The following is a 110897-nucleotide window of genomic DNA, read 5'->3' as shown; positions in this document are numbered from 1 at the left end:
TATGTGCGTGTGTGTTTGTCCGGCATCTGTTGTGGGGGGTATGGGATGGACCGTGGTAATTATTTGCTAGGATAATAATTGCTTGTCAATAAATTAAATGTAATATAATGGCAATCCGGGTTATATGTTAAAATCCTACGCATGAACTGCCGACATTATTACGCATATTAATTGATAATGATGGAAAATAAGATATGCAAGATATTTGAATTGACAGAATGTTTAAAAAAGGTATAATCTTCGTAAATGATATCATCGGTAGGACTGGTGGAGTTATGTCGCACATGCAGCTAACAAAAACATATGGAAATGTCTGCTCTACCCAAAATTACAACCAAATAATTGCAGCCTTACCGCAAAAGTGGAAGAGGAAAGTTGAAGGGGGAGAAAGTAAGGAACTTGTCTGTCGGCCTTGCATTAAAGAACATAATTGGTTAAGGAAAACTGTGATAAATAAAAAAGTATATCAGTTTCACTTAAGGACCAAAGGATTGACAGCAGTCCCATATAGATTGCAAAATAGTTGGGAAGAGATCTTTGACGCACCGATCCCATGGCATAGTGTTTATGAACTGACACGCAAAACGACACCGGATTCAAAAATTAGAATCTTTCAATTTAAATTATTATATAAAATTCTTGCTACCAATAGAATGTTATTTATATGGGGGATACAATCTTCCCAGCTCTGCAGATTTTGCTGTGAAGAGATAGAATCATTAGATCATTTGTTTTGGTTCTGTCCATTTGTAGCTTGTTTTTGGACACAGGTCCAGGAATGGCTAAAGGATTGCAATATTTACCTGGAACTAACCTTGCATATAGCATTACTGGGTGATCTGAAAAGTCATAGTCAATCAATCAATAATATAATAATACTTTTAGCAAAAATGTTTATTTTTAATTCACAATCTGTAGAAGCAATGAGAATAGAAAGGTTCAGAACTTTTGTAAAACATCACAGTATGGTTGAAATATATATGGCAAATAGAAATCCTATATGGATGGTGTTAAGAGATAGATGGGAGGTATTGAATAGAGTTGAAGGATGGGACTAATAACAAATAACAACAAATAATAACAAAGATAGCTAATAATGTAAGCATACTGTGTCCATAATAAGTATATAGGTTGTATGTTGGGAGCTTTTGGTGAAAGAGCACTGTTAGAAAGATATGGCATTTAGAAGCAAACCGGATGGACATCATGAAAATAATCGGAGAGGTTGAGAGTAAAAAAAGTTTAGGAGCAAAAAAATAAATAAATATATATATATATATATATATATATATATGTGTGTGTATATATGTGTATATATATATATATATATATATATATATAGATATAGAATTATTGTAAAATTAACTCTGTCCATAAGGTGTAGATAGTAAGTATAGACCGGAAGTAGAGGCCTGGGCATTGTTGTTCACTAATTTACTCCAAGTAGGGAAAGGATGGTGGGGTTGAAAAGTAATAAAGGGGAATATATATATAAAAAATAAAAAAAACATGGGGGATTGGAAGTGATGCAGACAATTACATTGATAGAAGATACAATCTATCTGCAATATTAAGCTGATCCATAAAAAAAAAAAAATAATAATAATAATAATATTTGAATAGATATATATTTTTAAATAGTTATATATAGAGGTGACAGCATTGGAAATGCTTTTGCCGGTTAATCTGCTTCTATTTTGTGTGTGGCACTGTGTGCTGTTTTTGATGGATGGGTCCTGGCCTCTTGGGGCCCTAGGGATCCGGAGGGATGTGGGTGGGATGCCGATCACTGAGATGACGGCTCAACTTGGGATGGGGAGGGGCTTTAGCGGGGGAATTAGTGGAGAACAATTGAAGGGATACTTAGTAGCAATGCAAATATCACGGTACAGCTATATGGACACTCAATCATTACAGTATTTTTTATTGGTAAATTTACAAACATATATAATGATAAATAGACTTGAAACTTGTATCTCATTATGGTGTATGGTGAAATAAGTTTAGCCAGTTATAATTGTAATGGCTTAGCTGATAATAACAAAAGAAGAACAATATTTACATGGCTCAAATGTCACGATCGTCATACGGAGTAGACCAATGCGCAGCGTTAGTTGCAAACATACTTTATTTATTTAATGAATGCACGAACAAAACAACAAAATGATGACGTGACGTCCTCGGTATAACACAACCGACACGGCAACAAACCAAACGGAACAAGATCCCACAAACACTAAGGGAAACAGACTGTTTAAATATGGCTCCCAATCAGAGACAACCAGCAACAGCTGACACTCGTTGCCTCTGATTGGGAGCCACTCTGGCCAACATAGAAAATCAACAACTAGAACTCCCACACAGAACATAAACACATAGAATCTACACACCCTGGCTCAACATATAGAGTCCCCAGAGCCAGGGTGTGACATCAAAGAGAAGGAATATAATATCTATTGTTTACAGGAAACTCATTTAACAATTCTAGATGATGTTGCGTGGAAAAAGGAGTGGGGGGACGAAATATACTTCTCCCATGGGCAAAGAAATTCAAAAGGGGTGATGATATTAATTAATAGTAATTTCGATCCGAATGTGCAAATTGTCCAAATAGATACGCAAGGTAGATGGATTATTTTAAATATGTTATTGGACAATAATCAGATATGGCTCATTAACATTTACGGACCAAATAATGATGATCCACACTTCTTTGACAATATATACAGTGGGGCAAAAAAGTATTTAGTCAGCCACCAATTGTGCAAGTTCTCCCACTTAAAAAGATGAGAGAGGCCTGTAAATTTAATCATAGGTACACGTCAACTATGACAGACAAAATGAGAAAAAAAATCCAGAAAATCACATTGTAGGATTTTTTATGAATTTATTTGCAAATTATGGTGGAAAATAAGTATTTGGTCAATAACAAAAGTTTCTCAATACTTTGTTATATACCCTTTGTTGGCAATGACACAGGTCAAATGTTTTCTGTATGTCTTCACAAGGTTTTCATACACTGTTGCTGGTATTTTGGCCCATTCCTCCATGCAGATCTCCTCTAGAGCAGTGATGTTTTGGGGCTGGCGCTGGGCAACACAGACTTTCAACTCCCTCCAAAGATTTTCTATGGGGTTGAGATCTGGAGACTGGCTAGGCCACTCCAGGACCTTGAAATGCTTCTTACGAAGCCACTCCTTCATTGCCCGGGCGGTGTGTTTGGGATCATTGTCATGCTGAAAGACCCAGCCACGTTTCATATTCAATGCCCTTGCTGATGGAAGGAGGTTTTCACTCAAAATCTCACGATACATGGCCCCATTCATTCTTTCCTTTACACGAATCAGTCGTCCTGGTCCCTTTGCAGAAAAACAGCCCCAAAGCATGATGTTTCCACCCCCATGCTTCACAGTAGGTATGGTGTTCTTTGGATGCAACTCAGCATTCTTTGTCCTCCAAACACGACGAGTTGAGTTTTTACCAAAAAGTTCTATTTTGGTTTCATATGACATTCTCCCAATCCTCTTCTGGATCATCCAAATGCACTCTAGCAAACTTCAGACGGGCCTGGACATGTACTGGCTTAAGCAGGGGGACACGTCTGGCACTGCATGATTTGAGTCCCTGGCGGCGTAGTGTGTTACTGATGGTAGGCTTTGTTACTTTGGTCCCAGCTCTCTGCAGGTCATTCACTAGGTCCCCCCGTGTGGTTCTGGGATTTTTGCTCACCGCTCTTGTGATCATTTTGACCCCACGGGGTGAGATCTTGCATGGAGCCCCAGATCGAGGGAGATTATCAGTGGTCTTGTATGTCTTCCATTTCCTAATAATTGCTCCCACAGTTGATTTCTTCAAACCAAGCTGCTTACCTATTGCAGATTCAGTCTTCCCAGCCTGGTGCAGGTCTACAATTTTGTTTCTGGTGTCCTTTGACAGCTCTTTGGTCTTGGCCATAGTGGAGTTTGGAGTGTGACTGTTTGAGGTTGTGGACAGGTGTATTTTATACTGATAACAAGTTCAAACAGGTGCCATTAATACAGGTAACAAGTGGAGGACAGAATAGCCTCTTAAAGAAGAAGTTACAGGTCTGTGAGAGCCAGAAATCTTGCTTGTTTGTAGGTGACCAAATACTTATTTTCCACCATAATTTGCAAATAAATTCATTAAAAATCCTACAATGTGATTTTCTGGAATTTGTTTTCTCAATTTGTCTGTCATAGTTGACGTGTACCTATGATGAAAATTACAGGCCTCTCTCATTTTTTTAAGTGGGAGAACTTGCACAATTGGTGGCTGACTAAATACTTTTTTCCCCACTGTATAATACATTATCAACCCTGCAAGCAATTCAAGACAATATTATTATGGTGGGGGATTATAATACTGTTTTAAATAGCTCAATGGACCGTAAAGGAAATCACACCACAAACAATCACCCACATGCTCTTAAGGAAATCGTGAATGTCATGGATACATTAGAACTAGTAGATACAGTGGGGAGAACAAGTATTTGATACACTGCCGATTTTGCAGGTTTTCCTACTTACAAAGCATGTAGAGGTCTGTAATTTTTATCATAGGTACACTTCAACTGTGAGAGATGGAATCTAAAACAAAAATCCAGAAAATCACATTGTATGATTTTTAAGTAATTAATTTGCATTTTATTGCATGACATAAGTATTTGATCACCTACCAACCAGTAAGAATTCCGGCTCTCACAGACCTGTTAGTTTTAAGAAGCCCTCCTGTTCTCCACTCATTACCTCTATTAACTGCACCTGTATGAACTCGTTACCTGTATAAAATACACCTGTCCACACACTCAATCAAACAGACTCCAACCTCTCCACAATGGCCAAGACCAGAGAGCTGTGTAAGGACATCAGGGATACAATTGTAGACCTGCACAAGGATGGGATGGGCTACAGGACAATAGGCAAGCAGCTTGGTGAGAAGGCAACAACTGTTGGCGCAATTATTAGAAAATGGAAGAAGTTCAAGATGACGGTCAATCACCCTCGGTCTGGGGCTCCATGCAAGATCTCACCTCGTGGGGCATCAATGATCATGAGGAAGGTGAGGGATCAGCCCAGAACTACACGGCAGGACCTGGTCAATGACTTGAAGAGAGCTGGGACCACAGTCTCAAAGAAAACCATTAGTAACACACTACGCCGTCATGGATTAAAATCCTGCAGCGCACGCAAGGTCCCCCTGCTCAAGCCAGCGCATGTCCAGGCCCGTCTGAAGTTTGCCAATGACCATCTGGATGATCCAGAGGAGGAATGGGAGAAGGTCATGTGGTCTGATGAGACAAAAATAGAGCTTTTTGGTCTAAACTCCACTCGCTGTGTTTGGAGGAAGAAGAAGGATGAGTACAACCCCAAGAACACCATCCCAACCGTGAAGCATGGAGGTGGAAACATCATTCTTTGGGGATGCTTTTCTGCAAAGAGGACAGGACGACTGCACCGTATTGAGGGGAGGATGGATGGGGCCATGTATCGCGAGATCTTGGCCTTTAACCTCCTTCCCTCAGTAAGAGCATTGAAGATGGGTCGTGGCTGGATCTTCAAGCATGACAACGACTCGAAACACACAGCCAGGGCAACTAAGGAGTGGCTCCGTAAGAAGCATCTCAAGGTCCTGGAGTGGCCTAGCCAGTCTCCAGGCCTGAACCCAATAGAAAATCTTTGGAGGGAGCTGAAAGTCCATATTGCCCAGCGACAGCCCCGAAACCTGAAGGATCTGGAGAAGGTCTGTACGGAGGAGTGGGCCAAAATCCCTGCTGCAGTGTGTGCAAACCTGGTCAAGACCTACAGGAAACGTATGATCTCTGTAATTGCAAACAAAGGTTTCTGTACCAAATATTAAGTTCTGCTTTTCTGATGTATCAAATACTTATGTCATGCAATAAAATGCAAATTAATTACTTAAAAATCATACAATGTGATTCTCTGGATTTTTGTTTTAGATTCTGTCTCTCACAGTTGAAGTGTACCTATGATAAAAATGACAGACCTCTACATGCTTTGTAAGTAGGAAAACCTGCAAAATCGGCAGTGTATCAAATACTTGTTCTCCCCACTGTATACAGTGAGGGAAAAAAGTATTTGATCCCCTGCTGATTTTGTACGTTTGCCCACTGACAAAGACATGATCAGTCTATAAATGTAATGGTAGGTTTATTTAAACAGTGAGAGACAGAATAACAAAAAAAAAATCCAGAAGAACGCATGTCAAAAATGTTATAAATTGATTTGCATTTTAATGAGGGAAATAAGTATTTGACCCCTCTGCAAAACATGACTTAGTACTTGGTGGCAAAACCCTTGTTGGCAATCACAGAGGTCATACGTTTCTTGTAGTTGGCCACCAGGTTTGCACTCATCTCAGGAGGGACTTTGTCCCACTCCTCTTTGCAGATCTTCTCCAAGTCATTAAGGTTTCGAGGCTGACGTTTGGCAACTCGAACCTTCAGCTCCCTCCACAGATTTTCTATGGGATTAAGGTCTGGAGACTGGCTAGGCCACTCCAGGACCTTAATGTGCTTCTTCTTGAGCCACTCCTTTGTTGCCTTGGCCGTGTGTTTTGGGTCATTGTCATGCTGGAATACCCATCCACAACCCATTTTCAATGCCCTGGCTGAGGGAAGGAGGTTCTCACCCAAGATTTGACGGTACATGGCCCCGTCCATCGTCCCTTTGATGCGGTGAAGTTGTCCTGTCCCCTTAGCAGAAAAACACCCCCAAAGAATAATGTTTCCACCTCCATGTTTGACGGTGGGGATGGTGTTCTTGGGGTCATAGGCAGCATTCCTCCTCCTCCAAACACGGCGAGTTGAGTTGATGCCAAAGAGCTCGATTTTGGTCTCATCTGACCACAACACTTTCACCCAGTTCTCATCTGAATCATTCAGATGTTCATTGGCAAACTTCAGACGGGCATGTATATGTGCTTTCTTGAGCAGGGGGACCTTGCGGGCGCTGCAGTATTTCAGTCCTTCACGGTGTAGTGTGTTACCAATTGTTTTCTTGGTGACTATGGTCCCAGCTGCCTGATTCCTCACCGTTCTCATGATCATTGCAACTCCACGAGGTGAGATCTTGCATGGAGCCCCAGGCCAAGGGAGATTGACAGTTATTTTGTGTTTCTTCCATTTGCGAATAATCGCACCAACTGTTGTCACCTTCTCACCAAGCTGCTTGGCGATGGTCTTGTAGCCCATTCCAGCCTTGTGTAGGTCTACAATCTTGTCCCTGACATCCTTGGAGAGCTCTTTGGTCTTGGCCATGGTGGAGAGTTTGGAATCTGATTGATTGATTGCTTCTGTGGACAGGTGTCTTTTTTACAGGTAACAAACTGAGATTAGGAGCACTCCCTTTAAGAGTGTGCTCCTAATCTCAGCTCGTTACCTGTATAAAAGACACCTGGGAGCCAGAAGTCTTTTTGATTGAGAGGGGGTCAAATACTTATTTCCCTCATTAAAATGCAAATCAATTTATATTTTTTTTTACATGTGTTTTTTCTGGATATTTTTGTTGTTATTCTGTCACTCACTGTTCAAATAAACCTACCATTAAAATTAGAGACTGATAATTTCTTTGTCAGTGGGCAAACGTACAAAATCAGCAGGGGATCCAATACTTTTTCCCCTCACTGTATCTGCAATATTAAGCTGATCTACCCCCCCCCCCCAAACAAATAAAAAAATAAAAAATAAACTAGTTTACCGTTCCATAGCAAGCTGCTCTATCCACACTAATTGGTGGAGTAAATTAATGTGTTGGTTTCACAGGGGGAAAATGTACGAAAAGGAACTATATGAACCATTACTTTTTGGGGGGTTAGAATTGGTTCAGAACTTTATGCTAGTCTGAACACTAGAATGGAACGAAATAAATAGGGGTTCTGCTCGGAACGGAACGATTGGAAAATAATTTTGGTTCCAACCCCTGGTGGTTGGTTATTCAACCTTAAAATGAGTAACACATCCATGGCCACATTTTGAGGTTCTTATGTAATCATCTAAAGTGTCAGTGGCGATTTTAGCATGTAAATCTTGGTGGGGCAAACTCCCAAAAATGTTTTTAGATGCATGCCAGCAAAGCCATTACACAACACTAAACAATACATTCATTACAATACATTACTGCACCAATTTGTAAGTCGCTCTGGATAAGAGCGTCTGCTAAATGACGTAAATGTAAATGTTAAAAATTATTTGCCTTATAACGGTGACAAACGGTGCCCACAAACTGTTAGGGCCTACATAAAGCTGTCCCAACAGCAGAGTTCCAACAGCAGTCCTAACACCTTACCACTGCTACACCTGGCTATCAGCGGAGCCTTGTCTGGCAGCGAAACAGTTCATTTAGCCTCTTTTACTGCCTTTAAAAACAACATAGCTGATATGGCTGACTTGCTTAAACAAATGTGGTTTCTACTGACAATTGAGATGGACAAACTATGGCATAAGGGGACGGCGAGTGGATAAGAGGCAATCCGTAATTTTGATAAAGACATTAATGAGCGGGCTAGGATGGACGTAGTCAATATAATTATTTGTTCAGCACTTTTTAAATGTACAGCGACAGAATTAGAACATGGGCCGTTCTTACAGTATTCTCCCTGTACACCAAGTCACAACCGTAGGATAAATAAAGGGAGCATATAAGCAGACAATGAAAGCTCTTACAATATTCGATGATGACATTTCTCTAAAACAGGCTATAGGCTACATGTGCACCACCAAGTCAGAACAGTAGGCTAAATTATGAGGGGAAAAGGGACCAAATTATTAGGGTGAGGCACATGGGCTACTAACAGCTTACTACACATCTCCCTGGCATATTACATAATTTATGCAGCAGCATAAAATAAATTTTTGGACTCACCTTGTTGTGTTGTGCTCACTTGAAAAGGAAGGTGGCGCGGCGGTCCTTCGTGGGCAAATTTTGTCATTAAAGTCTATCGTTCTCTGGATTTATGGTGCTTTCAAGACAACTGGGAACTCCGAAAAAAAACAAGGTTGAATCATGACGTCAGTGATCATCAGGTCGGAGCTCTAGAAAGAGGCCAGAGTTCCCAACTTGGAATTCAGAGTTGGATGACTGTTCAAAACGTATTTTCCCAGTCGGTGCTAATTTTTTCAGTTCCCAGTTGTCTTGAACTCAATGAAGTCTGACATTTCCCAGTTCTGAGTTTCCAGTTGTTTTGAATGCGGCAGAAGTCATGCTGGATTGACAGCATGGCCAATGTTGAATGTTTATCCTTTTAACCTTGGAAAAGAGACCCTTAAACTCAGACTTGGATCACACACCCACTCCACTGAATAGCAGGCTAGTGATTGCTTTGCAATGCTAGCAGTTAGCCACTGATTCCTTCCAAACCAGTCACTGTTGAATTTGCGATTTCCAACTTGTTGTGTAATGTTTATGTCCAATGGCCGATGAGCACCGATACATTTTATCTATAATTTCTCTTCATAATTTCTCTTCATATGACAAGGATTGAAAAGGATTTGCCAATAGATTGTCGACTTGATTCATGATGATGACTGCTAGCTTGCTAGCTAAGATTTTGTAAGTATGAAGTTGACATGATCGGTCCAAATCAAAGCTATATAACGTGATTTGATGTCATTTTATCTGTGGCAGAATCTCGAACAGCTTTGATCAATTGCACTATGTACTTTTAATGTAATCTCAACTGCAATCCAGGTAATTTGGTTGTGCTAATAGATGAAGCACAGTGATAACGCATTAAAGTTGCACTATGCAGGGGCCTCCCGAGTGGTGCAGCGTTCTAAGGCGCTGCATCGCAGTGCTAGAGGCATCACTACAGACCCGGGTTCGATCCCAGGCTGTGTCGCACAATTGGCCTAGCGACTTCTTGTGGCGGGCCGGGCGCATGCACACTGACTTAGATCGCCAGCGGTGTTTCCGATACATTGGTGCGGCTGGCTTCCGGGTTAAGCAAGCAATGTGTCAAGAAGCAGTGTGGCTTGGTAGGGTCGTGTTACGGAGGACGAATGGCTCTTGACCTTGGCCTCTCCCGAGTCCGTACGGGAGTTGCAGTGATGGGACAAGACTGTAACTAAATTGGATATCACGAAAAAGGGGTAAAAATAAAATAAATAAATAGACTCGTTATAAATAAAAAGTTGCACGATGCAGAGATCGCTCCACCATTTCCTGTTTGCTAAAACTCTAATAATTTGCCTAATTTCAGTTTGTGACAAAATAAGCTAGTATAGTGTAGAGAATCATTGAACCGTCTAAACCACAGTGAATATATTTTCCATAAGCAAAAATATTGTTGTTTCAGCTGTATGAAGCTTGTGTACAAAAACAAAAATTGCAAAAACAAAATGTAAGAATGGGAAGCATAGAAATAGTGCACATAGAACAGATCTACTGCTTCTTAGACTTGCTTTCAAGTAGAATGATAGATCTATAACATACATTTCTATGTGAATTTGGTCGGGTCGCCCAAAGTTTACATATTGGCACTTTAAGTTGTTGTATAAATGTAAAATATCTGACTATATTGTATTCCCATTTGAACTTAGTTGTGCTGTTAAGTGGTTGAAAGTGCAGTGATAACACATTTAGATGACAACTAAACCAAAAATCTGACATTGTTTTTCCATTGGAATTTGGCTGTTCTTTTAGATGGTTGAAAGCATAGTGATAACACATTGGGAATTCAACAAACAATCATAATATTCATAATCTCCAGCACCACCCCAACATCAACATACACTACATGACCAAAAGTATGTGGACACCTGCTTGTCGAACATCTCATTCCAAAATCATGGGCATTAATATGGAGTTGGACCCCCCTTTGCAGCTAAAACAGCCTCCACTCCTCTGGGAAGGCTTTCCACTAGGTGTTGGAACATTGCTGCAGGTGTAGCCGGCGCGGTCTGCTCGTTGCCGACTACTGCGTTGTGTTCCGGTGCACTGAAGACAAGACACTGGCGTACTTGAAGGCACTTTATTGTGTACAACTCTCTCAATCTGTTCAACATCAAGGAGAGAAAATGTTCAAAACTCTACCCTCGACCAGAATCCGCCTAACATTAAAAAAAAAACTGAAACGTGGGCTTCAACACAAGAGGATAGAATGACGATCGCTAACTTACAGCTAAACAAAACACGAGGTTAGCTAAGTTAGCAATTTCTCAAACTCTCAAAAATAGCTAAATTCACGACACAGCTTGATTAAATGTATGTACACTCATCATATAATATACATACAAGTTACTATGTGCACTGAAACGTTTTAATTTTAACAGGTATATTAAGTTTATATCACGCCGAAGTGAACACATACCTCTCTCAGTCGAGTAGAATGCAGACTGAGAAAAGCATGAGACAACTCCGCATATAACCAAACCAACACTCTAGAGGGCGCACTTACACAACTAACTCTCCCAATATCTGTAAACTACACGAAATGCTGAACAATACAATATTTTGGTGAAATCAACTCACAAAATAAAATAAAAAATAGAAAATGAACGGTTGCAAAAATCTGTAATTCTTTGACCTGTTACATTCACCCCTCTTTAATTTCACCAAAATCCTTCGCACGTCGAGGGTGGAAAATAACCAAAAACATATAGAATAAAACTCTTGTCCACTTGGTCCAAGATAGCCCTAGGACTCCATTTCCCATATACAGCGCATAAAGCTACTTACAAAGTAAGTTAAAAGAAAACAGCAGTTGATCAGGCTACTGCCCCTTCTAGTGAATATGATGCCTTATACACCATATGAGATCTTGGAACACTTTCCCTCCAATATGAACATCTCATGACCCAGGTCATACTACTGGTAATAAAGAAAAATATCTTAATCTCAAAAATGTATCTAAAATAAAGAACGGAAAGACAGTGACCTTCTGACTCTTGTAACAAAACCCTTGGTGAGTGGTTTTTGCACCATGTTCTCTATCAAGCGATCGACTGCCTTAACAACCCTGCCAGTACGTGTTCTGACAACCTGACTTTCAAACCCTTGTACTTGGGAGGGTATCTGACTATCAGTCAGTGTAACAGGTGAATTGACGTCCGAAGACCCTGTCTCATCTAAGTCAGGAACATCAATTGGGGCAACAGAGTCAGTCATGTGCAAATCAGGGGGGTCACTGGAATCCGACAAGTCTCTCACAGGTGAGTATTCATTTTCCCCTTGGCCTCTGACCTCTTTAGACTGGGCTCTCGTGGGTGTCAGTTGAACAGACTTCCTGGACAGAGAGTGGGGCATCTCATTCTCCATCTCAGACTCATCAGCTTCTCCAATAGACTCAGAGTCAGAGGATGCGTTTAACCACGAACATGTACGGTCCTCAGAAGCATCTACTGCTAGGCCACTCAAAGCATCAACAGAAGGAGGCTGAAACTCACTGGCCACATCCGAAGCAGCTCCATTCATCTCTTCATCGCTTAGTTCTGGCATGGGCAAGAAGCTCACGTCCAACATCAAATTCCGATGAACAACTTTTGTTTTCCCACTTTCGTCTCTGACTTTGTAAACGTGAGTCTGAGGGTTCCGGTCTATGATGGTATACATAGTGGCTTCCCACTTATCCGCTAACTTCCTCTTCCCTCTCTCTGCTTTATTAGCTAACAAAACTCGGTCGCCAACGTTCAAGTGGGTTCCACGAACTCTCTTGTTGTAGCCATCAGCTTGATGTTGCTGTCCTTTCCTCGCATGCTGCTGAGCTATGTCGGCAGCCACATGGAGGTTCGCCATCAGTTTCTCTGCATAGGTCTTATAATTCACCACGACTGGATCCCTCAAGACTTGTTTGAAGACCATGTCTACTGGGAGTCTGGGGACTCGACCATACATCAAATAGAATGGAGGATATCCAGTTGTTTCATGAGTGGTGGCATTATACGCAAAAGTCAAAGTCTGTATCTGTTGGACCCAGTGTTGCTTAGCTGTCAGGGGTAGGGGCACGCAACATACTGCCAAGTGTCCTATTGAACCTTTCGGTTTGCCCATTTCCCATGGGATGGTATGCTGTTGTGTGTGTTTTCATAATCCCTGTGAGGCTGAGGAGTTCAGCTATGAGTTTGCTTTCAAAATTGGCCCCTTGATCAGAATGTATTCGCTCTGGGAAACCGTAGATGCAGAATACGTTATCCCATAACTTCTTTGCTATTTGCTTTGCAGTTTGGTTTATGCAGGGAAAGGCATGAGCCAATTTTGTAAAGTGGTCTGTTATGACTAACACATCGACAGATCTTTGCTTACAGTCCTCAGCACTCCAAAAATCAATGCACACCAGCTCCATGGGTGCCGAAGTGCGAATGCTCTCCAAGGGAGCTCGGGCAGCTGGTTCAGGGGTCTTTGCAAGGATACAGCGTTGGCAGCATTTCACATATTCCTTGATGTCTCTTCCCATTTGCGGCCAGAAGAAACGCTGTCGGGCGAGGTGTGCTGTTCTAGCCTGCCCTTGATGCCCAGCGAAATCATGCACACCAGCGAGAGCTTTGGCCTTCAAGCTAGCAGGCAGCACAAACTGATACCTCTTCTCTCTGCTTAATGGGTCTTTGGTTACCCTATATAGGACTCCGTCCTGGACTTTTAGATGATGCCACTGCTTGCACAGTGTCTGGGTCGTAAGAGCTAACCTCCTCCTCCCTCGCCTAGGTGGTGGCTCACCCCTCTGAATGAGTGGCAGGACTTCCCTGATAACTGGATCTATTTCCTGGCTGTGCCTCAGCTCGCCGATGGAGAGGGCTGGAAGTGTGTCTTGTTCTGAGGGCATCGCCTGGGGAAGAACATTGAGAAACTGTGTTGCTCTTATCTCTGCTCCCCTTTCCCACTCTACATGAGCTTCACAAGCAGATTTCACATGAGAGGGTTATTGACTGCCAGCCAGCCTGTCTTGAGTGGGGTCCATAGTTACACAGCACCCTGCATCATGTGCCTGGAGACACTGGGTCTTACTCCGAAAGAGATCTTGGACTTTCTCCTCTTTGGTTCCCTCCGCCTCGGCCAAAAGACTTTCATAGGGCTCACTGATCAACCTTTGGCTCACTGATTTAGCAAACGGATCTCTACTCAGGGCATCTGCCACAATGTTCTTTACCCCAGGAATGTGTTTGATACTGAAGGTGTATGGGGAAAGCTTTGCCACCCACCTCTGTTCGCAAGCGTCAAGTTTTGGTTTGGTCATTATATAGGTCAAAGGATTATTGTCGGTCCACACTGTAAAAGTGTGGCCTTTCAACCAGTGGCTGAATTTTTCACAAACACTCCATTTGAGCGCCAAGAACTCCAGTCGGTGAGCAGGATACCTCTTTTGTGAGCCAGTGAGGGTCTTGCTGGCAAAGGCGATCGGGCGTGCCTTCGTTTCTCCTTCTGGTATCTTGGACAGAACTGCCCCAAGGCCATCAAGAGACGCATCAATGGACAGAACCAAGGGCTTAGAAAAGTCTGGATGGTTAAGGACCACACAATTCAGGAGCTTCCCCTTAAGGCCGGCGAAAGCGGAATCGCAGTCAAGGGTCCAATCCGCAGGTTTGAGCTTTCTGTAGACTCCCGCATTCTGACTGTACTTCCCGGCCTTTCCTCTCCGTTTCTGGCCAGCTGTGAGAGCAAACAGGGGTTTTGCGATGGAGGAGCAATTTGGTATGTAGTGTTGGTAATAAAATACCATCCCCAGGAACGACTTCACTCTGTGAACTGAAGGAGTGCAGCCATCATCTTCCATCAAGTCCCTCTTTGACATTTTGGTGATGACCTCGACCTTCTCTGGGTCAACAGCAACACCGTCACTGTCAACGATGTGTCCGAGAAACTTCACAGATCTCCGCAACAGATGGCATTTTTTTGGACTCAACTTTAGATTGTGCTCCCGTAGCCTCTGGAAAACAACCTCTAATCTGCTGAGGGCCTGCTGTTCATTGGGGGCAAATATCAAGAGATCATCTAGGTAGCACAAGAGACTGCTGAAGTTAAGATCGCCAAAGATACTCAGCATCATCCTCATGAAGGACGCTGGACTGTTGCAAAGCCCCTGTGGCATTCTGTTATACTCGTGCAGGCCTAATGGTGTTGTGAAGGCGGTGTACTTTTTGTCCTCCTCATGCATGGGCAAGTTATAAAATCCAGACGTGAGGTCCATGGTGCTGAAGACAGCATTACCGCCAAGGGCAGCCAAGCAGTCCGATTGATGGGGCAAAGGATGAGCATCCTTGATAGTTCTTGCATTCAGCCATCGAAAGTCTGTGCATATCCGGAGGTCGCCATTTTTCTTCCAAACCATCACGAGTGGAGAAGCATATTCACTCATTGATTTCCGTATGATTTCCTGTTCCTCCATCTCGGTGAGAACTTGGCGCAGCTTTTGATAGTGGGCTGGCGGCACTCTGCGATATGGAAGACGGAAGGGACGGTCGTCAGTGAGGCGGATCCTATGGGCAAAGCCCTTGGCTTCTCCACAGTCAAGATGATGCTTTGAAAATATATCCTGATATTTCTCCAGCAATGTCACAAGTTGGAGCTTGGTGGAGGGGCTCGCTTCACAATGATCAATGTCGACATTTCCTAGACCAGACTTCTGCAGTCTGTCTTTCAGGTCACCGTTGTCGTCCTGTTTCACATGAGTCACTCTAACAGAGCCAGCATCACTCTGACAGGAACCCTGGAACAGTGTGAGATCTTCAGCTGCAACACAAGTAGAGACGTCCGCAAGCTTGCTGTTCCTTTTCAGTGTGAGTGGTTTGTCTGAGATATTAGTGATTTTCATGGGAGTCCAGCCATCTCCCCATAGCGGTGTTACCACTCTCCCCACCATAATGCCCCGAGGCACACACCTGGAGGTTGTAGGCTCCACCATAACTGTACTCCCAGGTGACTTGGGCATTTTACTTGGCAGTCTTCCCCACAGCAGGTACTCTTGTTTGGGAAGGAGAGTCACCGCCTGAGTTAGCTTCACTGTCCCTACTTTTCCTGGGACATCTTCACCCCTCCATCTTGTGAGACTGGTCATCATTTCTAGAAACTGTTCGCCATCTGGAGACCCTTTTGTGTTGCTCGAGATAAGTGTCCAATAACTGTTCTCGTTTTTCAGCTGATGCAGTACACGTTTCAACATGTTGGTGCCTACTATTATGTCGTCTTTCTGACCAGTGATCACCAGAACTGGGACCATGCACTTTACCCCATACAGACTTAGACAATTATCAGACATTGCTTTACAGACATTGACATACATCTCCTTCAATTCTTCACTTTCTTCAAGAGTTGAATCTTCAACGCTCACACATCCCCTTTCCGTATGTGAGCTATCTAGTTTAAACTGGCTCCACCTTGCTCAGAGTTAGGTGGTGTGTACGCTAACTGTGGCTGAGCGTTAATTCTTGGCCGGCGCTGTTGGCATTTTCTCTTCCAGTGGCCGGGCTTGTAACAGCCCATACAGAGGTTCGCCTGTCTACAGTGTGCAGTAGTTGAGTGTTCGGCAGACTGACAGACTTTACATCTACTCTGAACAATGGCTGCTGGCCCCCTGCTTGGTGGCACGACTGCTGTTGTGTGTGCCGTCTGCTCTAGCACACGGTTCAGCAAGCCAATGAGAGACTGCATGCAGATGCTCTCTGTCTGAGGAGAGGATGGAAGCCCCATTGCCTTTGGGTAACCAGTAAGGTCTGTTGGGTTTTCAGCAGCGACTGTCTCTGTGGTTAATGCCTGAGCATGTGCACGAATGTTCTTTGGCCGATAAGATTTGGCTTGACACATTGTTCTAGCCTCTCTCTGATGTTCAACGAGGTGTTCCTGAATCTCATTTGCTGTCCACTTTTCAGCTGTTTTGCACTTTAGGACACTTGCAAGAGCGGGGTCGGGACAGTGTTTCACCAGCATCATTGTGACTTCGTGAGAGGGGTCCTCAATGTTTCGCCCCCTGCCTTCTCAGACACTCATCTGCGACATCCACAGCCTTGTTCAAGCGTATCCAATAGTCCATGGGACTTTCTCCGGCCAGAGGAAGTGTGTTATAGAAATCTGCTAAAGGCATAGAGGAGTAGGTTAACTCACTGAAATGTTGTTTCAGAATATCAAAGACGAGCTTGGAGTTCTCAGCTGGCTGCAGCGATGGCATACTGCGCAGGGTAACTTTAACAATGTCTCTAGCCTTTCCCATTAGTCTTGACATTATCTCCTGGGAGTGCTCTTGCGGGTGTACACCCCTCTTATTCAGGTAAACGCTCATAATCTCTTCCCACTCATGCACTGTGTGTTTGTCTGTTCCATCACCCCTGAAGTACGGCGGCTCTTTGACATCTGTCTTCATGACTAACTTTACTCCTGTCATGTTCAAATCAGACTGTCCATATCCTAAGTTCAGGCTAGGCGTAGGAGTGGTTTGGTTATCTGCACTACCAACAGATCTCTGTAATTGGCTAGCAATGTTCTCTCCTATTTCATGAGCTAACTGTGTGATGAGACTCCCTAGGTCTGCAGAACTCACATGTGAACTAGACACTGGCTGACGTGGAGAATGTTCATCTGTTTGGGTGTGAGTGTATGAAAATGCAGGACGGCCCACTGAACTAACGCTGCTTGCAATGTCTGGAGCATCTCTTAAGCTACGCATGTGTGGTGCGGGGAATATTCATCAGTGCGTAAGCGTGTGGACGAGATACAGGTCTGCCTAGTATACCAGCACCCCTAACCGGCGTGCTCTCCACCCTACTCATAAACCTGCCCCTCCCCAGGCTTACCCCTGCAGCATCGCCAACACTAAATGGTGTCTGCGCATCCTTACCATCAGTCATTAAAAAAAAAAATATAGAAAGTTGTAATAGACTATGGTAATGATATGTGAATCACCAGAACATGTGAATATGAAAAAAAAATTGTAAAATGATAGAAGTAGCTGAGGTAAGCAATTAAGAGCTACAATTTACACATTAATGTTTGCCCTTATACTTGTCAACGTTCCGAAGAGGTTCCTACTCGTCACAGCAACCACCGCGATCACCCTGGCGATGATCTGAAGCGAAGATATCCGGGTCACGGCACCAATGTAGCCGGGCGCGGTCTGCTCGTTGCCGACTACTGCGTTGTGTTCCGGTGCACTGAAGACAAGACACTGGCGTACTTGAAGGCACTTTATTGTGTACAACTCTCTCAATCTGTTCAACATCAAGGAGAGAAAATGTTCAAAACTCTACCCTCGACCAGAATCCGCCTCTCTCAGTCGAGTAGAATGCAGACTCAGTATAATCACATTCAAAAATCCAAGGAATAAAATACAACATAATTGGAAAATAAACATAGCATCTGGTGTATATCTTATGTATGTGTCATATTGCATGTTATCTCTGCCAAAAACTCTGAGCTTTTAGCCTTTACATTAATACTGTGCAACATGACATAAACCATCTTTCAAATAGGTAATACATACAGTAATATGCACGAAGCAACATGTAATCCTTCACATTTGAGCTTTTCAGTGCCATTAAACACTAATCAATACATGAAAACATTTTAAATGAACACATATTTTTAACCTGATATAGGGAATACATACCTGTTCAACATCAAGGAGAGAAAATGTTCAAAACTCTACCCTCGACCAGAATCCGCCTAACATAAAAAAAAAAAACTGAAACGTGGGCTTCAACACAAGAGGATAGAATGACGATCGCTAACTTACAGCTAAACAAAACACGAGGTTAGCTAAGTTAGCAATTTCTCAAACTCTCAAAAATAGCTAAATTCACGACACAGCTTGATTAAATGTATGTACACTCATCATATAATATACATACAAGTTACTATGTGCACTGAAACGTTTTAATTTTAACAGGTATATCAAGTTTATATCACGCCGAAGTGAACACATACCTCTCTCAGTCGAGTAGAATGCAGACTGAGAAAAGCATGAGACAACTCCGCATATAACCAAACCAACACTCTAGAGGGCGCACTTACACAACTAACTCTCCCAATATCTGTAAACTACACGAAATGCTGAACAATACAATATTTTGGAGAAATCAACTCACAAAATAAAATAAAAAATAGAAAATGAACGGTTGCAAAAATCTGTAATTCTTTGACCTGTTACACAGGGACTTGCTTCCATTCAGCCACAAGAGCATTAGTGAGGTCGGGCACTGATGTTGGGCGATTAGGCCTGGCTCGCAGTCGGCATTCCAATTCATCCCAAAGGTGTTCGATGGGGTTGAGGTCAGGGCTCTGTGCAGGCCAGTCAAGTTCTTCCACACTGATCTCGACAAACAATTTCTGTATGGACCTCGCTTTGTGCACAGGGACATTGTCATGCTGAAACTGGAAAGGGCCTTCCCCAAACTGTTGCCACAAAGTTGGAAGCACAGAATCTTCTAGAATGTCATTGTATGCTGTAGCATTAAGATTTTCCTTCACTGGAACTAAGGGGCCTAGCCCCAACCATGAAAAACAGCCCCAGACCATTATTCCGCCTCCACCCAACTTTACAGTTGGCACTATGCATTGGGGCAGGTAGCGTTCTCCTGGCATCCACCAAACCCAGATTATTCAGTCGGACTGCCAGATGGTGAACTGTGATTCCACTGCTCCAGAGTCCAATGGCGGCGCGCTTTACACCAACGCTTGGCATTGCGCATGGTGATCTTAGGCTTGTGTGCAGCTGCTCGGCCATGGAAACCCATTTCATGAAGCTCCGACGAACAGTTATTGTGCTGACGTTGCTTCCAGAGGCAGTTTGGAACTCGTTAGTGAATGTTGCAACCAAGGACAGAAGATTTTTACTTGTTACGCGCTTCAGCACTTGGCGGTCCCGTTCTGTGAGCTTGTGTGGTCTACTACTTTGTGGCTGAGCCGATTCCACTAATTTGAAGGGGTGTCCACAAAGCAGGGGTCCAAGTCAATGCTGAGGAGAGCAGAGGATCTTAATCGAATCCGTGAGGAAGATGAAAGAAGTGAAGATGGGAGCGGACTACGGCCCCTTATATGGGAAGTGGAGTGGTCCACTATTTGCCGTTGCTCCTGTCTGTCTACGGCAGACGTTGTGTGATTGGATCTTCTTAGACTCCGCCCCCCTATGAGGCATTACCGATAGTGAGAGACCGAACAAGTAATTTAAATAGAACCACATCATGGTCGTGTTCCTCTACCCAGTCGTTGCTGATGCATGACAGATCTTCCACGCCTTAATAGGTATTTTACATATCAGCTAACCACATCAACAATTATTGCAATCTGGTGTCGACTACTCCGTCTATGACTTGGCACGCAACCATTGGTTGATGGATGCAACATCTGAGCAGGGGAACACGACCATTGACTCCTGTGTGTATGAGGCATATGCCGTATTCAAGACACCTCGGAAACTCAGAAGTTAAAATGTGTGTACCTGTTTTGTGTAGAGCTTCCTATTGGTTAAGTCTGATACATTCCATCTTTCTACAACGAGATTCCAAGTCGAACATTTCTGAGTTTCTGAGTTCCGAGTTGTCTTGAACGCAGCAATATGCCCAATAGGCTACTTCAACCCAAAATAATAATACCTTATGAAAGTGACACATTCCTACATACTTCCGGGTCGTGTCCCATTATCTCTTGACTAGGCTTCAAGATTATGGCCACATTCACCTGCTCAGACATTGCATGCATCAACCAAAAAGCTCTGAAGGCACACCGGTTTGAGTGTGTCAAGGACTGCAACACGGCTGGGTTTTTCACGCTCAACAGTTTCCCGTGTTTACAGTGTGGCTTGCGAAAGTATTCACCCCCTTGGCATTTTTCCAATTTTGTTGCCTTACAACCTGGAATTAAAATGGATTTTTTGGGGGGTTTGTATCATTTGATTTACACAACATGCCTACCACTTTAAATGCAAAATATTTTTTATTGTGAAACAAACAAGAAATAAGACTCAAAAACAGAAAACTTGAGCGTGCATAACTATTCAGCCCCCCAAAGTCAATACTTTGTAGAGCCACCTTTAGCAGTAATTACAGCTGCGAGCTCACAGAACAGGGCTCCGGGCAGCCGAGCGGAAATGGAGGAAAACTAGACTCCCTGCGGACCTGGCATCTTTTCACTCCATCCTCTCTACATTTTCTTCATCTGTTTCTGCTGCTAAAGCCACTTTCTACCACTCTAAATTCCAAGCATCCCTAACCCTAGGAAGCTCTTTGCCACCTTCTCCTCCCTGCTGAATCCTCCTCCCCCTCCCCCCTCCTCCCTCTCTGTGAATGACTTCGTCAACCTTTTTGAAAAGAAGGTTGACGACATCCGATCCTCGTTTGTTAAGTCAAATGACACTGCTGGTCCTGCTCACACTGCCCTACCCTATGCTTTGACTTCTTTCTCCCCTCTCTCTCCAGATAAAATCTTGCGACTTGTGAAGGCCGGCCGCCCAACAACCTGCCCGCTTGACCCTATCCCCTCCTCTCTTCTCCAGACCATCTCCGGTGACCTTCTCCCTTACCTCACCTCACTCATCAACTCATCCTTGACCGCTGGCTATGTCCCTTCCGTCTTCAAGAGAGCAAGAGTTGCACCCCTTCTCAAAAAACCAACACTCGATCCCTCTGATGTCAACAACTACAGACCAGTATCCCTTCTTTCTTTTCTCTCCAAAACTCTTGAGCGTGCCGTCTTTAGCCAACTCTCTTGCTATCTCTCTCAGAATGACCTTCTTGATCCAAACCAGTCAGGTTTCAAGAGTGGTCATTCAACTGAGACTGCTCTTCTCTGTGTCACGGAGGCTCTCCGCACTGCTAAAGCTAACTCTCTCTCCTCTGCTCTTGTCCTTCTAGACCTGTCTGCTGCCTTTGATACTGTGAACCATCAGATCCTCCTCTCCACCCTCTCCGAGCTGGGCATCTCCGGCGCAGCTCACTCTTGGATTGCGTCCTACCTGACCGGTCGCTCCTACCAAGTGGCGTGGCGAGAAGCTGTCTCCGCACCACGTGCTCTCACCACTGGTGTCCCCTAGGGCTCAGTTCTAGGCCCTCTTCTATTCTCGCTATACACCAAGTCACTTGGCTCTGTCATATCCTCACATGGCCTCTCCTATCATTGCTACGCAGACGACACACAACTAATCTTCTCCTTTCCCCCTTCTGATAACCAGGTGGCGAATCGCATCTCTGCATGTCTGGCAGACATATCAGTGTGGATGACGGATCACCACCTCAAGCTGAACCTTGGCAAGACGGAGCTGCTCTTCCTCCCGGGGAAGGACTGCCCGTTCCATGATCTCGCCATCACGGTTGACAACTCCGTTGTGTTGTGTCCTCCTCCCAGAGTGCGAAGAGCCTTGGCGTGACCCTGGACAACACCCTGTCATTCTCCGCTAACATCAAGGCGGTGACCCGATCCTGTAGGTTCATGCTCTACAACATTCGGAGAGTACGACCCTGCCTTACACAGGAAGCGGCACAGGTCCTAATCCAGGCACTTGTCATCTCCCGTCTGGATTACTGCAACTCACTGTTGGCTGGGCTCCCTGCCTGTGCCATTAAACCCCTACAACTCATCCAGAATGCCGCAGCCCGTCTGGTGTTCAACCATCCCATGTTCTCTCACATCACCCCGCTCCTCCGCACACTCCACTGGCTTCCAGTTGAAGCTCGCATCTGCTACAAGACCATGGTGCTTGCCTACGGAGCTGTGAGGGGAACGGCACCTCCGTACCTTCAGGCTCTGATCAGTCCCTACACCCAAACGAGGGCATTGCGTTCATCCACCTCTGGCCTGCTGGCCCCCCTACCTCTGCGGAAGCACAGTTCCCGCTCAGCCCAGTCAAAACTGTTCGCTGCTCTGGCACCCCAATGGTGGAACAAGCTCCCTCACGACGCCAGGACAGCGGAGTCACTCACTACCTTCCGGAGACACTTGAAACCCCACCTCTTTAAGGAATACCTGGGATAGGATAAAGTAATCCTTCTACCCCCCCCCCCTTACCCCCCCCCCAAAAAAAAACAAAAACATTGTAAAGTGGTTATCCCACTGGCTATATGGTGAATGCACCAATTTGTAAGTCGCTCTGGATAAGAGCGTCTGCTAAATGACGTAAATGTATTGGGGTATGTCTCTATAAGCTTGGCACATCTAGCCACTGGGATTTTTGCCCATTCTTCAAGGAAAAACTGCTCCAGCTCCTTCAAGTTGGATGGGTTCCGCTGGTGTACAGCAATCTTTAAGTCATACCACAGATTCTCAATTGGATTGAGGTCTGGGCTTTGACTAGGCCATTCCAAGACATTTAAATGTTTCCCCTTAAACCACTCGAGTGTTGCTTTAGCAGTATGCTTAGGGTCATTGTCCTCCTGGAAGGTAAACCTCCGTCCCAGTCTCAAATCTCTGGAAGACTGAAACAGGTATCCCTCAAGAATTTCCCTGTATTTAGCGCCATCCATCATTCCTTCAATTCTGACCAGTTTCCCAGTCCCTGCCGATGAAAAACATCCCCACAGCATGATGCTGCCACCATGCTTCACTGTGGGGATGGTGTTCTCGGGTTGATGAGAGGTGTTGGGTTTGCACCAGACATAGCGTTTTCCTTGATGGCCAAAAAGCTCAATTTTTGTCTCATCTGACCAGAGTACCAAAGAACATGCGCTATCGTCACATTTGTCAGTTTGACCATCGTCATTGTAAATCTCTAAGAAATTGCCTTAAATTCTGATACACAACCTGTAACTACTACTGTACTTATCAATAAACCATTATTTGCCATTCTTCCAAGACTCTGTTTCATCCGCTCTTCCCAAGAAGTTGGCCAGCCAAGAAAGCTAGGATCCTCACATGATCCACTGTGTGACTGACTCTCTCCAGAAACCACCGTCTTTGAGAATTTCAAGCAGTTGCCCATCAAAGTTTAATGATGCCCTTAAGGTGCTCTATTACCTGTTTTTTTATCCTCTTCATCCTCCAAATTAATTCATTTTCAAGGGCAGAGAGACAACACTGAAGTTGTCTCTCTTTCAGGAGCAGACCTCCCTCGGGTAGTGTCCCCTCTACGGTTATTATCCAGGTCATAGGACATCCTCTAGCATCCTGTCACTCTGAGAAGCAGGACTAAATGAAGCCAAGCCAGACCGAGATGCTTTGGGTGGTCCTGTCCTGTGGCTGTGTACCTTCCATTCTCCAGGTGGGAAGAGTGAGAGTGCAGGAGTAGTATTATTGTAGAATTATTTAGCACCTTGTTGAAAAAAGAGCAGGGAATCTGACCCTTGTGCGAGGCTCCCTCAGGGCTCACATTTCAGGCGCTACAAGGCTGCACTTGCTTTTGGGCTGTTCTGCCTTCATCTTTGATGTTTGCTCTTTGGTAACTTGACTCTGAATAACTGGCCTTCTGCCATGGGATCAAACGTTCAGTTTTCACTTTGAAAACAAATTGGTATTTGTCATACATTCATCCCCTTTCTGTGAAAAAGAGAAATAGGATATTTTATGATCATTAAATCACAAACATTAAAGATGGCAATCGATACTTTCTCTATGTTTTAACTATGTTCTGTTAAAATAAAGATGGAAATCGATACTTGATGTTTTAACTATGTTCTGTCCGGCAATGTAAACAGCTGGTGTTTACAATACTTAAAACGTTCACAGGAGGGCAGCAGTTGCCTATCTTTAGGAATCCCTGGTACAAAATCATAAAGAAGTGATTTCTCTTCAAGTGATCAGACTTCATATGAGCATGTGTGTACAAATCAGTGTCTTGTATTCAAATATGCTCATGTTCGGTTTCAGTGCAAAGTACATAATGTAGTTGGATTGACAGCTGTTGAAATATTGATTGAATGTTGTAAAGAAGCCAGGAGGAAAGACATCAAGGCTCTGGTGCCTTTCACTGGCTTTTCTGGGCATGACATTACATGGTGGTGGTGCCAGCCTCTTTGAACTGGCAAATCACCAATGTGGACATGCATGTGATACTACGGACACATTTCTCGTGTAACATGTGAGTGGGCAGAGTATTTCAACGTTTGTCTCTGAAATATTTAGATTATATATAATATGAACCTAAAATTACAACTGTAGGCACATCTGTCAATGCAGACAAAGTACATGCAGTAATGTGCATGTCACTAGAATTGTCCTTTTGCTTTTTCGAAATTTGAGAACAGATATTATAAACCAGGCAGCTTTTCTTCAAACATATTCTTGGGTAGAAATAAATAAAAATGACGAGTTCCAAAGTTGTATTTAATGTACATGCAGTATGCCTCATCCCTTTTTTCCAAGGCTGTTTTTACACACACCGTGGCCAAACTTGCCAGCACTACCATTCAGAGATGGCCAAACTCCATATGGCAATTTATACTGAACAAAAATATAAAACGCCACATGCAGCAATTTCAAAGATCTTACTGAGTTACAGTTCATATAAGAAAATAAGTCAATTTAAATAAATAAATTAGGCCTTAATCTATGGATTTCACATGACTGGGCAGGGGTGCAGCCATGGGTGGGCAGCCAGGCCCACCTGGGAGCCAGGCCCAACCAATCAGAATGAGTTTTTCTCCACAAAAGGGCTTTATTACAGACATAAATACTCATCAGCACCCACTCCACCTCCCCTCAGATGATCCCGCAGGTGAAGAAGCTGGACATGGAGGTCCTGGGCTGCCGTGGTTACACGTGGTCTGCGGTTGCGAGGCCAGTTGGACGTATTGCCAAATTCTCTAAAACGACGTTGGTAGAGAAATGAACATTAAATGATCTGGCAACAGCTCTGGTGGACATTCCTGCAGTCAGCATGCCAATTGCACGCTCCCTCAAAACTTGAGACATCTGTGGCATTGTGTTGTGACAAAACTGCACATTTTAAAGTGGCCATTTATTGTTCCCAGCACAAGGTGCACCTGTGTAATGATCATGCGGTTTAAATCAGCTTCTTGATATGCCACACCTATCAGGTGGATGGATTATCTTGGCAAAATAGAAATGCTCACTAACTGGGATGTAAACAAATGTATGTTCAACATTTTAGAGAAATAAGCTTTTTGTGCATATAGAAAATGTCTGCGATTTTTTTATTTCAGCTCATGAAACATGGGACCAACACTTTACAGGTTGCGTTTATATTTTTGTTCAGTGTATGTTTTAGAAACCACTTACTGAACATGGTGAAATCTCACACTCAATGCAAGTCTTTTACACTTACAATTTCTAGAAAAACTAATATCAACAAAACCTCTATTGAAGCTGGACAAAAATTAAACAAGATTCATTACGCAAACAAAATGACCACAATGTACAGCAGAACTGAGGGTCACTGTAAAACAATCCTTAAAGGGATTCAGGAGAATTTGGGGATTTTAATTGACTTGAGTAATGTAAGTACCAGTATAAATAAAAACTTTGTAACCACATACTCGCACCTGCAAATCAGTTGTTTTGATGTTCGAAAAAAATTTATAAGATAATAAAAAAACAAAAGCAGCTCTACCATCTATCCATATAGCATTAGCAAATTCTCTTCAATATTAATCCACAAAGCACCCAGTGTGACATGTATATAATTGTACAATTTCTAATGAAGTAAAAGAGAAACAGAAGTCCATTAATAAAATAAAATACATTTTCTCACATCAATAATTTACTGTGTTGAAATCAACTGGCGAGGTTATCACCATAGAGTTAGCAAACAGAAATATGCTTGCTTTCTCTCGTTCACAGAAGCCAACATTCTTTTTTCTGTGTGATCTACATCTCTTTAGTTAAGCTTTGAAAGCTATCAATTGATGAACAAATCTCATTTCACAATGACTGTTTTCTACAACAAGGGAAATATAGGAGGAATAATTGATCAGATACATCAAAAAGGGCAGTCAGGGCTGAAATTCCTTCTGTTTTTAAGGCATAATAGTATGCTATTTAGACCTAATTGTACAGTATCTGTATGCTAAAGGTATCCACAGAGTCAGATTCCACATACAAGTTTGGCACACAGCAGCGGACGCACCCAGGGAGTTCCCTCTGCACAAGAAAAGGTTTCTCTCTCCTTTATTTGCTAGTTTACATGGTTGGAGCCCCAACCTATACTTAGTGGTTGGCCTTCCTCAGGTGGCAGGTGCAGACCATGGGCTGGCTGGTGCTGGGGCTGGAGCTCTGCTGCACCTCCTCAGCCTTCTGCCCTTTGTGCTTAGGCTCCACTCTCCGCGTCTCCTTCTCCTCTACTTCCTTCACTTTCTGGACCTCCTTCGGTTTGGGCTCCTTGCCCACCTTTTCCCCCACCAGCGCAGTGGAAGGGGTGCGCAGATTCTTGGGGGTTCCCTGGATCTGGACCCTCCTGGTTGAGTCTGGCCCGCCGCACACCCTACTCTGGACCTCACTGGAGGATTTGACTCCTTCCGCCTTGTGGTCCATGTACTTCCTGGATGAGTTGGCAGGGGGTTTGTAGGCCTCCAACTTGCGCTTTTGGCTCATGGTAGCGGCACAGCAGATGATGAAGATCATGACAATGAGGAGGGAGGTGACCACTATGATGATCAGCATATTATCCTGGAGGAAGTCCACCACCCGGGTGACCATAAAGTCCTTGAGGCGGATCATAGTGGTGGTGATGGTGTTAGTGATGGTGCTGACCAGGGTGGGGGCTAGGGTAGTGGTGGGGGAGACAGGGGAGACATCAACGGGGCCGACATTGACAGGGGTGACATCGGCGGTGGGGGTGACATCTACCGGGGAGACAGGGTGGTGGGGGCTATCGACGGGGAATATAAGATCCGGCTCCCCTCCGTCACCACTGCCATCCATGGAAATGCTGTAGACCAGTGGCACATGCATGGCACACCCATGGCCCCAGAGCATAACCAGACTCACACATGACAGGTGAAGAATCAAGTGGTGCCTCATCTTTCCTTCAGAATCCTGTAAAGACAAGAGGGAGACATTCAATACAACATTTCTCAAAATTGCAGATGGTTTAGAAATGTTTTGATGTCAAATGAATGAATATTTGGGCTGATTTCAAGAAGATAGGCTTTCATTTTCTGCATCTACAATCGTGGTCAAAAGTTGAGATTGACACAAATACTAATTTTCACAAAGTCTGCTGCCTCAGTTTTGATGATGGCAATTTGCATATACTCCAGAATGTCATGAAGAGTGATCAGATGTCCCTCTTTGCCATGAAAATGAACTTAATCCTCAAAAAACATTTCCACTGCATTTCAGCCCTGCCACAAAAGGACCAGCTGCCATCATGTCAGTGATTCACTCGTTAACACAGGTGAGAGTGTTGACGAGGAAAAGGCTGGAGATTACTCTGTCATGCTGATTGAGTTAGAATAACAGACTAGAAGCTTTAAAAGGAGGGTGGTGCTTGAAATCATTGTTCTTCCTCTGTTAACCATGGTTACCTGCAAGGAAACACGTGCTGCCATCATTGCTTTGCACAAAAAGGGCTTCACAGGCAAGGATATTGCTGCTAGTAAGATTGCACCTAAATCAACCATTTATCGGATCATCAATAACTTCAAAGAGAGAGGTTCAATTGTTGTGAAGAAGGTGTCAGGGCGCCCAATAAAGTCCAGCAAGCACCAGGACTGTCTCCTAAAGTTGATTCAGCTGCGGGATCGGGGCACCACCAGTGCAGAGCTTGCTCAGGAATGGCAGCAGACAGGTGTGAGTGCATCTGCACGCACAGTGAGGTGAAGACTTTTGGAGGATGGCCTGGTGTCAAGAAGGGCAACAAAGAAGCCACTTCTCTCCAGGAAAAACATCAGGGATAGACTGATATTCTGCAAAAGGTACAGGGATTGGACTGCTGAGGACTGGGGTAAAGTCATTTTCTCTGATGAATCCCCTTTCCGATTGTTTGGGGCATCCGGAAAACACCTTGTCCGGAGAAGACAAGGTGAGCGCTACCATCAGTCCTGTGTCATGCTAACAGTAAAGCATCCTGAGACCATTAATGTGAGGGGTTGCTTCTCAGCCAAGGGAGTGGGCTCACTCACATTTTTGCCTAAGAACACAGCCATGAATAAAGAATGGTACCAACACATCCTCCGAGAGCAACTTCTCTTAACCATCCAAGAACAGTTTGGTGACGACCAATGCCTTTTCCAGCATGATGGAGCACCTTGCCATAAGGCAAAAGTGATAACTAAGTGGCTCGGGGAACAAAACATTGACATTTTGGGTCCATGGCCAGGAAACTCCCCAGACCTTAATCCCATTGAGAACTTGTGGTCGATCCTCAAGAGGCAGGTGGACAAACAAATACCCACAAACTCCAAGCATTGATTATGCAAGAATGGGCTGCCATCAGTCAGGATGTGGCCCAGAAGTTAATTGACAGCATGCCAGGGCGGATTGCAGAGGTCTTGAAAAAGAAGGGTCAACACTGCAAATATTGACTCTTTGCAAAAACAATGTAATTTTCAATAAAAGCCTTTGACACTTATGGAATGCTTGTAATTATACTTCAGTATACCATAGTAACATCTGACAAAAATATCTCATAACACTGAAGCAGCAAACTTTGTGAAGACCAATACTTGTGTCATCCTCAAAACTTTTGACCACGACTGTATATTACAGCAGCTACTGTAGGCCTACAACATGCCTCCTTTCCGCTCTACTAAGAATGCAGGGGCAGTTGGGTTTCTAGTATTAGTATGAATAAACATTCATCAAATGGTCTGATAAAGTGTGATGAGGGATTTTGTGTCATAACTCAGAACAAAGTAGAAACAGCTCAGGTGTTGTAGATTTTCCCAAAGACCAGATTAATCTAGGTTTAATCACTACAGAACATCCACAATATTTCTCCCATTTCACATCTTGTATTAAATCTATTTTAGCTGTCTGTAGTCATTACTTATTTGGGGTGGAGGCCGACAGTTTGGTTGAGGTTTTAATTTGTATAGTGGAGTGAGGCCACCCATCCACCACACCAAGAGGGGAGGAAGCTATATATGCCACAGGGAGCAGGGAGGCGTGGGAGACTTGTGACTGTGGCCTCTATATTTACACTGGGCTGCAGCAGGCTAACGACAGGCTACGGCAGGGATCTGATGGGTTATTTCTGCTCATACGCTCATTTGCTGTGTTAAATGAGGCCTCACCTCCTGGTTACACTAGTGACCATATTCCCCGTGCATCCCGCAAAGGCGGAGGTGTTGCTAACATTTACGATAGCAAATTTCAATTTACAAAAAAAAAAATGGCGTTTTCGTCTTTTGAGCTTCTAGTCATGAAATCTATGCAGCCTACTCAATCACTTTTTATAGCTACTGTTTACAGGCCTCCTGGGCCATATACAGCGTTCCTCTCTGAGTTTCCTGAATTCCTATCAGACCTTGTAGTCATAGCAGATCATATTCTAATTTTTGGTGATTTTAATATTCACATGGAGAAGTCCACAGACCCACTCCAAAAGTCTTTCGGAGCCATCATCGACTCAGTGGGTTTTGTCCAACATGTCTCTGGACCTACTCACTGCCACAGTCATACTCTGGACCTAGTTTTGTCCCATGGAATAAATGTTGTAGATCTTAATGTTTTTCCACAAAATCCTGGACTATCGGACCACCATTTTATTACGTTTGCAATCGCAACAAATAATCTGCTCAGACCCCAACCAAGGAGCATCAAAAGTCGTGCTATAAATTCTCAGACAACACAAAAATTCCTTGATGCCCTTCCAGACTCCTTCTGCCTACCCAAGGACGTCAGAGGACAAAAATCAGTTAACCACTTAACTGAGGAACTCAATTTAACCTTGCGCAATACCCTAGATGCAGTTGCACCCCTAAAAACGAAAAACATTTGTCATAAGAAACTAGCTCCCTGGTATACAGAAAATACCCGAGCTTTGAAGCAAGCTTCCAGGAAATTGGAACGGAAATGGCGCCACACCAAACTGGAAGTCTTCCGACTAGCTTGGAAAGACAGTACCGTGCAGTACCGAAGAGCCCTCACTGCTGCTCGATCATCCTACTTTTCCAACTTAATCGAGGAAAATAAGAACAATCCAAAATTTATTTTTGATACTGTTGCAAAGCTAACTAAAAAGCAGCATTCCCCAAGAGAGGATGGCTTTCACTTCAGCAGTAATAAATTCATGAACTTCTTTGAGGAAAAGATCATGACCATTAGAAAGCAAATTACGGACTCCTCTTTGAATCTGCGTATTCCTCCAGGGCTTAGCTGTCCTGGATCTGCACAGACTCTGCGAGGGCCTGGGATCGGGAGAGACACTTAAGTGTTTTAGTACTATATCTCTTGACACAATGATGAAAATAATCATGGCCTCTAAACCTTCAAGCTGCATACTGGATCCTCTTCCTACTAAACTGCTGAAGGAGCTGCTTCCTGTGCTTGGCCCTCCTATGTTGAACATAATAAACAGCTCTCTATCCACCGGATGTGTACCAAACTCACTAAAAGTGGCAGTGATAAAGCCTCTCTTGAAAAAGCCAAACCTTGACCCGGAAAATATAAAAAACTATCGGCCTATATCGAATCTTCCATTCCTCTCAAAAATTTTAGAAAAAGCTGTTGCGCAGCAACTCACTGCCTTTCTGAAGACAAACAATGTATACGAAATGCTTCAGTCTGGTTTTAGACCCCATCATAGCACTGAGACTGCACTTGTGAAGGTGGTAAATGACCTTTTAATGGCGTCAGACCGAGGCTCTGCATCTGTCCTCGTGCTACTAGACCTTAGTGCTGCCTTTGACACTATCGATCACCACATTCTTTTGGAGAGACTGGAAACCCAAATTGGTCTACACGGACAAGTTCTGGCCTGGTTTAGATCTTACCTGTCGGAAAGATATCAGTTTGTCTCTGTGAATGGTCTGTCCTCCGACAAATCAACTGTACATTTCGGTGTTCCTCAAGGTTCCGTTTTAGGACCACTATTGTTTTCACTATATATTTTACCTCTTGGGGATGTTATTCGAAAACATAATGTTAACTTTCACTGCTATGCGGATGACACACAGCTGTACATTTCAATGAAACATGGTGAAGCCCCAAAATTGCCCTCGCTAGAAGCCTGTGTTTCAGACATAAGGAAGTGGATGGCTGAAAACTTTCTACTTTTAAACTCGGACAAAACAGAGATGCTTGTTCTAGGTCCCAAGAAACAAAGAGATCTTCTGTTAAATCTGACAATTCATCTTGATGGTTGTAAAGTCGTCTCAAATAAAACTGTGAAGGACCTCGAGCGTTACTCTTGACCCTGATCTCTCTTTTTGACGAACATATCAAGACTGTTTCAAGGACAGCTTTTTTCCATCTACGTAACATTGCAAAAATCAGAAATTTTCTGTCCAAAAATGATGCAGAAAAATTAATCCATGCATTTGTTACTTCTAGGTTAGACTACTGCAATGCTCTACTTTCCGGCTACCCGGATAAAGCACTAAATAAACTTCAGTTAGTGCTAAATACGGCTGCTAGAATCCTGACTAGAACCAAGAAATTTGATCATATTACTCCAGTGCTAGCTTCCCTACACTGGCTTCCTGTTAAGGCAAGGGCTGATTTCAAGGTTTTACTGTTAACCTATAAAGCGTTACATGGGCTTGCTCCTACCTATCTTTCCGAGTTGGTCCTGCCGTACATACCAATACGTACGCTACGGTCACAAGACGCAGGCCTCCTAATTGTCCCTAGAATTTGTAAGCAAACAGCGGGAGGCAGGGCTTTCTCCTATAGATCTCCATTTTTATGGAACAGTTTGCCTACCCATGTGAGAGACGCAGACTCGGTCTCAACCTTTAAGTCTTTACTGAAGACTTATCTCTTCAGTAGGTCATATGATTGAGTGTAGTCTGGCCCAGGAGTGTGAAGGTGAACGGAAAGGCTCTGGAGCAACGAACAGCCCTTGCTGTCTCTGCCAGGCCGGTTCCCCTCTCTCCACTGGGGTTCTCTGCCTCTAACCCTGTTACAGGGGCTGAGTCACTGGCTTGCTGGTGCTCTTTCATGCCGTCCCTAGGAGGGGTGCGTCACTTGAGTGGGTTGAGTTACTGACGTGATCTTCCTGTCTGGGTTGGCGCCCCCTTGGTTTGTGCTGTGGTGGAGACCTCTGTGGGCTATACTCGGCCTTGTCTCAGGATTGTAAGTTGGTGGTTGAGGATATCCCTCTGGTGGTGCGGGGGCTGTGCTTTGGCAGAGTGGGTGGGGTTATATCCTTCCTGTTTGGCCCTGTCCGGGGTTTCTTCGGATGGGGCCACAGTGTCTCCGGACCGCTCCTGTCTCAGCCTCCAGTATTTATGCTGCAGTAGTTTATGTGTCGGGGGGCTGGGGTTAGTTGGTTATACCTGGAGTACTTCTCCTGTCTTATCCAGTGTCCTGTGTGAATTTAAGTATGCTCTCTCTAATTCTCTCGTTCTCTCTTTCTCTCTGAGAACCTGAGCCCTAGGACCATACGTCAGGACTACCGGGCATGCTGACACCTTGCTGTCCCCAGTCCGCCTGGCCTTGCTGCTATTCCAGTTTCAACTGTTCTGCCTGCGGTTACGAAACCCCTACCTGTCCCAGACCTGCTGTTTTCAACTCTTAATGATCGGCTATGAAAAGCCAACTGAGAGACCTGAGCCCTAGGACCATACGTCGGGACTACCGGCCGTGGTGACTCCTTGCTGTCCCCAGTCCGCCTGGCCTTGCTGCTATTCCAGTTTCAACTGTTCTGCCTGCGGTTATGGAACCCCTACCTGTCCCAGACCTGCTGTTTTCAACTCTTAATGATCGGCTATGAAAAGCCAACTGAGATTTATTCCTGATTATTATTTGACCATGCTTGTCACTTATGAACATTTTTGAACATCTTGGCATGGTTCTGTTATAATCTCCACCCGGCACAGCCAGAAGAGGACTGGCCACCCCTCATAGCCTGGTTCCTCTCTAGGTTTCTTCCTAGGTTTTGGCCTTTCTAGGGAGTTTTTCCTAGCCACCGTGCTTCTACACCTGCATTACTAGCTGTTTGGGGTTTTAGGCTGGGTTTCTGTACAGCACTTCGAGATATTAGCTGATGTAAGAAGGGCTATATAAAATAAAATTGATTGAAAATTGATTGATACGGAAGCCTGCATTCAGCCTGCCTTAGGAATGGGTGGACTTACAGTATGCTCTACAGAGAAAGAATCAAAGTGTCTAGAGCAACTAATGCAGTTCAAATTCAGTCTATCAACATTACCTCACAGTCCAAACACTCTCTAAATGTAATGTCTTTCTGCCTCTCGCTTTAGCTTTCGTGAAATTATAATAAGAATATTTAGAGACTTGAAAATCAACTATTGAAGTGTGTAAAAAGGCATAGAACGGCGCTGAACTGAAATCTGTAACCCAGTACCTTCACTGTGTCTGGAAATACATGTACTGTAATTACATAGTGCTGCTTACTACTCACTCATGAGGATGACTGGCTTCTAATCAGCCTCTAGTTACAATCAACCTCTGCTTCCTTAATGTAAATGCTGTGCCCATGTCTGCTTGTGTGGTCATGAAAATGTATGTACTGTAAACTACAGTCATACTAAAATGGATGGTTATCTTGATCTCCCCACCCATGTATGTGCAGTCAGGGTGGCTACAGAGAGATATGCACTCTGACTGGACCATGGTATTAACCAGCCATAATTACATCTTCAGGAAGAGTCTCCTGGTTGGTCATCATTTCTATAATCACTGTAGGCCCTCCACTGAAAGACCCTCTAAAGAGATAATTATCCTGAATTCCTCTATCCATCTTCACCTACAAGCTACAACAACCACAAATAAAATAAAATGTTATTGGTCATGTACACAGTTTACAGCAGGTATAAAAGGTGCAGCGAAATAAATGCTTGTGTGCTAGTTCCATCTACATTGCAGTACAATAATCAATAATAAGAGTCAAATACAAAATAATAAGTAATAGAAGAGGTAGTGTCATAGTAATAGCCTGATATGTACACAATATGATATACAGTATAGATGATAGATACTGAATGTGCTATGTCAATTATGACTGTATTTACAACTATAAAGTGGGTAGTGTTTTGGTCGTGCAGTTGAATAAATAGTATATAATAGAACAGCAGAGTTGACTGTGTGTGTTTGTGTGTAAGGGTTGGATGTGTGGAGAATCATTGTATATAATCTCTAGAGTGCAGATAGTCTCTATGTGCAAATAGTCACTAAGGTGCAGGTCTATGAAGGGAGACAGCTAGGGTTACCAATCACTTGTGTGATTGTGACTTTTCCCCTCTAATTATTAAGACCAACTCTCTGTGACATGCACCATAACATCTCTTTAAAGGTTCTATTAGCTCCAGGTCTTGACTTCTCGAACTTAGATATTTCTAAACAAAAGATTATGATGGATTTTATGTTTATCATGTTAACGCTACACTTTTCTCTAAACATTTTCTGATGTCTTCACTTAAAAGTCCACAACTGTTATTAGATGACGAACGAAAGGCATGGAAATGCAATTTCTCAAAAAGAAAACATCTCCTTGTCCAAGTCTCTAAACCTTAAATTGACAGGTTTGTCATCACATCAGTCTACAGCAATCCTAACAACTTTTTTCTTGTTACACATATCCTAACCATTAATTAAAATGAACAAAAATGGAAAAGGTCAGTACTTACAGATTGTATGTCTGGCTAGTGTCTCCTCTGGACTGAATTGTACAGGGATTCTAACAGCAGAGAAGGGGAGAGAGAGTGAGAGCAGAGAAGGAAATTGAGGGAAAAGAGAGGGAGCATCCAAGTTGCCACCCTTCTCCTATAACTTAAAATATACTGAAAGTTCTTTCTCCAGTTTAAAAAAAAGCCTGCTGATTACAGAAAGATGTCCATCCTTCTACATTTCCATCTCCTCCTGCTCCCTCCCCCAAATCCTCCTCTCCCTGCAGAGGGACCTTGGTGGATGCTTTGGCCAGTCTAGAAAGGAGGGACAGTTAGGGGCTGCCATACTGTATGTATTTTCCTTGCCTGCTCCTAAACCTTACATATGATGGAGATATTGATGAGGGGGACAGGGACATCTTTGTCCACTACAAATTGACACTTCTAATTATTCACAATCCCTGATTCACTGGTTCATGTGGCAATCCTGAAAGTTGAGCGATGAGGTCAAATACAAATTCAGCTGAAATGTAAATGTTAGTGCACAGGACTAAAGCACTGGAGCAGCACAACACAGTGTATGTGCAGGACTTCCATTATTATCAAAGATGAAAATAAAACACTTCCCCCTTTACATTTTAGTCATTTAGCAGACGCTCTTATCCAGAGCGTGCATACATTTTTCATACTGGCCCCCCGTGGGAATCGAACCCACAACCCTGGCGTTGCAAGCGCCATGCTCTACCAACTGAGCTACACGGGAGGCTTGCCTTTATTCACAGTTGAATCAGTATTCTCTAAAATGGAAAAAATTGAAGGTTAGTGGGTATTTTAGTTCTCCACAGGGCGAGTCCCTAGTGTTCTTTGCCTACGACTGAGTTCTCTCTAATTACATGCTCCAGATTACAGCCCGTCTCCACACGGCCTACAAGACCAGCTCACAGGCAGAGGGCCCGTCTTTCATCATATCACACATACAAACCTAACATATAAACTTCACGGTCTTCTACAAACGTGCCTCAGAACTCCCATCTCTGCTGGCGCTGCAGGGCTTTTGTTCTGCCCACGGCTGTTTGGAGCACCTCGTGCCTCAGCCTTGCTGTAATAAGAGTCGGTATCATAGGTTGAAGAACTCAGTATGACAGATTTTTTTCCCCCTATTGATTTAGTTTTTGATGGTTTTATTCAGTATGTACAGTGGCTTGCGAAAGTATTCATCCCCCTTGGCATTTTTCCTATTTTGTTGCCTTAAAACCTAGAATTAAAATAGATTTTTGGGGGGTTTGTATCATTTGATTTACACAACATGCCTACCACTTTGAAGATGCAAAATATTTTTTTGTGTGAAACAAACAACAAATAAGACAAAAAAACTTGAGCGTGCATAACTATTCACCCCCCCCCAAAGTTAATACTTTGTAGAGCCACCTTTTGCAGCAATTACAGCTGCAAGTCTCTTGGGGTATGTCTCTATAAGCTTGGCACATCTAGCCACTGGGATTTTTGCCCATTCTTCAAGGCAAAACTGCTCCAGCTCCTTCAAGTTGGATGGGTTCTGCTGGTGTACAGCAATCTTTAAGTCATACCACAGATTCTCAATTGGATTGAGGTCTGGGCTTTGACTAGGCCATTCAAATGTTTCCCCTTAAACCACTCAAGTGTTGCTTTAGCAGTATGCTTAGGGTCCTTGTCCTGCTGGAAGGTGAACCTCTGTCCCAGTCTTAAATCTCTGGAAGACTGAAACAGGTTTCCCTCAAGAATTTCCCTGTATTTAGCACCATCCATCATTCCTTCAATTCTGACCAGTTTCCCAGTCCCTGCTGATGAAAAACATCCCCACAGCATGATGCTGCCACCACCATGCTTCACTGTGGAGATGGTGTTCTCGGGGTGATGAGAGGTGTTGGGTTTGCGCCAGACATAGCGTTTTCCTTGATGGCCAAAAAGCTCAATTTTAGTCTCATCTGACCAGAGTACCTTCTTCCAAATGTTTGGGGAGTCTCCCACATGCCTTTTGGCGAACACTAAACGTGTTTGCTTATTCTTTTCTTTAAGCAATGGATTTTTTCTGGCCACTCTTCCGTAAAGCCCAGCTCTGTGGAGTGTACAGCTTAAAGTGGTCCTATGGACAGATACTCCAATCTCTGCTGTGGAGTTTGCAGCTCCTTCAGGGTTATCTTTGGTCTCTTTGTTGCCTCTCTGATTAATTCCCTCTTTGCCTGGTCCGTGTATTTTGGTGGGCGGCCCTCTCTTGGCAGGTTTGTTGTGGTGACATATTCTTTAAAAAAAATTATAATGGATTTAATGGTGCTCCGTGGGATGTTCAAAGTTTCAGATATGTTTTTATAACCCAACCGTGATCTGTACTTCTCCACAACTTTGTCCCTGACCTGTTTGGAGAGCTCCTTGGTCTTCATGGTGCCACTTGCTTGGTGGTGCCCCTTGCTTAGTGGTGTTGCAGACTCTGGGGCCTTTCAGAACAGGTGTATATATACTGAGATCATGTGACAGATCATGTGACACTTAGATTGCACACAGGTGGACTTTATTTAACCAATTATGTGCCTTCTGAAGGTAATTGGTTGCACCAGATCTTATTTAGGGGCTTCATAGCAAAGGGGGTGAATTCAAATGCACGCACCACTTTCCGGTTATTACTTTTTTTGACTTTTTTGAAACAAGTTATTTATTTATTTTCACCAATTTGGACTATTTTGTGTATGTCCATTACACGAAATCCAAATAAAAATCATTTAAATTATAGGTTGTAATGCAACAAAATAGGAAAAACGCCAAGGGGGATGAATACTTTTGCATGGCACTGTACAGGAAGGTCAGGTGTACACATGCTTGGCCATAGTGAGATTTGTATTTCTCATTAGAGTAATGCTGAAAGTTAATAATGCCTTTTCTGTATGAGGACAAAACATTTGCTATGTAGCTGAGAGACTCAATGCTCAAGTGTGTTATATATTTTGAGTTTGACTAAAGTGTTACAAGCCTCCGTCAAGGTCTGGGATGGAGCTGTTGAGTGAGGTTGTCCCTCTCGCTGTCCTCTGCTGGGCATCAGGGTTACGTTGCTTTTGGGATGTCTGGATCTCCCCTGGCCTCAATCAGTGGTACTGGTGGGGACCATTGCACACCATCTCTGTGCTCTGCCCCTGTAGCCGCTGGGCCCTGTGTCTGTATCTGTACCTGCTGCCACTCAGCTTGGTCAGGAGGATGACGGTGCTGACAATGAACAATGTCATCACAGCAGCCAGCACAGCGATGGTGATCATGCACTGACCTACCAGTCCTCTCCCATGAGGGGCCATGGTCGGGCATGTCACTATTCAGGACACTGACACTTCCTGAAATGGAAGATTTTGACATCCCTTCTGTGGAGGAGTTGATGGCAGTGGTAGGGTAGGGGGTTGGATGCAGGGCTGATGGGATGGGTGTTTGTTTACCTCTCACAGTGGTGTGGGAGATCTCAGTCCCATGGTCCGAGGTTTCAGTTCTCATTGTTTGCTGGGTAACGGAGACTTCTGTTGTGTTTTCTGGCTGGTCTTTGGTGAGGGCTACAAGTGTAGTTGTTTTATGTGGTAGCTCGGACAGGTTTGACTCCTGGGGTCCATGGGTTGCTTCCTCCCTGTGGCTAGGTAGACGTCTTGAGACAGCCTTGCTTGACAGAAGCAGCAGTAAAATAAGAGCTGGACATCTCCCGGGCCTTGGGGCAAACATATTGGAAATTGTAAAGTGAAACGACAACAGCAAATATTGAAAGATTGAGTTGTACAACTGTTTCCTTGCACATAGACATTAATCACAAGCACCAAACTTTAAGAGGCATAAATGTGCCCAATTCAATCCTTCCTGTTATGAGACAAAAAGTGAGAAACGTATTCTGTATATTGTGATGCATTACAGAACACTGCACTGCCAGCACTGTCAAGCACAATTACCCAATACAGTATGCATTTGCTTCATATTTAAGATCATGTGTTGCTCATCAACATTACATCACTTCAGCCTCTGTAAAGAGAGATCCATTTCCTTTACAAATAATATCAGTGACTGACAATCATCTGATACAACCATATGTCAATCTACCCCATCAGTGATGTTGCAACGTTCCCTCAGCATTTCAGACAAAAACAAAGAAATAAAGTGGAGACTGTAGTAACTGTATAGCAGCTCACACTACTGATCATCCCCACTGCTATAATACTTACCCAAATGCTGGGGGAGAAGTCGTTTTGTGGTATATTGACCCCTCAACAAGCGGATTGTTCCTCGTCAAGCAAGAAACGAGACATTGGCTGATCTGTGAGGAATACAGGAAGCATACCACATTGACAAGTTTCAAACTGACAAATGAGGAATGGGGTATGGTTGCATACATAGGTTTCAGACAATGAAAGCAATAATCTCCTGATAAAGTATAACAAGTCTGTGAGAGAAAACACTAAATACCTTCACATATCTCAGATATTGCTTGTTTGAAGATGGCCAAGTCATTTTTTTCTTTTTGCCGAGACTTCTGCATCACTCATGAACTTGACACCAGCAGACAATTTTATTTTGTAATTTCTTTATTAATTTTTCTGATAGTCAATGAGTTGTTGACACTTGAAAAATTAACAAAATTAACAAAAATGCAGAACAGACCTCCACAAGAGGCTGAATTCTTGTTTGTTTTTCTTCTGTAATTCATTTCTCTCTTTTTGTATTCATAATACCTGTGATAGAATGGAGGTTCTGTCATGATGCATTATGACAAGGGCAGGGAATGCAGACAAGAGGAAACATTTCAAACCCACCATAACCTCCTCCCAAACAAACCTCTTCAGCTCAAAACAAACAAAACAAATAAATGAAAATGAAAAGTACAAAGAAAAAGAAAATTACATGGTCATGTTATTTACAAAACTTTAAATCATTTTCTAGGCCTTTATTTCAAACATCTACATATTTCTCCAACCTACAGTGTCCCTTTGAATCGCTATTCACTAATATTCCAAACATCACAGCTCTCGCTGCCTTGAGTGGTTCAAGGAGGCTCAGGATAAGCACTGATGTACATACAGGACACAAAGCCCAAGACAACCTCCCCTTGCCCTGACTGATCCATATCATATCTCTACAGCACAGTAGAACACCTTGGAGTCATTCTCAACCCCAATAAAATATTCCAGAACACCAGACGGTGCATATTTAGTGTCCAATTGCATCTATGGATATAATCTTAGATCCTGGGATTCCAAGATGTATTGATGAAAACGTACCTTTCTCAATGCTTTCTATGCCTTTCTATCCACTCAGGCAGCCCATACACTACCTATCCTGCTAAATAACTCACACCATTCTCAAACCCACAGTCATCCATAAGCACTTCCTGTGCACACTTCCTATGGCACTTTCTGATCTATTCAGTGGTAAAAAACTTTAAAGGCTAACAAACTCTGAACCTTAACCCCTCTCTGGAAAATGAGCATAACAAAAATAGCATGACAACAGAAATATTATCGCGGTTGGCAAACCATCAGATATTCAGTTAATCCAAATGACTCCTTGTTTCTCTGATTCTCTAGTGACAGAGTATTTAAGGGTAGCTATTTAGTGGGTTATCTGCAATGGGAGAGCCGGAGAAGGACGCAAGGCTAAAACATACAGTATATAAATTACTAGCATTATCATCACACCATCCAATTATGTTATCATAGGTCAGAACCTTGGTCACAACCTACGGTGAATCCATTTAATATCCAAAATCCCTCTCACATTTCCTATCTGGCAAAACAAAAACAATAAAAGGTGCATCCTCTACAACTCCAACAAGGCCAAAGTCATACGAGGCACATATTCGCACATCCTGAAAGCCTTGCCTCTCCACGTTACATCTTGTCGACCGTTGTCAACCAACAGAGGTCAAAGCAGGATCAAATTGTTTTCGTTTCAGACTCACCCGCCACTCACACTCTGGTTGGCTGTATGGATATGGGCCAATGAGGTGGTGAATAGTGAGCATCCTGGCACATGGACCCTGAACACAAGGGCATGGTTCAACATTGGGGTTTACGCCTGCACAAACACCTCAGAGGCAGAACAAGGCTGCTAAAAGCCTGTGGAAATGTTAACCAGCGACATAACCCACAATTCCGTTGGTCCTTCTCTGGGCAGCACACAGGTCATTGCCACAAGAACCCGTACAAGAGAAGCACCCTAGGTGACTGCATGTCATGAGTCCAGGCTCTGTCGTAGCCGGCCGCGACCGGGAGACCCATGGGGCGGCGCACAATTGGCCCAGCGTCGTCCAGGGTAGGGAGGGGAGGGAATGGCCGGCAGGGATGTAGCTCAGTTGGTAGAGCATGGTGTTTGCAACGCCAGGGTTGTGGGTTCGATTCCCACGGGGGGCCAGTATGAAAAATATAAAATAATGTATGCACTAACTGTAAGTGGCTCTGGATAAGAGCGTCTGCTAAATGACTAAAATGTAAATGTAAATGAGTCAGTAGCACTGTGACTTACAGTGCAGAGCTTACAGTACATACATACCATTTGTGTCACAGGGCCAGATGGGGGGGACATACTGACAAACAAACATAGTGGCAAACTATGACACATTTCTGTTTCATAAGACTGTAACGCTAACAATGTTTATCGCAGTGGTCACCTAAACGATTCAAATGATTTTTGTATTGGGGCATGTGCATTGTAAACTCCAAACAAGAAACCAGTTTAAGGTGAAATCTAAGGCTACGAGAAGTTAAGGTGACATCTAACCTGTCATTTTCATCTACAAAGCTAAGGGGAGTTCACTAATACCGCTTTCTGTTCCTGGGACACAAAATAGATAGAGATGATCAAAACATTGTTCAAGTCGTTTACTGTGATAGATGCATACATAAGTTATAGAAGGTATCAAACTTTATGAAAGGACTTTGTTTGCTGCTTGCTTAGTAAGACAAGCTAGAGTTAGAGATCAAAGATAGAGAATGAACCTCGAGTAGAATATCTATTTTAAGCATTAACTCTGGTCAGGAGATGTTAGCAAGTGTCCAGACAGTGGTCCCATTATGATGTAGTCCACTAAGAGGGGAGGAGAGATCTGAGTTTCAGAAAAAAGAGAATGAGAACCTTCACATAACACTTACAGCATGAATCATACCTCAGTACTTCTGTTGTCTTTGATATCTAAAAGCTCTACGATACATCAGGATCAATTTCTCTGAGTGTTTGGTGGTCAATCAGTCAAGTTTCTCATTGATGTATTTTACAGTATTTGATTGATTATTGAAATCTTCCCCCCCCTCTCCTTGTATTACCAGCCTATTGCATTGTCCCATATAGTTCGCATTTTGAATCTTCCCGGGAAAAACTAAGAAAACGAAAGAAAAAAATACTGTCAAGGAGGTGTATAAACAAAACTCCTTTAAAATTTGGCAAGATAAGAAGTTGGGGTATGGGGGAGAGAAAATACTGATACCTACATATAAAACATTTGGGTTTACCCAAATAGGAACTGTTCACATTGGAATTTTCTTGGTCACAATCTTAAAAAGGAATATGTAAGATTTTTTCATACAACAAACAAAACTAAACTGCCACTTATTAAAAGGAATGGAATGGTTTGCCATATTTCATCTGTGTTAACTGAGGGTTAGGGCTGGCTAAGAAAAAAGTTCATCTCGGAATGTTGCTTGGGATCGTTACTAGGCAGGTTTCAGGCGGAACTCTGTCATCTAGATTGCCAGTGACTGGTCCCGCCCACCTCCCAGCCAATGGTTCGTCCTGAATTGTGGCAGGGTGGGGGGAGGATCCTTAAATGGCGATCTTGGACATCTGCTCCTCGAGTTGGATGATTCGCTTCTCCTGACTGCTGACCAAGTCCTTGAGGGATTTGATTTCTTTCAAGACCTCTTCCAGCTTGGCTTCGTTTTTCTGAGGAATACAGAGACAGGAGCAAGACATAAGATACCCTTTCTGGAGATGTTTGTGCCAGTGTCTCCCCCCCCCTCCCCGGTTAGGTTTGGTACATTGTTATCTAAAAACAAACATACTCTGTTTATATCTACTGAATTTCCCCAGATCCTTTTTAATCCTCACATCATCGAGTCTATCCCTGCTGGCTGCTCTGCAGGCAGGCTACACTGCAAGCAGGGCTCTAGTACCCTGTGGCACCCTGGGGGTTAACATGGCGCGCCTGCCCAGACTGCTATGATTACAGGCCAGAGCTGCAGATAGAAGCTGAGGCCAGGGCTGGGTCCCATGCGGGCGGCTGTGTTGTGGACGAGGTAGGGCAGGACACCCAGAGCACTCTGCCTATGGGCAGGTGGGTGGGGGGACTTCTAGTAACCACCTTCTAAAACACACCCTGCCAACATAAACTCTACGGGCTCTATTTTCGTCTGGCGTTATGGCAGCACTAGTGTCAAACGCACGTTAGTTAGCATTTCTGTCATGTAAAAACTGCCGCATTGGCATTTTCCAGCCCTAACGCCAGGTTCGGCAATTTACCTGTCTTCGATCAGCTCGCTTGCGCTCAGATGGATGGGGTGGAAATAGTTTAGGTGTCCTTAAAAACATGATCCAAAGTGCTAATTTCAGGCAGCGTTGATAGGGATATTTAAGACTAACCAAAAGCTGGTTTTAGCGGCAACGCAGTTGGTTATGGCATTAATTTCTACAGCGGAAATGCATCCTATCCAGCCATGACGCACACTGCCCATATGCGCATGGAACAAGAGTAGCCTAATGTGCTTTTGGTGCCTGTATTTTGTTTTATTTAATTATAAACCAAGCATAGCCCCACCCTCTCAATTAAGGCTTTTTTTTTGTCTGCCCAATGCAATCGCCGAAGCAGTAAAGACTGTCGATAAAGGGTTTGGCTCCTGAGACCGCTTGGAAAGAAATCTTAAATCACCAAAGCTTTTTTTTATTCTATGTATATATTTCCACATTGAAGCCACACAATTACTTAGAACAATGTGGACTACAAACAGGTTAAAGTTAAATTATTTAGCAAAGATGGGATAGATCTACATTGTTATTTTGTTTTAGTAAGCTGTTTAACAGAATATTACGGACTAACATTGTAATTGGAGTTGATTCCAATGCAATACATAAAAGACCGTAAATACACAACTTGAAGCGACCACATATTTAGCCATGGAGCATGTTCTGATTGGCCAGTGAGGTGACAAGCCTTGGCACACCCATAACTTGTTTATTCATCAAAACCCAGTCCTTTCGCGCCAACGCCAGCATCTGCGCCAATAATTGTGCTTGTGAAAATAGCAAAAAATATTTTAAACACACCCGGACCTATAGTGCTACCGCCCAGCGCTTAGATTGAGCATCGCATTAGGTTTGTTAAAATAGAGCCTTCCATGTTCCAAGGCCCTAGCTGCAATGTGCCGAGGCCAGGGCTGAACTAAAGGCCATTAAAGACTAAGTTTCAGTGGTGAAGGACGGGGTAGGTGTGGTGATCATCAGACTAGTCCTGGGAAAGCACTGTAATCATTCACATGTAGATACATACTGTAGTGTTGGTATACTGATCCAGTCTGGTGTCAACATTCCCTCAAATCACTAGTGGCACATTGTACATACAGAAGAATATCCTGGCATCTGGTAAGTAGTACTTTTGTGCATACAATTCAGTGAACAGAGAGAACGTACCAGTCTCTAGCATACAACCCAGGCAGTGTCCTCCCCAGATAGACAGAGACACAGACAGAGACAGACAGCAGTACTCACTATGGATGGAGTGGATGAGGCAGACTTGTTGGCTGGGCTTGTGTTCTCCGCATTCTTGCTCAGCTTGTTGTCCAGAATGTTCTTCTTGACCACCTTGAGGTCGCGGTTCTTGCCAGGGACGTAGCCGTTCTTCAGGGAAATGAGGATGGGCTCGCCGTTCTTCCCCTCGAACCAATCCTCCGCCTCAATGGCACAGTCTGGTCCTGCCGTGTCTGGGTACAGGTCGTCCTGGAACAGGTCAGACTGCGGGGAGAGAGAGAGAGGGGCATAGAGACAGCTGTTAGAAAACACTGGACCAAACACATTTAATAGAGCATAGCCTCAAAACAGAGTTTGAGTTAAACGTGGCATTGATTGTTGAAATCATTCATATATTGAATGTCTCTAGATCAGAATGAAGAAGCTCACCTTTCTTGGCACAGTCATGATGATAGGTTCACACTTCCTTTCGTGCAGTTTATAAAACCTGTCAACATAGAAGTACAAAGAAGCATATTACCCACAACATCACATAACAGACCTACTGTCTAATATCCTTTCACACACTGCAGCCCAACCCAATGCACTTCTACTTCCATGACACTGGCAATACTCTCAAGCAGCCTCAGTAAACATGGAGCTGTATAAAGGCATGATACATGATTCTGATTGGCAGGGCCTGAGGTAAACACAGATGAGCGAGCTCCCCTTCAACATGTGGTTCTGTGCTGCCTCCTGGTGGACATAGCTGGCCAATAGCTTCACATCACAAGTCATGTCTTCCTCATAGACGCTCATCATAGACCCAGCCAAGCACCAAAACACCTGGTTCAACTAATCAACTAGACCTCGCTGAATTGAATCAGGGGTGTGCCCATCAAAGCATAATAAATCAGATTAGCAGCCCTATTCAGATTAGTTGACCTTTAAACAGGTCAACATTCACAACGCCGCAGGACCAGATGGATTACCAGGATGTGTTCTCTGAGCATGCGCTGACCAACTGGCAAGTGTCTTCACTGACATTTTCAACCTCTCCCTGTCTGAGTCTGTAATACCAACATGTTTCAAGCAGATCACCATAGTCCCTGAGCCCAAGAACACTAAGGTAACCTGCCTAAATTACTACCGACCCCATAGCACTCACATCTGTAGCCATGAAGTGCTTTGAAAGGCTGGTCATGGCTCACATCAACACCATTATCCCAGAAACCCTAGTCCCACCTTAATTTGTATACCGCCCCAACAGATCCACAGATGTTGCATTCTCTATTGCGCTCCACACTACCCTTTCACACCTGGACAAAAGGAACACCTATGTGAGAATGCTATTCATTGACTACAGCTCAGCGTTCAACACCATAGTGCCCATCAAAGCTCATCACTAAACTAAGGACCCTGGGAAAAAACACCTCCCTCTGCAACTGGATGCTGGACTTCCTGACGGGCCGCCCCCAGGTGGTAAGGGTAGGTAACAACACATCCGCCATGCTGATCCTCAACACGGGGGCCCCTCAGGGGTGCGTGCTCAGTCCCCTCCTGTACTCCCTGTTCATCCATGACTGCATGGCCAGGCACGACTCCAAAACCATCGTTAAGTTTGCCGATGACACAACAGTGGTAGGCCTGATCACAGACAACGACGAGACAGCCTATAGGGAGGTGGTCAGAGACCTGGCCGTGTGGTGCCTCAACGTGATCAAGACAAAGGAGATGATTGTGGACTACAGGAAAAAGAAGAGGACCGAGCACGCCCCCATTCTCATCGATGGGGCTGTAGTGGAGCAGGTTGAGAGCTTCAAGTTCCTTGGTGTCCACATCACCAAACAAACTAACATGATCCAAGCACACCAAGACAGTCGTGAAGAGGGCACGACAAAACCTATTCCCCCTAAGGAGACTGAAAAGATTTGGCATGAGTCCTCAGATCCTCAAAAGGTTCTAAAGCTGAACCATCGAGAGCATCCTGACTGGTTGCATCCCTGCCTGGTATGGCAACTGCTCGGCCTCCGACCGCAAGGCACTACAGAGGGTAGTGCATACGGCCCAGTACGTCACTGGGGCCTAGCTTCCTGCCATGAAGTGTCATCAGATACAACACACTGGAGTAAAACCACAGCGCTGCTCTGACTGTGGTAAAGCATTCACCTTAAGCAGCCTAGTGCAACATTGGTGCGTGCACACTGGAGAGAAGTCCTACCACTACCTTGAATGTTGAAATAACTTTTCAGTATTAAAAGAACACCAGCTTGTTCACTCTGGAGAAAAGCTTTACCGTTGCTCGGACTGCAAGAAGGACTTTGCACAACTTTGTAACTATGGTCCCCTGTAGCGCAGTTGGTAGAGCATGGTGCTTGCAATGCCAGGGTTGTGGGTTCGTTTCCCACGGGGGGCCAGTATGAAAATGTATGCACTCACTAACTGTAAGTCACTCTGGATAAGAGCGTCTGCTAAATTACTAAATTGTAAATGTAAATGTAATCCAGGACCTCTACACCAGGCGGTGTCAGAGGAAGGCCCTAAAAATTGTCAAAGACTCCAGCCACCCTAGTCATAGACTGTTCTCTCTGCTACCTCACGGTAAGCGGTACCGGAGTGCCAAGTCTAGATCCAAAAGACTTCTCAACAGCTTCTACCCCCAAGCCATAAGACTCCTGAACAGCTAATAAATTGGCTACCCAGACTATTTGCATTGTGTGTGTCCCCCCTCGTTTATTATCTATGCATAGTCACTTTAATAACTCTACCTACATGTACATATTACCTCGACTAACCGGTGCCCCCGCACATTGACTCGGTACCCCCTTTATATAGCCTCGCTACTGTTATTTTACTGCTGCTCTTTAATTATGTTACTTTTATTTCTTATTATTTAGTTATTTAATGTATTTTTGGTATTTTCTTGGTATTCTTTCTTAAAATTGCATTGTTGGTTAAGGGCTTGTAAGTAAGCATTTCACTGTAAGGTTTCACCTGTTGTATTCAGCACATGTGACAAATAAAATTTGATTTGAAAATGGCTGATCCGTTTCCTTATCCAGCGAGTCGTACCTGGCGATCTCACACTTGTTGACATCCAGGCCTCTCTTGGGCATATATCCCATTCCCCTCTGGGGCTCCTTGGTGGTGAAGGTGTTGAGGTAGTGGACAAATGGGGCCTCGTCCGTGATCTCAAAGTAGCGGATGCTGCTGTCACCCTACATACCACAGAAACAAGATAAGCCTTTTAGTGTTTGGAACAGTACAACGTTTTAGTAATGTCTTCATGGATAACACTGTATCATGCCTAACTTAATGGATCAGAGTAAGACTTGTTGTAAGTCACATGCACAACAGATCAAATAGATGTGTGTGTAATATTTGCCAGAAAAACTCCACTCACCTTACCACACAGGTAAACCACATTGGTGTCTGGGTCATAGAAGGGCAAGAGGACTCCATTGCTGGTGTCCATTTCATGCACTGAGATTGCCTCATCCATGGCTTGCTGTAAATTAAACATTGACATAAAGTCAGTTACTGAGCAGTGCAATAACATCTTTATCAGGGCTGCGTCCCAAATGCCACCCTATTCCCTATATAGTGCACTACTTTTGACCAGAGCCCTATGGGCCCTGATCAAAAGTAGTCCACTATAAAGGGAATACGGTGTCATTTGGGACTAAGCCCAGGAGTAGTGATGGTGAGGATGGGGTGACCCACCGGATTCCATAGGGCTAGCTGTCTCTCACTCATGCGGCTGAAGCCTGTGGTGAACACATTCCCGTCCGACAGGAAGATGGCCCTCATGGGCCGTGCCCCCTCGTGTGCCTTTTCCTTCTCCTGTGACGCAGAGGGTCAACAGTCAACATACTGTGGGTACATCCTAAATCATCTCAAAGAGATCCCTTTCAAATTAGGAAAGAGTAGTCTCCCTAGGCAGATGGGTTGCCTCCCACAACGTTTCCAACGTTCCAGCATACGTCAGCACGTACTGTAATAAAACTTCAATTTGGCATAGAGGAACTACGTCACCGTACCCACATCCCGGCACAAAATAGTAGCTAGCGAGATACAGATTACGGAGGTTATTTTTAATGAGTGCATTTTGAAAGTGGCTAGTTTGCATCTACTACCTTCACTAAAACAATTGCAAAGGTTTTGCCTGCAAACGTCGAATCACGACGTTCTGGCATGACCCACCCCATATCTTTTTTTTTTTTAAGTTACCAAAAAGAGTCTGTCATATACAGTACCAGTCAAAAGTTTGGACACACCTACTCATTCAAGGGTTTTTCATTATTTTTTTTTACCATTTTCTACATTGTAGAATAATAGTGAAGACATCAAAACTATGAAATAACACATATGTAATCATGTAGTAACCAGAAAAGTGTTAAACAAATCAAAATATATTTTAGATTCTTCAAAGTAGCCACCCTTTGCATTGATGAAAGCTTTGCACACTCTTGGATTTCTCTCAACCAGCCTCACCTGGAATGCTTTTCCAACAGTCTTGAAGGAGTTCCCCCATATGCTGAGCACTTGTTGGCTGCTTTTCCTTCACGCCGCGGTCCAACTCATCCCAAACCATCTCAATTGGGTTGAGGTCGGGGGATTGTGGAGGCCAGGTCATCTGATGCAGCACTCCATCACTCTCCTTCTTGGTCAAATAGCCCTTACGTAGCCTGGAGGTGTGTTAGGTTATTGTCCTGTTGAAAAACAAATGATAGTCCCACTAAGCCCAAACCAGATGGGATGGCGTATCGCTGCAGAACGTTATGGTGGCCATGCTGGTTAAGTGTGCCTTGAATTCTAAATAAACCACAGTGTCACCAGCAAAGCAACCCCACACCATCACACCTCCTCCTCCATGCTTCACTGTGGGAACTACACATGCGGAGATCACCCATTCACCTACTCTGTGTCTCACAAAGACACGGCGGTTGGAACCAAAAATCTCAAATTAGGACTCATCAGACCAAAGGACAGATTTCTAGCGTTCTAATGTCCATTGCTCATGTTGCTTCGCCCAAGCAAGTCTCTTCTTATTATTGGTGTCCTTTAGTAGTGATTTCTTTGCAGCAATTCAACCATGAAGGCCTGATTCACGCAGTCTCCTCTGAACAGTTGATGTTGAGATGTGTCGGTTACTTGAACTCTGTGAAGCATTTATTTGGGCTGCAATTTGAGGTACAGTTAACTAATGACCTTATCCTCTGCAGCAGAGGTAACTCTGGGTCTTCCTTTCCTGTGGCAGTCCTCATGAGAGACAGTTTCATCATAGTGCTTGATGGTTTTTGCGACTGCACTTGAAGAAACTTTAAAAAAGTTGACATTTTCCGGATTGACTGACCTTCATGTCTTAAAGTAATGATGGACTGTCACCCCTACCTTGTCACAACACAACTGATTGGCTCAAACGCATTAAGAAGGAAAGATATTTCACAAATTCACTTGTAAGAAGGCACACCTGTTAATTGAAATGAAGCTGGTTGAGAGAATGCCAAGAGTGTGCAAAGCTGTCATCAAGGCAAAGGGTGGCTACTTTGAAGATTCTCAAATATAACATATATTCTGATTTGTTTAACACTTTTTTGGTTACTACATGATTCCATATGTGTTATTTCATAGTTTGGATGTCGTCACTATTATTCTACAATGTAGAAAATAGTAAAAATAAAGAAAAACCCTTGAATGAGTAGGTGTGTCCAAACTTTTGACTGGTACTGTATACCAGACCCTAGTCACTGCTGTTGCCTAGGGCCAGGTTTACGAAACTAGGAAATATACCAGACCCTAGTCACTGCTGTTGCCTAGGGCCAGGTTTACGAAACTAGGAAATATACCAGACCCTAGTCACTGCTGTTGCCTAGGGCCAGGTTTACGAAACTAGGAAATATACCAGACCCTAGTCACTGCTGTTGCCTAGGGCCAGGTTTACGAAACTAGGAAATATACCAGACCCTAGTCACTGCTGTTGCCTAGGGCCAGGTTTACGAAACTAGGAAATATACCAGACCCTAGTCACTGCTGTTGCCTAGGGCCAGGTTTACGAAACTAGGAAAATAGTAACAAATTGTTGAGATGAGTAGAAACATTAGTAAGGTTGCAAAATTCCAGTAACTTTCCCAAAATGTCCCGGTTTAATCAGAATTCCCAGTTGGAGGATTCCCGGATTTCATAGTTATTCCTTCCTGATTCCAGGAATATTCCAACTGGGATTTCTGGAAACTTTGGGAATTTGACCACCCTATAGAGCAGGTTTGTTAGTGAAAAGTCCTGTCAGTGGTAGAGTTGAATTCCGGTGACTGGTATCCCGGGACTTCCCGACCAAGCTCCTTCCAGTTTCCCAAGAAAAAGTATCGCGGTCCCGTGGGCCAATAATATTAAATGTTTATGCCGCACTAATGCAAAAACACAAAATATGCACTTGCGAATACCTGCATGAACCGGACATATCAAGTCTCTGGCTTCATACATTAAATAATTGACATTAAAAGGTAAAACAATTCTATATCATTTATTTAAAAACATTTTCCAAGAAATTATCAAATAGTTTGACAACCCTGTTTGTAAGCTTACAAAATTATATCAAACTTAACTGTTTATCTTTGCCAGCGATGAAGACATGGATGTCTCATGGTATGGTATACAAAATGGGTCAACTTTGAACACCTCTATCTCTTAAATGTTTTGGCATTCAAGTCTAAAGTCACTCTGACCACTTCTTCCATGGGCAAACATGTATGGAAAGTTTTGTTTAAATCAAAAGGGATGCTGTCAAAAAGTGATTGAATTCAAATGTATTTCCCCAATAACAAAAGCGAGTGAACAAATCTTTACTAATCAGATTCGTGGGATTTGATCAATCGTGGCGCTATCCATGGTGCTGAATCTCCACTACTAGACCTATTCGCTTGTTTGTTTAGCGGAGAATCGGATATGTTCCCTGTGACAAAGTCACCACAATAAGCTGGTTATCATAAAGTAAAAACAGCCACAATCTTCTGAAATTCCCCTGATAGCCAAGTGCAAGGGGAGTCTACATTTTTTGTTTTGTTGTACCTTCGACTGAAAGATGTCAGCCAGGTCAGTCAAAGGTACACTAAAACAAAAATTTTAGTTTTCACTAGGCTGTAGGGTAATAACCTCATAATATTTTAGGTCTACATTTAAACTAGGCTACAACAACGAAATAGTATGGTGACTGACAGAACTTTGAGTTGATTAAATTGTGACAAATATACCTACCACAAGAAACCATTAAGATTCCAGTCCATATGTCTCCATTTACAGCGGTATAATCATTTTCGCTGGTATTATATGCTTTTAAATAGTATTTCCTTTTTGTACGGGAATACCGGGATTGTACCAGGACGGTTCCAATTTTCTCGGGAAGGATTTTTTTTTGGGGGAAAATATTAAATCCTAGTCAGTGGTGCTCACCCCTACAATCTCTTCCTTGCGGGGGTCGATGACGCGGATGGTCTTGTCCTTGCAGGCGGTGCAGATGAGGCTGCCGTTGCGGTTCCAGCAAGCGCTGAAGATGACGTCAGGGTGCATATCCTCCAGCTGGATCATGGCCTCGCCCGTCCCCACGTTCCAGATGATGATCAGGTTGTCACAGCCTGAGGAGAGAGGAACACACATTTTATATAATATACATACATAAAACAGCCTGAAGAGAGATTAATACACATTAATATACACATACTACACAAAAGGAAAAAGGACAATGCCAAATAGCACTGATATGGCAAGATAATACCATCTACAACTCATAGCTCATTCTGGTTTGGTTTTGACATGGAGGGTAAAAACTGAGTAAAGCGGTATTTTTAAAGTCAATGAGGACAGATGTGCGGTGATCAGGAATCTCAGTGTTTAGGGGAAATGAAGCCTTGGGGAGTGATGCAAACTCACAGCAGGTTGCCACTTCTCTCAGCGCGAGGAGAAGATTAGAGAGGGGGGGTGGCAGAGAGAGTGAGAGGGCTGATGATGACACAGATTACAACCACAAAAGCAGAGGCACAGAGGCTGAACCAGAACTATAATGATAACATTTAAAATGTCCACCTCACACAGGCCATCCAGTCACGACATGTTATGAGAAGGGTTTTAAATGGACAGGAGGACGCCACTCACCAGCACTGAGCAAGACGTTGCGTGCCGTGGGGTGCCATGTGATGATGCCAACCCTTTTGGAGTGTCCCTCCAGGACCACCACGGGCTCAGACATGCCGGTAACCAGCCCGTTCTCAGGGATCTGCCACACCTGCAGACAGACACGGGTCAAAGGTCAGGACCAGGACATAGCTAGGGTCACTATAGGATCATATACTGAGGTCAGACATACAGCTGCAGTTTCCCTGCTGTTAGCCGGTGTAATAAAGCTGTAAACTGCTGGACCACAGAAAGCAGTACATTCACATGAACTAACTTGTCAAAAACCCTTTTAGATTGACATCACTGTGACAGGAAGTCAGTAGATCACACTTACAACCAAGAGACTGAAGGGGGCAACAGAGACTCAAGGTTACTCATTATACTGATGTTTTCAAATCAGAGTGTATTGGTCATGTACACAGATTTGCAGATGATGTTGCTGGTGCAGTGAAATGCTTGTGTTTCTAGCTCCAACAATGCAGTAATAATACCTAGCAAAACAAAACAATAAGCAAATATAATGGTGTGTGTTGATAGTATATTAATAGAAAAGGTGTGTATAGCAGTAGTTATATAGGATGAGCTATGACTACAACACAGTATATACATATAAAGTGGGTAAAACATTACTAAATGTGACCAGTGTTCAATGACTCGATGAACATAGGGCAGCAGTCTCTAAGGTGCAGGGTAGAGTACCAGGTGGTAGCCGGCTAGAACAGTGATTAAGGTTCAGGGCAGGGTACTGGGAGGAGGCCGGCTAGTGGTGACTGTTTAACAGTCTGATGGCCTGGAGATAGAAGCTGTTTCTCAGTCTCTTGGTCTTGGTCCCGGTCCCAGTTTTGATGTACATGTACCGTCTCCTCCTTCTAGATGGTAGTGGGGTGAACAGGCCGTGGCTTGGGTGGCAGAGGTCCTTGATCTTCTTGGCCTTCCCGTGACACTTGTGCTGTAGATGTCCTGGAGGGCAGGCAGTGTGCCCCCGATGATGTATTGGGCTGACTGCACCATCTTCTGGAGAGCCCTGCGGTTGCGGACGATGAAATTGCCGTACCAGGTGCTGATACAGCCTGATAGGATGTTCTCAGTTGTGCATCTGTAGAAGTTTGTGAGGGTCTTAGGGGCCAAGCCGAATTTCTTCGGCCTTCTGAGGTTGAAGAGGCGCTGTTGCACTTTCTTCACCACACTGTCTGTGTGAAGGGACCATTTCAGGTCTGGTGATGTACACGGCGAGGAATATGAGGCTTTTGACCCGCTCCACTGCAGCCTCGTCGATGTGGATGGGGGTGTGCTCTCTGTAGTCCACAATCAACTCCTTCGTTTTGTTGACGTTGAGGGAGATGGATAAGGTGGAGATGATATGGTCCTTAACTAGCCTCTCAAAGCACTTCATGATGACAAGAGTGAGTGATACGGGGCTACAGTCATTTAGTTTAGTTACCTTTCATGTACATAATGAGTAGCTTACTTCCTCGTGAGAATACAGCCAGTAGAGACTATTCAAATATGGTACACATTGCAGAATCAGAAAATGTATCTACGGAAATGAAGACTGAAGTTTAAAGTCATTATCTCTAGGAACTCTGACAGCAGTAGACTGTGTGACAGTATGTAGTCTCACCGCTGCACTATCACACTATCAGAGCTCCTACTCTAGCTGCAACAGGTAACTATGGATACAGCAGTCTCAACAGAAATAACACGGTTCATCACGACACTTAATCTAAAGTCAACATTACTTTTAGAGAACCTTTTCAGAGTGTATTTCTAGCAGCAATCTCAAATGTTCTGAAGAGAGAGGAACCTTTGACGGTTCAACTTCTGTAAATATACTTGGAACACTGCATCGATTCACAGATAGAGGACTTTTTCTGCCGTTCATAGAGTTGCATGGGGAAGCCAATGCCGACAGGTTGGGAAGTGATAGAAGCATACTTAAGAACATAGCACACACTCTGATCAATGCTATTCACAGCCCAAATAAGGACATAGAGTATAGCACCAGCCTCAAACAAGTTAGTGACCTCATCCCTATAAAAAGGCTAAATCATTCCCCACGTCTCTCTCTGGGTCTAATCTAATCCAGACTAGAGTGCAAGCCCTGCCTGCACGTATCCTTAGCTACCCTATCACCATCTGATTCTGCACCCATCCCTACGCTATTAGTGTCTGGCCTTTCACAATCAAAACCGGTCATCTGTCAGTTGGCATCGGGGAGAGGGTGTGTGTATACTGTACATATGCAGGTAAAGTGTAAACATACATTATTGTACTACTCCACTGAGAGGGACAGTCTCTGCTGAGGCGTGAGGAAAGGGGTGACTGTAAATCTTACCATGACCGTGCAATCCTCCGAGCCGCTGGCGATGACCTGGTCATTGTGGGGGCACCAGTCGATGTCCAGCACAGGGCCCGTGTGACCACACACTGTGGGGTAGGCCTTGTCAATGCGGCCCGACTGTGGAGAAACAGAGGCATGAGATTTAACACCAGAGACACTGAGGTGTATGACCTTAGGTGATCTGAGGAAACACACACAAACACACAGAGAGAAAAATAACATTCACACTCTCTCTTAGAAAATGAGTTTCCAGTCATTCAATCCTTGGGTAGAATCATTGTTAGACAAATACTGTGGCGTAGCCTGAGAAGAAGGGGGGCAAGGGAGACTGAATTCTCAACCTCCACAAAAGAGCGAGGGAGAATGAGAGATGGCGCAGATGTGAAGAAACCATGCATAGCCCTGTGACTGTTAATGTGTTGCTGTGTGAAGGAGGCCAGTGACTGAGGCGAGGGCAACAGGAAGACCCCTCCAACCAAAGAGGAGGAGCTCTATCAGGTAAAAACCACACATTTTGGCTAGGGCTGGGCATTACTAGGGACCTCACAATACGATCACGGTACTTAGGTGCCGATACGATATGTATTGTGATTCTCACGGTTGCTGTCCGCGGTTCTGAAACAATCTTCAGTGAGCCGTAGAATTGGCGCCTTTCCCTATGTTGCTATGTGCATAATAGCAAAGTTAACCAGCATATTGGGATTGAGAACAATGCGGCGGAGGCAGCGACAAGGAAACAGCCCTTACCTTAGCCTAATTGTATTCGAAAATTGAGGAGCGAGGAAACCCCAATTTAATTAGGTCTAGAATCAATAGCTTAACTGTTAAATGTACCTGGCTTTAGAAATCACCATATCTACAGAAATAAGACCGATCATTGTTCTGTTGCCTGTTTGAGTGTTTGTTTAATAGCCTACTGATTCCGTGAGCACCAAGCCTCATGCAAACGGCCAAATGTCGGATAAAGCAATTTCGGCTGTTTTTAATCTTTGCTATGCAGTAATAAAGGCTTTTTATTTATTTATTTTTTAGAACAGACAGGTATTACTTATACATTTATTTAGTGTTGTTTACACAGTTCCAAACAGGCAGAACAATTATATTGTAATCTAACAGCACCTGTTTGTCACATAATATGCACGCAGCTCTCGCTCCTATACCCTCCTTTTTCTTGATGTTCTTATTGTTATTATTACAATTACTTATTATTATAATGATGATCGTAATAATAATGTCGTTATCATTAGTAGGCTTTCTATAGTAGCCTTGTATAACCACCATCAAGCTGTAGGCCTAAGAGCGCATCCTGTTTAGTCTTAATACCGTAACTTAATTAGGCCTATACTTCAATATATAGGCTACTGTATCAAATCAAACATTAATTCATTCATGCCATCACACAGCATACGAGACATTCATGCTTTGAAATGCAAATCAAGCATTTTATTTTTAAAATTAACAAAGGGAGCTTTGAATAATTAGCCTAAACAATAAATAAACCGCAATTCACGAATGCATGCAACTGTTTTTAGTCAGCTGTAATAAATACTTTTTAGATATTTTTTTCCCGTTAGAACAGATTGGTGCATTTATTTATTTAGTGTTGTTTACATTGTTCCAAATGGTCAGAAAAAAGTAAAATATTGTAATCGAACAGCAACTGTTTGGCAGACATAACACTCACGCAACGCTTGCTCATATACACTCCTTTTTCTTGATCTCCAGTAGTTTCCACAATTAAATCAAAATGTCTTCCACAGATCTGACTTCCCCTTTCCCTCCTGAGAAACCAGTAAACATTCGCCCGTTATAGTTTATTTTTCATGTCCTCTGTATCCATTTTGCTGTCGCCATTACTGTGTTCAGCGTTTGTTATAACCAATTTATTGAAGTGATTATGATAGGCTATAGGTCCGGCCCTATTGTTCACATGCATGCGATGCTTACATGTTTCACGTAAAGAGAGCAAGGGTTGAGGGAATAGGGAATGTTTTTCGTAAACAAATTAAGGATTTCCGTAACAGAACTTTTCAGTCAGAAACAAGTAAGAAACTAAATGGCTGAAATGATGTTGCCGCTTCAGCACGGACAGTGCAATAAACACTTGCTTTGCTGTGGTGCCTTTTGGCTGCAGTAGGGAGGAGCGAGACAATGTGCGCCAGTCACACAGGCACTCGCTGTCTTTTTTTTTTTTTTTACACAGTGTGGCCATCGGGCTCGTTCTTGATTCATTTGTGTGTCTTAATTATTTAATTAAACAGTGTGCTTAAAGCATCAGACAAGCTCAGTGCATATGTAGTTGAGTTTATTCAAACACATAGGGTGTGTAGTCTATATCACATTTACATTATTATTCAGACCCTTTACTCAGTACTTTGTTGAAACACCTTTGGCAGCGATTATTGCCTCAAGTCTTCTTGGGTATGACGCTACAAGCTTTGCACACCTACATTTGGGGAGTTTCTCCCATTCTTCTCTGCAGATCCTCAAGCTCTGTCAGGTTGGATGGGGAGCGTCGCTGCACAGCTATTTTCAGGTCTCTCCAGAGATGCTCGATCGGGTTCAAGTCCGGGCTCTGGCCGGGCCATTCAGAGACTTGTCCCGAAGCCACTCCTGCATTGTCTTGGCTGTGTTCTTAGGGTCATTATCCTGTTGGAAGGTGAACCTTCGCCCCAGTCGGAGATCCTGAGCGCTCTGGAGCAGGTTTTCGTCAAGGATCTCTGTACTTTGCTCCGTTCAGCTTTCCCTCGATCCTGACTAGTCTTCCAGTCCCTGCCACTGAAAAACATCCCCACAGCATGACGTTGCCACCACCATGCTTCACAGTAGGGATGGTGCCAGGTTTCCTCCAGACGTGACACTTGGCATTCAGGCCAAAGAGTTCAATCTTGGTTTCATCAGACCACAGAATCTTTTTTTTTTTTTTTTTTTTGTCATTTAGCAGACGCTCTTATCCAGAGCGACTTACAGTGGGAATCGAACCCACAACCCTGGCGTTGCAAACGCCATGCTCTACCAACTGAGCTACATCCCTGCCGGCCATTCCCTCCCCTACCCTGGACGACGCTGGGCCAATTGTGCGCCGTCGCATGGGTCTCCCGGTCGCGGCCGGCTACGACAGAGCCTGGATCTTGTTTCTCATGGTCTGAGAGTCTTTAGGTGCCTTTTGGCAAACTCCAAGCGGGCTGTCGTGCCTTTTACTGAGGAGTGGCTTCTGTCTGGCCACTCAACCATAAAGGCCTGATTGGTGGAGTGCTACAGAGATTGTTGTCCTTCTGGAAGGTTCTCCCATCTCCACAGAGGAACTCCGGAGCTCTATCAGAGTGACCATCGGGTTCTTGGACCAAGGCCCTTCTCCCCAGATTGCCCAGTTTGGCCGGGCGGCCAGCTCTAGGAAGAGTCTTGGTGATTCCATACTTCTATTTAAGAATGATTGAGGCCACTGTGTTCTTGGGGACCTTCAATGCTGCAGACATTTTTTAGCACCCTTCCCCAGATCTGTGCCTCGACACAATCCTGTCTCGGAGCTCTACAGACAATTCCTGCACTGTCAACTGTGGGACCTTATATAGACAGGTGTGTGCCTTTACAAATCATGTCCAATCAATTGAATTTACCACAGGTGGACTCCAATCAAGTTGTAGAAAGTTCAAGGACATTTTCAAGTCTCATAGCAAAGGGTCTGAATACTTATGCAAGTAAGGTATCTGTTCTTTTATTTTAAACACATTTGCTAAAATGTCTAAAAACCTGTTTTCACCTTGTCATTACGGGGTATTGCGTGTAGATTGATGAGGACATTTTATTTAATCCATTTTAGAATAAGGCTGTAACGTAACAAAATGTGGAAAAAGTCAAGGGGTCTGAATACTTTCCGAAGGCACTGTATATGGAAAAATTAGTTTAAACATTTCAACCAATCGATTGGTCGAAAGAACAGGACGACTCTTGGTCGACCAATATTTTTTTGAGTTGGGGACAGCCCTAAAATGAAGGCATGTTGTTGGTAATAACGTCCTCATAGACATGCCAGCAGATGCTTAGTTTTTGCTCTTTAAAATGAAACCCTGAGAATCTGAGCCCCTTATATAACACCCTTATACAACAGGCCAGATTACCAGAAATAACTTTCCCAGCCGTCATACAACACACACACAAATGTAACACACGCACACAACAAAAGGAGCCAGACAAACAGAAGGCTTTCCCGGCCACCCAGCTGACTAAATTCAGTCTAGCCTGGGAGGGCGGGTTCTATCTTGAACTCTGACCCCAAGTGATTTGAGGATCAGGTGCTCTCCACAGTGTGAAGTCTGGGTAACGTGAGCTCTGAAAATGCTGTGGAGGTTAGGGTTGGATTTGGGAGACTGACACGCCCTTTTCCTTGCTTCCGTTTGTTGAATCCCCAGCTGGACCACCGCAGGGCCTGACAGAGATGATGTCACTGAGGCAGAGAGAGCCCTGCTGTAATGGCTGCAGCCCTATTTAAAGCATAATGGATTGCTTCATGAATATCACGCACTGCCCACAGCCATTCTAGCATTAGACTGGGCACCATGACAACAATGGTTTCAGAGGAGCTAAATATAAGTGCTACATATTCAGTCACGGGTAGAGAAGCGCTTTCCAGGTCTCTGTAGACATTAGAAAACAACAAACAGGGAATGTAAGAATTACATACTACAGCCTTTAGTTTTACGTCAAAACTCAAGACGAATGCTTAGAATGACCATTCAGATAATAACCTAAGAGTGTGAAGTCAGAGAACACAACCAGATTCAAGTATGCAGCTGCTCTGTCCTCATGGAGATGTACTAGAAGCGTACGTGGACAGAGAGAGGTTACAAATAATGAACCTGAGTGGGCGGTCTAGGCCCTATGTCTAAATGCTTGTGTAATAGCAGGCAGTGGACTGGCCACTAGGATCCAGACCAGGATATGAGTCAGTATGCTGTCTGAGGTCTCCACCATCTTTCTCCATCACTTCCCTACTGTGCCACTGAGGAAAACAAAGACTGTCCAGTTCGACTCTGTTGCCCACATGTCACAATACACCACACACAGTCCTGTTGTTGATATTACTAAGCAACATGACTGACTCACTGTTCGATTTGGCAAGGACTAGATTATATGACACTGGGTAGTTGTTTTGTTAAACTGGCCTATATGTATTTACTCCGTTAAACACAGGCATCATTAAGGTTTCTCAATCATAAAGGAACCATATGAGCCTATTAGGTTAAAACCTGATTACAAGTGGTCAGTGAGTCACAGTTCAACAAAAACTAATTTGGAAAAAGGTGTTTCATTTTGGGAGCGCCAGAGATCGAGGACACATTCACAGCCCTCACAACCTCACCTGACTGACAGAGTTGGGCCATGACACATACTCAAACTCCAAGCTCAGTGATCAAAGTCCAGTCTATGTGAGTGTGCTATTCGTGCGTAGGTGTGTGAATCTAAAATCACAAGACCTAGTTCATGGCTCCATGCCTCGCCTTGTCCAGAGAACACTCCCGGCAATCCAACATCAGAATACTAAGCACCTGTTCTGGGCCTGTGAGTAACATGCTGACTAGCCCGGGAACACGCGTGCGTCCGCATGTTGATTTCGTCCATCCACACCAGACTCAAAATCAGGACACGCAGGTTGAAATATCAAAACGAACTCTGAACCAACTATATTAATTTGGGGACAGGTCAAAACACATGAAACCTGCTGTTGCTAGCTAATTAGTCCTGGAATGTAAACATTGGGTTGTTATTATATCTGAAATGCACAAGGTCATTTCTTTCTGGATCTTTGTAGAATTTTGACCCATTTTGAGTCACACAAAATCATGTGTTCTCTACTCTACTTTATCCACAGATAAAAGGGGAAACCTAGTCAGTTTCTAGTAATCTCTCCTCCTTCAGTCTTCTTCCTTCTTCTTCTGTGGGCTTTACATGGCTATTGGCAACCAACTTTAAGGTTCATTACCACCACCAACTGGACTGGAGTGTGGACTTCAGTTCATCTTTCAATCACCCACGTGGGTATATGCTCCTAAAAACCAACGAGGAGATGAGAGGCATGACTTACAGCGCGTCAAGCGTCACAAATATAACCAAGTTCTATTTTAGCGCCTGGCTACGCAGACTCACGTTGACACGCGTGGGCAGTTTGGATTAAATGATTGAATAACGTGTACATTTATTTTGCAATACTCACGCACGCAACGCGGGCGGTGCGATCAGCATGTCAGGGATAGGCTTCTCTGAATACTTAGCCAGAGAGGAAGGAGGACAAGCAGAGCAGGGAGAGAGTCGTTTGTGGAATCAGAGAAAGATTGGCGTGGTTCCAAGCAAAGTGGCCCATATTGCAGCAGTGGCCTGAAAGTGATTCTCAATCCTCCTGTAAGCAGCAGGATGTGCAGCAAGAAAAGCCAGAACTCTGTGTGGAGGGGTGTAGGCTACTGAGGTGTGTGAGGGAAAGGGGTGACTCAATCTAGGCTCTATCAGCAGAGGACCAGGTGTGACAGAGGGATGTAGGCTAGGCCTATATAAAGGACACTGCTCAGTTCTACCATTTCTTCTTTCCTGCTTAGGTCTTGCGCAGTGCTTAAAAAGGTAGACTCAGCGATATGACGTAGATGCAGAACGTAAACAGCAGTGGGTCATTCATGATGAGCTGCAGGTTTCCAGTAGTTTATTTTACCTTTACTTTAGCACGGAATCCCATTGAGACCAAGGTCACTTTTGCAAGGGAGCCCTGCAGTTGCCAGTAGACCCGATTGTTTATTTACAGGGACAAAGGTGTGGAGATGGCAGACTATGACCTGGGTATGTGCAGTAGATGGGCATATATGTGCTGACCGTGAATGACAAACACTGCTACATTATACAGTAGTATCCAATAAGTGCTGTAGTGCTGCCTGCCTGGCTCAGTGGTATTTCCTGCTGAAATAGTTGTGTTGTGTCCTCTAGCTGCTGCCTGGTCCACAGACCACAGAGACATTAAGGCTGTGCCCCAAATGGTACCCTATTCCCTATAGCGCACTATAGCCCTATGGGCCCAGGTCAAAATAAGTGCATTATATATGGGATAGGGTGCCATTTAATACGCAATCACAGACTAGGACCATGTGCACAGGGTCTTGGGAGAACCTCAGCACTCTACTGGAGACTCACATTCCTCAGAACATTTCACATGTAAACTCTAGCTGTTAGACATCTCACACCCTTGTTCAAATGATACGCTTGTCAACACTTTTGTTGCTCTTTACCAAAAAACACACCAGTACAGTACAGGCTCTCACCCAACCAACATAATCATCTACATGGTTAGCTTGTGAAGAGAGGACATTGAGCCCAGCAGCAGTGAGGGCAGCCCTGTGTGTTCTGTCTCTGTGAGTGCGCTGGAGTGTGAGTTAGCCAGGCCAGACTTGCTCTAGGACTGCTGTAGGCCTATTACCACCACAGTTCATAGGGCTGCCGACCGTGCCGTCCAGCGAGCCTGAGAGCCTGTCTTTCCAGACATTCCACACCTCGGCCCCAGGCAGCTCTGGTATGGCTGTGACTAATGAGAGTGAGAGGACCGCAGGGGTGTTAATCACATAACTCTTTGAGGTGTTAATTTTGTTAGTGTCTGCTAAACACAATAAGGAATTCCACGGTCCGAGGGAAGTACATGAGGATCTCGCTTCAAGCCTGAATACATATTATTTGATAGCGTCGTGATTATCTACATAAGGCTGGAATGCTTGTGTACGGTGAGGTCACTGATGGTTAGGAAAGGACTGCCAATCAACAGATCACAGCCAAAATGGTTTCAACAGTTCTAAGGCAGGCATGGCACCACCATGCTGCCTTTAGAGTGCAGTACATACACATGTAGGCCGTCTTACTCCTTTAGACCACGGCTGTTCAACGCGTAATGAAAATCAGGCTGACAGTAAACAATCAACCTCCTAAATTCAGGTTAACACAGGTAACTACGCTACATTAACATTGAAATAATAAGGAGCAGTACAAGGACTGGCCTGTGGCAACCTACCTTGGCTCTGACTGACTCCTCCCTTGGAGGGTGAGCGGCAGCCTGAGGCAGGTACAGTATCAAAGATACAGCCAGGCCAGAGTTTTATTACACGGTCATAATATTTACCCCAATGTCATTCAGTAACCACAGGAAGAAGGTGCAAGGTGAGTGAGTAGGTGCTGATAAAGTAGAGATAATAGTGCTCTAAGCTAGAGACCAGGCAGAGTAGTAGGAAACTCTACATGTAGGAACAGATTGTTACTCATCACAGCCCCTTTACATGCCTGGCTGTTAAGTGACATGACAGAACACTTTCACAACACAGGAACACAAAGAGTTACTCCTGAAATAGACCAAACCAGCAGAGCAAGGAATGGCAGACAAGACCGCTGATCATCATCTCCATGGCAACCAGCCCGGTGGGAGAGACAGGAGACAGGGTAGGTGTGTGATTCATGTAGACGAGGTGGGAGTTGAGATATTTGACATCCTGTTGAGCAAAACACTGACATGAGTAGAAAGGGGCTGAATAGCACAGTCAATCTTGATGCGAAACTGAGGCAACCCATCAAATAAAGGCTAGATTAAATTAAGCATTCAAGACTAATCTCAGTCCTCAACAGTCTACACGTTTTTGATGTTAACGACCAGAACACACAAGGGCATGGACTAGGCTATGTGCTGTCTAATATCCTGTGAGAAAAAAATGTGTGTCAAGCAAGCAGACCTGTTGCATAGCAACAAGTGAAGCTGCACAAAACCTCATAACAAGATATAAAAAATGTTATGGACAATGACATTAACAATAACACTTTCAATACCTAAACCCAAGAGATGAGTCATGCACAAACACACCCTTACAGCAAAACATGTGATGCTCTATAGGAGGGCTCTTACACGCATGCTTCCCTCCGAGCACAATGGACCTTTTTACTTTTCCACTTGAAAGAACAGCTGAGGCTGCTGCCTGCAGACCAGTCAGACCCCGGGCTGGTCTCCATGGGAGGTAGAGTACAGTCAGACTGGACAGGACACCACGGTTGGGCCCTCTCTCTGCTAGGACTACATGGCTGGAGGTCTGCTCCAGCTTTAACACGGTAATGGAGGGGTAGAGCAGAGGGCAGCTGGCCAGGCATGAGTGATGGCAGGGTAGGAGCCAAGACCAACATGTGGTTGCCCAGGCCCAGTCAGGTTGGGAGAAAGCCTGCAGGTACACCGAGAGAGGGAGCGAGAGGGAGCGAGAGAAAGAAACTGGAGGTCTATTGCCCATGGAAAGTGTTTTGTCATAGAGATCAAAAGATGAACGAATCCTGGGCCCAACATTCTAACAAACCCCATTAACAAAAGGTTTATAGCAGTGGTCACCAACCGGTCGATCACGCTGTTGGCGGTAGGTGCACTTGATTCAGAAGCCCTGCGCACCGGGTAGGCAAACAAAGTGTTCCCATTTAACCATTTCAAACTCCGCCTACACGGTGGCCCGGGAGATCTGTGGCTAAATCGAGTGCGCCTACTGCGCTGGCCAATCGGATAGCTCAAATCACCGTGCCTACCTACAGTTTCCACGACCCCGGCCACAGCAAAGTTTGATACTAGCCTGTGATCTTGACTGAGAAACGGTTGGTGACCACTGGTTTATAGGGACATGATTTTGTCACTCGACCAGCAAAATACTTGACCAATAGTGGGGAGAGATTCCGCTTCATTCACAAAGGCCATTTATTTTCCCTGAAGAAAAAATTATTTACAAATAATGAAAAATTGCAACAAGCAAGCATAGTCCTAAACCTTTTATTAGAAAACCAATGGCACTAATAGTGTCCCTTATAACCAACAGAACATGGCAATGAGATCCACAGAGGGACTGGCTGACAGACAACACTTGATTCAAGAATCTCATCTAGGCCCCTCTCTCCTCTCCAGCCTATCCCTGAAATCACAGAGAACTGGCAATGCTAGCAGCCAATGGAGAGGCAGGGAGGAAATGGTCCTGGAAGGCCGTCAGGCGGGGAGCAGTGAATGGCCATATATGGTCAAATCTGCAGTCAGCAGGACAGCGGCAGCAGTGGCGACGGCAGCAGCAGAGGCAGTATAGAGATCCTGGAATACAGATTGAGCAGTGTGGGGGAAGACACTTATAATACCCCCTTTGCATGTGTAAGAGTTAGGTAGGGAGTGTGTGTGTGTGTGTGTGTGTGTGTGTGTGCTTATTTGTGTGCGCACAGTCCACACACCCAGGGATTTCTGAAGCTAAAAGATTGATGAATGGGGATTGAGGATTGGTCCAAACAGAACATGGCCAAATCTGAATGTTTGAACCACTGGTTTAGAACATGAGCCCATATACACTGGGTGCCCTGATTGTAGTTTTATCCCAAAAGAGCACCAGAATGGACACACTGACTAACACATGGACACACTGACTAACACATGGACACACTGACTAACACATGGACACACTGACTAACACATGGACACACTGACTAACACATGGACACACTGACTAACACATGGACACACTGACTAACACATGGTCACACTGACTAACACATGGACACTGTACATGGAACATAAAGAGACCACTGAGCCAGCCAGTCACCAAGAAGAATTCAACAATTTCATGCTTGACTGAATCAAATGAAGGATTCCAAGGCTTGGGAATATAAATCAGAACTTGTGGTTCATTGAGATATAGCCCCTCTCCTCCAGAGTTGGGCCAGGCAGATTGAGAAGAATGTCTCGCTGCACAGTTCCTACAGCATTCAGTCTCCCACCGCTTCCTACATATGGAAATGAGGGAATAAATGGCAGAGCGTCAGGCGCAGAGAGAGAAAGGAGGAAATTGAAAGCGTGAGGGTTGAAGACGACATGCGTTCAGTCAGACACTTGACACTGACAGGACGCAATGCAGCCAAACAGGCAGGCAGCAACAACGAGGCGCTGAGTCAACCTGGCCTGCCACAGGAACCACCACCTACACACAGAACCATGAGACCGAGAAACACAGACGACAGACCCAGCACATCCCTGCGCAACAGACTGACCAATACCACAGGCCCCACCCCAAGTCACAGGCCAAGACCCATCACTTTCTGGCCTCACACACAGCATCGCTCCACAAGCTCAAGCACACTCAAACTTAGGATAATAGGCAAGTGCAAGGAAAGTATGAGGGGTGAATCTGAATGCCCATGAGTCAAAGCTCAAACATAAAATGATTTGGAGGGTTGCTGTGGTTTTTCTGACTCATCACCAACAATACTGGATGTGGATGGGAGGTAGACCATATGAAGATGAGATTAGGGCCACAAATTGCATATTCTGGGGGTTGAATCGTAGGAGCAGCAGCAGGCTACTTCTAAACATCATGGTGTGTAGTGGTTGAGTCCCAGTCAAACAGCCATTTACAACCCTGAAACTGCAGTGTTTATTAATGCAGTCTAACTTTTCTGTTCGCAGAGTAATATTTTCCACGCTGCCATAGAGATGCGTGTTCTCTAAGCTTATATGGAGATAGCAGCCAGATGGACCCGTCCTTTCTCTAAAAGATTACTGGCCCGTTTCATTTTGACATATCGTGGAAACAAAAGCCAAATCTTTCAAAACGCAAATGGCCATTTGAAGCGATATTAACTCTTCTTACTTAGAGTTTCAGAGCATGGCCTGTTGATAGGACATTAAAATAAAATCTCCCACACGATTCCAAGGAGATTAGTCCATGCAGCTGTAACAGTGTTGCTTCCGTCCCTCTCCTCACCCCAACCTGGGCTTGAACCAGGGACCCTCTGAACACATCTACAAATTCCTCCTACGAAGCATCATTACCTATCGCTCCACAAAAGATGCTGCCCTTGCAGAGCAAGGGAAAAAACAACTACTTCAAGGTCTCAGAGCGAGTGACATTACCGATTAAAACAATATTAGCGCACACCGCTAACTAGCTAGCCATTTCACACCGGTTACACTGCCAGCCAGTATCTAAGCAGATCTGAAAACAAGAGTTTGTGGAAATTACACTTTGCTCTGCGCATAAAGCCATCACTCTCTCCGTCCACTTTTAATTCACCAGTCAAAGCAGACGATGTTCTGCGAACACACCCTTACTGTACAAAGTCAGAGACTACAGCAGAATAATCTCTCAGAAGTCAGATAGAGAATCAGAAGCCAGTCTAGACCTGACACACACAGCCAGGGTCTGGGAGCTGGGAGTGGGACAGGCAGGCGGTGGCTGTATTGAGTGAGGTGCCGAGAGGTGTAAAGCTGTGTGATGACAGGCCAGACGATCCGGTCTCCAGTGCCAAAGCAGAGTCAGATGACAAGGCCCACCGACCTCCTCTGATTACAGGCCTGTCAACAGACAGACACACAGCCAGACAAACAGGGCAGATAGAGACATACAGCACTTACTGTATGTCACACAGGGTATATCAAGCCCTGGCTGGCTGACACTGGGGCACTGCTGGAACAGACAAATCATAACCCCACCAAGCAGTGTGTGTGTGTGTGTGTGTGTGTGTGTGTGTATATGTGTATGTCTGCTGCAGCCAGACATATACTACTGACCACTAATGACAATGTAATAACACCTAACTGGGTTACTAAGGGACATTCCAGACCAGAGTGGCCCCCCTCCCCCATTGGGTTCAACGAGTGTCTGACCTAAATGGTCTGAGCTTGTCAAGGACCCTTATATGGAGGTGAGCAGCACAGGAAGGTTCCATCCCCAGAGGCCTTTGGTTTAGTTTGTGTTGTACACAACGCTATGATAAATGAGAGAGCAAGCCAGCCTATAGTGAGGGTTAGGAAACCTCACTCAGGGAGGGTTGACAATCATCCCAGTGGCTCAGACACTAACATTGTCTGTTTTCCCTGTAATTAAATCTGAAATGCAAATGTATGTTTATTTACTTTATGCAAAACATACATTTTTCACTGGAAAACAACCTTGCTGCTAACAAGGGCAAAGATGAAAGCAAAAGCTTGTCTGGCTGGCCTTTGCTGTCCATCAGGAGTACCCTAGCTTCCAAAGGCACTGTAACACTTCCAGCCCTGTCCTGTCCTCCTAGGTCCCCATGTTTGCATTCATATTGTGTCCAAGTCTCAGACTTCATCATCCTGCTTTTATCAAATATCTGATGCCAGTTTGGATGCTTTCCTCTTAAAATACCCTAAAACCCCTTAAGTTATATGATCCTCTTACATCTTCGCCACTGTAACTACACTATCACACACACACACACACGTACGTCACCCCGCCACTGAGGACATAAGAGAAAGCCAACAAGCACAAAGAACAAAAAGGTGGATGATAGCTGCTACAGCATTCTACGGTACTGTATTTTCCCTCCCTGAGAGAAGATAAAATACATATTTGAGAATGAACTGTAAATCTTTTAAGACAGCTGGGTAATTTAGGGTCCAATCATTAAATCTGAACTGACTCGGAGCTGACAGGGCCTTGGCCTTCCTTCTGTTCAAAATATAGAAGAGGTGAAAAAAGACTGAGTTACTAATAAGAAAATGAGTTGATAGAAAGACAGCACTAATAGACCCCTTTCCAATACACAACACACTGATGTCACGCACAGATGCGCGCGACTCTTGGCTGCAGTAAGAAAGCCATCGCCATCTGCGCCCATTCAACATAGCCTACATTTAAGTTTGTATTACTTCTAAACAAAATAACTTTTTCGGGTTCTCATACGCTTACAATGCTGTTTTGATTCTTGCTTGAACAGTCTAAGATTATATTTGGTTGTGATCTTTGCAAAATAACTATTATGGATGCAGCAGTTGTTAGCTAGAATGCTAACGCTCATTGCCATAGGCTGTAGGAAAAGCTAGCCAAAGAAGCATTTCACTGGTTGAAGTTGAAGTGTTTAACTATAATGCAGTTGATTTGCGATGACACAAACATTATATTAAGCAGGACATTCATACGAGCCTTAAAATCCAATTATAATCCAAAAGTAGTGGGAAATGCACTCATAAGCAACATGTACAGAGGCTGTTTTTTGCTGCTGTTCTATAAGAACTCCCCCGTGTTCTGCCACCAACTTGCACGCATCGCCCTCGTGCGGCAATGTTTGCAAACACAGAAAGGGCTCTATAGGATCTTCCTCAGAATATTGAGTTTAGTACCAAAGAGTGTCCGTCTCCCACATCTGGGCCAGTCAGTCTGCAGTCTCTCTCCACTGACCACCACCAGTGGGTACTGCTGAGCAACCCAGCCTGTCAGAATCCATCTCAATCTCACCCACTCAGCCAGGCCACCAGAGACCACAGTCACACAGCTAGAAATCCCCTCCGTCTGTCTGTCCTCAACCACAGCCTGAAACATGCCTCGTGATGCTGCTGACACACAATATGCTGCTACTTTATCCTCATGAATGAGTAAAGGGAAATATGTAGGCTCTCGAACACACACAAAAAGTTGTGTTTTTAAATTGCAGGGTTGGAATTTGTAGGTGGCCAATGTGTGATTTCCCCTGGGTGTGTGTGGGTCTATCTCAGCAGTAAATTGTGCTGTGTGTGACGTGAATGGTTGTTCCCTGCAGACAGGGAGTGTTGAAACCCAGGGAGTGTTGAAAGCCTGGCCCAGGCCAAAGTGTGTGTCGAAGCCACAGAGATAGGTCAAACTAGGCCATAGCCCAAGTTTGCTCAGGCAGCAAGTGCACATGCCCATATGAATCTAGAAACTCTCCGTTGCTTGACATAAGTTTCCTTGAGAAACCCACTGACAGATGCACACAATGCAGCATTTATAGTCAATAATCCCACAGACTCACCTTGTGAAGAGGGAGGACCAGGAAGGCCCCGCCTCCGCTGGCCTCTATGATGATGGCGACAAACTTGGGATTGACGGCGCAGAACGAGCTGTCCCATGTGACCCGAGACACTCTGATGTCGTCGTAACACTGGTCATTCTTCACCGCCTGGCCAAATACATGACGGAATTTGCTCGCTCGCACAACTCGCCTGAACATATCTGGGCAGTGGACGGAACGGGGGAGGGGGATGGGTAGAGAGAAGTTGGGGTTTAGTTTGGAAATGGTCACAGTCAAGGATATAAAAGACAAAACCAAGCAAAGGGATATGTCAAAGGAAATGGCAATTCTTTCTCCTGGTTACTCTGAGCCCTGTACCCATTCCCCTCCCAGATGTGTGAGGCTCAGCCGCAGTCAGACTACGTTTGCATCCCAAATGGCACCCTATTCTCTAGGGATGGGAATTGCCAGGGACCTCCAGATACGATATTATCACGATACTTAGGTGCCGATATGATATGTATTGCGATTCTCATGATTCTTCTATATGTATTGCGATTCGATACTGTGATTTTATTAAGATTCCATGTTCCAAACATATTGCTCATCATATACTGCAGAGGGACAAAGGAGAGCCATAAAAACAAGTTTTGATCAGTCATGGAAATAAAGTGCTGAAAACAAATTGCCTGCCTATTTAAAAAGAAGTTGGAGAACAAGCTATGAAAGAAAAATACTGAGTTTTGGTGCAGGTACAGCCAACTAGCGCAAAAATAATATTGATATTGTCAAAACGATAGATACGATATAGTTAAATAATAATATCCCGATACGTAACCCTATTGATTCCCCCCCCCCCCCATTATTACTATTCTCTATGGGCACTGGTCAAAAGTAGTGCACTATATAGGGAATAGGGTGCAATTTGGGACGCACCCTAATGTAAGGTTCTCCAGCAGCATTACAGTACAGCCAGAGGAGCCATGTGGCAGATCAGACTAACACTCCTTCCCCATTCCTCTGTCATTCCACCAGGCTGACATTCAGCAGACACGAGCCAGCGTTGGACATTATTTAGAGTTGAGCAATGAGCATAACTGTACCATTTCTTTGATCCACCACCAGAAGTACAAGAACTAGGCCTACATTGGCTGTTGTGTACTTCCTCATACACTGGCAATGAGGAACCAGATAATTAGGGTCAACTTGTAGAGCGCCGAGAGTAGGGCTGGGCGATATACAGTTGAAGTCGGAAGTTTACATACACTTAGGTTGGAGTCATTAAAACTTGTTTTTCAACAACTCCACAAATTTCTTGTTAACAAACTATAGTTTTGGCAAGTCGTTTAGGACATTACTTTGTGCATGACACAAGTCATTTTTCCAACAATTGTTTACAGACAGATTATTTCACTTATACTTCACTGTATCACAATTCCAGTGGGTCAGAAGTTTACATACACTAAATTGACTGCCTTTAAACAGCTTGGAAAATCCCAGAAAATGATGTCATGGCTTTAGAAGGTTCTGATAGGCTAATTGACATCATTTGAGTCAATTGGTGGTGTATCTGTGGATGTATTTCAAGGCCTACCTTCAAACTCAGTGCCTCTTTTCTTGACATCATGGGAAAATCTAAAGAAATCAGCCAAGACCTCAGAAAAAGAATTGTAAACCTCCACAAGTCTGGTTCATCCTTGGGAGCAATTTCCAAACGCCTGAAGGTACCACGTTCATCTGTACAAACAATAGTACGCAAGTCTAAACACCATGGGACAACGCAGCCGTCATACCGCTCAGGAAGGAGACGCGTTCTGCCTCCTAGAGATGAACGTACTTTTGTGCGAAAAGTGCAAATCAATCCCAAGCCACTGCTCCAAAACCGCCATAAAAAAGCCAGACTACTACTGCACATGGGGACAAAGATCGTACATTTTGGAGAAATGTCCTCTGGTCTGATTAAACAAAAATAGAACTGTTTGGGCATAATGACCATCGTTATGTTTGGAGGAAAAGGGGACAGGCTTGCAAGCCGAAGAACACCATCCCAACCGTGAAGCACGGGGGTGGCAGCATCATGCTGTGGGCGTGCTTGGCTGCAGGAGGGACTGGTGCACTTCACAAAATAGATGGCATCATGAGGAAGGAAAATTATGCGGATATATTGAAGCAACATCTCAAGATATCAGTCAGGAAGTTAAAGCTTGGTCGCAAATGCGTCTTCCAAATGGACAATGACCCCAAGCATACTTCCAAAGTTGTGGCAAAATGGCTTAAGGACAACAAAGTCAAGGTATTGGAGTGGCCACCACAAAGCCCTGCCCTCAATCCTATAGAAAATTTGTGGGCAGAACTGAAAAAGCGTGTGCGAGCAAGGAGGCCTACAAACCTGACTCAGTTACACCAGCTCTGTCAGGAGGAATGGGCCAAAATTCACCCAACTTATTGTGGCAAGCTTGTGGAAGGCTACCCGAAACGTTTGACCCAGGTTAAACAATTTAAAGGCAATGCTACCAAATACTAATCGAGTGTATGTAAACTTCTAACCCACTGGGAATGTGAAAGAAATAAAAGCTGAAATAAATAATTCTCTACTATTATTCTGACATTTCACATTCTTAAAATAAAGTGGTGATCCTAACTGACCTAAGATGGAATTGTGAAAAACTGAGTTTAAATGGATTTGGCTAAGGTGTATGTAAACTTCCGACTTCAACTGTAATTTGGATTGATGTTTTAGCGCGATGTTCCAAATGTCTATCGCAAGAACCATTTGTTTTTCCTTTTCCGTTTTTTATGTTATGTATTTTTGGTCTCGTCTCCTTCTGCGCTTCGCTCCTTCTGTACACATTAACCATACAGATTAACCATACAGATTAACCATACAGGTTAACCATACAGATTAACCATACAGGTTAACCATACAGGTTAACCATACAGATTAACCATACAGGTTAACCATACAGGTTAAAGTGTAATCACAGTCTAATAAAACCAAGAGATAAGTCTTTGCTTGACAGTGATTACAGGGCATCCTCAACCTCTCATAGATACAGTGTCGTGAAAAGTGTTTCCCCCTTTCTGATTCTCTATTTTTGCATATTTTTGATACTGAATGTTATCAGATCTTCAACCAAAACCTAATATTAGATAAAGGGAACCTGAGTTTACAAATAACAAAAAAAATGGATACTTATTTTATTAACAAAGTTATCCAACATCCAATTCCTCTGTGTGAAAAGGTAATTGCCCCCTTACACTCAATAACTGGCTGTGCCACCTTTAGCTGCAATGACAATGACTGATCAGTCTCACATTGCTGTGGAGGAATTTTGCCCCACTCTTGCATGCAGAACTGCTTTAACTCAGCAACATTTGTGGGTTTTCAAGCAAGAACTGCTCATTTGAAGTACTGCCACAGGAAGTGTGATGGTTTGGGGATGCTTTGCTGCCTCAGGATCTGGACGACTTGCCTTAATAGAAGGTACCATGAATTCTGCTCTGTATCAAATAATTCTACAGGAGAACGTCAGGCCATCCGTCTGTGAGCTGAAGCGCAGCTGGGTCATGCAGAAAGACAATGATCAAAAGCACACAATCAAGTCTACATGAAAATGGTTAAAAAGCAACAAATTTGAAGTTTTGGAATGGCCTAGTCAAAGTCCAGACCTAATCCCAATTGAGATGTTGTGGCAGGACTTGAAAGGATGGTCGCTGAGTTAACGCAGTTCAGCATTCAAGAGTCAGCCAAAATTCCTCCACAGCGATGTGAGAGACTGATCAACAACTACAGGAAGCATTTGGTTGCAGTCATTGCAGCTAAAGGTGGCACAACCAGTTAGAGTGTAAGGGGGCAATTACTTTTGCACACAGGGGAATTGGGTGTTCGATAACTTTGTTGAATAAAATAAGTATCCATTTTATTTTATTTTTTTGTAAAATCAGGTTCCCTTTATCTAATATTAGGTTTTGGATGAAGATCTGATAACATTCAGCATAAAATTATGCAAATACTTTTTCAACAGCACTGTATCTATATGTGGATATTTCTTTAAGCCCTGCCTTGCCCTAGCCTAGTACATGAACATGTTTGACATAACATTCCACATAAGGCTTACATCTCTCATCACATTTCATTTGTTTACGTTTCATATTGCATTGCGCCAACTATCAAACAACTTAGCTAAAAAGGTAGATGTGATTTAAACTGATGAATGACAATGGATTAATCAAGTCAGCAACCAGGAGACCAGACACACACCAAGCCCCTCCCCCTGCCACTCAACAACAAAGAGACGAAAGCTCGCTTTTTCCACACTGACAAGCAGTTTCAACTCGCTATTTGCATTTGAGTCAACATAAAATCGGTCGTATGGACACAAACACATTAAGACATAATTTTACTGTAATAGAGGAGAACTTAACCTTTGCAACGATACCATTTCTATGTTTCAACTCCCAAAATTTAGAAGAGAGCAGACCGTGCTTCTACATCTGCATTGCTTGCTGTTTGGGGTTTTAGGCTGGGTTTCTGTATAGCACTTTGTGACATCTGCTAATGTAAAAAGGGCTTTATAAATACATTTGATTGATTGACCGACCCTACGAAGTCGGGAGTATCAATGAACATGATTGTGGAAAATGAATACTCAGTTTGTCGCGAGCAGTATTGCGGTTAGTAATCAAATCAAATTTTGGCACACGCGCCGAATACAACAGGTGTAGACCTTACCGTGAAATGCTTACTTACAAGCCCTTAACGAACAGTGCGGAGTGAGAAAATATTTCCTAAATAAACCAACGTTTTTAAAAAAGTTACACAAAATAACAATAACAAGGCAATACACAGGTGGTACCAGTACAGAGTCAATGTGAGGGGTACGGATCAGTCAAGTTAATTGAGGTTATATGTACAGTAAAGTAGGTAAAGTGACCATGCATAGATAAAAAGCGAGTAGCAGCAGAGTAAAAAAAGGGGGTCAATGCAAATAGTCCGGGTAGCCATTTGATTAACTGTTCAGCAGTTTTATGGCTTAGGGGTAGAAGCTGTTAATGAGCCTTTTGCACCTAGACTTGGTGCTCCGGTACCACTTGCCGTGTGGTAGCAGAGAGAACAGTCTATGACTAGGGTGGCTGGAGACTGAAACTTTTTAGGGCCTTCCTCTGACACCGCCTGGCATAGAGGTCCTGGATGGCAGGAAGCTTGGCCCCAGTGATGTACTGGGCCGTACGCACCACCCTCTGTAGGGCCTTGCAGTCGGATGCCGAGCAGTTGCCATACCAGGCCGTGATGCAACCGGTCAGGACGTTCTCGATGGTGCAGCTGTAGAACTTTGAGGATCTGAGGATCCATGCCAAATATTTTCAGTCTCCTGAGGGGAATAGGCATTGTCGTGCCCTCTTCACGACTGTCTTGGTGTGTTTGGACCATGATAGTTTGTTGGTGATGTAGACACCAAGGAACTTGAAGCTCTCGACCCGCTCCACTACAGCCCCATCGATGTGAATGGGGGCTTGCTCGGCCCTCCTTTTCCTGTAGTCCATGATCAGCTCCTTTGTCTTGATCACGCTGAGGGAGAGGTTGTTGTCCTGGCACCACAGTGCCAGGTCTCTGACCTCCTCCCTATAGGCGGTCTCATCGTTGTCAGTGATCAGGCCTACCACTGTTGTGTCTGATTGATGGTGTTGGAGTTGTGCTTGGCCACGCAGTCTAGGGTGAACAGGAGGGGACTAAGCACGCACCAGAGGGGCCCCAGTGTTGAGGATCAGCGTGGCAGATGTGTTGTTGCCTACCCTTACCACCTGAGGGCGGCCCGTCAGGAAGTCTAGGATCTAGTTGCAGAGGGAGGTGTTTAGTCCCAGGGTCCTTAGCTTAGTGATGAGCTTTAAGGGCACTATAGTGTTGAACGCTGAGCTGTAGTCAATGAATAGCATTCTCACGTAGGTGTTCCTTTTGTCCAGGGGTGAAAAGGTAGTGTGGAGTGCAATAGAGATTCCATCATCTGTGGATCTGTTGGGGCGGTACGCGAATTGGAGAGGGTGTAGGGGTTCTGGGATGATGGTGTTGATGTGAGCCATGACCAGCCTTTCAAAGCACATCATGGCTACAGACGTGAGTGCTACGGGTCGGTAGTCATTTAGGCAGGTTACCTTGATGGCAGGACTATGATGGTCTGCTTGAAACATGTAGGCATTAGACTCAGTCAGGGACAGGTTGAAAATGTACGCGTCCTAGTAATCTGTCTAGCCCTGTGGCCTTGTGAATGTTGACCTGTTTAAAAAGGTTTTACTCACATCGGCTACGGAGAGTGTGATCACACAGTTGTCCGGAACAGCTGGTGCTCTCATTCATGTTTCAGTGTTGCTTGCCTCAAAGCGTGCATAGAAGTCATTTAGCTCGTCTGGTAGGCTCGTGTCACTGGGCAGCTAGCGGCTAGGCTTCCCTTTGTAATCCGTAATAGTTTGCAAGCCCTGCCACATCCAACGAGTGTCAGAGCCAGTTTCAATCTTAGTCCTGTATTGATGCTTTGCCTGTTTGATGGTTTGTCAGAGGGCATAGCGGGATTTCTTATAAGCGTCCGGATTAGTGTCCCGCTCCTTGAAAGCGGCAGCTCTATCCTTTAGCTCAGTGCGGATGTTGCCTGTAATCCATTGCTTCTGGTTGGGATATGTACGTACGGTCACTGTGGGGACGACGTCATCGATGCACTTATTGATGAAGCCGGTGACTGATGTGGTATATTCCTCAATGCCATCGGATGAATCCCGGAACATATTCCAGTCTGTGCTAGCAAAACAGTCTTGTATCTTAGCACCAACGTCATCTGACCACTTCCGTATTGAGCGAGTCACTGATACTCCCTGCTTTAGTTTTTGCTTGAAAGCAGGAATCAGGAGGATAGAATTATGGTCAGATTTGCCAAATGGCGAGGGAGAGCTTTGCACACGTCTCTGTGTGTGTGGAGTAAAGGTGGTCTAGTTGTTTTTTTTCTCTGGTTGCACATGTGACATACTGGTAGAAATTAGGTAATTAGGGTTGTCCGCGAACGAACAGCTCTTTTTGCACTGATCTTTTTGGTGAACGTTGGGAACCGAATCACATCGGTGAAAGAGATGTTAATTTGCCTCCCTGATTTACATACAGCTAGTGTTTTTTGAGATCAAAACAATTACCTGCAGATAAATTACAAACTAATTATCTAAAAGAGGGTGAATCCTCATTGCAGAAACCAATAGTGGGGAGAGTGCGTCATTCTGGTCCACCCTCATTTTTGCAGTGCGTCAAAAACTTTTTTTTGCAGGTGATCTAGTAATTGATCCAGATAAAAATGTTTTTGAATGCGCATTTCACGATCTGATATAATGGTAGACTACTTTTGGGTCTTTACGTTGGAGATGAACACATTTCATTTCCTTGGTTCTAGATTGATTTTAAGCATTTTTAAACGAGGAGTCATTTGGGAGCCAAATGAGCCGGCTCTTTTAGGTGAACGAAGCCAAATGACAAGCTCACAGAAGACTCTGAATTCCCATCACTAATTGCCGTACCACTGGCAGCATTTTAGCCACAGACATATGCCTAGCTGTCTAGTCTGTTCTATATATACACTGAACCAAAATATAAACACAACATGTAAAGTGTTGGTCCCATGTTTCATGAGCTCAAATAAAAGATTCCAGAAATTTTCCATAGGCACAAAAAGGGTGTGATGAGGAGAATTTATGTCTGTAATAAGGCCCTTTTGTGGGGAAAAACTCATTCTGATTGGCTGGGCCTGGCTCCCCAGTGGATGGGCCTGGCTCCCAAGTGGGTAGGCCTATGCCCTCCCAGGCCCACACATGGCTGCACCCCTGGCCAGTCATGTGAAATCCATCAATTCTATTGACTGAATTCCTTATATGAACTGTTACTCAGTAAAATCTTCAGAATTGTTGATTGTTGCGTTTATTTTTGTTCAGTGTAAATGTGCACTGAGCATAAAATAAGCATTTGTATAAGGAATTGGCAACGTTCTAATTCAGAGAAAAGCATATTTTTATCCAGGTAGGCCAACTGATTTCAACATTAAACAAAGTGAACAGATATGTTGTTCAAACAGTTGGAGAAGGACTGGAGGATGTATACATAACAGTTCAACTGTTCTACCTTGTTAGTAAGCAAATAGATCCAAGTTGGCTAGACTTTAAATATGAAGATTAGCTGGCTACTCACTAGCAGTGGGCTTGTGCTTGAAAGATTGTTTATGAGACCAGTGTTAATTTTCTATAATGCCTGCTACCAGAAGTTGGTCATTATTAGTGGATGTGCATGTTTCAGGTTACATTTGTAACAAAAAGGGCATTTTCATACAGACTTGAAAGCCAGATCAGTGATTATAAAAAAAAAAAAGCAGGTTAAAAACTACTTTGATAAAATAATTAAATTATTAGTGGGTCTTATGGTTGAAGCCTTACATTTAGCAGAGAGAGCGAGATATTTCTTTAAGCCCTGCCTTGCCCTAGCATATGAACATGTTTGACATAACATTCCACACAAGGCTTACACCTCTCATCACATTTCATTTGTTTCATCTTGCATTGTGCCAACTATCAAACAACTTAGAAATACAAGAACCATCTTTCATCCACTGGAAAAACCTACCAAAGCTTTTCCCAACAAAAATAAGACCTGTCCAATTCAAATTAGATACAGCCAGGGACTTTGTAGCTGGTTCAGCTGAAATTCTCACCCAGTAATGAAATCTGTTAGCAGATGAGGGACCTTTCGGAAAACATACCTTTTCAACAGCTACAAGTGAAGTCACACATCTGAGCTACCAATAAGCAGTAGCCTCCAAAAGTGGGAGGATAACTTATTACAAGACAAAAGTAAGTGGGCCACTTTGTCTTAGTTTATCTTCAACTAGGCCTACAGTTCCTCTTGTGATAGAAAAGTGAACGCTGCAATCATTCCATCATTGACTGCAAAGACAAAACATAAACCACTGCGTTCAGACAGGTGTGATACTGTAGTGTGGCCCTGTGTAGCTCAGTTGGTAGAGCATGGCGCTTGCAACGCCAGGGTTGTGGGTTCGATTCCCACGGGGGGCCAGTATGAAAATGTACGCACTCACTAACTGTAAGTCGCTCTGGATAAGAGCGTCTGCTAAATGACTAAAATGTAATGTGTGGGTCTGGTCTCTTGGTTGCTGACTAGATTAATCCATCGTTGACATTCGTCAATTTAAATCACCTCTACATCTGATTTGGCAACTACACACTGACTTACTTCAAAATATCAAATAAAGTGTTGCTGAGGCAACCAGGTAAGGGAGGAGAAACTTGGTCCTACATGATAGAGCCACATCACGTCTCCGGGACATCTGCAGCATCTACATCTTTGTAGTTTTAGTTTAATAGCCTTAGGAGGAAGTCTCACTTAACTGACCTCCCTGAACTTCAGATGATCTGTGTAGTCTAGCTCTGATGATATGATGCAAGACTGCCTGGCAGCACTAGGCTATCTACTATTCACACACACTTTACTACCCATTCCCATCCTAATTCACTGACAAAGAAGGGCATGTGGTGGTGGTGGTGTGTCAGTCAGGCAGGAAGTTCTTTCTGTGGACGGGTGTGGCACAGTGACACAGGCAGATATGCAACACTACTCTACTGATAATAACCCTTGTGGAATACGAGCCTAGATCCTTGTGTAGGTTAGGCTAGACTTAACCTCTCATCACGAGCCTCCTCAACATGCTACAGGCATTCAGGCACACAGCCCATGTATGCCCCCCCATGCTGGAGCTAAAGGAGGGAAGAACCTTGGCAGTAGGGCAACCAATGGGGTATACATTCACAAGTCAACCACCATTTCCTCTGGGAGGCCCTTGTCCAATGCCTAGTCCACAGAGTCATAACCAACCCAAACAGAGGCACCTTCTCCTGTTGACCCCTTCATCACCTCTGTTCTCATGCTTAAGGCTCAGCCGAGGCCACCCTTGTAGGGAATAGTAGGTTAAAGACATTCTGATACTTTTGTATACGTTTTAGCCAGTAGTTCTAAAAGTAGCGCCCAGGAGCCAAAAGTGGAGAGGTTGTTGTCCTGGCACCACACTGCCAGGTCTCTGACCTCCTACCTATAAGCTGTCTCATCGTTGTCGGTGATCAGGCCTACCACTGTTGTGTCGTCAGCAAACTTCATGATGGTGTTGGAGTTGTGTTTGGCCACGCAGTCGTGGGTGAACAGGGAGTACAGGAGGGGACTAAGCACGCACCCCTGAAATGTGACCCCAGTCTTGTATGTCCTCATTATCCAAGGCTGGGGGAACACAGAGTGGAAACAGCTGGCTTACAGCAGCTCAGTACAGAACATTGCAACAACCTGTATGAGTTTCCATCAAGCTGCCTGAACCTGTAGATTCCATACGGACAGCTTGTGATCCAATGCAGATCATACACGCCAACTCCAGAAATAACACTATCTTAAAATGGTATGATACAGGAAGACATGTAGACGCCAGACATTTTAGTGCTCTATGGTGCCAAGATGTCAGTGTGGTAGAAATGATGCACAAAACAGCTTTAGTCAGGAACAAACCGTGGCTTCCATGTTTAATGGGAAGGAACTAAAGTGTATGACAGACTAATTTAGGGCCACTCCAAGTGTTCAATTAAAGCCAGTCTCTCCCTACCAGGTCTGATGGCACCATATGGTCCCTTGGCTGGAGGAAGCCAACTCTAGAATGGGGAGGCAATCATTGACTGGTAGCCCATTGTGAACAGCAGAGCACACCAGGGTCCTGGCTCAGTCAGAGCAGAGTGGAGCCTGGTTGGACGAGCGGTTGAGTGTGTGAGGGAGGGACCATGGCTAATTATCACAGTAAGCTAATCAAATCAGTCTCTTGTTAGAATGCATAAATGCTGAGTGGGTACATTTGATACCCGTTCCATTACGACTGAAGTACGGTTAAATAAATAAAGTCAAAAAGGGTTCCTCTCATTCTGCAGTGATTCATCTGCTTCTAACAGACAACACTTTCCAGGTCTACTACACATCATACACAGATGGATGAGTAGGATGAAACGATTCATTGATAATGAGCATTTTGTTCCTGCAGTGGCAGGACCTCCACCAGCAGAGCAGCCCCAGCTCCAGCCGTCAGCCCAAGCCCCAGCCAGACACCCTCCTGGCCTGACCTGCTCATCACAGGCCCTGTCGGTCCCACCCAATTAACCATGGACCCCCCTCATAGTCAGACAAACATCCTGCTGCTCCAGTTTGGTCTCCACACTGGTCTGCCTGACCGGAATGCATAATGACCACAATCTCCATCCCTGGCCAGAAGCAATGCATGCTGGGACATTCTGCTATGTGTTACGGCCCCTGCATCAGGGGTCAATGCAGGGTCATAGCTGTAGATATTGGCAGTTGGCAGATCTGCTGCGAGCTAGGTAAGGCTGGGTCATCTGACAGAGAGCGAGGGTGGAGAAGCGTTTTCTCCTCAGCTCAGTAAGGATGTGCTTGACAGGCTGGATCTGTTTGGCCAAATGCACCAGTGGACTGCTTTAGCCTAATTCGTGAGTCAGCCATCCCCTATAGTTGAGACTTAGTTGAAACTGGATGGCCCTGCCAAGCCGCAGCAAGGTCTCCAGGCCATGTTTACAAACACTGAGACGCTGCTTAGCAACATCAGTAAAATACCAGCCAGGGAATGTTTAAAAACGTAATGCATTTATGTAGCCATAGACAAACAGCACAGGGAATTAAACCTTATGTCCATGAGTAGTATTTGAAGGCAAACTGCTGTCTGATCAGTTCTGTTGAACAGGTATTATATCACATTGAGCAGAATGCCCAATTTCATGCCATGAATTAGGCTACACACAGATATCACTTTTCTTCAAACAATAAAAAGACAGGGAACGTTTTAATAATGTTCATTTTTAAATGTTCAGCTAGTGAGGCCACATACGAAACATACAGTACGGTTCAAAGGCAATAAATATGAGAAGTTTACAGGAAGACAGGCAGGTGGGTTTTTACAACTGTGGTATGTGACAGTGATAGCTGAGTGAGTGGGGGAGGGAGGTGTATAACAGAGCTCTGTCAGTCAGTCTTGCATGACCGAGCGTCGTAGCCTGGCTATCCTATCCTCTACAGGACGATATCACATACTTCCTGCTCCACTCTGGGGAAGTAGACAAAGAGCCTCATTGCCAAAATCCTGAAGTATCCCTATAAAAATGTTAGCCAGGGCCGGGTTCTCCGATAGCGATGGAACTTAGGCTTACGAGTGTTTAACGATGCATCGTTCCTACAAAGGCCGAAGATGTAACGCGTTTCCCAAAATACCACGCGGACAGAACGTTCGCTAAGTGCGTCGTTGGAGTATGTGTCGATACTGATAGGATTGAAAAAGACAGCGCTGCTCTCGGATCAGCTTTCTCCATTAAAATCTTGCCTTAACATTATAATTATTCCACAATAATGATGACGGATCAGCTCCTAGCTGGATCAAGCTAACTAGTGGCTAGAGCCAGCCAGAGTCAGGGCCTCATCTCCCTAGTAGCACCACCAGTGTGGCAACAGAAGGAGGTTACCAATCTGAGAGTCTCAGCCATGTGTCAGACTGTTCCTGAGGGTGCCCTGTCATTCCCTCTACTGTCTCCTGGGTCATGTGGTTCACTGGCCACTGCCATAATCCAAGCAGACTGGCCTGTAGGACGGGCCAGTCAGATCACAGAGGAGGGGTCGACCTGCCCGTCTCCTTGACGCCCAGCAGGGCTGAGACTGATGTTGAAAGACAGAAAGGAGGACCACCAAGGATCACACCATGGCTTGGCTGCCACTGATAGGCCAAGACCCTCAGCCTGAGGAAATGACTAGCAGGAAATGGAACCAGTGTGACTTGGATTTTTGCATTCTTCTCTGCATACCACTACTCCCCACACACACACACACACTTCTGACAGTTTGAGGGATAACCTGTATTGATTTCAGTTAAAAGGTGCAATTTGCAGAAAATCACAATTTCCTGGTTGCTAAAATTCTAATAGTTCGCCTAATTTCAGTTTATGTGACAAAACAAGCAGTCATTGTGTAGAGAATCATTGTACCATCTAAACCGCTGTGAAATATATTTTCCATGACCTAAGATATTGTATTTTCAACAGTTTGAAGCTGGTGTATAAAACCGAAAGTATAAGACACAAAAAACGGAACTTAAGAACGGGAAGAATAGAAATAGCGCACATGGAACAGATCTACCGCTTCTTAAACTTGCTTTCAAATTTGAATGACAGATCTATAACTCACATTTTTATGTACATTTTGTCAGGTCGCCCAAAAAGTTACATATTGCAGCTTTAAATGTCAAACAGCTCTTTCCAAGTGGTAAACTGAACTGAAAGGGTTACATGCCAGAACACACCTGATTTTTTATCTGTTTCCAGTTATTTCCTTACAGATATCAGACAACTGTAAGATCTTCACACTTATCTCTAAGCTGGCCATGCAGGCCTCCTCTCCTGTCCTGTGCCAGTGCCGCACAGTGCCTTATGCACCAGTAAAAAGAATGCAGACAGAGAAAACTGGCAAGATGGCGCTGACAGACATGGAAGCTCTGCTTCTAGTTTCTAGAAGGGGGGGGTTATTACATACAGCCAAAAAAGAAAAATAACCTGCATTTTTAGATACTACTGCCCTGTTGGAGGTAGGAACACAATCATTTCGCTACACCCGCAATAACATCTGCTAAATATGTGTATGTGCCCAATAAAATTTGATTTGACTGAGCACAGCATGTGAAGTAAAATCAGTGATAACTGAAGAATTCAGCCTATTCCCCCTTTCCTTGAGAGCACAGAGGTTTAGAGGTCTCCTCTCCCCTCTACCAAACAGTCAAAGTGGAGTGCTAGGGAGTAGGGACTGCTGCCTTCTATTAAATCAAGGCACATTGTTACGTTCTGACATAAGGCTGGGAAGCAGTTACTGAAAAGAGGTGACGAGAGTGAAAAAGAGGAACGCGAGAGCTTGTAGTTGACCGGAGAGAATGCCTTATATTTCCCTTTCAGCTCAGACACAATCTAACACCATACATGGTTATATTCATGCATCACAATTAGGCCTACTACTACAGGTTTTTTCTGCATAGAAAGTATTGGTCCGAAAAGTAAAACAAAAATTTGGGATGGAAAAAGGTTCCATTTAAAGTTAAGACTAAAACCAGACAAAGTATGTAGAAAAGATAATGGACATATTTATTTTTAAATAAGATCACCTTTGAGAACTAACAAATCACTCAAATAAAAGCTACACAAGGAGAATTGAAAATTCCTATTGATTTTTTTATGTTTGAGTCACTCAGATAGCATAAGCCTTGGCAAAATGTGTAGACTTGCAGGAAATTAGCTTCAAAACTGCTACATTTTGTCACTGCGGCGAACAGGAGGGCCTATAACAGGAGTGATCACACCCACCACCTAAGCCCCATTTTGATGCAGAAGAAAACCCTGTTCTAACAGCATGGTCACCTCATTTTGTCTATGGTTAACAGTGCCAAAACTGGTTTGTCAATAAGAAGCCTGCCACACTAATGACAATATGCCACCCTGACAATGTGCCACAACAATACAAACAAGGAAATAGACAGAGTATCAATCTGGGGGAAAGGTTAGCTTACTTATCAATCTGAATCCTGAGTAAATGGAAATTGTACACAGACAGGGAAATGAGGAGGAAGGGCCGTATCCTGTTTGATCCCAATCCCCCCAACCACACTGACAGATCAGGTCAGCATCCTCTCACATTTAAAGTCCCATCATGTCTCTCCCTCTCTCCCTGTGAAAGCCACTGATAATATAAGGGAAGGGCCTTTAAAGTACATGGTACAGTACATGGAGTATTGGCAGCAGGTCAACCAAAGCCAAGGTGAACAATGTAAATCCAAATAGAATTCACTATTTTCTTTCACCATACCCTCACTACAGAGTGGTTACTAGGGAACCAGACAGGTGCTGATGTTATCAAGCACTCAATTTCATAGCTCACTGCAGGGATCCCAGCAAGATTTGACCAGGAAATCCCAACAACACACACACAGGCCCTATGTGAAGAAGGGGAGGGGTAAAGTCAACCAAGGAAAGAGATCAGAATTAGAAAAGTATAAAATATGATGGCACCACTTCAATACACACAGCAGCAAATTTGAATCTGTTCAATCACTAGGCTATATTCACATTTCACAACACATCAAGAGAAACTTGCCAAAAGTGGCCAATAAAATTGCACAGAGCAACAGATGAATAAAATGAGCAATGACCATGTTTTTCAAACACCAGACACGTCAGAATTTAACCAGCACTTGTGTGTGTGTGTGTGTTCTTTACAAGTTATGAAAGATGTTCCATTTGGTAATTTCGTAAATTGTAACTTGAAAGCTATTTGCCCAGGGGATACTAGCGATTTACAAAGTTGAGCAGAGAGAGCTTCTTTTGTTGACAGATAATAGGCCTCGCTTCCTCAACTGACAGGATGAGCTCAACAGCTATGACATCAAGGAAAGCAATTTCACAACATGAATAAAAAAGTTATTTTCAAATGGGTTAAATAACCTATTTGATGATGAAATGCATAACTACACAACATGCTGTATGGTATGTTTGCCATCTGTTTTTCAGTGAGTGCACATTAAGTAGCCCTACTTAAATAACTTAACACCAATTAACCACATAGCCATCAACACAAACAACCACACTGGAGTGGAGGCCCCTCTTTTCCCACAGTCTGCCATCCATGTTGTCCCAAGGCTTTTCTTTCTGTACCATCACCTCAATGCACTCCATGCACTGGCAGACTTTGCCTTTTGCCACCCAGAATGCATGGAAAGACACCACCTAACATTAAATCCCTTTCCTGTAACCAAGGTCACAGTGAACCACTCATCAAATTCCAGCTATATTCCACCGCTTTTCTTAAAATGAGATAAGGTGCTGTTTTTTCACCCCTCTCTACTCCTGGGTGACCATGTGGTCTATGCTCTGCTCGTTGTAAAATACCATGCGGGCACAATATCAGCAGCTCAGTTCAATGGAATGTTGCATTATTTTACAAACTTTGGACTGGGAGGACATGGGCTTTACACGAGAAGGACTATGAGCTCAAGGGCCAAGAATCCTGTATCGTGCAACATACAGACAGAGCCGGTGCAAAAATACAATAGACTGGAACTGATCCACTCATTTCCCTACCTAGGTAGGCTTGGACAAACCAGACCAGAAATTTCAAACAACATTCAAATGGCACATCAAATGTCAAGTAAGGACGAGGCAGCATTCGCCATTTCACCTTGTTTTTAAACTGGAACGTCAGGATCTGATACAGGATCTTACTAGGGTCTAGACTACACTATAACAATGAAAGATGTAAAATGTCTCAAGAGGGCCTTCGTCTAAGCGTGTACTTATCCAACTTAATTCCAAGACTTGAGAGCCCACTCCACCAATCATATAAAGCTACTTAAAATCAGGACATGCTTTAGATAGACTGCCTAGGCTAAGTGTTTCCAATCACACTGCACAGGATTTTAAGGTGCAAGGTTCTGTTGTGAAACATCCGTCAAGACAATGAACCCCACTAAATGAGAAGGTCAAAACAAAAAAAGTGTGGGCGATAGTTGTGATGAAACAATAATTATTTTGATCAGAAGAATACACCACAGAAATCATGCTGAATTGTGTGCTCATCAAATCAGTGCATGATCCTGGCCACATCCCAAATAAGTTACATCTACAGTGGCTTCAGAAAGTATTCACACCCCTTGACTTTTTCCACGTGTTACAAGGTGGGATTAAAATGGTTTTAATTGTAATTTGTCAACAATCTACACAAAATACTATATATGTCAAAGTGGAAGAATAATTCTAACATTTTTTTTTTTATATTCAACCATGTTAGAATCATCTTTGGCAGCAATTACAGCTGTGAGTCTTTCTGGGTAAGTCTAAGAACTTTGCACACCTGGATTGTACAATATTTGCACATTATTCTTTTTTAAATTATTCAAGCTCTGTCAAGTTGGTTGTTGATCATTGCTAGACAGCCATTTTCTTGAGTTAAGTTATTGTCCTGCTGAAAGGTGAATGTCTCCCAGTGTCTGTTGGAAAGCAGACTGAACCAGGTTTTGCCTGTGCTTAGCTCTATTCAGTAGTAGTTGGTATTATTATTATTTTTTACTCCCTTGGTGATGACAAGCATACCCATAACATGATGCAGCCACCACCATGCTTGAAAATATGAAGAGTGGTACTCAGTGATGTGTTGTGTTGGATTTGCCCCAAACATAACGCTTTGTATTCAGGGCATAGTTGATTTCTTTGGAGTAACTACAATGTTGTTGATTCATCCTCAGTTTTCTCCTATCACAGCCATTATACAATGTAGCTGTTTTAAAAATCACCATTGGCCTCATGGTGAAACCCCTTGAGCGGTTTCCTTCCTCTCCGGCAACTGAGTTAGGAAGGACGCCTGTATCTTTGTAGTGACTGGGTGTATTGATACACCATCCAAAGTGTAATTATTAACTTCACCATGCTCAAAGGGCTATTCAATGTCTGCTTTTATTTTTACCCATATACCAGTAGGTGCCCTTCTTTGCGAGGTATTCAAAAACCTCCCTGGTCTTTGTGGTTGAATCTGTGTTTGAAATTCACTGCTCAACTGAGGGACCTTACAGATAATTGTATGTGTGGGGTACAGAGATGAGGTAGCGGTTCAAAAATCATGTTAAACACAGAGCGAGTCCATTCAACTTATTTTGACTTGTTAGGCACATTTTTTTATCCTGAACTTATTTAGGGATTGAATACTTATTAACACAATTTTCATTTTAAATTGTAAAAAATTCTAAAAACATAATTACACTTGTACATTATGGGGTATTGTGTGTAGGCCAGTGACAAAACATCTCAATTTAATCCATTTTAAATTCAGGCTGTAACAACAAAATGTGGAAAACGTCAAGGAGTTTGAATACTTTCTGAAGGCACTGTACAGACAGACACACATCACATGCCATCACCCTCAAGTTCAACTAGGCCTGTGCAGTCCTGTCGGTCTTTCACAAAATCTCACCCTGGTTCTGACATATCGTCAGGTCCTCCCACGCTGAGCCGTCCTCCAGCAATCAATGGCCCATTTCACCAGATGTTGTGAGCAGTGGGTGGGAAAATATGAGGGGAAAAATCGCGTTGGTTTGTAACTGCTGGAACTTCCGAGTTTAGCGTTACAAATCTCACAGAGTAGGTTAGGCAGCACACAGAGAAGAGGGCCAAAGGAAATGCACCTGGCCAAAATACCATTATGCTGCGTTTGGACGAGGGACGCAAAAACAGTCATACCAGTTGGTATAGCCGGACAAGAAAGCAAGAAAGAGGGTGACGGCAAAAGCAAGCCAGCCCAACCATATGCGTTGCTATGGTGATTTCAGTAAACAAACCGTGCAAATCAATATCCGGTAGAAAACAACGCTATGGCAGACGGCAAAAATTGAAATATTTGAACTGGCGGCAAATCCCATCTAAGGTGGCGGCTGACGGCATTCACCGCGTGCTCTCATTGAAAACAATGACATCCGGCTTGCCGTCTACCTCATACCATCTAAACACAGCATTAAACTTGGCAGCACACAAAAGAGGAGGTGGATACTATTGGCAAGACGCCAACACCTTTCCATGATGGGTCTTGTTTACAGGACCAACGTCCAAGTGTCTAACTGTCAAACAAAGAGACTGGCACCATCCTATTTTAAGCACTCCTGCTGGCTATGCTGTTAATCACTGGATGGGGTACATTTTTAATCATACAATTCATTTGACTTATGCCTGTGTGAGGGTTAGGAGTTATAAAAATGGTTTGTCATAGTGCATCATGACCGTGAATCATTAATGGTGTTGGGTGCGATAATCCCATCTTTAAATATTGGGTTAGTATAAAACGGGTAACGTTGTATACGAAATCTCTGAAAGTCAAAATCAAAACAAACCCTATGTCTTTATAATAATATTTGTACTTTAAATCCCTGATTAGACCACCACCTGTTTTATTTTCAGAAATGTTTTTTACAAGTTGCCTGGTCTGTTTATTTGAAGTGTTAAAACATTTTTTGGGGAAAAACATGCCCATTTGATTTAGAAAATGTCTGAATAAAATAAATATTGGGTTACTCTACAAATGAACAACCAGCAAGAACTCTGAGCACAGAGCAGGTGTGCATGACAGAGGTGTGGACTCGAGTCATGTGACTTGGACTCGAGTCAGACTCGAGTCATGAATTTGATGACTTCAGACTCGACTCGACAAAATGTACAAAGACTTGCAACTCGACTTGGACTTTAACATCAATGACTCGTGACTTGACTTGGACTTGCGCCTTATGACTCGAGAAGACTTGCTACGAGGACTTGTAATGACTTGCAAAGGCTTGCTAAGAGGACTTGAAATGACTCGAAACTAAAATGTAGGACTTTGGACTCGACTTGAGACTTGATGGCTTTGACTTTTGACTCGACTTGGGACTTGCCTCATCTTTGACTCGACTTGACTCGGGACTCGAGGGCAAAGACTTGAGACTTACTTGTGACTTGCATAACAATGACTTTGTCCCACCTCTGGTGCATGATGATTTGACACCTCCACAGGGCAGAACAAAATTGGCTGAATAAACCACCAAAAGTAATGTGTAGGGCTGTAGGCTTAATCAGTTGCTGATGTGTACTCCAAATCGTCATCTAAATCCTATTTAAAGTTACAGCATTTAATTTTCCTGTAGAGGGGGAGTCTCAGGAGGACATGTCATAACCCCTTCACCTTGATGATGTGGACTCAGATAGCACCTTGCAGAGAGAACCTGACACAAATTTAGGAATATAGGACATGTTAACAGGGGTATGCGTTCTGAGTTACCAATATACATAAAAGCTACCTGAAAATGTGTATGTTCTTGTTGTGTTCTCGTGAATTTCTTAAGGACCTTCATCTTGGAATCCATTTATACAAATGCGGTTGGAGAAGAGGGGGGTTCAAGAACTCAGTCTCCGACCTCACTCTCGGTTAATCCCAAACCACCCCCTCGCCCCTACCAAATCGCGCCGAAGGCCCTTCGTTGTCACGTGTTGCTGACGAAACTCAACAGGGTTACTTCCAGAGAGTGGCGAGGGGATCAATAAGCCCATAAACTTCGGGACACATCGTGACTTTAATGATGCAATTAATGTTCCACTTTTAAATAATAAAACAAACATGACATTTTTATTAACAAATCCCCCTGTTTTACAATATATAAACCTCATTAACATTTAATTGGCGAGGTATTTCATCTGTTAGACGTGTCAAGTCTCGAATCAGACATAAATAAATGCACGTGGCATATAATTAGGCACGCCTCTCCATTATTTTGATCAAATTGCTTAAACTCCAACCATATCGCCGTGCGTGTTGGGATAGCACTTCGCTCTGAAGCCTTGATGGCTTGGCGGAAGAGGCTATCGGAGGGTCTAATTAGTACCCTCGATAATGTTCACTCCCTCAGCTTTGGGACACTTGTGCATTATGGCGGAGGCGCGCGTGAATACCACACCTCTCTCCCTGCTGCATCCTCTGTAGCCTAACACTTCCTTGCATCTCACGCTTAAATTCCCTCTGCATTCTGACACTTCCTCTCCCAGCCGAGCCGTAGAAGGCAGGGGAGTGACTTCTGAGGAAACTGCGGTGCGATCTGAGAGGCCAGCCAGCCAGCCCTAGGTTGATGTGTCCTGACATCCAGAGCAAACATGACCGTGGTGTTAACATGTGCCCCTCAGGTCTGACTGACAGCTAGCAATGACCAGTCCTGCACCCACGACTCACACTCACTCTCTCCAATGTTAGGGAACGCCCAAGCTGCTTATGCAAACACACTTTTATGCAAATAGTTCTGGAGGGGGATCAAGGCTAATAATTAATGGATAAATCACTTTGGTCTGAAAACCAAAATCAAATCATATTGGTTTGTTGTCAAAGGTCAAAATGCTATTTTTTAACAGCCTGAAAAGTGTAAAAGCTGATAAAAGCTATGGTTGTTCAATACATCTAGCCAAGTCACACAAGTAGGTTGGCATTATACATGGCCATTCATGGTGACCCATCACCTCCGCCCGCGACGGCTAGAGGACAAGCCATAGCGGAATGTTTATGAGGGATCAGATACAAAAAGGGGGAAGCATAACGTATTTATGGTCTCACTAAAATATATCTTTATCCACGTAATTTGACCCAATCGATATTTGAAACATAGCTGCGTCGGTAGCGCAGCTCTGCTTTGCCTCGACACCCCTCTCTCTGCCTTGACCCCCCTTCCTTCTTGCTGAGTATTATTCAGCTGCAACTAGGCTCGCTGGTACATTACTCATTCTCCCTTGGTCCTACTGACTACACCAAACAAATTATAATTACAGAATATTATTTTTCCAGACATAACATGCCATAAAATAAGTCTTCTCAAGAAAGCTCCGTCAGAATAAAATGTATTAGCCTATTGCTCGAACTCTTTAAAATAAAAAGTAGTGGTGCAATCATTGCAACTATGTTCTTTAAAAAATTATCGAGATTTCCGCGGGAACAATATGTTTTGTCAGGGAATTATTATATCGGTGGACAAACTGATTTGATTGTGCTCAAAATTGTTGCAAACTCATCACCCAGCTGACATTGAGCTGCACGATGAATGAAGCTCAACTGTCTGAATCAAAACTTTCCAGTTAACTTGCTAGTTACCTAAATATTATCTCATTTCGTTCAGTTTGAGGCTAAATTACATCACCGTCCTCATCCTCTTCTTTTTAACTGGAACCGCAGGTTAGTTTGGTTCATCAGATACTATGACGTTGTCGTGGCTAATATACCCCACCCCAACTGGCTGCTGGACTGGACATTCATTCCGCATGGTGGCTATCTAGCTAATGGATATCATAATTATTAGAGTCAAACAAGGTAGTTAGCTAGCAGACGTGACCTAACTCAGCTAGGTAGCTAACTCATTGACGTTGAAAACGTGGCTATCCCAATTCAGCTAGGCAACGTTAACTGTACTAGCTAGCTAGCTTTCTTAAATCAATCCAAGCAATTGCCTCGCTAACATTACTTAACTAAAGCTCAGACGGCACAGTTGAATACAATCAACCAAGCAGGAATGTCGCTAAATGTGTGTACAATATTAGTAAAGATAAAAAACAAAACCTACCTTACAGATCAAAGTAAAAAATATCCCTGACTGCTGAATTCTCTCAAATAGGACTGCCGACGTTTAACGAACTGAATCCACCACGCTGAAGCCGCTGACAACTCGCCTGTGCTCTCTTTTCCACTGTCACTGCTGCACCGGTTACAACGCCCTCCCCCTATTGCCATTCCCCGCCTCAGCTATGGCTTGGCCAGGCATTTTTGGACTAGAGCCCCCACAGTGGTGTCATAATACCCATAAAACCTAGCGGTCAAACAGGGAATATAAAAAGGAAATCCAATTATATTTTCTATATTATAATAATAATAATAATAATAATAATAATAATAATAATAAACAGCATACTGTATATTGTTTCAATGTGATAAATGTGAACGCCTTGAAAATCAGAAACTTGAAGAGCAAAAACCATTGACATAATTCCCCCTCTAACTTTTCTTTTAATGGCAGATGTGTAAAATTTGAAGGCATGGGAGTGGTTGCTGCACTGTCCCTTATAAAATGTCACTGTGCCTATGCAAATGTCATCCAGACTCAAAAGGGAAAGAGGTCAGTGTACTGTTGTGTTTCTATAACTGCTACCTCTGCAGCTGTTGACAAATGTTGAGGTATTTTAGCTATTAGATTTAATTGATCATGAATTGAAGATCGAAATTGGGTAGAGAAAGGGGGGTAAAATACAAAAAATAAAAAAAAATATTAAACTGCTCAAAAAAATTAAGGGAACACTTAAACAACACAATGTAACTCTAAGTCAATCATATTTCTGTGAAATCAAACTGTCCACTTAGGAAGCAACACTGATTGACAATACATTTCACATGCTTCTGTGCAAATGGAATAGACAACAGGTGGAAATTATAGGCAATTAGCAAGACACCCCCAATAAAGCACTGGTTTTGCATGTGGTGACCACAGACTACTTCTCAGTTCCTATGCTTCCTGGCTGATGTTTTGGTCACTTTTGAATGCTGGCGGTGCTTTCACTCTAGTGGTAGCATGAGACGGAGTCTACAACCCACACAAGTGGCTCAGGTAGTGCAGCTCATCCAGGATGGCACATCAATGCGAGCTGTGGCAAGAAGGTTTGCTGTGTCTGTCAGCATAGTGTCCAGAGCATGGAGGCGCTACCAGGAGACAGGCCAGTACATCAGGAGACGTGGAGGAGGCCGTAGGAGGGCAACAACCCAGCAGCAGGACTGCTACCTCCGCCTTTGTGCAAGGAGGAGCAGGAGGAGCACTGCCAGAGCCCTGCAAAATGACCTCCAGCAGGCCACAAATGTGCATGTGTCTGCTCAGACGGTCAGAAACAGACTCCATGAGGGTGGTATGAGGGCCCGACGTCCACAGGTGGGGGGTTGTGCTTACAGCCCAACACCGTGCAGGATGTTTGGCATTTGCCAGAGAACACCAAGATTGGCAAATTCGCCACTGGCGCCCTGTGCTCTTCACAGATGAAAGCAGGTTCACACTGAGCACGTGACAGACGTGACAGAGTCTGGAGACGCCGTGGAGAACGTTCTGCTGCCTGCAACATCCTCCAGCATGACCGGTTTGGCGGTGGGTCAGTCATGGTGTGGGGTGGCATTTCTTTGGGGGGCCGCACAGCCCTCCATGTGCTTGCCAGAGGTAGCCTGACTGCCATTAGGTACCGAGATGAGATCCTCAGACCCCTTGTGAGACCATATGCTGGTGCGGTTGGACCTGGGTTCCTCCTAATGCAAGACAATGCTAGACCTCATGTGGCTGGAGTGTGTCAGCAGTTCCTGCAAGAGGAAGGCATTGATGCTATGGACTGTCCCGCCCGTTCCCCAGACCTGAATCCAATTGAGCACATCTGGGACATCATGTCTCGCTCCATCCACCAATGCCACGTTGCACCACAGACTGTCCAGGAGTTGGCGGATGCTTTAGTCCAGGTCTGGGAGGAGATCCCTCAGGAGACCATCCGCCACCTCATCAGGAGCATTCCCAGGCGTTGTAGGGAGGTCATACAGGCACGTGGAGGCCACACACACTACTGAGCCTCATTTTGACTTGTTTTAAGGACATTACATCAAAGTTGGATCAGCCTGTAGTGTGGTTTTCCACTTTAATTTTGAGGGTGACTCCAAATCCAGACCTCCATGGGTTGATAAATTTGATTTCCATTGATAATTTTTGTGTGATTTTGTTGTCAGCACATTCAACTATGTAAAGAAAAAAGTATTTAATACGATTATATAATTCATTCAGATCTAGGATGTGTTATTTTAGTGTTCCCTTTATTTTTTTGAGCAGTGTATATATATATATATATAAATCTCCTCCGGACTTTCTTTATTCTAGTTACCACAAGATGGCATCATTTTACAACCACACATAGTGGAATAAGCCACATTCTACAACTATTACAAATAACAGCTTTACCCTATCAGCACACCAAAATGTTTCCCCGAGCCTCGTTGTTTAGGCCCACTAGATGAAGGTAAATCTGAGGGGATTGGGATACATCGCATAACTAAGTAAGATATATTTTTTTATATATTACACACACACACACACACACACACACACACACTATATATACAGTGAGGGAAAAACGTTTTTGATCCCCTGCTGATTTTGTACGTTTGCCCACTGACAAATAAATTATTAGTCTATAATTTTAATGGTAGGTTTATTTGAACAGTGAGAGACAGAATAACAAAAAAAATCCAGAAAAATGCATGTCAAAAATGTTATAAATTGAATTGCATTTTAATGGAGGGAAATAAGTATTTGACCCCCTCTCAATCAGAAAGATTTCTGGCTCCCAGGTGTCTTTTATACAGGTAACGAGCTGAGATTAGGAGCACACTCTTAAAGGGAGTGCTCCTAATCTCAGCTTGTTACCTATATAAAAGACACCTGTCCACAGAAGCAATCAATCAGATTCCAAACTCTCCACCATGGCCAAGACCAAAGAGCTCTCCAAGGATGTCAGGGACAAGATTGTAGACCTACACAAGGCTGGAATGGGCTACAAGACCATCGCCAAGCAGCTTGGTGAGAAGGTGACAACAGTTGGTGCGATTATTCGCAAATGGAAGAAACACAAAATAACTGTCAATCTCCCTTGGCCTGGGGCTCCATGCAAGATCTCACCTCGTGGAGTTGCAATGATCATGAGAACGGTGAGGAATCAGCCCAGAACTACACGGGAGGATCTTGTCAATGATCTCAAGGCAGCTGGGACCATAGTCACCAAGAAAACAATTGGTAACACACTACGCCGTGAAGGACTGAAATCCTGCAGTGCCCGCAAGGTCCCCCTGCTCAAGAAAGCACATATACAGGGCCGTCTGAAGTTTGCCAATGAACATCTGAATGATTCAGAGGAGAACTGGGTGAAAGTGTTGTGGTCAGATGAGACCAAAATCGAGCTCTTTGGCATCAACTCGCCGTGTTTGGAGGAGGAGGAATGCTGCCTATGACCCCAAGAACACCATCCCCACCGTCAAACATGGAGGTGGAAACATTATGCTTTGGGGGTGTTTTTCTGCTAAGGGGACAGGACAACTTCCCTGCATCAAAGGGATGATGGACGGGGCCATGCATTGTCAAATCTTGGGTGAGAACCTCCTTCCTTGAAATTAGGTCGTGGATGGGTATTCCAGCAAGACAATGACCCAAAACACACGGCCAAGGCAACAAAGGAGTGGCTCAAGAAGAAGCACATTAAGGTCCTGGAGTGGCTTAGCCAGTCTCCAGACCTTAATCCCATAGAAAATCTGTGGAGGGAGCTGAAGGTTCGAGTTGCCAAACGTCAGCCTCAAAACCTTAATGACTTGGAGAAGATCTGCAAAGAGGAGTGGAACAAAATTCCTCCTGAGATGTGTGCAAACCTGGTGGCCAACTACAAGAAACATCTGACCTCTGTGATTGCCAACAAGGGTTTTGCCACCAAGTACTAAGTCATGTTTTGCAGAGGGGTCAAATACTTATTTCCCTTATTAAAATGCAAATCAATTTATAAAATTTTTGTCATGCGTTTTTCTGGATTTTTTTGTTGTCATTCTGTCTCTCACTGTTCAAATAAACCTACCATTAAAATTATATACTGATCATGTCTTTGTCAGTGGGCAAACGTACAAAAATCAGCAGGGGATCAAATACTTTTTCCCCCTCACTGTGTGTATGTATATATATACACACACACACACACACACACACACACACACACATACATATACACACAATACCAGTCAAAAGTTTGGACACCTACTCATTCAAGGGTTTTTCTTTATTTTTACATTGTAGAATAAGTGAAGACATCAGAACTATGAAATAACACATATGGAATCATGTAGTAACCAAAAAAGTGTTAAACAAATCAAAATATACACTGCTCAAAAAAATAAAGGGAACACTTAAACAACACAATGTAACTCCAAGTCAATCACACTTCTGTGAAATCAAACTGTCCACTTAGGAAGCAACACTAATTGACAATAAATTTCACATGCTGTTGTGCAAATGGAATAGACAACAGGTGGAAATTATAGGCAATTAGCAAGACACCCCCCAATAAAGGACTGGTTTAGCAGGTGGTGACCACAGACCACTTCTCAGTTCCTATGCTTCCTGGCTGATGTTTTGGTCACTTTTGAATGCTGTCAGTGCTTTCACTCTAGTGGTAGCACGAGACGGAGTCTACAACCCACACAAGTGGCTCAGGTAGTGCAGCTCATCCAGGATGGCACATCAATGCGAGCTGTGGCAAGAAGGTTTGCTGTGTCTGTCAGCGTAGTGTCCAGAGCATGGAGGCACTACCAGGACAGGCCAGTACATCAGGAGACGTGGAGGAGGCCGTAGGAGGGCAACAACCCAGCAGCAGGACTGCTACCTCCGCCTTTGTGCAAGGAGGAGCAGGAGGAGCACTGCCAGAGCCCTGCAAAATGACCTCCAGCAGGCCACAAATGTGCATGTGTCTGCTCAAACGGTCAGAAACAGACTCCATGAGGGTGGTATGAGGGCCCGACATCCACAGGTGGGGGTTGTGCTTACAGCCCAACACCGTGCAGGACGTTTGGCATTTGCCAGAGAACACCAAGATTGGCAAATTTGCCACTGGCGCCCTGTGCTCTTCACAGATGAAAGCAGGTTCACACTGAGCACGTGACAGAGTCTGGAGACGCCGTGGAGAACGTTCTGCTGCCTGCAACATCCTCCAGCATGACCGGTTTGGCGGTGGGTCAGTCATGGTGTGAGGTGGCATTTCTTTGGGGGGGGCCGCACAGCCCTCCATATGCTCGCCAGCGGTAGCCTGACTGCCATTAGGTACCGAGATGAGATCCTCAGACCCCTTGTGAGACCATATGCTGGTGCGGTTGGCCCTGGGTTCCTCCTAATGCAAGACAATGCTAGACCTCATGTGGCTGGAGTGTGTCAGCAGTTCCTGCAAGAGGAAGGTATTGATGCTATGGACTGGCCCGCCCGTTCCCCAGACCTGAATCCAATTGAGCACATCTGGGACATCATGTCTCGCTCCATCCACCAACGCCACGTTGCACCACAGACTGTCCAGGAGTTGGCGGATGCTTTAGTCCAGGTCTGGGAGGAGATCCCTCAGGAGACCATCCGCCACCTCATCAGGAGCATGCCCAGGCGTTGTAGGGAGGCCACACACACTACTGAGCCTCATTTTGACTTGTTTTAAGGACATTACATCAAAGTTGGATCAGCCTGTAGTGTGGTTTTCCACTTTAATTTTGAGGGTGACTCCAAATCCAGACCTCCATGGGTTGATAAATTTGATTTCCATTGATAATATTTTGTGTGATTTTGTTGTCAGCACATTCAACTATGTAAAGAAAAAAGTATTTAATAAGATTATTTCATTCATTCAGATCTAGGATGTGTTATTTTAGTGTTTTGAGCAGTGTATTTTACATTTGAGATTCTTCAAATAGCCACCCTTTGCCTTGACAGCTTTGCACACTCTTGGCATTTTCTCAACCAGCTTCACCTGGAATTCTTTTCCAACATCTTGAAGGAGTTCCCACATATGCTGAGCACTTGTTGGCTGCTTTTCCTTCACTCTGCGGTCCAACTTATCCCAAACCATCTCAATTGAGTTGAGGTCGGGGGATTGTGGAGGCCAGGTCATCTGATGCAGCACTCCATCACTCTCCTTCTTGGTAAAATAGCCCTGACACAGCCTGGAGGTGTGTTGGGTCATTGTCCTGTTGAAAAACAAATGATAGTCCCACTAAGCCCAAACCAGATGGGATGGCGTATCACTGTGGTAGCCATGCTGGTTAAGTGTGCCTTCAATTCTAAATAAATCACTGACAGTGTCACCAGCAAAGCATCCCACACCATAACACCTCCTCCTCCATGCTTTACGGTGGGAACTACACATCCGGAGATAATCCGTTCACCAACACGCATCTCACAAAGACACAGCAGTTTGAACCAAAAATCTCAAATTTGGACTCCAGACCACAGGACAGATTTCCACCGGTCTAATGTCCATTGCTCGTGTTTCTTGGTCCAAGCAGGTCTCTTCTTATTATTGGTGTCCTTTAGTAGTGGTTTCTTTGCAGCAATTCGACCACGAAGGCCCGATTCACACAGTCCTCTCTGAACAGTTAATGTTGAGATGTGTCTGTGACTTGAACTCTGTGAAGCATTTATTTGGGCTGCAATTTCTGAGGCTGGTAACTCTAATGAACTTATCCTCTGCAGTAGAGGTAACTCTGGGTCTTCCATTCCTGTGACGGTCCTCATGAGAGCCAGTTTCATCATAGCGCTTGATGGTTTTTGCAACTGCACTTGAAGAAACCCCCCTATCTTGTCACAACACAACTGATTGGCTCAAACGCATTAAGGAAAGAAATTCCACAAATTAACTTTTAAGAAGGCACACCTGTTAATTGAAATGCATTCCAGGTGACTACCTCATGAAGCTGGTTGAGAGAATGCCAAGAGTGTGCAAAGCTGTCATCAAGGCAAAGGGTGGCTATTTGAAGAATCTCAAATTTAAAATATTTTGATTTGTTTAACCCTTTTTTGGTTACTACATGATTCCATATGTGTTATTTCATAGTTTGGATGTCTTCACTATTGTTCTACAATGTAAAAAATAGTAAAAATAAAGAAAAACCCTTGAATGAGTAGGTGTGTCCAAACTTTTGACTGGTAGTATATATTTATATTTTGGACTACTTTCAGCATAGAAATCTTTCAAATATATATTTCCAATGGTATAAAGTACTTAAGTAGTACTTTAAAGTATTGTGACTTAAGTCATTTTTGTACTTTACTATTCATATTTTTGGCAACTTTTTACTCCTCTACATTCCTAAAGAAAATAATGTACTTTTTATACTCCATGCATTTTCCCTGACATCCAAAAGTACACATTACATTTTCATTGCTTAGCAGGACAGGAAAATTGTCAAATTCACACACTTATCAAGAGAACATCCCTGGTCATCCCTACTGCCTCTGATCTGGCATACTCACTAAACACAAATGCTTTGTTTGTAAATTGTCTGAGTGTTGGAGTGTGCCCCTGGTTATCCGTAAATTAAAATAACAAGAAAATCGTGCTCTGGTTTTCATAATATAAGGAATGTGAATTGATTTATACTTTTGATACTTAAGTATATTTAAAACCAAATACTTTTGTAGTAGTAGTATTTTACTGGGTGACTTTCACTTGAGTCATTTTCTATTAAAAGGCATCTTTACTTTTACTCAAGTATGACAGTTGGGTACTTTTTCCACCACTGTACATTTCTGATTCATGCACATGGTGCCCTGGTATCTTTATTCATCCCCACTTACAGTAGGCTGTCATATAATGCACATTTCAGATGATAACTTGTAAAGCTCCTACCTTTTCTCACAGATGGTTTCCTCTCTAGTGCCTTCTCTGGGGATTTCTTGGGGAAGTCAAAAGCCGCCAACATTTGAGCCACCTTCACAGACTGGGCTTGCTCCGAAACCCAATCAGGCTTTGCTTCCAATGGCTTTGTCAAATCCGGATGCTTCAGCTTTTCTTGTAGTAGAATGTTCTCCTTTATGAGTTCAGAAACAGGCCTCGATTTAAGAGTATCCTGGTGTTTGTCACTCTCGGAGGCAGTTTCGTCCTTGTCCTGGGTAGACTTTTCATCACGGTGTACTGCAGTGGTGCTCTCTGTGACTTGCTGTGACACAGGTTCTGTTTTTAAAGTCTCATTTTGAGACTGAAGCTTCTCATCTTTGTTCTGATTATCCATACTCTCTTGGCTTTCTTCTGATCGAGCCATCCCAGTTCCTACCGAGGCCAGGGTAGCCTCTATCACTACAACTGGGATGTCTGTTATTTGAGGAGGGTCCTTCATGGTCTTCGCCTCCTCCAGAGAATCATCATGCAAGGCCTCTGAGGTGCATAGGCTAGGTGTTGTCTTCCCCACAGTGGTATTTTCTGGTTGTGGTGGAGGAATCTCAGTGACAGTGATAGTGCTGGGTGATTCATCTATGTTGTGCAAAGGCAGGGGCTCTGTGGTTTGATCATCCTCTTTGTTGCAGGACATAGACTCCATAGACTCAGTGATGACCTCAGACACTGAGGAAGATGCAGGTTTTTCTGGGATGACAATGACATCACTCCTAGAGGATGGCCTGCCCTCAACAGGTAGACTCTGTGAGCGCTCTGGTGACTGGGTTTCAGCTGGGAGTGTATTTCCCATCGTCTTCCCCTCGTTTTGGGGTGAGGCAACTGTTGTTGCTGAGTCCTGCTCTGAACCTTTACAGTCAGCCTCATCCATTGGTGAGGATGTCCTCGCTTCTCTCTCTGTGACAGATCCAGTCACTAGAGGTGAAGCTGGTAGACAGATTATATCTGTGGAGTCCTGAGCAGTTTTTCCTGCCTGCTCACTCTTTGTCAGACTTTGTGGATGATCCTCCTCATGGCAGGGCTTAGTGTTAACTTCCACTCTAGGGGGTCTCTCTGTTGTACATACAGAGGATGATGACATTATGGTTTCCTCCTCAATATCGCACTGTAATCCAGGGATATTTTTATCTGATGGAGCTGTCTTTGCAATATCAGCGGATGATTTTGATGTTTTCATTACGGCAGGTTTTGGTTTAGTTTCCTTCACGGCTGATATTGGTGTTGGTATGGCCCCTGTCGCAACACCCTGTGGATGAGGCTTTGTCTCAGCGGTTTTCAGCTGGTCATGATCATCAGACTGGTCCCTTGACACCACCTTTCTAACTTTGGAGAGATCTGGAGACGCCTCACTTTTGTTTCTTTTCAGTAGCTTCTCCAAAATAGAGCTTGGCCCTACTGTAGGCACAATGGGCAAGTCTTCTTCGTCCCCTTGAATGGGAGGGTCAGTTGTAGGGGATCCTGTCCCTTCCAGCTCACTTTGTTTGTGATTGTCATTCCGGCCAGGCTTGATGTCACACCTTGCTGCCTCTGACACTTTATTCTCTTTCTCAATGTCACCTTTGTTTTCATCTTCATGTGGCTTTACCTGTCCCACTGTTGGATGGTCATGGTTCAAGTTCCCACCCACAACTGACAGACACATTTCCCCTTTGGTCTTTTTCAATGATGATTGACGTTTAGTCTTATAGGGACCTTTTAGTTCTCTCAAACCGCCTACAGCTCCATCAGTGCACTTGGTGTCTTCATCTTCAACTGCCTCTGAGGTTCCATTTTTCATTTTCATTTCCTGGTCTTCCTGAACAGGCAACTTCTTTCTTCCTCGCTCTTGAGTGACGTCATCAGTAGTTCCCATATTAGTCCCACCCTTGCCAACTTTTACAGAACCCTCCTTCTTGTATTCCGTGGTGGCCTCACCCATTGAAACAGTGCCATCAGTTTTATCCACAGCTGGATTGTATGTCTCCCCAGTAACTTCCTCTAAAGCAGAGCAGAGGTTTTCTTCTTGTTTTTTCTGGTGTGAAGCTGTTCTCTCATCTCGACGGTACATCTTGGCAGTTTTACCCTCCTTCTCGCTCAGGTTTTGGGTGGATTGTCTGGGTATTCTGGCCTTCTCCTCACTCTGTGTGTGACTCTCTGGGCTCTGGCTATTGTCCGGATCCTGTGGAGTCAGTACAGCAGTCCTGCCTCCCTCCTCTCCTCCAGCCCCTTCCTCCCTCAACCCCCCCTCCATGGAAGGACTCACCCTTTTCTGAGTGCTTAGGTTTTTCTCTGCCGAATGGGTTGTTGGCTCCCCGCCCGGGCCTTCATACAGACTCTCAGCGGCTGCTTTCCCTGGATCCTCCCTGGCATTACCGGCCTCCTCACAGGGGGTTCCTCCCTCCATGGCGCCGCCCGTGTCCCCACCTGCATCCCCCAGGTCGGGGCAGGGCCCCCTCTCCTCCGTTCCTCCACTGCTGGCCTGTTCATCCCCCTCCACTTTATCTTGATTCTGCCCCATGCTAGTCTGTGGAGAAAGACAAGCCGTTACCATCCTCACTCTTAAGTAGCAGTCTGCAACTGTCTTTGGCATGCCAGTCCAGCAGCGTTTATCTAACTGTAGACACTGTGCCCTGCTCTCCCACATCCAGTCTCTCCATCTCTTTCTTTCACAGCGGAGTGTATGATTAAATACATGTCCCACTGAGAACTGGCAGAGGTGGAAACATCAGCTGGAAACATGAGGTAGAGACAGGAAAATGAGCAGTGTAATCAGATATCAGGCACAAAGCCAGATTCATTTATTGTGAAATAGCTCAAATCTGATAAGGTGTAGACACAAGTGTAGACATTATATACCACTATGACATTATGGGAGCTAAAGGAGAGCAGAAAGTCACACTAAACAGAAGCCATTTACATGGTCTGCTCTGGCTAAATGTCTTATGACCACATTCACTCTAGACCACATTGATTGTTCATGTTCTTGCAATGTTAACCCGTATTGGGTCAACTTAAGAAAAATACATTGGAGTCACAAGATTGAACTGATACCTCCCTCATTTTCCCTCTGGGATGATCATGTCAGCAGTCAGCATGTAGGACCTTAGCCAGGATTGTCAAATTCTGATGTATGTAAATGTGGAGGTAGGACATTAGTGAATGAAACAGCAGCCTAACAAAGCAATTAGATAATCCTGAATTAACATTTAATAGTATGGTGGACAGAATGCAGGACATAGCCCTTTGATTCCAGGTTCTTAGATGGTCAGAGGGAAACCTGATTTGACTGCAGATGAGGCACATAAGGCGATTCAATCTCTAAAGCCACACTGAAAAAATTTCCTCTCTCACTCTTTGGGAGTTTATGAAGTTTTTGATAAAGTTGCTGGAGACTATGGTCTGCCTTTTCTTAACAAAATGGCTTTCCCAAGAATGGATTAAGTTATTTTTGTTCGATTGTGGCAAGTCAACCCATCACCGGATATTTGCTCTCACTAATAGTAATTGACCTACTCTATAAATGAACGGCAGAAATCCAATACTGTATTTCACATATTTTAAAGCAGGATTTTCATACAATAACCTACTGCTTATACATTTTGCTTTTCCCTTTGTTATTCCAGTATTCCATCCATTGCTACTTAGCAGGCTGTTGTAGGGGAATTAACAATCTTAAAAGTATATCTGGTGTTTGTTTCTTGTGTGTTTAGCTATGTTTTTAGTTGCTTGCGCATGACTACGTCCAAGAGCTACCCATAAGTGATCTAGGCCTTCACTCCTGTTGCTAGAGTATGTCAGTTTGTCCGCCATGTTATAGAGCTAATTTTCCTCACACTGAACTGCAGTGGTAAGCAGAGAAAATAATGAAGCACAATGGACAGAGCTCTAGAACAAGAGTCTGTTTCCTGTCAATGCCCCTTTCTCTTCTCTCCCTGTCTATCACTGGTGTGGCTGCTGCTTCCTTATCATATGACTGCTGAACATTTACCAGACAGACAGAGACATGACTGGGTGGGAACATCTTATCTAACAGTCACTCGCTGTGTAGAAATACAAACATGTTGAAAAAACATTGAATTCTCTGTGCTTGTATGCATGCAATTTGAAATGAAAATGTGTGAAATTACAATATATCAAAATGTTGAAATACATGTTTACATTACATGGTATATACATTATATATCACTCAGCTCTAATTCCAGTATTGTAGCTGAAATGAAGATAAGAAGTGTAGCCTACCATTATTTTTCCTCTAGAGAGAGAGAGAGACAGGTGAGGTTCCAGACTTGGTTGTGTCTACATCTTTGGCACTGTACATCAAACTCACTATGGAGTCACAGCTAAACTGAACTCCTGTAGACTGTATAAAATAATTCCTGTATGAATTTTTTCCCCCTTACCATTCCACACCAGTCATGTGAACACTGTACTACAAAGGCTCACCCTAAAATCTCCCTCAACTCAGACTCCTGAGAGTCCTGCAGGCCCCATCAGCACCATGAGGAGGACCCCCTGCCTCAAGGCAACCCATCCCTGGCTACAACTACCCCATTGTCCTGCACCCTTCTGCCGTAACACCCAAGGCAGATCACTTGATCGCCTTGTGCTCTGCTGCTCCAATACACCCTGAGTAAAGGGAACTCAAACCAACATCAAGCCAGGAAGCACATGCAAAAAATATATTCTAGTCTTACAGTAGCATCCTGAATAAAGGCAGCTTACAGTAGGCTACCCATTCCCAGCACTCTGGTAAGCTGACTGGAGCAACCTGGATTCAGGAGTAGATGTAACACAGTAAAATGTAAAACAATGACACTCCAATTAGTATGTTATGTTACGTTTCGTTTGGTATGTATTCATTTGTGGATGTCCATCATCCATTTCATATGATATGTTACAAATTGCAATTCGTACAATATGTTACGAATTGCAATTCGTAAATATGTTAAAAAAAACAACAACAAAAAACACATTTGTTGTGGCTAACATTAGCTAGGTGGCTAACGTTAGCTAGGCTAGGGGTTAAGGTTAGGAGTTAGGTTAAAGGGTTAAGGTTAGGGTAAGCTAACATGCTAAGTAGCAAGTAGTTGCAAAGTTGCTAATTAGATAAATTGCTAATGTTGTCCGTGATCAGATTCGAACACGCAACCTTTGGGTTGCTAGACATCCTCGTTATACGCCCACCCATCAACCCCGACCAATGACACTACTTTTCGTTTTTGCCTTAAGTAAACTTCTGTCTTATGTAACCATACCAAATGTAACATATCATACTAATTTCAGTGTCCCGGATTTACATTTACTATGTTACGTCTAGTCTATGAGACCAGTCTGACTGGAGAGGCAGCCAGGATTAGGCCTTGCTCCTTACAGTCACTACAGTGAGGTGTTGAATATAGTTTTGATCTGTCCTGTGTGTGTTTGTATAAGAGTGAGATGGACACTCACCAGTTAGTTGTCTCCCAGCCGATTTCTCTCCCAGGACTGACAGCGCACTCTTTGTTGGTTATGTTGAGTCCTCCCTTAACTGCACTAGCAAGGGAGGCTTATATTCCAGCCTTGTGATGTCACAGCACATTTGCCTAATACAATAAGTGTCTCGTCAAGGTTTATCAATTAAGGCCAAGCTCCCAGTTTCTCATTTCCATACTGTGGTGAGATACACAACACACTGAGACCTGTAAAATCTGTAAATCCACCATGCAAAGCCTTACTCCTCATCAACTCATTCAAGATGTGTTTATGTTGAGTTCTAGAGCACCTTTCACCCCAATTCTGGACATATTGAGCTGTTCCTAACTAGAGGTCTGATATCCCCTTATCATGGTCAGGTATAGTGCATCCACAATGAATCTCGGATAAGTTGTAACAAAGCATAGGCCTACACAAAAAGAAACAAAAATAGCTTGCTAACGAAGAGCAATGTCTCAAACAATAATTTTGGTAGGACTGTCTGGGAGTGGTCTGAGTGGGTAGGGGAAAACTGACAACTAGCTGTTATTGGCAGAGAGGTTTGGAACTCTCTTTCTTATTGGTGTTAACTAATTTACCACCTGGTGATATCACCAGGCAGGCCAAAACTCCATCCCACCAAAACAGGCAGACATTTCAAACAGATCTTACACTAAAAGGGCATTATCAGCATTTTCACCATATTATTCCAACCTCATAGTGTGGAAATGTATATAAAAACACAGGATAATCACATTTTTGACTGCACTGGGCCTGTAAAGATCTTCACTTGTAGTGATATTCAATAGGGCACAGACAGAGAAGGCTTTAATTGTGAACTCATGCTGAGATGATTTCTCAGAACAGCATGAGAGGTCTAGCTCAGCAGACGGATCCTGACACCATGAGCTATAGAACTCCTTAACCTATACAGAGTGTTAAGATGAGGACTTCCTTACCCAATTGTGTTTACATACTCCTACTATGACCTGCCGCATATGAATACACGCCAGAAAACTGTTTTAAAGAGGGAGAGGGTGAAAGAATGTGCGTGTGTGTGAGAGCGTCAGGGTGAGTTCCTCTCCTCTGTGAGTATATGGCTGCAGTAATGGCAACCCAAGGCCCCTGACTAACCAGGAGAGAGGCAAGAGAGCTGAACAATAGCTGAGAAATGTCTCTGTTTTCCCCCCGGTCTCCATAGTAACTTCCAAAACAGGATACTTACTCAGATAATAAAACAAAGGGGGAGGTATGGCAGCCAAGAATTCACCAGCAACATATGCTGCAGGAGCAGGGGAATAAGGCCCAGCCGACAGCCAGCTAGCATTGAGTCTGAGGGCCAGTGCTGTGCAGAGTTCCCCAAAACACGCCACTAGCAACCGGTGCCTGTTTGTGTTTGAAGAGTGTGATATGACACTCTAGGGAGTTTGCGTCATTGCATTATAACGCCAACTCCTCATCAACACAACCCACCCCCCACCATTCTGAAATCTGTGAGCATGGCAGTCGGCCCAAATGCAAAGGGAGTCAAAGGGAGACTGCTAACCTGTTTGCTGACCAAGGATGACATTTATCACCTTTTACGGCCTCCCATCAAAATCACCACAGAACATTGTCATGGAGCTCAAATGAAATTAAACTGTTACAGTTACCTGTAGATCTGACCTCATTTATGTTTTAAGGCAGTGTAAAAAAAAAAAAAAAAAAAAAAATAGCAAAATATAACAAAGTCTGTTGTTTTCGGTGAACTATACTGAACAAACATATAAACGCAACATGTAAAGTGTTGGTCCTATGTTTCATGAGCTGAAATAAAAGATCCCAGAAATGTTCCATAAGCACAAAAAGCTTATTTCCCTCAAATGTTGTGCACAAATCTGTTTACATCCATGTTAGTGAACATTTCTCCTTTGCCAAGATAATCCATCCACCTGACAGGTGTGGCATATCAAGAAGCTGATTAAACAGCATGATCATTACACAGGTGTATTTTGAGCTGGAGACAATAAAAGGCCACTCAACAATGTTCAGTTTTGTCACACAACATAATGCCACAGATGTCTCAAGTTTTGAGGGAGCGTGCAATTGGCATGCTGACTACAGGAATGTCCACCAGAGCTGTTGCCAGAGAATGGAATGTTCATTTCTCTACCATAAGCCGCCTCCAACGTTGTTTTAGAGAATTAGGCAGTACGTCCAACTGGCCTCACAACCACGTGTAACCACGCCAGCCCAGGACATCCACATCCGGCTTCTTCACCTGCGGGATCGTCTGAGACCAGCCACCCGGACAACTGATAAAACTGAGGAGTATTTCTGTCTGTAATAAAGCCATTTTGTGGGGAAAAATGAATTCTGATTGGCTGGGTCCACCCACTGGCTCCCCAGTGGGTGGGCCTGGTGCCCAAGTTGGTGGGCCTATGCCCTCCCAGGCCCACCCATGACTGCGCCCCTGCCCAGTCATGTGAAATCCACAGATCCAAGATTGATTTCCTTATTTGAACTGTAATTCAGTAAAATCTTGTAAATTGTTGCATGTTGCGTTTATATTTTTGTTCAGTATATATAGAACCTAAAAAGCTTTGATACTTGTTTACCTCACCCTGTTATGGCATTTTCAGTCCTACTGACATAGCCTCAGGAGAAGCATGTTGTATTAACAAAGGCTTTCACATAACAGTGCTGCAATGCAATAATGACTCCACTCCCCTCCTCCCCACACACATGCCATTTTATGAAGAACGGTCCATCATTAAACACGCACACTACCATACAGGCCAGGAGGAACCAGAGCCGGCAGCAAAAGTGCTTCATTGATGTAATGCAAACTGGGACTGTCAGCCAAGCGCTACATAATCTGGCTGTTATAACGCCACTCTTCTGCCAAGGTATACAGATGGGGGCATTATGATGCAATTCCATTTCAGGATGCGGGCCACTACAGTCAATCGTGCAGAGTCTTGACCCAAGCACTTAGCAATATTTAGCAACGTCAACCCCTCCCCTCTATGAAATATTTCATCACTCAGAGTGGGTCTATAGTAATCAGACAGTCTTCTGTCACTGGGAGAGGATTTATTACCACATCTCTCTTTGTGACTTCATGTTCAATGTCAGGAGAAATTAAATATATTTTAAGGCACGGATTGTGATACCACATGCTTCCTCTCCCTGCGGTGTAACTGTTTGTCTGTGAATTAGCAGATCAAAGGCTATGTTTTTGGATCTAATTTGTCTCAAACAGTAGTAGTTTGGAGTTATGACATTTTCAAAAGCCACATTTTTTATTTTTGAAGAAAAATGTAATACTGTGATAGCATGAAAAAACATTTATTTTCATAAACACATACAGTACATTATTTTAACAAACGTAAAAAAAAAGTGCAATATGCATTCAAACTACAGCAAAATTACAGTACAAAAAAATTACTGCATACTTCAATATAAAAAAAGAAAATGGTAACAAAAAACTGGAGCAACCTATCACTGTGATCTTTGCCAAATTGGTTTGACTTTAAGCCAATGAGAAGCTTCATAAACCATTAGTGATATGAACACTCATCTATCGATATGACACAATGCGGATGATCCCACTGTATCACTCTTCTGTTTCTCCCAAAAGTGCAATACATAAGATGTAACAGAGATCACAGACACACATAAATAAAATACATTCTGATTCTCATTTTGTATCTTTAACAGCTTCAATGGTGTCTCTATTTAGTGACAACACCCATAGATAGAACTTTGGTCTTCTCCCACATTTAAAGGGCACAAACACGTTTGGAATCAAGATCCATCTTGGCAACCCTGATGGACATGTGAATGTGATAAGGAAGAGAAGAGGAGATTCCGTTTTTTCCCCTCTTCAAATCAAAGAATGTACCAGAAGTTTAAAAAAAGGAACACCAGGCTTCAGATTCCTGTTTCACCTCTAAGTCTATTACTAGAAAAAGCAACAATGAAAGAACTGAAACTAAATGCAGGGCCATTGTTCTACTAAAGAGGAAGGGAAGTCTTGCCACAGAGTGTCCCATCATGTATCTACCATACCTTCCATCCAAACCCTCTGCAATACTGGCAGCTCCACACACACAGTAACCACACAGCTCTATGCCTCTGGTCTCACGGCTAAGGCACTTGTGTGTCCATAAATCAAACCTAAATGGAGGTGGGCTACTGGCTCACACACTCATATAGCACTAAGGACCTCCATCTGCACTGTGTGCAGCATCAGACGCCAAGTGGCAAACACCTAGATGGGGTTTTAAGGGGCACCACACTGAACAACACACCCCACAACAGATGTTGGCATACATTTTAAAAGGGTCCAGATTGCCACGCACATTTTAAACAGTGTGCATATTACATGATGCACACACATTCACACACCATAGGACAGCCCTGCTGTCCAGAGATGTTGGCCTTACACCTGGGAAGCACATCTATCACTCTGCTCTCTAGATCTACTGTACAGCAAGAAGGAAAAACAGCAACTACACCCTCATCCTGTAATGGAAGCAGCAAGGGTGTAAACTGGGGAGAAACATTACAGAGCCGTCTCTACAGTACAGAGGTACTGTATATGTGCACATCAGTGTTTCTGTGTGGCACACCAAATACACACTTTTACACAGTATCTTTTCCTTGATAATGCATCATAAATGTTATCATGGTAGCAGGGTTCTCCCCTGGAATTTTGGCATTTTTTAACACCTGTAACTGCCA

At 43.8% G+C, this 110897-nt stretch overlaps 2 protein-coding genes across 4 annotated transcripts; both read right to left on the bottom strand.

Annotated features, from left to right (window-relative positions):
- Positions 1-26032: 26032 nt before the first annotated feature.
- On the bottom strand, positions 26033-35750 carry LOC121584189 (transmembrane protein 119-like). The gene is made up of 2 exons (XM_041900023.2): positions 35597-35750; positions 26033-27875 (listed from the first exon to the last, which is right to left on the bottom strand). The coding sequence occupies exon 2, from the start codon at positions 27858-27860 to the stop codon at positions 27048-27050; it is 813 nt and encodes a 270-aa protein (XP_041755957.1). The 5' UTR covers positions 27861-27875; positions 35597-35750; the 3' UTR covers positions 26033-27047.
- Positions 35751-42429: 6679 nt separating this feature from the next.
- LOC121584908 (coronin-1C-A) lies at positions 42430-102873 on the bottom strand. 3 transcript variants are annotated; one of them, XM_041901151.2, is made up of 11 exons: positions 100698-102873; positions 70593-70792; positions 55782-55904; positions 53426-53555; positions 52727-52908; positions 49001-49120; positions 48681-48785; positions 48350-48495; positions 45728-45785; positions 45320-45562; positions 42430-43501 (listed from the first exon to the last, which is right to left on the bottom strand). In XM_041901151.2, exons 1-11 carry the CDS (start codon positions 102784-102786, stop codon positions 43382-43384), a joined length of 3516 nt encoding a protein of 1171 aa, XP_041757085.1. In that variant the 5' UTR covers positions 102787-102873; the 3' UTR covers positions 42430-43381. The 3 variants fall into 3 exon arrangements, with proteins under 3 accessions (XP_041757085.1, XP_041757087.1, XP_041757086.1); XM_041901153.2 differs by lacking the exon at positions 100698-102873 and adding an exon at positions 92836-93009; XM_041901152.1 differs by lacking the exon at positions 100698-102873 and adding an exon at positions 92831-93008.
- Between the last annotated feature and the right edge of the window lie 8024 nt (positions 102874-110897).

Source organism: Coregonus clupeaformis, chromosome 16, assembly GCF_020615455.1.
Source record: "Coregonus clupeaformis isolate EN_2021a chromosome 16, ASM2061545v1, whole genome shotgun sequence".
Lineage (NCBI taxonomy): Eukaryota > Metazoa > Chordata > Actinopteri > Salmoniformes > Salmonidae > Coregonus > Coregonus clupeaformis.
Note: the sequence above shows the minus strand (reverse complement) of the source record. Positions and strands in the feature narration are given on the sequence as shown.

Bases quoted from the DNA above. Each gene is read 5' to 3' on its own strand.
- LOC121584908 (XM_041901151.2), bottom strand. From the start codon at position 102,786: ATGTACCGTCGAGATGAGAGAACAGCTTCACACCAGAAAAAACAAGAA. The intron at 53,556-55,781 runs GTAAGATTTACA...GTCTGTCTGCAG, and splicing joins CGGAGGATTGCACGGTCATG to GTGTGGCAGATCCCTGAGAA. The intron at 43,502-45,319 runs GTGAGTACTGCT...TGTATTCCTCAG, and splicing joins CCTCATCCACTCCATCCATA to AAAAACGAAGCCAAGCTGGA.
- LOC121584189 (XM_041900023.2), bottom strand. From the start codon at position 27,860: ATGAGGCACCACTTGATTCTTCACCTGTCATGTGTGAGTCTGGTTATG.